This window comes from Xiphophorus maculatus, chromosome 6 (genome assembly GCF_002775205.1).
Source record: "Xiphophorus maculatus strain JP 163 A chromosome 6, X_maculatus-5.0-male, whole genome shotgun sequence".
NCBI classification, from domain to species: domain Eukaryota; kingdom Metazoa; phylum Chordata; class Actinopteri; order Cyprinodontiformes; family Poeciliidae; genus Xiphophorus; species Xiphophorus maculatus.
Window position 1 is genome coordinate 20,223,918 of NC_036448.1, and position 123,600 is coordinate 20,347,517.

The following is a 123,600-nucleotide window of genomic DNA, read 5'->3' on the forward strand; positions in this document are numbered from 1 at the left end:
AGAGCCAAATCTTTGTCTTTATCTTACTGAGAAACTCTTTCTTTTCTGTTTCAGTGAACAAAAGAAAGGGGAGGATGTTCAGTATGTGGCTATCTGACCCACAGGACAGAAGATCACAGTCCAGAAAATGGATGTGATGAAGTCCAATTTCAAACTTCCTCTCATCAGCAAATGATCTTAAATGCTTTGTTTTAATTTGATGTAAGCAGAAAATCATCATAAATAATAGAAATAACAGATTTCAACATTAGCTTGTATGTAATTAATTGAATTAACATGTTTCACTTTCTCAATTGAGTTTCTGAAATAAACAGTGTTTCCAATAATTTTCTCGTTTACTGAATATGACTGTAAATGTTGTTTCCTTGTGTGATCCTTTTTATTATAGACTCTTCTTCTTCTTCTATGTTTGTTTAGAAATTTAATACATCAAATTAGAAAGTAAACCCTACACCATAGATTTTTCATGGGTTCCAATCCGTCTCCTCTGTCTAACTTTAATTAGTTGGGGGTTTTTTTCAGTATTGCCTCTACAAGTAATGTCCAAGTTGGTTTTAGGTTCCCATCTTTGAATCATGGCAAAGATGGGAACCTTAAATCCTGTTAATGAAAGACTTTTAAGGACCTTACAGCAACTGAACTTTTAAATTTGAAAGCCGCATCAAAAAGGCAAATAATCCAAAGCTCTGTCATATGTATAAAGGGATTTATCATGCATCTGCTTCCCCTACAATGGCACTGCGGTTTTTATGCAAAACCGTTTAAAGCCTCTACAAGGTGTCTTGCATGAGTTAATTAGATGTTTATTTTCAGGTAAGGAGGAAGACAATTCTTAAGTTGCCTCCCCTGTGCCAGTTATCCACATTCAGAGATTCTTCACACATCTGTGTATCAAGAGCTTCAGTCGTGGACAAACGCTTGATCCTTGCTGTGCTTGACTTTCTGCTTATCGCAGCCTCTCAGCTGAAGTGGTCCTAGGATTATATGATTACAAATCTGCCTATTAAGATTTTTTTGTTGCAATTATATTTTTACAGTTGAATTAAGAATTTCATCTTCATGCAGACATGCAAAGAAATAAACTTTGCTAAGTAAAAGCAGGATTTAGATGGCACCATTTGGTAAGAATACGTTTTTGCTGCCCACTGAATGAAAATCTATTGTCAACTTTCTGACAGCAGCTTTGGTTTATACATCAATTAGTGGACATGTTTGCTATTTATGCTCTACCTAGGTATATTTTCATACTTTTTCTGTTAATTGCATGCAGACCATGTGCTCAACTCTGCTAACCTTTATATGTGTAAAAGTTTGTCTACAATTTGGAAAATTCAGATCAAAATGTTTTTGTTTCAGGCTTGGTGCCACTGAACTAATCAGGTCAAAAGACCAAGACTAGCTGGAAAAGTTGAATTTATTGCATAAGTATGTAAGTGTGAAATGGGTTGAAGGATCCGGATTGTGACTCAAAAGGCATCAACCTGAAGCCAACCTGCAGGCGAGGCTAGATAATCTGGGTCTCCCCATTAAAAGTACCCAAGTATGTCTGGCTTCATATGACAAAAGCAGAAATAGTAAAATATATTTTAGTTATTTTTAACAATATTGAAGATAGGCCTTATTATTTAAATTTAGAACTTAATAGGAAAAAAAACAACCAAACACAAAATTATGAATTGTAATTTGGAACTTGGGACAAAAGCCTGCATCTTGGGGCTCACAGACAAGGTGCAACATTTAGAAATAGACGGGAAAAAAGGCATACTAAAACAAAAAGATGAAATATCACCTCAAGCTAAATAAACCAGTTTATTAGGAAACATTCTTTTCAGTCCTGTAAAACACTGCCCTCTTGTGGCCAAATACTGCATCAACAAAGAATCAATTTTAAGTTTCTTTGTTTCTCTTCTCTTCACTTTACAGCAGTGGTGGAGAAAGTACTCAAAAAATGTACTTAAGTAAAAGTACAAATACACAGGCAAAAATGTACTCAAGTAAAAGTCAAAGTACCACATCAACATTTTACTTAAGTAAAAGTAAAAAAGTACTGGCTTTTAAAAATACTTAAGTATTAAAAGTAAAAGTACTTGCTGAATACATAACCTAATCGCTAATATCATCAAGTGTGCCGATAGTATTTAATTTGAATACATCATAAATGTGCCATTTTAATAAACAATGTCACAGATTAAACATGTTCTTATTGTGTTTATTCTCTGTAAGAGTTTAGACTTAGATATGTGATTCTATGCATCATAATTTCAGGGATGGAAACATCTTATTTCCTGTCCTAACGTAGCATGAACTTCATTAGTGACATTTATTTAGAAAGAAATCCAACTGAAAGGGGATGGAACGAAGGTGTGGGGGGGAAGACATGCAATCGAGGAGCCACGTAGCAGAGTTGTAGTCAAGACCACTGAACACGAGACCAAGACCAGCGCCCTGCGCTACATGACACAATAAAATGAAGTGCACCTATCAAAATTGGTTCTCAGATTGATCTGAAAGATTCACATTTCCATAAAAACACCTAGATATAAATACTTAGAGCTGAAATATATTTAACCAGTATCAATTACAACTCATTTCATTCTGTTTTGCTTTCATCGCTGTGCTACAATCCGCAGAGGTCGCCTGTCATCCCTATAAAAATAACGCCCTGGGCGGTTGCCCATATTGCCCATGCCCATATTGCCATATTGCCCATGCCATGTTACAATTACAGTTGTAATTGTAACATTACAACAACACTATGAACACTGTCCAACGGCGCAACAAGCAGAAGGAGCACCATGACTGTTCTCATCCTCCCTCCCACTGCATGTTTGCCACCATGACAGGAGACAAAATCAATCAATGAGCATGCTCTGTGTTCATACGTTCAACTTTTACTTATTCGGCAATTAAATAAATGTGTGTGTGTGTGTATATATATATATATATATAGCTATATATAGCTATTGCAGTGTATACAAGAACAAAGAACGGCTCTCAGTGAGGCTTCAGTCCCATCAACCTTAGTAAAGATCCGTCCAGAAGAATCGGATCGTTCCTGAATCCACACAATAATTCAGCGCATGAGTGACAACTTTTTTTCATCGCAGATGCAACATGTGTCTCAGTACAGCTAGCTTTGCTAGCATCACGTCCACAGATCTTACCTTTCTTTAAGCTTTCCTTCCAAGTGACGCTAAAAGTTGGACAAAGTCCCACCGTCTGTGAAAGCGAAGCGCTGCTGGTTTTACATGTCGTCATATCTTATGATTTATGCAGCTATTATCGATTAGTTAGACATCTTCTCCCGCTCAGAGGAAACCACTGCGCATGTCTGGAGCTCCGCGTGCTAGTAAAGGGGGAGGCGATGGGTGACAACAGACACTAAGTCACGTTATTGCTTGGATTTTACGGCGCCACCTTAAAGTCCCTGAACTTCATATTTTAACGGACAAAAAGAAAGCAGTGCGACTTGTAACGAGTAACGCGACACTTTTGTAGAAATGTAGTGAAGTAGAAAGTACAGATACTTACTGTAAAATGTAGTGGAGTAAAAGTAGAAAGTACCCATTATTAAATCTACTTAAGTAAAGTACAGATACATGAAAATTGTACTTAAGTACAGTAACGAAGTACTTGTACTTCGCTACTGCTTTACAGTATCCATATGGAAATAGTTAGTAAGGAGGGTTTAAAGCCTTGAATGTTATTCAGGTGATCTGTGCTGCTCTTCCTGTTCAGTTTGCAGTTTCTTCCTGTTCAACGCTCATATTTAATTACACACAACTGGTTTATGGAGGATTAATTTCTCAGCTTATGTATTCTGGTTAATATCAATAAACATTTGGTCTCTGTTACTCTGTCAGTCAATTCAACATCTAAATGAACGTTTTCTGTTTACTTTTATGAATCCACCTATGGCTATCTTAAGACTTAAGTGAATAATTTAATCCTCATCAGTTTAGCTGATTAAGGCATTATTTGAACTTGCAGTTTGACCCAATAATTATGGCTAATTGGCATTCTTTCATTTGTTTTATTTTATTTTGAAAAGCCAAATGTATATGACCTCTGACAAACTTACAGCTGTGGATGCTTCGATTGCAGCCATCTTGACCCATTTAGTAAACAAAATGTACTAAACAATTGCATGGCATCACAATGTTTATATATACTAATCTCCTGTTTAAATGATTACTAGAACCTGCATAATCAACTAATAATGAGGATCGCCTATTTTATTGTTTTTCAGGTTGGAAACCGAAAGATTACAGACCTGAGCAACACTGCCATCTTGTGTCCTAAAAGAGGAACAGATTGGAAAGCGTCAAAAACTGAAAGCAACCACAAAAAGAGAGAAAACATTCTTTGTTATATAAAATGTTTATACTCTCCAAGATCTATATTTACACCAATTATTTACAAAAGCACTTTTAATTATGAAATATTGGCTTTTCATAAATTGAGAACTTGGTTGCACCTCCCTTGCATGAATGAGTGCAAAAAATAAAGTTGACCAACATTTCACATCCGAATTATCATCAACAAAGGAAACTTAACAAAAAACATTTATCTTCGTTCTTCCTTCACATTCTGAGAAATTAATTTCCAAATTATTCCCAAAGTCTTCCATGAACTTTGCTTCACAAACATCTAACAGTTTGTCAGAAAAAAAGTTTGTCCTTTCTATGAATTTTCCATTAATTTTCTCAGATGCAGCACCTGTTGAATAGTCTGCTTCTTTTCAGTGACCTTTTATGACTTATCCGGGGTCAGCAGGAGAATGGCAAGCAAACACTTCAAACATATCTTTCTGCATCTAATGAATATACTTGATATATAACTTTCTGCTTTTTTGTTGGATTACTGATATACTGTAACTTACTGACCTGCATCTGTATAAATGAGCAGCATGTGTGCAAAAAGCAACATTCCTGTATAATTCAGCAGTTTATTTTTGTTGCTTTGGACAGGAAATAACTAAGGAGGGAAGGCAAAGGAAGGAGATGAAAATAAACATACATAAAGTAAATGTTAGGGGTACGTAGGGTACATCAAAATAAATTCTACAAATTTCTTCATGAGCACACACCCAGTTTAATAGTTTCCTGGTTTACTTAAAATGCAAATGAATTCTGTTGCTGGAGAGGATATAAAGACGTACACGTCTTGTAGCTGATTCAGACTCCTCAGATCATCCATTATGGACAAACGTTTGCTGTTGGCTCTGTTGTGCCTGCAGGTTTTCCTGCTCATCACAGCTACGGAGACGCAGATGGAGACGGAGACTCCTCAGGACCCTCCGGTAATAAGGTCCCACTTTGGAAAATACTTTTTAAAATAATGTTTTCTTTTCAATTCATTTCCTGCATTTTTGCAGGTGGTGAAAAAAGCCAAACCTCCCGGAGGAAGCCCGTGTTTGCGGAGTGGCGGTAAATGTTCACGCAGACGTGTGGTGAGGCAAAACTCAATCTTTTATGGTTTTGCGTTGTGTCTGAGAAACTGGGATACAAAAATGTATTTGTGTATTTTATCTAATAATGTTTTTTTTTTGTGTGTGTGTGTGCAATCAGTCAACTTCTACAGTTCTGTAAACTTCTTTCTTTCTTTGTGTTACAGAAGGTGCAAGCACCGACACCCAAACCTCCTTCATACAAGTAATCAATTTTTTTTACACCAACATCCAGTGTTTTTAAGTTCATTTGAACTTAAAAACATGGAAAGACTGTATATATGAAATATGTTTTAAAATGAGCCATACATTTTTTCTATTTTTTGTTGCAGCACTGGTGCCTTCAGTTCTATTATGACAACTTAAAGCCAAGTGTACACTGGACGAATCAGTGGTGTGAGTAAGCCAAATGAAAAAACATAATGATGACAAATAAACCTGGATGATGCATTTGTAGATTGATACTAGAAATTTTCTATTTCCTCTTTCTTATTCACAGTCTCTCCCACTTTCTGCTTGTCATATGGAAAGAAAAGGGAGAGCTATAAGAAGCTGGCAGATGGAGACGATTTCTCAGCTTTGCTGAAAATTGCTAATTTTATAAGAATTACTTTTGCACATGTTGCAAGTTTCTTTTCCGCATAATCTGTCAGATGGATTAACTGCATTTAAAACATGTATTTTAGACAGTGTTTTATAACAAGGAATTACAGCATTGCTCCTGTGTTTCATTATGTGCAAAGGAAGTCATGAATAAATACCTCAAAGCTTCCTGTTAAGACTTCTGCGTCTTGAATAAGCTGTTTTGTCTAAGCTTTTGTGCATGTCCAATAAAGCTTATATTTCAACTAATTTGTGTCAACATACCCCCATTTTCTTAATGTTTCTATATGTAGTAAGTTTTAAAAAAGATGTCTCACTTGAAAATATTATATTTTCCAAATCCTCTTAAAGGTTGTTACCACACAAGTTGTATTTATGAAAGATAATTATTTCTTTTCCTTTTTTGAAGGGTTAAAACACCTCAGTAATTACTGCAAAAGTTGGTTTTAAACTCAAAATGTAAACAATTACTTTATTTTTATTTGTTTTTCTGAATGCAAACAAAGAAGCTTACATGAAAATAAACTAAGATAGCTACCAATCAGCAATTAACTGGAATTAGGTATCTAAAATTGTAAAGGCTAGAAGGTAAATATACAATCTTCTAGTTACAACATTTTTTAAACATATAGTTAAAAGTCATTTTAAGTGGTCAGTTAAATAACTAAGAGTCCCAATGAAAACCTCTGTGTTCTTAGCATTATCAGTAAAATAATATTAAAAAAAACAACAAAAACAGGAAAAAACAAAAAAGACGACTCATCAATATTTGCTCACACTCTGAATGTTCAAAACTCCAAATAGTAATGTTGAGATTCAAGAGCAACATTTGGGATTTGGATTTTTTAAATCTCTGTCTTTATAATGGTTCTACATATTCTTCAATGGAATGTGAGAAGTTTAATTGCCAATGGGCAAGAATTTAAAAAGTTTGTTTATGAATTAGAAATAATCTCAGATATAGTATAGTTCAAGAAACATGCTTAAAACCTAACCTAGATTTTAAGATTCCTGAATGTAGCACAGAAAGACAGGATAGGAGTAACGGTAGTGGAGGACGATGTGCCACTTTCATTAAAGATGGAATAGCTTATAAGAAAAACCCAATGAATAAAGAATTAGAATGTGTTATTATAGAAATATTTAATTTACGAAAATATGGAAATATTAAAATTCTAAATTATTATAGTCCATATAAAAATGTATTTTTTTTTATATAATAAAGCATATGATTAATTATGGAGAGAAGGACTACTTATAAAAATTAATCAGATGGGAATAGGTGGGAAGATGTATAATTGGATAGCAATTCTTTTGCTGGATAGAAAAATAAGAGTGAAGATTGGGAATGATTATTCAAAAGAATTTAATGTGGAAAATGAAATACCTCAAGGTAGTGCAATTAGCCCAATTTTATTTAATATCATGATTAATTATATTTTTTCTGATAAATGTATAAAATCTGCACTACATGCAGATGAAGGGGCCATATGGATGAGGGGAAAAAATATAAAACATGTGGTTGGAAATATTAAGAAAGCAATTAGTAAAGTAGAAAAATGGTCTTATGGATGGGTTTTTAATTATCAGCAAGCAAGTCTTGTTTTATGGTTGTTACAAATAGGAGAAATATTGATATAGGAACAATAACATTATATGGACAACCTTTGGAAAGGGTAGCAGAATTTAAATATCTAGGACTATGGTTGGATAGTTTTTATACATGGAAAACACATATAGATAACTAAATGTAAGAAAAATATAAATCTACTAAAGGCTGTGGCTGGAAATAACTGGGGTGCAGATAGACAGTCATTATTAAACATATATAGGGCTCTCATGAGATCAACAATAGATTATGGCAGTTTTATATATGGAGCAGCATCTAAAACAACACTACAAAAGACAGATTACAGAGTAGGGCTTTACGTATATGTACAGGATCAATGAAAACGACACCCATTAATTCTCTTTTAATAGAGACTGGAGAGACTCCACTGGATATGAGAAGAATAAAATTAGCTCCAGTTTATTGGATGACAATTAAAAGTAGTAAGGAAGAAAATGTAACTTCAACAATTTTACAAAACTGTTGGGAATATTCAAAGTTCCAGAGTAATGGATTTGGATGGATTGTAGACAAATGGACTAAAATGTATGGATTAGAACAGTGGTTCTCAAATGGGGGTACGTGTACCCCTGGGGGTACGTGGAGGTATACTGCAGGGGGTACGTGAAGCTTTTCAAAATATCTTTAAAAAATCAGTAGGCTCCTCATAATAAGTCTTGAGAAAAATTATTTTGTAAAAAGTTCGATAAAATATAAATGTGTGTTCATGCACTGAATTTTATATTCAGTATTTAGTTTCAATATCCTTTAAAATAAAACGGTTTGACTGGTTTTATACCTTCCTGGTGGTCACCGTCTTCTGTTTTTCTTTTTTGTTTAACCATGCAATGTTTGCAATATGGATGTATTTGTCAGGTTCACTGATATAAGTTGTTTGGCTTTAATAAATCAGACAGTGACTTTACAGCACTGTACCTCTTTTTAATTCCAAAAACGTTTTGCCCGTGTCAGGGGGTACTTGACTAAAAATATATTTTTAAGGGGGTACATCACTGAAAAAAGTTTGAGAACCACTGGATTAGAAGATAGGAAAATAGCACAGTTTAATCCGATTAGTGTTATTCCTCCATGGCTATTTCCTGAGGTAAATGTAGACATGAGACTTCTTAAAATGAAAAATGATTGGAATTTAAATTACATAGGGGAAAAGACTGATGTATATTTAAGAAACTCATATTATAATTATCTTAAAATATATCCATATGTTTCTAAGAATTTAAAAGGATGTGTAGGAATAGGAATATATATACCAGAATTTAAAATTTACACTTCTAAAAGACTATCAGATCATCTGTTTTTACAGCAGAAATGGTGGCAGTTATACTAAGCTTACAGTGGGTAGAGGAGGTCAGACCAGGCAGGGTGGTGATATGCACAGATTCTAAAGCAGTTATGGAAAGTATTCAGGAAGAAGGAAATAATAGGAAAGATTTAGTATTAGAAATACAGCACAGTTTTTTAGATTATACATTGTTATTTGGTTCTGTTGGGTACCAGCACACGAAGGTGTAAAAGGCAATGAAAAGGCAGATAAATTAGCAAAAAGGGCTTTAGAGGGGATAATAACAATTACAATTCCCTTTGGGAAAGTGGAAGGGAAATCACTTATTAAGAGTAAAGAAATAGAAAAATGGCACAAAAAAAAAGGTGGAATGAAATGTGAAGGATGTGGAGAGAAAGAAAATGTAAAACACATATTGATGAACTGTAAAACATAAGAACCTGATGAAACTGAGAAGAATGGTTGGAAGGACAGGTCAAAAGTGGAGTCTTAAAGGGATACTGGGAAATGAAGGAAACATAGTGGATATTTACAGATTAAGGAAAGCATTATTTATTTATCTATACAATACAAAATTGGAAAAATTGAATTTAAGAGATGTAAAGTAATGCTGCTACAACTCGTGTACAGTAGGTGGCGGTATGCACCTTAAAGCTGTTTGCGATCCGCCATAATATAAAAGAAGAAGAAGAAGAAGAAGTCATCTTTTTTTTTTGGAAAAAAAGACGCCAGTTGCACTCGGTTGCAGGGAGACATCTACGCGAACGCAAAAGAAAAAAATATGCCCATGTCCCCTAGGGGGCTCCGTAGTATTCTTTCCACTGGTATCTGCAGCTTTTTATTTTTTATTGTTCTTATTTATTTATTTATTTATTTATTTATTTATTTTTGAGTTATCCGGTTTTAAGCCAGTTTTCCATCACTATTTTTAACACAATACTTTGGTAAGCTAGCTGTAGCATCGCACGTTGAGCTCATAACGGCAATTAAACTGTCGTTTACTGCAGTACCTCGCTGATCACTAGAGGACGCTCACGGACCGCAGTTTAAGAAAGTCTGATCTAGAAGTATATCAGGTGTTGGCAGATCTATGTTCAGACATATAAGAGGAAAACAGTATTCTATTCCACATCTGGTCAACATTTTTCCACTTTCTATTGAAAACAGGAAGAAATCAAATCTATGGCACATACAATGTTGTTTTGAGCTGTAACCTAAAACATGTGGGTAAAGAATAATTTGAATTCCTTTCTTTATTGCAGCTATGTTGTTTATTCAGGGAAAAACAAAGAAGTTAAAATTGTGGTCATAGGCCTTCACTGTTACCAGACTGAATGACAGATGGTCCTATATGGAGCTAAGTGGGGGTCATAAAGTTTATTAAAAAGAAAAAAAAAGTTTTGAAACAGAAAAAAGATTGAAACTAAAAGAAAACCTTCAATCTGAAAAGTAGGTTATAATCTGTTTTTCAGTTTCAGAAATTATTCTTCAGCTTCACATCTTTCTTTTTCAGTTTCAAACAAAAGGTTTTTTTACCAAACTTTTTGGCCCCAATTTATCCCCATAGTCCTAATTTTGATTCAATTTTAACTTGTAGATAGATAAGTTTGTTGTGCTGTGAAGAGTTTCCTCTTTGACAGATTTGTTGTATTTTTGTTTCACTTAAATATGTCAGGCCATAGCACCAAAACATAACCTGAGTAAATACAAAATCCAGTCTTATATTTAAACCTGTGCTATGTAAAAAAAAAAAAACAAAAAAAAAAAACATTGCCACCTAAACCCATTACCTGGTTGTTGCCCGATCTAATTGCCCTAATTGCCAGCTATCATTTTTGATAACTATCATATTGATAACTTGTCAAATGAGTCTCTCACATCTGTGGAGAAATTTTGTCCCACTCTTCTTTGTCGCACTGAGCCACTCCGGAGGTTTTTCTAGTAACATCCTGTCTAAGGTCACGCTGAAGCACCTTAGATTTTAAGTCTGGACTTTGACTAGGCCCCTTTAAAAGTATTCTTTCTTTAACATCCTATTATGTTCTTGGTTGTGTGTTTTGGATGTCTGTTCTGCTGCACATTCCATTCATTTTGTGAGCTTAAGAACCAGAGCAGCCCCAGGCCATCACTCTACCACCACTGTGTTCAACTATCTGTGAACGATGATGTGTTATTTTCAAGCTCTGTGTATCATCATCTGAAAACACCTTCCAAATGTTTCTCCACAGCACTGTAGCTCAGTCCTGCACAGTGGGAACAATGACTAGGTAATAACACTAAACGGTTTCTGTTTGTTGAAAGTTTATCAGGGTAACATGTGACACACAGATGTGTGTGTTGGAGTTTGAACTTTCATGCACCGAATCTGTCTGCTTGTAAATATTGCGTCATGTTTGTGAGCTGGAGGCTGGAGGAGCTTTCTCCAATCTCCGCCCACATGTGCTGCACCATATACTGAATCAAGGCGACCTAGTTCTGCAGAGCACAACGAGCAGACGTGTGAAAAGCAGAAAACCTACAGCTAAATCCAAACACAGTGAGTATCTTACAGATTAATATGTGTGGATTAAAATAGATAATCGTTCATCTTTTTAGTTCTTAATTCATTTCAGTTGTGAAGTCTGTGAGAAACGAGTGTTATGAAGTTTAATTTTCCATTTGTTATTAAATGAGACTGTTTTATCTTTGCTTCATATGACCTTTTGTTGCTTAAAGTAAAATTTTATCAGAGAAAATATGTTTATGAAAAATTCTGCATTAATGTATGAAGATCATTATTAACTACAGCATGACTCTGAAACACTTATAAAAATGGTTTATTGCTGAAAATGCATCAGTCCTTTTACTCTGAGAGTTTCTCAAATTGAGACACTTCTCTCAATATGTTTAGTATTTATTTAGTAAATGAAGTCCTAAATGTAGCTGCCACTACGTAAACTTGTGGTTGTATTTGGTAATTTTATTAATTCAGCATTTTCCTTTTTTTGAAAATAATCAATCATTTCATTTCCACAGTACAGTTACTCTGTACTTTGTGTTATTCATCACATAACATCTCAGTTAAAACCAATTAAGTTTGTGTTGTGATATGACAAAATATGCAAACATACAAGTATAAATAATTATGCAAGGCACTATAAAAATCACAAAGATCGTTTTTGGGAACAAGTCGTCACTATGAGTCCTTCCTTATTTTTTTAAATGACACAAGTCCTCAGAAATACTTGTGGTGAAGCAGAACATCTGACTTTGCTGAAACACTGTCATGAAAATCACTTGGTACGTTGTCAGTGTCATGTGGTGATGAGTTCAGTGATTCAGGGATTTTTCCTCCTTGTGTTTGTCCTGTTGAGTATCATGTCTCATTTAATCTCCGTGTTAAGGAACCATTTAAATAGTTTTAAAATAGACAAAGTATTTTTAAAAAAAGAGTTCTGATGATTACATCCTATACATTTCTACCAGAAGCTGCATGTTTTTTAAGGCTGTCAGGTTAGCCATTCATTTCAGCGCTGAAGTGTATGTTTGTCAGAGCGCTGTCATCTTTTTATGCCTTTCAAATGAACATTTGCTCTGCAGTAAGGTCTTCAGCAGCATGCGCTCCGGTCGATGCTCCCTGCATTGATGAACCTTGAACATTTTTGGTAGCTGAACCACTTGTGCTTTTCATGGCAGCAGTTAGCAAGTACTTGCTGTTTTGCAGATGCTCTGACTCAGGAATCTCGCTGTCACCATTTGGCTTCTATCAAAGTTGTTTTGCCAGTTTGTGGCATTTCCAGCACATAACTTCAAAAACTGACTCATATCCTCCAGGTCACCTTTGACAGATTTGCAGACTATTTATTCTTTCTGGAAGCTTCATTATATTGTAATCTGAAGTTCTGATGAATTCTTTTTGTTACATCTCAGGTAAGGTGAAATATCACAGCCATTCATCTTTTCATTTCTTGATAAACATGCCTCACTGGATTTGAAACATCTTTTCATCCATTGTTAGGTTGAATAGTCTCTTTATTTCTGATAAACCCAAACCTGCTTGGATGCTAATTTGCAACAGGATGTTGTGGTTATAATGCAGGTTAGGTCCTGCCTGGAGTTCCAAATAAAGACCATGCATTGCAACACCTCACACCATTCCAGCTCCTACTCAATGCTTTGCATGTGTAAACCACCAACTCCAGCCATTCAACTTTTCTGCACCTTAAAAAGACAAAACAGTTTTACTTGTTTATGCTCTTGCTTAACGCTTCTGGTGTTTTCTGGCCTCCCAAATCCCCTCTTCGTTTTAATCATCAACAGCTGCGGTTTCTCAGCAGCAGCTCGATCGCTAATGTTTTGTGTTTTCCTTTCCAAACTCATGTTAAGATCTACTCACCACCAGTCATATTTGTACGCACCCCTAACAAAGACGGAAGAAACACATTAAAACAAATTAATGTTCAACTGCAGTAGCATAATCTCACACTGGACAAAATATTAATTAATAGTTATTTTCAACAAATGATTGCAAACAAAGCGCTTTAGCATTTAAAAGTTGGTCAGGGTTTCCAATCAAAACCATCGGGCTTGTTTCCCTTCCAAGGCTCGGGGATCCTTACAATGGCATCATGAGGTGGCTGCAATGCCAGGATATTTTAAATGCAAGACTTCCACTTTGCCTGCAAAGAAACCTATTAGCCAGTACAGAATATGAAATGCTGCCTTATTGGCAACAGGAGATGGTACAGAATATCAACAGCTGCTCTCAAGATGTTTAAATAAAGAAATCTTCAAGCTTTTCTTCAAGCTAAACATGATCGAGTCAGAGCAGCAGGAGCTTACCGATGACCACTTCCTGAGAAAAGTTTACTGAATGAAATACAAATTTAGTGTTGTCATTTAACAGATGTAGCATAATTTAAAACACTGGGGATAAATAATTTTCATAATTCTGTGCAACAGCAGCAAAGTGAGCAGACAGACTCGCATATATATATATATATATATATATATATATATATATATATATATATATATATATATAAACAGAATAAAGAATAAAACACTGTACAGGAAGGGCAACATTTCAATAACATACTGTGTTATAAAAATATTCCATATTAGAGAATATGCAAATTATATAAATATCATCTTTCTGCAAAATAACAACCCATGTTTCAATAACTTTAACTTTCCCGGTAAACCAAGTTTTCTGCTGATAGAAAATTTTCCCAAATAAAAAGAGTGATCAAATTTGATTAAATGCACCACAGCGTGAATAAATCGAGGGGGGAGCCAGAGAATCTTAGGTATTTTGTTTTTAAGTCTCTACTTGTTATCTACTTGTTACACGTTATCTTCTTTTCTGGACTTTGCTTTTATCTTTCAGCAGAGAAGCAGATGAGCTTATGAACATATAAAAGAAACAACGGGTGGAAATATTCAGGTCTGGACAGGATAAACAGATCCTGCCAACAGCATTGGCAGATCACAGTTTAAATTCATTGACAGATTTTAACTGAACCAGAGGAAGTTCATTGTGTGCATTTGTATTACTGCAGGGCTTGCTCCACATTCAACTCAGACAAAAGAGCTGTTGTTATTTGTAAGGTCTTAAGTAATGCCATTAAATTATCTCCAATGTTTGACAGTTTCTAAATGTTGAAATATTCCACCTGTCCATGCATTCCAAGATGACTGGGCAATATGTTTCCTCTTATCATTTCTCCTGGTTTTTTTTCATGGATATTTCTGAAACTCCAGCTGCAGTTCTTAAACACAGATCTTGTCAAGGTTCCTGAATCCTTTTGGTATTTATTTTCCTTAAACCCAGCTGGTACCTCTTTCTTTGGACAGCTGTTTCCTATGGTTTTACAGTTGTGTTTGAGCCAGGCGTGCTCAACTCAGTCACGTTGCAGCACCAGAAGCGCTGTTTAATCTACAACCACTGCATGCTCTAACTACTGTATAGGTGGCGCTGTTTCTTTTGTGTCCCTCAGAAAAACAAGATAAAATAAAAATGTTTGATTAGTTTGAACAATGACAAGCACTTTAAAAAATATATTTTTTATTCTATGTGAGAGAAAAGTCGGCACAGAGTGAAGCATTTAGATTTTGTTTTTTCAAGCTGATGGTGTCAGGATAAGAACTGAGTCAGTATGTTGTTCATTTTCCAGTGGGTTAAAAGGACAAATCAATTTAAAATTATATAACTATTCAAATTGCAGATAAAAAGTTTTGTGTTTTAGAAAAAAAATGAAAATCACATCTTTGTTTTGAGTGTTTCATTCCTGATGTGAACATTGCACAGACCGTTTGTGATCTTTATTGAGTTTCCAGAATGTAGACACCATTTTCTTCCACATTTACATAAAAAAAGTTACAGATAAAATGTTTGAAGGTTGAGACAATGTAAAAAAAAAATAATCTAATAAGTTGATGATCCAAACAAGCTGCATCTGATTTTAATGGGTCTTGGAGAAGATGAGATCCTCGAATAAAACTGTAATTAAGCTGCTTTTTACAATTTCTGCCAAGACAATTTTGTCTTTCAGTTTTTTCCCTGGGAAAGTTGTGAATACATTCAAAGCACTTTGGCTCAATTGGCTTATTTTAAACTGAAACAGGCCTCCCCCCCCCAAAGTCACTTCACAACATGTAAATTATTTTGTCCAAATCCTGATGGGAATTCCAGTTCCAAATCCAAACTGGCCTGAATCAACACCAGCAGAATTTTATAAAATTAAGTCACATCTGGAACATGTGGCAAAGCTTTAACATAATCAGCCCTGATGAACTAGCGACCTGCGTCACAGCCTTTTACCCACAGGACACTTTTTGTTGTTGTTTTTCTTCTTCATCACAGAGAAATTGCCATATTTTAATTGTTTCATCACTGAGGTTCTCAAAAATTCCTAAAAAAAATATTTTAAAAAATGTCTGATCTTTAAACGCAGGTGAAAGCTCAGCCCAGCTTTTATTAGTGAGAATAATTAGTCATTTAAATCTTCCTGTAGCCAAAGTAAAGCATCTTTCTTCAAATAACACATTTATTAAAATGGAACATATTATTCATAATGTTCTGTTTGCATGAAATCAAGGGGGTTGAATGTTAAGCATCATATTTTCTTTTAATCAAAACATTACAGAAGTTCTCATAGGGTTCAATACTGAATGTTCATCATGTTAAACTTCTAAATGTGAAACAGTTATTAATCACTGGAATGAAAACAATGAAAGATGAAACTTTCATATTAAAAAATACTTATATATAAATACAGAAATATATTTTTATATCATCTGCTAAACTTTCTTGGGAATCTAAAAGTTGCAGCAGAATGGCCTTTTGGAGTGAAAAACTGCAATAAAGTCCCTTAAAAGGCATGTAAATTATTCTTCCTTTTCTCTGCAACAACTCTCTCCATTGGACATGCACGACAAGCCTTGTTAAAATAAAGGAAATCATTCTTCAGATTCAGTCATTTTAACTTGTGAATAATGGGATAGATTTGATGTTTGGGAACCAGTACGACTTATAGAGTTATGGATGTATGAATCCATAAAAAATGAGCAAATCAGCTCCTGTAGCTGATTTGCTACAGGAGCTAAAATGTTAATGCTACAGATTGCTGTTTTTGTTCATTGGCCAACATCATTTTAAACATATTAAATAAATCTTGTTGCAACAAACTGTGATTGCTTCAATATTAAGAATAATTCAAAATGTTCTGTCACCTCTTTCATAGCAACCATGGATGTCTCACATGAGGTCGACTACTACTATCACGAAAACACCAGCTTCAACTACAGCTATGAGGATTATCCTGCCTTGTGCGAGAAGGGCGATATCCGGTCCTTCGCAGCCTTCTTCCTCCCCATCGTGTACAGTGTGTGTCTAGTTGCGGGACTGACGGGAAACATTCTGGTCCTGGCCGTCTACGCCTACCACAAACGGCTGAAGACCATGACGGATTCTTTCCTGAGCCACTTGGCTGTGGCCGACTTGCTGCTCCTCTTCACGCTGCCTTTCTGGGCCGCTGACGCCGCCAGGGGCTGGGAGTTGGGGGACGCCGTCTGTAGGATTGTGTCGGCCTGCTACACGTTGAACTTCACCTGCTGCATGCTGCTGTTGGCCTGCATCAGCCTGGACCGCTACCTGGCGGTTCTCAGAGTGCAGGGTGGAGATGACAGAGGCAGGCTGCAGAAGCTTTTCAACAGGAGGCATTGCTGGAAGTGGTGCTCAGCTGTCTGGGGAACGGCCTTCCTGCTCGGTCTGCCTGATTTAATCTTCTCAGAAGTGGTGTGGACATCCAATAGGAACATTTGCATTGCCATCTACCCTTCATCTATGGCTCGGAGTGGTAAAGCTGTGCTGGAGGTGGCCGAGGTGCTGCTGGGATTCCTTCTTCCTCTCCTGGTCATGGTGATCTGCTACTGGTCTGTCGGCAGAGCGCTGAGAAACCTTCCCATCGAGAGTCGAGGCAAGAAGTGGAGAGCCCTGCGTGTTCTCCTAATAGTAGTGGGGGTATTTGTTGTCACTCAGCTGCCATACAATGTGCTAAAACTGCACCGTGCCGTAGATTCAGTGTACATTTTTGTAACCCATTGCCAGACAAGCAAGGTACTGGATCACGCGACTCAGGTGGCAGAAAGCCTGGCTCTCATTCACTGCTGCATCAACCCGATCCTTTACGCCTTCATGGGGTCCTCCTTCAGGCAGCATATGGCAAAAGTCGCTAAGAAGTTTGGACAAAAGAGAAGGAAGAGGAGCTGGAGGACACAAGAGACTCCAGCAGATGGCGAAGAGATGGATATGTCGTTTAACTCTCATACTGCAACCCAGGAGACAAACTCATTCTCAGTTTGAGTGAATCCAATGGTTCTCCAGCTGTGGTTCAAAGGCCTTTAATGGTCTTTAGGTGTCAGCCTAAAGGCTAATTATGTTTCATGTAGAGCTACTAAACCACAGCCAAGAAGGAGTACTTCTTTATGCAAAATTGGACTTTTGCTTAAAAAAGAAACTTCTTAAGAGAAGTCAAAGGAGAACATTTGAGAATTCAAATATTGAACTGAAGTGGAAAATGGTGAGCAAAGAACAAGTAGTGGCTACTTGTTTTGGAACAGTCAAAACAACAAAGACTGTTGTTGTTTTGAGGGATATGATGGCGCTTTGGTCGTTTTGTACATGGATGTCAGACTTTTTGAGGTTCAAAGTTAGAGAAGCAACAATAAAACACTTACTAACACACACAAATAAAAACACTCTCAAATGGGTTGGGACTTTATTCTCAGCTCTAAAATCTGAGCCGAGAATAAATTATGCTGTTGAAATCAAACAGCATAATTTTTGTGCTGAGTGACAAGCTAACCACTAATAGCAATAGAAGTGTAAACTTGGTGTATAACTTCACAATTTATGTATTCAATAACTACATGAACGTGTTTACTGACAGAGGTGCTTCCATAATCTCTGTATGGAAAAAGTATGAAAGGCAAATTGCCAGAAGAGCAAATAAATAATTTGATATTGCATGTATGAGCTTATTTTCAACGCACTGCAGTTATATTGAATTTTTGAATTGATTGTGGTGAGAAACCCACTTTCTCACTGGGAGCCCTTACTTAAAAGAAACTACCTGTTTATTTTTGCAACTTAGATTGGGAATGTTTTTCCCCTCTGCTTTTTGTAAAATAAATAAGCTAAAAAAATCTAAATCTTGTTTTGTTATTGTTTTGGTACCAGTGGCAGGAGAGTTTAGGAGATTTTAAGGTTGTTTTATGTCCTTCTTATTGAAACATAAAGTGTTTTATTACTAAAACTAAAAAAAAAAACTAAATCAAAGCAAATAGTTAAAATTGGGTTCTTGCTAAAATGTCTTTTTATTGTTTTCTTTCTCTGGTAGAGGTTGTGTCAATTTAGACATCTATGAGAAAGACTTGTTCTCTATTATGCTGCATCAGAACACAGTAATCCCAATAGCATGCTAACCTGCTAAGCATGAAGGGATAGTTATAATAAAATTATAACACGTTTTTATTTGAGTCTAAAGTAATGGACAAACCACAATTCTTAATCTGCATGGCCTTTGTTTGCCCGTCTTTGCTGGAACACCATTTAATGAACTGATGCACTTACATATACAAAGTGTTAGTCAGAGATTTTTCTCCAGACTTTCACTGGAAACATTTGCCTCCCATTCAACCCACACAGTTTAAAGTATGCACAAGGTAAAGTTTTTCCATTTTAGATTCTCTAACAAGAACAGGCTGTTTTTTTAGAAGAGGGTTACATTCTGGTAATTAACTGCTCATTTTAATTATAATCAGCATGAGCAAATACACCAGGTCTCCTTGATGGTGCACATATGTCCTCCTGCTAACCAGACACACATGCATGCACCTCTCAATCTGAGTACAGCCTGTTTGTCTTTCTGGGTTGCTGTTGTTGAAATATTTTCTCTGAGGTCGCTTCAGTTTTCAATTTGATATTTGATGCTGCAGCAAACAAAACAAGAAATCCTTCATAGAGGTTTGACATCCTGAGGGATTTCTATGCCAAACGGGAAAACCTCGTCATTTCCTGGACTGTTTGAACATCTGAAGAAGAGATTTCTGCACACGCCTTGAAATTCCTTCTCAGATAACAGCAGCAACAACAACACAACTGAAACCACTTCCAGTAACGTTGTAGGAGTTGATAACGAACGTTTTCGAGCAGAGCGTTGGGAGTAGAAGCGTGTAGTTTAACAGTAGAGGAATGAGGTTTAAATATTTACTACGCAGCATATCGCCCAGAATCTGCTGCAATCTGTTGTTTTACATTCGAGTTTGTTTGATTACAAAATCTCTTCATATAAACACCATTTATACAAACACAGGCCATTAAACCCTAAATGATTAGATTAGCAAGAAAGTGTTTTTTTCCGTGCTGGATTCCATCTGATTTGGGTCAAATGATGGGCTATGCTTCAGAAGGTTGTTTGTGGAAACCATCTTCCTGAAGCTAAACAGACCCAATTTTGGGTTTGAAATGTAAAAATATAACTAAACACAGTTATACATTTTATAACATTTTCTGTCAAAAACAAGTCCGTCACGACAAAAGAAGCATTTTCCTATGCCTGACAGTTTTTCTGCTTATAACATTGCAGTGCTGTTAAGATACTGTATATTTTTAGGCCCAGTTTACTTTAGTTTTACCATTTATTCAATACGAATACCCTGTGATGCTCAGAAAAAAACAGAACTATCAAAATTCTGACTGAAACAAAGGGTTATTACCTTTGTAAAGACTTAATACCTACAACCCTGTGCTCATGTTTACTTCATTATCGAGCATTTAGATGTTTTCCTCCTCACGCTAAGATGATTTTTAAAAATTAGGAAGCTGTGAAAAGCTTCTTCATCAAGTTTATGTAGCAAAAATGTTAATAAAAGAAAATATGGATTTTCTAAATTTATTTTTTGATAAGCTGAAAATTAAAAGATTCTAGCTAAGATTTTCTCAAAATGATGTCAAGTTATCTAACAAAGTGTATAGTTTGTTAGACTATACGGTGGTCAATATTATATATAAAAAAAAGTCTATTTGTGATTATTTTACTAGCACAAAAAAAATGTAGTGGTAAGAGCAAAGAAAAGTGCATATAAACAAAATAAGTTATAAAGTCACAGCAAACATGAGAAAGTTTGAAGTCTTTGTTTTTGCAACTTATGTGCCTCTCAACTCAGTTTATAAAATGTATTTTTACTTTTATTTCTCAAAAACAAAAAACTAAAGTGATTAACAAAGTCAAAACTGGAACAATGGGAATATCACACAGCAAATCTGCCTCCAACACAGCAACACAAACAGTCCCACCATTGAACTTCAGTCAGGAAAAACTATTTTAAAAAATGACTATGTGCAACGAAACATGACTTCTTTTAATTAGAAAACATAAATACACAGAAATGTCATTCAGGGCTCTGAATAGTCATCAATTTAGAAAAATGGCAAACTCAGTTATTTAAATGAAGACATTTAACCTAGTTTCAGTTACAAAACACTAGAACAAATAGCTTTTTTAACTTAAATTAAGAATAAAATGTAGTTAAATATATACAGCTGTGAAAAAGGGAGGCATAAACTGGCAGTGTCATTAATATAGAAAAAAGTTTCTGGCTTTCCCCCCCCCCCCTCAATAATAAGTAACAAAATGACACCAAAACATTTATTCCTTAAATATCAGATGTTTCTGAATCAGAACTGTAAAACAAATGATGCTTTTCAATTAAAAAAAGAGCTTGGATTTCCAACCTTGGTTGAAATAAAGAAATAAAACCAGCCGCAAAAGAATAAGAAAAATAGGCAAAAAAAAAAAAGCCTGTGGATGAGGAAAAATATAATGAGGCTGTAGGATTAATCTTACTTTACTTCTAAGACACGTTATCTGTCTGGAATTTTTTATTTACCCAGAAAACCATTAAAGTCTTAGTAAAGACATCAAATGTGGCTTCCTTAAAAATATGTATATATTTGTTGAAGAACGCATTCAGGTGCCAGGTGTCATTGACAAAAGTCACTGTATCGTGTCTGATGCACAGCTGTGCAGTCTAAAGATGTGTCTTTTTTTGTTTTAAGGCAACAATATGAAGCACTGACTGTGCAATAACAACATAACAGGAAATATTTCTTGGAGGTGTGTGAAATGAGGGCAGCAGAGTTGTGGCAGGCAGCAGAGATCAGTAATTGAGGATCTGCACATCAAACAGGTCACACACTCCTGCACCATCATCCAGATTGAAGCTGTAGTCTATACCTGTTCGTAGGAACAACAGAATCTGTGAGGTAAACTGGGAAATATGTCTGTTATTACAAACACATTCAATGCATCACACACTTTCAGACATCAGAAAAATCCCCAGGAAAGAAAATCTGGTGCCAGTTTCACACTGCGCTGCAGACCTCCAAGGTTTATATTTATCTATCTATCAGAAGAGTGCCATGGCTGAGTATGCCTTAATAGTTAGTACTCATTTTAGATTTCTAAAAGACATTTTTGGGGTAAAAATGACCAGAAGAGTATCCAGTAAAAGTCATGTTTAGATGCTACTGAGAATGTAGGAATAAGTTGCTGCTTTTCACTGCGCTGGATTTGCTGAGATACATGTGGTATTGATAACATAATCATGATCATCCATCTTATTTGACAGATTCTCTAAGCACATGTAGTCTGCTAAAGTTCGGGCTGTCAGATTTTATCTGTGGCACAAAGTTATTTTCCTTTTAAGTGAAAGAACGTACAGCTTTACTCGATTCCAGAATTTATGTTATCTTGATTAAAACCAGATAACATGGTTTTAATCAAGTTCTGAAATGATTTAAAGCTATTAGTCCATTGTGTCATATAACATAAAGCAAAATTTGAAGACTGATAGTACATACACCACTAAAAACTAAACAAAAGTATGTGTGTGTAAAACAAATGCATACAATCCTGGTAAAAGGGCGACTTCTAACAGACCAAGATAGTTACAGACCAATCAGGTTTCTTTAAACTCTGAGGTATCCAGATCTAACTAAACAAATTCAGAGGTTTGTGATGTAGGTGTTATAATCCTCACCATTAGAAGACATTAGTTCATCAATAAGGTCAACAGCTCCTATGAGAGAATAAAAAATAAAAAAATTAAATAAAGATTTTACTGATTTAGTGTAAATCAATCCACCCCCACCTTCCACAGTCAAACAGGTTTAATAACCATAAACGTCTTTGTAACTCGTATTGTGCTTCCGAGTTTCAGGTGTGACTACTCCTGTTCACTTTTTCAGTTCATTGTACCCTGAGATACAGCGATTAAAACATAACTTTAAAATAATAAATGTACACCAAATTAGCAAGTCCAAGGTTACTGAGACACTTAATGATTTACAGGATCTGATGTTATTGACTGGCATAACTTTATCAGTTGGGTTGCTGCTTGGTTCAAATATAGCTCAGTTGGCTCCAACCACACACTATATTGGTCTTCATTCATCCTCTTTTCTAATATTTGTTGCTAGGGTAACGGGTCAACAAATTCTGCTTCTGCCCAGAAGAAGCGCCTCAGCTGACTCTTCAATGCAAAGCAGACTCATTGTTCACCAACTCCTACTCTTCAGAAAGAGCCTGAACCTAAAGGAAGCAATCCAACTCCATCCACTGAGAACCATGACCTCTGACTATACCTTGTTTACTCAACAACAATTTCTGGTGAAACCTGAAGAGTTTTTGTTGCGAATGTACTGTAAATTTCTACGAAAATAGCGAATATTTTCTCTGACAACGGCACAATTTGAGAATAGTTCTAAAACGTACCGGTGTCTGCTGTCTTATAAACAGAATATAACTTTCATCCTTGCTTTGAATTGCTCCGGTGTATCTTTTCATCATCTGTGAAAAGATTCCCACACCAGACATGGTGTCTCTGCTGAGACATCACCTTGAGATCAATTTAGGGTATCATTTTTAATGTGCACAAAACAAAGATGATTTTAGCAAAAAAAACTTTTGCCCTTTTTCTAACAAATCTAGATGGATCAGGTTTGGCTCAAAACGTTGTTAGGTTTAAGGCCATTTTTGTAGCTGATTACCAATTATGTTCATGACAAAGACAGAGGAATTTGTGTCTTTTTTTTAAACTGGAAATGAGTGTAAGATACCAAGCACAACATATTTAAAACAATGTTTACATGGATATGAATATGGACTAGTTAACAATGAATACAAATGGATAATAATTACCGGTAGCTTTTAATGTAATTTTGTGCTGATAAAATTTGATCCAATAACATTAAAGATGGGAGAGGTTTTCCAACCCATTAGAAGGGTTTATATTGGAGTGTGGTCTTATCTTATGATCACTGTAAATTCTTTAAGCAAGCCAGCGAAGCAAACATTAAACCACCCATGATCGCTATCTCTGCATGTGGTGTCCAGCAAAGCGCCTCACCCTCTCTGTCGTCCCTCATGCTGTCAGCGCCTGCGCTGAGCCGCAGCAGGCTGCTAACGTCCAGAACAGACTGGAACTCTGGATCCTCCAGGTCTATTTGATGCTGCTCCAACACTGCTGCTGCTGACTCGCTGTGACACTCTGCAGAAATATGATAGCAAGCAGGAATGCTGTTAGAAAATTCACTTCCGAATGTGCTTAAAACCTTTTCCAACTCTCATATCAATCCTAAAACTAATTTAAAACCAGCAGGTAAAGTACTTAAGTTGGTATATACAACCGGAAATTTTAACAGACTAGGACCTCAGGACTTTTTACCGCAATCTATAGTTAGTCACAGTTTCCAGCACCTTGTTGTGTAACAGCAAGAAAACAAAACTAAAAATCTTCTGTTTTTGCCATTTCCTCATTTATTCCGGTAATAAAGTTCTGCATCGGTTTCACTTTGAGAATGGCATCAGCTGAACTTGCATAATTACAGAAACACAGGCAATCAAACTGTTAATGGAGAAATCCCTTTCACAATGGAAAATAATGGTTTCTCATGACTTGTGGGAAAAATCTGGCCACTGCAGAACAGTAAATACAGCAATTATTAAATATGTTAATAAATTTATGCAACTTTCTCTCCAAACAAATAAAAATGGCAAAAACAATAGCGCTCCAAACGAGAGCATTAACAACTAAAAGTTAATTTAAAAAGATGGTAGCTGTAATTAGGCAAACATTTATAATAGAAATCCCCATTGTAAGGTCTGACCCCTGGAGTTCAGTTCACATAGATGATCAAGCTACACATCATGACTCTCAGAGTACTTTCATTTTAGTTGCAAGACATTGTCACATCTCACTTTCCTGTCCTGGCATGTTAAAAAAAAAAGCGGTGACATCTGATATTCCTGGGATGAGTTTTGTGACTTGTACCATAGGAGATCAGTCCAGTCAGGTAACAAAGCTGTGTGTGCTTTCAGTATACACTACAGGGAATACAGAACCAAATAGGTGTGTGTACATCTCAGCAGCACATCCCTGAATCCTCCATGTTATCACTTTACAACCACAAACTTATGTTTTACTGAGATTTTAAGGTGTACCTAAACACAAAAATCAATTCAGGTTTTTTCTATTTTATGGTTTAATAAAAAAAAATAATTAAAAAAATAATTCTGAAGTGTGTGCAACAATTCCGTAGATTGTTACACTTCCGTAACAATCTACACTTCCGTAGATTGTTACTTCTGAAGGACTCTAATGTGGCAACTCAAACATGAATATGCTTGGACACCAACCGGCTCTTGTGTTGTAGCTGTGGAGCTCTCTGCCAGTATTTCCCTACAGCTTCCTCTAATGATCTTCCATCAACTTGTAACAACTCGGCTAAAGAAACATACATCTCCTCAGCATGATGCTGACATCACCATATTTCACCATAGGGGTAGTATGGTCAGTGTGTTGTAAGATTTGACTTTTTGCGGCTTTTTCTGCCCAGTTATGATTTTTTTCTTTTAGACTCTTTTCCGAGAAGTGACCAACAGACCCGCTATCAGCAGATTGTCTCACCTCAGCTATGAATCTCTGCAGCTCCTCAACAGTCACAATGGGGTTCTGGTTAATAGCCTCCTTTCCCAGCCTGTTAGTTTAGGTGTCTGGTCAGGTTATGGTAGGTTTGGACTTGTGCCATAAGATCTCCAAATCTTGCATATTTTTAAACCAACTTATCAGCAGCTTTATCTCCGATCCGTCCGCTGTGTTTTTTGGGTCTACATGATGCAGTCTGTTGTTAAATGTTTTCTAACTAATGTTTCACTTCTTTACAGAACAGCCAGATTTATACTGAGTTTAAATTACACACAGGTGGGATACATTTTTTAATAAGGTGATTTTAAGTCAGTTTGCTATATTCGATTTTATCTAGGCATATAAGAGTAAAGGCAGCAAATTACTTTTCCTTCTGCTTGATATTTATGCACTTCTTTGTGCTGCTTACATTTGAGGTTGTGCACCGCACACTAGCTTAGCCTATAAATGTCATAGTATTCAGTAATTGTTTATACTTAACAATTGTCCCCATGCAAACAAACAATAAAGAAAGAAAGTTCTAGTCGCTGTGGTGGATCACACGTTGAATCCACTTCAAGCACTCAGTCCTTTTTAAATAATTTCCAACGCTTACAGGAAACATGTAGAGGATTAAAATTTGAAATGAATATTTAGTCACTCACCCATTTGCACGTCACCAGGGGTGGAAGATGGAGTCAGCTCTTCATCTAGGTCTGGCAGCACCATCTGCTGGTCTGAGGAGACGGAGTCCTGGCTGCAGGAGAAGGTGGGGTTGGGTGTAGTGGCAGCACAGTTTAGGAGGGGGAACTTCTGCAGGCTGGCGGGCGTGCTGGGCGGGGTTGGCATCAGACAAATGTCGTCGGTGGGTGGTACAGGAAAGACCACAGGGACTCTGGAGCCGGACTCTCTGTTGATGAGCATCACTTGGATGGGAGCAGAGTGGCTCCGCAGGTTCACTTGGTATTTCTTCTGACCACTTTTACTCTGTAAAAATGATCATGAGCTTACTGTATCAAAGAAACTTCATCAACAGTTTTATATATATTTAGTTTTCAGGAAACACCAAACAGCCTGCAATGAAAGGTCTGCTTTAACACAACAAAAAGCTGGAAAGAACCTTTTAAATGTTAAACTTTCTAGTCAATGTTGTCATAAGGGAAGAAAATGTTAATTTCTATTCAAGCTGGTAAATCACTCTACCCTTTCAGGACGTGGCACCTCCAGCTGGGTTCCAGAGGGAGCCACAACAGCCAGAAGAGTGTCTCCACTGAAAGAATTGCAGATGTCCTCGTGCGTCACAAATTTATAGGTGGAGAGATGTTAAAGAAACAGGATTAACTTCAAGAGAAAAAAGGAGACAATTAAAGGGAAAAACAAAGGCTTTAGGCATTGTGAGAGTCAGGGTTAGCCTGGCTGCTTTTTCACCGAATTTCATTAGTGATTATATTTTTAATCCTCCTTTTATAGCCTTTTTCTGTTCAACGGGAAAACAATGCTGACAGAATCCGACAGGGGTTTCTTTCATGTGAGACGAATTAAATGAGCCTTGGAACAATTCAGAGTTAAAACGTCAAAACTATGTCAACTTTTCTTGGAAAGAAATCAAATGAAAAGCCTCTGTGACAAATGTAAACACTTGAGGTGAAAAAACAAATCTGAAATTTCTTTTAGCAGTGTTAGAAAACAGGAATGAAATGTTGGAATGTTAACAGGAAAAAATAAGGATTAACAATTAAACAAAAAAAACATTAAAAAAAAAGAAACAAAGAGCCGAAGGATATGCACAGATGTCTGGATCATGGTTGAGGTGTTTGATGTTCTCTTCCACCCAGGCCTTCTGGTCATCCAGCTCCTTCTCTTGAACCTCGAGCTCAGAGATGTGGGCTTTTAAAACTCTGATCTGCTCCAACATCTCCTGACTTTGGCTCCCGTTGTTCTGCCCCCTGATCACAGGGGGGGCGGGGGGGAAGAGGGGTTTTAGAGAATGTAGAACCACTGCTTGTCAATTCTAACTTAAATATTCAAAGATCAAAGATTCACCAGCCTGCAGTTGCCCTTTCGGGTTTGCTCATTTAAAAATAAAAAGCAAATATTTGCAAACCTCCACTGGATTATGTTCTTGTTTTTCTTCTCGATTAGCCCCACACCTTCCAGGACGTTCGTGATGTCATAAATCCTCCTCTTCTGCTTCACTGCCAAACTGTCTGCAGCCTGTTGATTCAGGCAAACAGAGACATAAGTCGCCCGCATATAAGAGGCGTTATCTAAAAGCAACACACGCACAACACTGAAATATTGCCCAAATCCTCCCAAGAAAAAAAAAACAGCTTATGCTTAAAAAATTTTTTAAAAAACACTGGCCTTTTCTTAAATAAAGTAACAAAGGAGGAGGGAGGGGAGAGAGTCTAAGAAACATCCACTGTAACCATTAACCAGGTTTGGCGCGCAAGAAAAGAGGGAAAAATAGATTCATGGATAGAATTGGAAGATAAAGTTTAATGGATGATTTGCGAAGCTTGTGCTAATACATGTTAACATTTTAAGCAGGATTCCTGAACTGAAGATGCAATGCAAAAAACCTAAAGTTATTTGTGGGGCTTTCTCATTAAAAACATTTTCATACCAGCTTCACTACAAAATTGTTGCCTTGTGCTACTGAAAGCAGAACAGTGCTACTGAAAGCAGAACAGTAAAGTAAAGCATATTATATTGAAGAATTCACCTGTCAATAAGACAAAGTTTGACCCTAATGGTGTCTTAATAAATTTTATTAAAAATGTGTAAGCCTATATTTACCAATAAGGCACCTCATATTAAAGGTTTTTTGATGTGCAGAACAGTAGGATTTCAAAATGTGTTCTTTTGGCAAAGTGTATTTTGCCAAATGTTCTCTATATTATTTTACCTTATCATTCCAAGTACAAGAACTTAAACACAACTTTATATTTTGTTGTGTATAAAGACAACATTTTCACAAATTACAGCAGCTAGTCAGGATTCACAACTCAAGTCCCCAAATACTTTGGTAATTTTTTGGAATTCACTTTACCTCTGTAAAAATATATGAAAGAAGGGCTACTTTTACATGAGTACAAATTTTGACTCCAATAATCAGTCTATACGTTTCGTTAACGTGAATTCCAGGAGGAGGGAAAATAATTTCAGCTTACTATTTCAATTTACCTGTAGAAAAACGTCAATCATTTTTGCCTTTTTCTATTACAGAAATGGGTAAACAACGAAGATCTGTGGTAAGGATTTTGCATTTGGCGATTTCTGGAACAACAAACTGACTTTTTGAAAGTTTCAGATTCTCTCAAATACAGCATGCACAGGAATTCACATTCCAGTGCTAAAGATACTCAACCTGTAAACAATAAGTTTGATTAACATTTCATCATACTGCAAGTTGTTTTGTTTACAGTTTGTTCTTTCATTTGTTTTTGACGGCTTTACAATGGGCTAATCCTAATGGCGGACTCCTAGTGCACCTGTTCCATACATAAATACACCTGACGACTTGTGTCGGACAGCCCTTTGTTAAAACTAGCAGCAGAAACTGCGGGGCAGCACAGCACCGATCAACCTTCTCCCCCCACCCCCCAATATACACTCAAATAATGTGAAAGCGTCGTCTCTCGGTGTCACTGACCACTTTTAAATCAAGAACGCCATCCTTAGCTTCTTGCAGTAGACTGACAAACTTCATCGTGAGGAGCCCCAAACTTTTTTCATGGCGACTCGAGGTCGAGCGTTCAGTCACCGTCCTTTCCAACTCCATCTTCTCTCTAAAAAGAGAAGCACCCACTTTTTTTTGTTTGTTTGTTTTAGTCAGTTACTTGCGTTTAACTACAGATAGCGACCATTATTCTCAACTAACAGATAACACGTCTGTTACCTTAACAGGACCAGCATTTACGCTGCCTCTGTGGTCTTTTTAAATGAACGGACGTTACGTTGAGTTACGGTTGCCATGGCAACCCTTGTCCACCTCGTGCCCTCCTCCCCTTAGACTCCGCCCCCAAACAATACGGAGCCAACAAATCAAATAATTTGACCCAGTTTAAGGCAAGTATTGCAGAAAATACATTATATACTCCATAAAGGTTGACATACTAAAAGTGTTACTATAAATATATAGCATGACAGAAACACTCATGTTCATAAATGTATGTAAAATGTACATTTTTAACTAGTCACAACATAGCTTTGCTAAGCAATTATATATCCTACGTTTCGACATTAAACAAATATATACTGTTTTAAAGTTAGCCTTTACAATACTTTAAATTATAAATTAGTAAAACAAGCATTTGCAATTTATTGTTTGGTAGGAAAGACGTTTCAATATCCCTTTATGATTTATTTGTAAACTGCCAGGCTTTTAACACTTTTGAACTTAAATCCCTGCTGCATTCTTATTTAAATTATACTAGAATGCATGAATTGGGACCTCTATCTGACTATATAATAAAACTATACAAGAATTAACTGGATTACTGTAAAGGGTACTTAACTGATTTCGTTTTGGACTTTGACTAGGACACGGTAAGCCATTTAGGGTCACCATCCTGAGGTAAAGTGAACGTCCGTCCAAGTTTGGTTGTCCCTGCAGAAGGAAGGCTTACCTATAGCATGATACTCCCACTGCCGTGTTTCATAGTGGGGACAGTGTGTTCAGGGTTTTAAATTCTCTGTACATTTTGACCAAGGCACATTTTTCACAGGTGTATATTAATAGCTAACTTTGTTGGACCACATTACTACATTGTATTGGACTAAAATTAATTGAGTTGGACAAAATCACATTCTTTACATTTCATCTTATAAAACTTAATTTGTTGTAAAATAGTGCAATATTAATCAAATGAACTGTGAGAATAAATAATTATCTTTTCAATATAATGTGTCCCTTATATTAATCTTCATAAATGTATCTCTTTAAAATAAAATTTATTTGATAAGACATACAAAAAACAATTTTAAAAATATATGAATATTTAAAAAATTTTAAAAAATACAGTTGCATCTGTAAAAATAAATTCAGCATAAAAACTGTCCGGTGGTCATGTTGTTGACATTTTATGTGTTAAAAGTCTTTTAGCACATTTGTAAGGCGCTTCATTTTTTCCTCCATGACTTTCTTGCTGGCCTCCGTCTCCTCCAGGAGTTGACGCATTTCTTCCTCTACTTCATATACCTAAATGGAAAAAAAAAATCACAGATAAACAATTACAAAATAAAACTATATTACAGTTCTTTGTACTATAGCTTCCCTGATTTAGTTTTTATTTTCAGCATGGCTGAAGACAATAGGATGATGGAATGACAATCTGTCTTACAACATCTGATGAAACTTAACAGCAAAACAAATGCTGACATGTGCATGAAATTATTGTACCTACAGCATCTAAATAAATTAGGATGCTGATTATGCTTTCACAGCATAATCAGAAACATTTAGAATTTGAGTGTTTTATATAGAAGAAAAAAATCTTAAATGTTAAAACTGCTGACAAACAACATATCTTTTAAAATATATCATTGTTTTTTTAGAATATAAATATGACACTGATATGAACCAAAAAAATTGTTACATTTAAAGAATTGTATCAGCTTGTGTGTCTGTCTTTCACACACAAAAATAGCATACTGTAGCTCTTGTTCTTTCCACTTTGACGACAAACAATTTATGAAGAAATAAAATCCATATTTTACCTTTAGATTAGCTTGTTCTATGTGTTTTTGCTTTTCATTTGACAGCTGCAGCAGCTCGGCTTGATGTGCGGCCTGGACAGACTCCAGCTGCCGACGAAAAGCATCATCCACACAGCGCAACTTGTCCACTGCAGCTCTGCATAAGAGGCAATAATACCAAATGAAGCAAGTTATTTATGTGGAAGACTTAATGTTTAAAGTGAAACAAGTGTTCAACTTTCTAGTGCAGTTGCAACTGCACTAGAAAGAACAGAGTCTCTTGCTGCGTCAAATACAATGTTATGTTTCATGTAATAATATTCACTATCTTGTTTCCAGCAGAAACTGATTCTGCTGGAAAAAATAAAGTTATTCGTAATAGAATAAAAGTGATTGAGAAAATAGTTTTTTATTACATTTTGTGTTAACAGCAAGTTATTGCAAAGATGTGTAATGTCTGGCAACAAATGCAGAAACATCATGTTAAAAGTGCTTCAGAACAACAGAACAGAAATCTGCTGAAGTTACTTGTGCGCCTCTGATGCTTTCTCTCTTTCTTCCAGCAGCAGGCGCTCCTTGGAATCAAAATTTTCCTTCATACGCTTCACTTGGCTTTCAAGTCGAGTTAGCAGCTCTGCCTTCTCCTGCCACTTCTTGTTTGAATCACTAATGAAGGATGAGATGCATAGAAAACAGGTCTGGTTTCAGACACAAATTACAAAACAGATATCCCTGTATCTAACACAAGAAGCAAAAATAATTTGAAACATTTATCATGAAATCTGTATCCTATTTCAGCAGAAGACAGTAGAGAAACTACTTGCATACAATGTTGTTTTCATCTAAATCTGATCAAATTCTTTGTATTTCACCTCATTTTTAAGCATGTTATCAGACACACATTCTCCTTATTTAGATTTGCCTGTAAATTCTTTTGACATCTTCCAGCTCTGCTTCCTTATCTTCCAGCTGCTGCTTCAGCTCCTCTTTACGCAGGCTAAGATGTACCAGCTGCTCTTTCAGCTCAGCCTGCTGGCTTGTTTCACCCTCCAGCTGCTGCTGAAACTTTATTTGGGTCTGCACAGCCTCCTCCTTCAACCTGCGGATCAGATCGTCACGCTCCTGCAATGACTGAACAGCAGGAAGGCAATGGATGACAACAGAGCCAGAGTCTCTTGCTTAAGGCTATTCTGCGTCAAATACGATGTTATTTTTCTCACGCTTCTCAAAGAGATGAGATAAATAACTGGAATGTGAAAAATCTGCTGGAAGAGTAGAGATTTTAGTAAATATCAAAGCACCTCTTTTAGTTTGCGAATGGTCTCAGTCTGGTCATCCACGATTTTGGCTTTGATTCTAAGGGCATCGTGGTCTCTGTCGTTCTGTTTTCTCTGAGTCTCCATCTCAGCAGTCAGCACCTCTATCCTGGCCTCCAAACGTCCACGATCCTGAGCCAACGACGCACCTGGGAGAGAGAAATAGGGACAAGCAGAAATTGAATTATATCTCTCATATTACTTTGCTTATATTGTTTTGCTTGGTGGACACTGATTTGTGATAGACTAACATAGAGTAGAACATACTTGTGAGGTGGCAGGCCAAAAAGTTTTAGTATCATTTGACCAGGCACATAGATCCAATTTATAGCACGATCAACTAACTATATGACTTGAAAGAAAATAGACTTTCTAATTCCATGCCTTGTAATTGGGCCTCTGTCTCTTTAAAAAGCTCCTGCTCTTTCCAACCGTCAGCACATCTTAACAACAGTGCTCCTCTACTATATTATACAACCGTTTGACTGAGAAATACTTCGTATGATAAGCTCAGCAGATGCACAGTTCCACCAGGTGTTTGGAAGTTGGGGCTGCTGCTAGTCTGAAGGAGCTGAGCGGGGAAGGCATGGCGAGGGGTGTTCTGTGAAGCGGAAGCTCGTCTGGTGACAGCAGCTGGTCTGGTGACAGGGAGAAGCTTTGAGGGAGAAATTGCTGAGACATCCCATAATGGCTGCTATGTGAGATTCAAGGATTCCTCAAGCATGTAGGAAAGAATCAAAGCAACATTCCAGGTATGTTTTTGATGAGGGAATGCCGGTATAACATAATGCAAAGCTCAAAAAAGTCTATTTTACATTATGTCCCTCAAACCCCCCTTTAAATTGCTTATATAAAGGCCAAATTTGTGGTATGCAGGCTAGTAGCTATATTGCCTTCTTAAATGCAAAATACTAAAAGAACATGGTGTGACTGTGGTACTGTATGTAAAAAATGCCTTAAAAGAAATTGTCTTTCTTTGCCTTGTAGTTGCCAATATCCAAAATAACCACTAGATGGCAAAGTTACTGTCAAACCTTCATATTAGCTCTACAAGCTTTTTTGTTGTGGATTTACAGGTATATAAAGCCTAAAAGTGTATTTCATTGTCTTCACTGTCAAGTGAAATGCATTCCAGGTTTTTCCCTGGATCTCCCTCACCCTGCTGAGCCAGCTCCTGGCCCCAAATCCTCCTCTCAGCCCGTAGGCCGTCAATGACCGACTCCTGAGCTGTGAGCTGAGACACAAGCCGTGCCTTTTCTTTCTTCAGCATCTCGAGCTGCAGCCCTAAACGCTGGCTTTGCTCTCCCTCTGCTTCCAGGTAATGCACACGGTTCTGGCAGAGGAACAGACAGACTGGATTAATGATCACTATCAATCTTTTTAAGACTTGCAGATGGTAAAGCAGCAGGATCATTCAGGATTTATTATATCTGAAAGTACTACATTTCCTAGATGAGACAGGTTTTGAAAAGGGGCCAGATAATGCTATCCTGCTTGTCCACGTAATATTTAAATCCTAATCAGGTAATGATGTTATCTGAAAATAAAAATCGAATTTTTGCTTCACACCTTGAGCTCAGCAACAGCATCTTTCTTGGCTTTGATGAGCTCAGAGATTCGGGTCTTCTGTTCTTTCACCATTGCGGTGAGTTCCTGCACCAGAGCGCATGATTTCTTCTCCTTTTGCTGGGTCTGAGCAAGGCTCATCTTGAGCTCCATCAGCTCTGCAGTCATATGATCACAAGCCTCCTTCACCTGCAGAAGAAAAAGTTGAGCGTTTAAATATCAGAGAAGTTTTTATTTAATCTTTGCCAGACTTGACATTTCATCATAAGTCTCAACTTGTGCCTGGCAAAAGCAGTTTCTACATTCATTGATTTGACACAAAGCAATGTTTCAGAAATGCATCCAGCAATCTGTTTCTCATTCAGACGTTTCTTGAAGGTGAATAGCTTGAGTGACGTCAAGGACAAAATTGTGCAAGTGGTGGCAATCAGGAAAAAAAGATTGCATTTTGTTCAGAGCCTGAATAAAAGTATGAACTGATTCAAATATGGTCCTTCTGTAAAGCTTCCCTCCAGTGGCAATCAAAGACTACTTGTCCTGAAACAAATGAACCCAACTGAGTCTGAGCTTTTATCTTCAATCTTTAAAAACTGAGGTCAGTACAGTTCACTCACTTTAAAAAAGCCAAGTAATACTTTACGGTTTAAGACAGAAAATGTCTCAAATTCAGGACAGTATAAAGGCTCTAGCAATATTCCAGCTTTTTTCATTATTCCATGCAAGTTCCCTTTTTTATACATGAGATTATTTCAAATATGCTGCTACAATAATTACTTTCAAATAAAACACATTTTGGGGATAAGCCTCTGCTTCAGGTGGCGTGATCACTGGTGTCTTTTTCACCAGTGATAGTAAGGCTGTTCACCAGGACTGCAGGTTTAAATTACTGAAGACTCTTCATCCACCTCTTGTGAACAACTAATTACTTAATAAAAAGAAACATGACGAAAGGTTATTCTCTTTTTGTTACAAATTTTTTAAACCATACTAGTGCAGACCCAAATCGTTTAATATAGAAGTGATAGTAAATCAGACTAAACTTTTCCGTTTTATATCCAAGGCTTAATCTCATGCCTGATGTTTTTTATTTACTGATTCAGTGTTTAGTTAAAATCTCAGCTCCACATGTACCTCCAATTAAGTCAAATGTTTGGAACTAACCAATCAGAATCTTACAAAGCCTTTTCCCAAATTCTTAAACACTTTATACAGGTAATTTTTTTTTTATTTGTAGGAAGTAAAAGAAAAACGCCTGTCATTATTGCAGAATTCAAAAAATAGAAATAATTTTGACAACCGCTTCAAACCTAGAACAGAAGCAGTTTAGTCTAATTTATCATCTAAAATTGAGAAAAAACGTTTGTACTTTAGGAATGATGTCCATAAACATCAAGCTTAAACTGTATAAACCATTTAGAACATAGTTTATTATGAATGAAGAACTCACAATTAGAAGTGCACCATTTATTGACACTGATTTCCTTAATTTAGGAAGAGCTGTAGATTTGGGTGATCTTATCCCATAACCTACCTCAGCAAATTTCTAAAACTCGACCAGAGTCCTCTCCTGTGAGAGAGGTCTGACTGACAGACCGGTCCACCAGATCATGACTGCACTTTTGCAGTTAACAATTGTTATCCCACTGTTGACAACTCAGCAACTTTCTTGCTATATTTAGCAACATTTCAGACCAGAAAAATTGGTATCGGCCAAAATCGGAATTGGCAGGTCAGGCTTTTTAGGATTTGTGATCAGCAATCGGTCAGAGAACTGCAATCAGTGCGCCCCTACTCTTTTAGAAGAAAGAAAAACTTATGTCCATCATACTTACAATGGGACTAGGATTTCTTAAGTAAAATTAAACCAGTAAGTCCACTCCATTTTCAGGAAAAATTTTAAAAAATCATATTAATGATAACAGGTACCCTTTTCAATTACATGAAGCAAATAGGTTGCAGGCTAATGACTTTATAACTGCTGAAAATCACCAGGTTAATTTGATCAAAAATGTTGTATGCATTATGGCATCTTAGTAAGACCAGACCTCGGAGAAGCGATTTGCCTCGATGGTTAGCGCCATACGGAACTCGTCCTCCAGAGCAGCGTACAGCTTCCTGCCTTCTGCCAGCTTCTCCTGCAGCTCCGCCTCCCTCTGCTGATGTCTCTGTTCCACTGATGCTACTTCCTTTGACACCGCCTGCTGGAAATCTGCCCCGCCGGGCTGCAGCCGCAGCTCCAGCTGTTTTCTGATGGAAGATGAGAATCGGAAGACAATATTGACATGTATCAACAAAATCCTTAACATAAGAATATTATTATGCGTTTTACGTTTAGCTAAAAGAACCTAAAAACATATCCAAAAACCATAAAATTTATTGATTTATCAGATATATTTTCAACTCCATCAGCTTTGTTCCTATATTTCAAAAAAGAGTAATGTGTTAAAGATTATTTTTTCAACGTTGTATAATAGGTGTATCACAATGATCCATTTTAGGACCACTACCCTTCTCCATATATATTAGTAAATCACCAGAAAGTTGCAATAATGTTGCAGATAATGCTGGTGTTATTATGCAGAAGCAAAAACTCAACTTGAGGCTGCAAATCATTTTCTGACTGTTTCCTGATCAGAAATGGACAAACGGAAAAGGTTTACAATAGCTTTTTTTTCTAGAGATATTTGTGCACAAATATGAATTGTGGTTATGTTTGGTGTGTGTGTTTTTAAATAAGCAATTTTAAAAGTGAGAAACTAGATATAGTGTTTCCATCAGGTGTACCTGTGCTCCTGCTCCCTGGATGCTAGCAGTTCATGCAGCTGCTGTAGTTTGTCTTTGTGTTGTTGGACAGAAACTCTTTGGATGTCCAGCTCCCTCTTCAGAGCTGCTGCCTTGTTCTCCAGCTCCTGGTGACGTTTCATCTGAGGAGTTTTGTAGCATCCGGTGAATTATTTTAATTTCTACATTTTCATTCACTTTGTGCTCTAATTTGATGAAATGCCTTACTTGTATAATAAGAATAAACAGTTTAGCGTACAGTATTCAGATGTACTGAAGTATTTTACATTCTCTTTCAGTACAAACACAAACTTCAGCCTATCAAGATTTTATGTGACAGGCCAATACAAAGCGGAAAATAGTTGTTAAGTTAGTATAATAAGAATACATGCTATTGAACATTTTTTACAAATAAGAAAAAATAAACATTGTTTATGCTTTTGTATTTAAATATCCCCAAATAAAACCCAGAGCAACAAACTACCTTCAGAAATCAGGTTTATAAATAAAACACTGTAAATCAGTATTAATCCAGCTGTTCTGTTTGTTAGAGAATATAAGTCAAGAAGCAGCATCATGCAACAGAGCAACAAAATGCTTGAGGGTGGACTCATTCAGAGCACACATTTTGTTGCCTTCGGACTGCATCTAACGCTTTGGGTGGGAAATAAAAAGTCAAACATGTATGCAGCATTTTCTGTCATTACAGTTCAAGATGGATTTACAAAGCATTGATACACATGGCCTGATATCAATGCAAGCTACAATTTTCTGGTTTTTATTTTTTAAGACTTTTTATCACTTTTCTTCCACTTCACACTTATAGTCACACAAAAAACATCAAAATAATGCTGTAGTCACTCAACAAGCCCTCCTATACACAGTCAGAATGTGTACCTCCTCAGCCTGCTGGCGAGCCCTGAGAGCGTCTCCATGGGAGACGCTTTCCTCCAGTCTTCGCAGCGCAGCCCTGTGTTGTTCCTCACTGCTCCGGGTCTGCTCCAGCTGCCGGCTAAGAGACTGACACCTTGTCTCCAGCTCCTCAACACGAGCCTGCAGCTCAGAGCGTCCCGATCTCTCTTTCAGCAGCAGCTCCTTCAGTCTGGTTGGTGCAGAACACCAAGAGTTACAAGCTGAATTTATAATTTATCTAGGTTGAAATTAGGTTAGAAAAACAAACAATTTGACTCAAAATTTGGAAATGAACAAATATATAATGGAGGTGAAATGTAAATTATAAATAACTGAGGGAAGGAAATGCGTAATGTAAATAAAATGCCTCCAAAATCTCGTACTCAGCAAACGGATCTCAGAACTGATGAGTCACCACTTGGTAATCTGTCTGTTGAAGAGTGTCAATGGTGACAGGAACAGCTGTGTTTGTTGTTACATAGTGACAGCTGAGACTGATTTGTGTAATACTGCTGACATATACATGCCACAAACCCATAATTACGCCATCATACAAATTTATGTAAATGGGAAAATGATGCAAACAAGAAAAATGCTCCAGACAGCGATGCCTGTTTGTGCAGAGGAGACACAACAAACAGCACCTGAAACAACACCTGAAATTAGAACTGGAGAATATACCATGCTGTTAAATAGTTTCTGCTCCCTAAAAGATTCTTTCTATTTTTCCCTCATTTTAATTTTATACATTGAATAAACTGTTTTTAATTGATTATTTCATTCATTAAGGGAAAAATGCCATCTGGTCCAACCTGCCGCCACTTGTAAAATCATAAATTAACCTTCATTCAACGTTTTTTGGAAAGCTAAACTCAATTTCACAGATTGATTAGTACCACACATGCACATAGAGTAAATGATTTAGATAGAACATCTCTGATGACTGAAACATACCAATGCAACACATCAGCAAAACACAATCTGAAAGTCAATGACATCAATCAGTCAGGAAAGGGTAATGAAGCCATTTCCACTACTTTGAGACACCAGCGAACCAAACAGAGCTATAACCTATAACTGGAGAAAACAATCTAGCAGTGATGAAGCTTCCCAGGAGAAGCCGGTCAGCCAAGAGAAGCAGGGGCACATCAGTGATTCAATCACGATGTCCCAAAACACTGCAAGCCTCATGCAGTTCAGGAGATCAAAATTTAATAAGAAAAAGGATGAGCAAAACTACTGGTGACAACAAAATATGAAAAGGCCCATCTTACATTTGTCAGAAAAATATTGATGATTCCAAAGAGTTTTAGCAAAATAACGAGACAAAATTGAAACCTTTTGGAAGAGGAGGTTCATAACAAATGCCTGCCATTCCTTCTGCTAAGAATGGCAGGAGGAGTTATTAGGATTAGAATAATAACTAATAGGGAAGTTATTATTCCCCATTTATTGGTAATAATAACTTGTCTCAATAAGGCTATTTTTTCTCCTCATGGATAAAGACATCATTTGAAAATTTAAATTTTTCTAATCACTCGGGCTATCTTTTTCCAATTAGTTTGAATATCTGAAACGCTGAAGTGAACCCCTTTATATTAAAAAAATCTATAAATCACTTTATCACAGCAGTAAAAATAACATGGATGGATGGACAATAAATCATCTTTATATTATCACAATGCAAGTTCTGCTTAGTTTTCCTCATTTCATTTTAAATTTTGTTTTTGTGCTGCTGTTTGTGTGCAGAGCCTTCATGTCCACCTGCGCCTCCCTCCTACCTGTCTGTGGTGTGCAGGGCCATACTCTGAAGGTCTTTTTCCTCGCTGACTTTTGTCTGCAGGCATTTCAGCTCCTCTGTCAGCTTCCTCACAGCTTGTTCTGCCTTCCAACGCCTCTCCATTTCCTGATCGCGCTCCTCCATGATTATCTGAGCAGCACAATTAAGGAAAAAAGAGGCTGGGTGATCTGAATAAGTGTGCACTTATATCTCATTGTTTAGTGCCTTACTATGTCTTTCTAACTCCCACATTCACACAACCACTGCCACTTTTGTATCCAACATATATATTTTTCATTTATTTATTTATTTTTAACTATCTCATGTCGTCTTGCCTAAAGACATTTGGACACATAGACACTCCCCCTCCCCACTGAGTAAAGAGGAACACCACCAATTTTAGCCCTTCAGTCTGTCACTGGGATAGGAGGGGGTTTCTATATATGTTGCTTCAGATTTCTACTGCTGTTGGTTGAGAAATGAAGACACTGAAACAAAAGGGAAAAAATTTTGGTTTGTGAAATGCTCCTTTAAGTGACACAAAAATAAGTATATATTAATAAATTAGAACATTATAAAAACCTTATTTATTTCAACATTTATTTCCGTCATTTAAAAAAAAAGTGTCCATCTGTTTCAGTCACTTTGCTGTTGTGCCCTTGGGCAAGATACTTTCCCCACTCCGCCTGCTGCTGGTGGTCAGAGGGCCGGTGGCGCCGGCTGGATGGCATCCTCACTTCTGTCAGTTTGCCCCAGGGCATCTGTGGTTACTGTATAGCTCACCACCATCAGTGTGGGGGTGTGTATGCATGTGTGAATGACTGGATGTAGTGTAAAGCGCTTTAAAGTCCCTGGTCTTGATAAAGTGCTATAAAATGCAGACCATTTACACACAAAATTATTTACACCATAAGCAGAATCCGCTCAATTTCCTTCATGAACATATGAGTCTTAGTGGCATCTCATTCTCAGGCAATTGACTTGAATGTAATAGTGGCCCACCTTTTAACACCCTTAGCTCTTCTGGGAAGTTGTTATTACTCTTTCTATTTGTGAGGTCAGGCACTGATGCTGGATGAGAAGACTTGACTTGCAGTGTCTGATTTATAAACTAAAAACAGTATTTTAAAGTCTAATCTCTGAGCTACAGAGGGCCAGTGAAAGGACTTTAGAAGTGGTGTGATGTGCTCTATCTTCCTGGTTTTAGTGAGAATGCAAGAACTAACCTTTACACTTCATATAATGCAGGTTAAGTGTAAATGTCCCCACAACTACCACTGCTCTGGAGTCCAGTGGTAGGGCAATTTTACTCTACTGCATTCAATTATTTGCACTGCACTCTATGATTATGATATAAAGCTTGACAGAAGTTTCTCAACCATGAAACCCATTCCATGAATCTCTCTGCTCTGTTCTTGAGCTAATATACAGGTCACATAAAGTTTGGAGGTCTGTAGCTATTGACTATGCACGTTGTGATTCTGAATGGCCTAAATCTTGCAAAATAAAAATTTTAAATTCATAACACAAAGTAGAGCAAACAGACATATAGTGATGATCATCATAATTTTCAGAGAAAATGAATTTAAAGGTTTTAATTATTTGCAAATATAAAATGCATCGCTCTGAGTAATGAAGTAATCAAAACTTTTATTTTTCAATTAAATTATTAAGAGAAATTACATTTTCAATGACATTCTAATTTACAGAAAAGTAGTTTGGTAGCTGCAGTTTCCCTCAATTTAAAAGTTAGAAGTTCATAAACTATTTTTGCAGTGGTTCAGTGCAACCATCTGATAAGTCACAGCTAGAGCTCTGATGAAATCTGATCAGGATGTTTGCAATATTGTGCTCAGGACAGATAACCTAAAGATACAGCTCTTTGGCAACAGAAACCATAAATATGTTTGGATCATTGGTTTGTTTTTTTTAAAAGTGTAATAACCAAGCAGATATTGGACTTTGCTGCTACAAATATAGCTGGGTTTTTATTAGGTTTCTGAGCAAAAGTAAGAACAAAATAGGACAATTTGTTTTTGTTTTCTTCAGGAGACATATTCTTTAGTCTTTATTTTCTTATTGCGTTTTTAAAATATATTCACTTACTAAAAAATGATAGCATTCATCCAAACAGATGAACCATGCAGAACATACCCTATAGGTTTCTTCTTCTTGAGAGGACTTGACTGTTACACCGCCAGAGGTCTTAACTGCTCTCAGGGGTCGCTTCCAGGTTTGAGAAATGGACTGTGCAGCTCTGGCTCCAGCAGCCTTTCTTCTGGTCCCCACAGCAGACTTTGACATGTTCAGTTTACGATTCTCCTGATCGCTACAAAATAAAAACAAAACAAAACACAGGAATTGAAGTGGCTCTAAAACTAAAGCAGAGCAGATCTCCAGAGAATGTCTGGAGTCAAAGCTTAAAATCCTAGCATGCATTACACAAATGTAAAATATGAGTAAAATTGGAGCTGTAGAGTGGACAGATTTGAGCCTGCAGAATATGGCACACAAGTCGTCAGCAACTGATGGAGAGAGATGAGGGAGGACAACAGAAAGCCTAGTTATTAATGATGGAAGTGATGTGATGAGTCATTAAAAAATAAACATAATTGGTTTTAGTTGTAAAAGTATCTCTTCTGTTATCAAGGTAACTGATTATTGAGTCAAAACATAAGAAGATAATAACCTCAGCTGCATTGTATATGACTATTAAAGATGCAAATGTTTAAAATAACTACTCCTACATTTCCATGGACTTTCCACAGGTGATTAAGATGTTTCATATGCACAAAATATTTATTTAAATCTCAGAAAAATAAAATATCTCCACTACAAAAAAAATCAAAGATCTATGAATCTGTTAAAGCACAGCCTCACCTGTCTGATCTGGTGCTCTTGGACTCCTGGGTGGTCGTGCTTGTCGTTGTCGTGTTATGGAATTTGGAAATTCTTGTGTGTTTTTTGTTTTCTTTCCCGTCACATTCGCTTTCTGATGTCTGGTCTGTGTCCCTCTTGGCTTTGCGTACCTTCGTCTGAGCATAAGTAGAGATACCTACTCTTTCACCTGCAGGGGCCTTTGCAAATATAGAGAAAATATACATGTTGGGTAGAGACACAGAGAGAGGATTCTGATTAAGTTACAGACATTAGGACAACAGATTTCAATGTATTTTATTTATATTTTATGAGGTAGACCAACACAAATTAGTGCATAACTGTTACAAGCAAGGACGACAGCATGTCGTCCTTCCTTGTTCGGATTTTTATTTTAAGTCTAAAAAGTTAGGCTTGCATTTGTATTCTGTCCTTGATTCTCCAAAATCCAGTGCAACCAACTGCCATCAAAAGACAATATGTCTGTGTTATATAATCTCAGCATAGATACAGCTACGCTGTCAAGGACTCAGGGGTTTGATAGACGCCTCAAATCGATAAACAAAAACGTCATGAATACCAAGAAACAAAGTAGACTGGTAAGGGATGAAGCGGTAGAGATGTCTGAACATCCAAAAAATTATAGAGCATGGCATAACTGAAAAACTACAATCAACCTAAGCTGGCCTTAAGGGGGCATTTTTAACTAGAGAAGCAGTCAGCAGACACTGGGCAGATAAAAACAAAACATTTTTTTGCCCTAATTTAAAAAAAAATAGTTTGTGGCCTGGACTAACATTGCACATGACCCTGAACACACCATCACCACAGTGTAACATAGTGGTGGCAGCATCATGCTTTGGCATTATTTTTGCTTTGCAAGGTCAAGGAAGTGTGCCAGAGCTGACGACAAGAGGAATGGAGCTAAAAACAGGGCAAACCTGGAAAATATTTGTTGGAGGCTAAAAAGAGACTTCACCTTCCAACAAGATAACATTAAACAAAATGCCAGACTTACAGTATAATAGAATGGTGTAAATTATCGCAATCAAATCAGGGTTCCTACACTTCTTCCATATAAAAAATCCATATTTAAGCTGACTGAGCTTCAGCTAAAAGGAGGAAGGGCAAAGATTTATGCCTCTAGACATGTGAAGCATATGTTGTTGCAATAAAAGTTGACTCTGCAATGTATTGGCTCAAGGGGACTAAATATATGGAATGCCACACTTTTAAAAAATTTTTTCATTAAAAAATGTGAAATCATTTAGAATGTCTCCTTACTACCTTCACAATTATGCACTTCTTTGTGTTGATTTCTAATGTAAAATTCCAACGTTGAATGGTATGCATACTTTCTCAAAATACTGTTTGATTTATAAGTTAATATGTGAAATCCTAAAATATTTCCTCAGAGCTGGATAACATATTGAGCTGGGACACAGCCTTGATAAATCATGCCAGTGTTTGAACCATCAGTAAAGTCTAATATGCAAAAATACTTCCTAATGAGTCTTAATGGTTTTCATATGTTACCTGCTGGATGAGCTGCGACACCTGGTGCTCCAGCTTCCTGATGCGCTCTTCATTGATGGGGTCAGGTGAAACAGTAACAGTGGGACAAACTGACTGGGAGTTCTGACGGACTGGTTGGGTGACTGGACCTGTGGCTGCGTCTGTTGTTTTTTCTGAGGCGATTTGCTGCCGAAACTGAGTTAGTGCCTTGTCGATGCGTGGCGTGGTGACAGCACCCCTAACCTGCAATTATATTTTTATTTAGGGTTTCAAGTTTGCTTTAGGCACAAATTTAATTTTTATGGCTTTTCACGACACAAGACAGAATGGGCATATTGCAGTCGGCTTTGCCTGGAACCCTAGAGTGTCATCTGTCAGCACTGTCAGGAAAATGAAGTACAAATAAGCAACAGTGGAATAAAATGATAGATTACCGCTTCACCGTGGCTTGTATCGGAGGAAAGCAAAAAGTCCACATAGTCATCCAGCCCGGGGATGTCACTGCTTATACCTGGAGATGAAGGATGTCTGAGTCGGTCCAGGCCATCCAGGACAGAAATCTGTGGCAACGACTCCATAACAATTTCCCAGTATTCTGCAATAAAGCAGAAACACAGTTGCATTAGAAAAACCTGTACACCGTTATGATAAAATAAAAATAAAAAACATTAAACAACTGTTAATATCTTAAATATATTGAAGTCTGACCTCCAAACATATTTTATCTATGTCATATCCTGATTTGCACAACTTATGTGGCTTGTGTAACAGGAGAACGTCTTGAATGAGATTATATGTATACAAAGTCAGATAAGGACGCGAGTTAACAATATCTTTTCATGAAAATGAAAACAGCTCATTTTATTGATGCCAGCTGTAAATTAATCATGAGCAGAGAAAACCTTAACCGGAAGATTTTGAATATTAAAATGTCTGTCAACCTAAATAACAAAGACAGAGCTGAAAAGAAACAGAAACAACAGACTTTAGTTAATAATCAGTTTTATAATGACTTAAACTCAGATGAGCTTATTAAATGAAAGAAAAAGATTAATACTAATCTGTTTATAGCTACCACACTATAATACTAATCAACTGATCAAATTTGTACCACTGGTATAGATAAAATCATGTTCATTTTTGGTTATATAGCACTTTTAATGCACTGGGAAAATAAAAAAATAAAAACTACTTATGATTAATATAGGAAATTAAATTCGCACAAAATGGGGTAATTTGGCAAGGTCATGCTCTTGTTTTTTAGATTTCATATTTTTTTAATAATGAGATAAAATAAACACGTTTTTAAATAGAAGAAAAGCAAAATAAAAATATGTCTTGGCAGCAGTGCGAGCGCAAGCCTTCAATAACGTTTACCACAACAGCTGGGAGGGCAGAGAAGGGAAAAAAAGGAACAATCTAGTCCTTAGGCTGAACTTTTCTTGTTCTTTTCAGAAAACAGTACACAAACCTCCAGCATGTTTACAAAAACTACTTTCTCCGAGGCTTTCAACAAAACTAACAGCAGCACAAATATTACATAAACACCGACTTTGACTGTCCAGCTCACATCACTGGATAACATTTTTCCAGTACTTCGCATTAATAATTTGTACAGTCTATATGATCCTCCTCACAGTCAATATTCTTATGCACACTGTGAGCTGTTGCAACAACTATGACGTGAATCATATTTTTTTTATACTTCCAAACAGACTAAGAAAATTTTACCAGCTATGTATCTGTACTTCTGTTCCACACAATGTAAATAAAACCTCAGTAAACCAAAAACTCCCTGCAATTATAGAACACCACTGTGGATAATAATGAAATGATGTATTTTTAAATTAAACTTCAGACCTTTCAAGGAGTAAGTAAACCTTAAATCACCTGTTCTTTGTGTCTTTTTCATTAAAATGTGTTTAATTCTGCAATATTTGGCCAAAAAATGTCTTAGTGAGCCCTGGTTGAAGGCAACTACAGTTGAGATTTTCTATTGGTTACAACCATACAGAGTGGTTGACACTACCCCGTGTATGACACTATCCCGTGTATGACACTACCCCGCGTTCAGGTAAAACCGCCTCACTTAGACATGCGCCCATATCATGGTGTGTTAGAAGCATTGATCAATAGCACTTCTCAGCTTTGTACATGTGTGATTCATTCGGAATGTGGACATGGAGTGGAATGGGTCTCTTCTCTGCTCAGAAAGCACAATAACACAGATAGAAGTCACTAAATTTGTCAAAAGTCCCAAGAGGAGTCTGAAATCACAGGAGTCACATATGGCGATAAAGTTGCTAAGTTCACAGCAGTGTTTTCCCTTATCTTGACCACAGTCTCACTTAATCCCCTCTGCTAAACACTTGACCTCACCCTCTGTGTCTCTTTGCTCTGCCCACTTTGGTAAAAAAAGAAATTAAAAATTGTCTGTAGGCGGGCAGAGTTTTTCATTCACACGAACGTTTAACACCATCTTGGTTTTTGTGTTTGTTTGTTGTGCTCTGAAATTGCAGAAACTGAGTCTATAGAGAGGTTAAGAAAATAGAAATCCTAAGCGGTCAAAGAAAAACCAAAAGGTCATGAAAACACATCCTGCATGCCAATTATATCTTAAGCCTGTTGGATCGATTCTTGCAGCAGTAAATGTCTACACAGGAGCCAAAATGTAGTGGCTAAGGTGCTAGAGCTCACAAAGTGTCAGAAACACACACAAAAAAATAATAATAATGATACAGACAAGAGAAATTTATAGCAACCAATACTGTTATTGCAAGATTTTTCTAACATTGCACAGGCACAGCCCTACAAAGGTCCAACTAAAACACTTTTCAATGTGGAAGTTGTGACAAAGATATGTTTAAAAAAATAAATCAAAACAACCACAAAAGTTGTACAAAGACATTCTTCACATTGGCTATATGTATTCATGAATAACTATTTTAAAACATTTTCTTGGATTAGATCACTGCATGAAATACAGACCCAGGCAGGATGAAAAGACGGCTCACTGAACAACCATTGATTTCTTTATCTGATTTTCTTTATTATAAATATGGTAAATACTTGTTTACTTCTTTACCTATTCAGGTTTCAGTTTTTTGTTCAGACTATTCAAGTTTTTATATTTCCTATTCTGTATTTTCATCAAGCTAATGATGTACAAAGGTAGTATTTCTATTCCAACCTGGTGCAATGCAGATGGGGTTGTCTCCACCATCCTGGTTTAAAGTGACGCTTCGTAAGCCTTGTAACCCCAGTAGGCACTGCAGAAGATGATCGATGCTGTCTATGAGGTTGGCATGAAGACTGAGGTGCTTCAGTTTGTACTCAGTACCATGAAGATACAGTAGACCTGAAACAAATGAGTTGAGGAATAGTTAACATGAAATGTATCACTCAGTGCAGATAGATCAGAACTCTTCACAAACAGTACTTAACCCACCTGTGACATTATTTATCTGATTGTAGGACAAATTTAATTTCTTCAAGTTCACAAGGCCATTCAATCCTGAAAAAGGTGGAATATTGAAAAAAGATTTGAAGAATGAATAATTACTTCAAGAACTTGTAAGGAGCTCAAACATTTTGTTTAGCAAGGGAAAATTTGAAAGAAAAACACTCACCTTCAACCTTTGTGATTAAGTTGGATGATAAATTCAGAGTCCTGAGGGAGGTGAGGGAACTCAGACCCTCAATCTTACATATGCGATTGGAAGAAAGGTCTAAGTGGTGCAAATGCCAAGCAGAGGACAGGCCCTCGATACTCGGGATGTGATTGCAGTGCAGATTAAGAGATGTAACAGCAGGACTCAGGGGAACATCTTTTAAACTACACAGAAGGAAGCAATGTCAGAGTACGATACAATGTACGATAAAACTTTAATCCAAGCATATTGTCAGCCTTGCGTTTTACACAAATACAAGATTTTTGTTTTATCAATTACATTCTTCAATGTATTCCCACTGGTTCTGGTTATAGATACTTTTATTAATTACTTTCTTCAATGCATTCCCACCTGCTCTGGTTATTAAAAACCCCAATGGTTGTGATTAATGTCATTTAAAACAAAATCTTCACCAATAAGGTATTTCCTGGCCAATCCCAATTTCCATTTTTGTTCAGGTTCAATATGTCTATTTCAATTTTGACTGACTCAGTTTTTATTTTCCAAGCACTGAAACACATAAAAGGAGAAAGTGTTTGTTATAGAGATAGTAGTTTTAAATTCAACATGAAATATGAGAGCATCCTTATCAAAGCATAAGTTCCACACTTCTGTTCTTAATGAATTCAAAAGTGTTTATTAAAGTACATGTTAATACTTGACACATTTAGAAACAGGAAAGGATGAGAATTCCCATTGATCAGGGGAAATTCACATACTTATTAATGATAAGCACAACAGGGCTACATGGATTCTGATTTAAAAATGTAAGAGACATATCAGGGCTAAACTAACGCCAGTGAGGCCGACATTGAAAATTTGTGAGTTGAGAATATATATATATATTTATTTATTTATTCATGTTTTAGCTTGGTACTATCTACCAAGTTATATTTCTTCAAATTTACACATTTTTAGTAGACCTTATTATTGAACAAATTTAAAATGGGCATTTAATACCGTACTAAAAAATGTGCTACGATTCAAATTTAACTGTACTTTTAACTACATGCTTTATTTAAAATGCAATGCTGAAATACATCGCATTAATGCAAATAAATAAATAATGTAATAATGTTTTCAATAGTTATTCAACGTTACCTTGTCAACTGCTTGTCAATAAGGCTGAGCTCTTTATCTCCCATGGTAACAGTATTTAGCCAGTTCAATCTGGTTCAAACTGCTCATTATGACGTTAGCTAAGAGGAATAACAGCCAACCACTGCCAAACTCCGCGAACGGTGCAGAAAACTGTACTGAAATCAGCGAAAACATCCCCAAAGTCTTCAGGCCAGAAATCAAGTCGCCTAGCCTAGCCGACATGTAGCTTCCATAAGTCGCCGAGGGCTAAAAGAAGTCAAATTATTACCAACTCATCCACAGAGAGCAGTCAAAACTACTGGAACAATCCAATAGCTCACATATACGTTCATTTAAATATAATGAAAGGACACGCTGCGAGTTTCTGACAATATTTAATGTCGCTGCACCGCTGAGCAAAATTAAACTCGCCGCGTCTTCCTGTTTATATGACGTTGCTAACGGCAACATCCGGGTAAGTTTTCTGCGCTCCACCCACAAACCATAGTTCTAAAACAGCATCAAGGCAGAGAGTTTATTTACTTATGTTTATTTTAGTGGTAGCAAAATCGTTAGCATCATGATGAACACAAAGCTAATTAACTGGAATTTAATTTAGTTTATTTATATAAACTATATAGGGTCAATTCACAGCAAATGTCACACTTTGCAAGACAGGGCCTTGGAGGATCAGTATTTTCATTTTGTTGGAAGTGAAAACAAACTCGACAAGTACAGCGGCTGGTCACGCTACCTTGAGCTTCAGTTTCGAAAAAAAATAATAATAATAATCCTAATTTCAGCCAACACATCCAGGTTTACAGCTGCTACAGACTACTTTTTACATCGGGGTGCCCAAGTCCAGTCCTTCAGATTTACCATCCTGCAACTTTCATGCATCCGTCCTCCAACACACCTGTATCACCTTTATAACTGATTGTCACAGAGGTAAATACCTGCTTGTGAGGCAGTTTAACCATTTGATTTGGTACGGCAAGTTTTTAGAAGACATTTCTTCAGACAGTGATACAGGAAAAAGAGGATTTTATGCAAGAAGTTGCAGCATCAAAGCGCTATAATGCATAACTCACTAGTAAAGACCTAATAGATGAAATAATAATGACAAGGCTCTTCACCAGACTAAGACTCTTATGGGACTTTGTGAGTTCTCTTAAGGTGGAGCTTTAAGGAGAAGGAAAACAATTAAACTGCATAATCTGGAATGCTGTGCTTAGTGTATAAAACTGACGACAAGTAAAAAAAACTGAGACTCACTGAAGGGAAGGTTTGTGAAAAGAAGGGTGTATTGGTCATGGGTTGTTTTTTAAATGATAAAGGGAAATTAGATCAAATAAAGTTTTCATTTATTTGCACAATTTTTCTGCACAATAATAGTTGCCCAGTAATTGTGCACATATAAAGACATATAAAGTCCTAAGAAAGTCACAACCTCGCTCACTTCAGCTCTGATGTTTGTTAATAGTTTGATCGACTGACACCACTACATTTTTTTTAAAATAATAAAATTAATCACCAAAAATACAGCTAGCAGTTGTGCACATAGTGTACTCGCTGCAGCTAAATTCATTCATCTTTACACTGATTAATCTAAGCAGTTGAGAACAGTGGTGGCTGATGTCACAGCGTATTTCTACTATGGAATAAGAGTTCATAGATTAATTTGCAGAGAATATTGACCTGAAAATTTTGATCTAGGTGTAGATTGCAGTGGGAATGCAACAAATACGCATAAAAACATAATCATTTAAAGATTTTAGAGAGTAACATTAATTAAACTCATCCATCATTGATTTGCATATGTCACTTCTTATTTCACAAATTGACTTGTTTTAATTTACAGCAGTGCATCTTTCCTCAGGAAACGTCTTTTAGATGAAAACATTTTTTATGAGAATGCCATTGATAATTGATGGTTGATTGTAATCATTATAAAGGTGCTTACTGGACTTTACAAGTTTTTCCATTGTGTTAATGCCCTTTGAAGAAAAAAACTTTCTGGTATCAAAAGTAAATCACTTATGACAAGAAATTTTCTGGTGTGTTTAAGATGGTAATAGATTTGACGGCACTATTTTAAGTTATACATTATATATTTCTTACATATTTTTGGAGTAAAGATAGAAAAGAGCAGAAAACCAAGAGCAGGGGATGAGCTGAGGATAATCCTTTGCAACAATCATTGCAGGTTTATTATTTTTACAGAATCCCAAGTGATGCATTTATTTATTAGAAATCAAGAGTGAAAAAGACAAAAAAAAAAAAGAGAAACTCACATATAATGTAATGTAATCTCTTTTCCTTGCTGTCAGGATGATGCATGACTAAATTGTTTTGCAGATGTAACAAATGTGTAACAAAAGTACTGAATTGAACATTGAACATGACAGAATAAAACAAATCTACTTTAACTAAATAAAACAAAAACAAGAGCATGAAAAAACTATACAATCCAGGGGAAATTTGAAATGATTTGCAGAGCTTTGATAGATTAAATATATGCATTGTTTCTGCTTTATTTTCCTCTGATAAAATTCATAGTACTGAAGGTTGAGAGCTATTAGACAAAACTTGGAGTATGCTCTGCTTTCTTTGTATGACCGTCAGTTAATCACAGCTGAATCATAAAGATCCTGACCCCTATTATGTTCATAATTCCTCCAGCAGCTTCGCAGCCCGGTGAGAGATTTAGTGCATCGCACCTGAACATCTTCCATATTATAGGAGCTGCATGACTGATCACTGTACTCACTGGCTCCTGGCCAGCTGTGATAGAACCAATTAAACCTGCAAACCAGCCAGTGGCCCACCTTGACCTGTGAAAATGATGATATGGTGCTAATGAAGTGACTGAATTAGAAATGCCATCTGTTGCTGCCAGGCCACCACATTTCTCAACGGCTACGATTCATAAGGGCTCTGTGTTAAAAATAAAGTGATACTCTCAATTCCAATTAGGTAACAGGTCTAATGTGAATGAGTACTCTAAGTCATCCTTAGTAGAAAATTTGTTCCTTTAGCACAGCAATGTGTCTTTTTAAACATTGCTTTTCCCTGTAGTTTGTTGGAAAATGGTTATAATAAATCCTGCAGTAAAACTGTGATTTAGGGACACCTCTGCAAATGCCTGATAAACAAGATCAAATTTATATCCAATTTATATGTATTAGGTATAAATCTATAAACCTTTAAACCTTTTGTTTGTATATTTGTAACATAACTGATATACAACATTATGTAGACAATATTTTAGTATGGTGTTAAATTTTTCTCATCAAATCTGAATTTGACATTCACATTCATTTGACTATGTATTAATTTACTTTTTTGCTCTTGGGAGAATAAGAGATTGATAAAATAACGCCCATTTTATCATAAATGGCATTAATGTCCGCTTATAAAATTATAACACTGTAAAATTATATCTAGCAAATAACTCGCCTTATTTTAAATGTGTATCATGGTCCTCTCAGCACTATGATTCTCATATTTAGCTTTTCCACCACCATCCTTTGAGTTTGTTGACTCAGCAATCCTTGATTATTGTTACCTGATGCAACCAATCAATTCAATGTATTGGACAATTGTCAGTTATGTTTTCTTTTCAGTTTTTCATGACCTATTTCTGATCTGGACAGCAGTAGTATTTGCAGACTTAATCAGGGTGGTTACAGTTTAGATTTTGTAACTCTATTGTCATTTACTGACCTAACGTTAAGATATTAGGTGGATATATCTGATACAGCAGTGGATTGGTTTTCTTATTTTCTGTCTAGAAATACTTTTGCTGCTAAATCTAAAGGTAAACCATCTTCAGATTTATTTAAGTATAGCGTGTTTCAAGATTCTGTTCTTGGATCTGTGTTTTTGTTATTTATACACCTTATATTGTCTTTTAGGAATGTTTAGTGTGAACTCCTATCATGGCTACACAGATGATATTCAGATATTTACCCTTAAAACTTCTGACATGTCAGTCTAAATTAATCCATGGAAATGGTTAAAATTTGAAGTATCTGATCATATCTTTCAGTTGGATGATGATAAAAAAAAAGAGGTTCTAATTTGTGTTCCAGGTCCTTTCTCAAAAAGTTGTTTGCTTTTGACCCAAAAAGAACAGCGGAAAAGTCTAGCAAGACATAGTATGTAATAGTATACCATATCCTGCATACTATTAAATGATGAGTATGCAAGACTAAAGACAAAGGTAAATAAGCGTACTGTCACCACTCAAAGACTATGAACAACCAACATTGGTTAATAAAGTTGTAAGTACTGTTTCCCTATATGTTCTGTTTGTAGATATTTGTAAATATTTCTATTTACATATTTATTTGCTGTTTATTTTAATTTCGGAATATATGAAAAGCCTACATTGGTTGATTAAAGACCCAATCTGTGATCCTGACCACATCTATGGGAGCCATTGCCCAGACTATTGGAGATCAAGGTTTGTCTTCTATTTCAGCTATTTTAAAAGCAGATGTGCTTTTGGGTTTCAATACACTACACCACAGTAACATTATACATTCTATGAGATCACTGGGTTGCATTTTTTATAGAATGTGTCTCTAATTTAGTGAAGAAAACAGAAAAAAGTAGTTTTTTTTCACTAAACAGGTGAATTTCTCCAACAATTTCAGTGCCACATTATTTTATAAAAGCTTATTTTATTTTAAGGCTTTTGATACTATCTGTGCTAATGGTGAAAATAAGTGTGGAAGATGCTGTAAATGCTGCAACCATTAGCAAAAATAATAGTTTCTTAAGCTTATGATCTGTGAAATATTTTAAAATAAAAAAACTCCAAAATGTATCCTAAATATAACTATCACAAAGTGCAGAGTAGCTCTGTCACAACACAAGCAGTGATTCCAGTTTGAGTCTATTTCTTCTGTAACTTGCTGTTTTCTGAAAATAATACCAACACAGTTTTTCCAAACACAAGAGAAACTATACAATCTGGATATGTTTCCCTAACACTGTGAAAATAAGCCACAACACATTTTCAAGGATGAGAGGCAGATTTATTTCAAAAATTCTTATCATCCATGACTGTACAACAGATGCAATGAGTACAAATTATCCGTAATAGTCACACCTTGAACATGCTGAAAACAATTAGTCATCTTCAGATCACTATGAAAAGAATATAAATAAATTTTAAAAAGCTCCTTATTGTGAACAACAAATGAGAAACATGGTATGCATCCAATACAGCGTGAAACACAGTATAAATCATGTGTAGATTTCACCCAAATGTACAATTAAAACAAATCACATTGTCATCAGGTGCCAAAAAATACGAGTTTAACTTACATTCATATTCATCTCTCTCCCTGCAGTGTGGCTGACTCACAGAAACATGAACATACAGCAAAATACAACAAAAAGAGACCATTTCATGTTCTTCCCTTCACATAACTGTATTTTATATGCACAATACAGAACAATAGATGATAAGCACACAATATACTGCGTTTGTCTGCATTTTTTAGAAAAGCAACCGTTCTGAGTTGAGAATATTCAATGCTCTTTGCATCTTGCAGTATTCTGGAGAATATTTATATCCTGCATTTTGATAAAGCACACACCAGGAGTGTGATGTTTGGATGAGGCAAACAAGCTGCAACACGTCTGAAAAACATCTTCCTCTGCTGTCAGTCACTTCCCGCGTTGTTTCCTTTCACTTTAAACACACCTCCCTGATCAAGAGGATTTTGCTGGTATCCAGTGTCACAACGTCTTTGTGGATGGAAAAAGAAAAAGAAAATTAAGAAGGTGCTTTGAAATTTATTATTTTAGTCACATGTAAAATGGTGGCTACCTTGTGAGACTCTTTTGTCTCAAACATTTTACTATTTAAGATTTTTACCAATAAAGAACGCCACTGATCATTCTCCCAGATAAAGACTGGTCTTAAAAGCAATGAGCTGCTGCTGCATTTAAACAGGCAGCTCAAGCTCACGGATCCTCCAATTAGGATGAATACAAGAAAATATGCAAAGTACAAAGGGCCAAAAGACTGTCAATATATCCACCTACCTATGAATATTTAAAATGCATTGATATTTAATTAATAACTTAATATAAGTTTGGAAAACATAAGAAAATACCTTTCAGACTGATTTGTAAAACATTTAAAAAAGCCGTTTCTGGGAAGAAGTTAAATTTGGACACTCCCACATTTATTCACACTTTAAAGTGACTATAATTACACGAAGATATATCCCATCAGGTGCACATAACGAGAATACTTTTACTCTGTATTTTGAGGGAGTTTTTCCCTTTTTAAACTTTTAAACATTTAGTTTGGTGTGACTGCTGAAGTGAGAATGAATTTCATGGTAACATCCAAAGAGATCAATGTGGCCATTAGAAAGAAGATTTCACAAGTTTAGAAGTTTTTAAGGGATTAAAAGTGGCCTCAATTTTTTTAAATCACCCATTACATTATATTTCCCATATATTTGTAAATCCAGAAATCAAGATCAAAACTCTCAACTAAAAACGCTAAACTGATCTGAGCGTATAAATCTATTGTGTCGAAAGAAAATCCCAAGATAAAAGATTTCTGTTCTCGGGCACTTGAGTACAACAGGAACAAAATGTCAGGCAAGAGTTAGATTGACTCTTATGGCCATTTGTACCCATAAAGTAAATCAGGGGAAATTTAAATGTCATTTGATGAAAAGTGCAGATGTTAGAGGGTCATATCCGCCCTTAATCCCAGACAGCCATCAGTGATAGCTGCAGAAAAATGGGCCTTACATTTTCTCCCAGATGAATAAAACAAAGAGTCATTTAGAAGAACACTGATTAAAGTCTCAAGCTGTTTAATTCAAATTCTCTGTCTCCTTTAAGGTAGATTTAAACATTTAAAACCTTGAACTGTTTCTGTGACTGTCATTATCTGTAGTCACCTACAGGTACTTTTCAAAAGAAATAAGTAAGAGAGTTATGTTGATAAAAACGAAGTAAACACTGACCTTATTCAGTTGTCAATGTCCGATATGTGGTTATCTATCTGCAATACAAGCAATTGAGGCATCAGTGCAATAATCTATAGAAATAGACATTCTGACATATAACATTTTGTTCAGTTGGTTTTGTAATTTAAGAAAAAAAAAGTATGAGGGATATATGCAATTTTACTGTTTTATATGATCAGGCTACAGATGTAAACTTAATTCTGAAAATACAATGAGAGACTCCCTTATGAAACAATTTTTATATTTGTGTTTAGGAGGCATCCTCACTCTACCAACATCTGTTACATCTCAATTTGACGTAATGTGTTTACAAGGTTATCAAGAATTTCAAAAACCTCCTGAAGACATGGAGTATTTAACATGACCAGGTCAAAATTCACAAATATGTGCTTTGTCAAACTATGTGAGGAATTGTCTTATTGGTAAATATTACCATAAAAAATAACTGGTAAAGAAACCACTGCTTAAAATTTATACAACTAGATGGCTTCAGGTTGTGCCTCCAATCAAACAGTTTTTTATCTTGTATAAGTTTAAGGTGGTATTAATATCAAAAATGCATTGAAATTACTTCCTTTTTGTGTTTTCAGAAATTCAATAAAGGTTTCGTAATCTCAAATTGTGTCTATAAGGATATATATTTTAAATTGTACAAAGAAATGTATCATATCTCGTATCACACAGAAGCATAAAACGGTTCTGTTTTAGTTAAAATTTTTCATGACCGGTCTTTGTACCACTTGGGATAGCTTACGGTAAATATTAGTGACTGGGCACAGATTCAACTCAGACTACAATTTCTGTTCATAGCCAAAGACGGTGCATTGCTTTCATTTGAGAAAGTGAACAACCCACTCACTCCTCGCAGAGAGAGAGACTATCTGCTTCGGCTCCTCACCATGTCGCTGGTTCCTTCATCTTCAAAGTCATCCTCGCCTCCGTCCGTCATCTCTCCTGCCTCTACCTCGGCTGTTCCCTCCACCTCCTCTCCTCCGGAGTGGTCTTCGGCATCACCATGGAGACGATCACACACCTCCTCCTGTTTCCTCTGCATCTCTGGCAAAAGACAACGCAGACAGTGAGAGGCCGATGCCAGAACGAAACAGATTTTTATTTTTTTTTTTCAGTTTTATAGAAGCGACATTTCCAAATTAGTTTGCCTCTTTTGTTTGTGTGTCTTTGTTCAATACTTTAAATTATGCAAACACTTTTTGTCTCTTCCAGTTGATATATTGACAGGCGCTCCTACAGCAGGCAGGTTCTGCCCTCCCTCTCTGCTGTTTCTCACCGGTCTCGGAGCGATGTTGCCTCTCAATCTTTTCCAGCCTTCCCAGCAGTGAGTCGATCTTTGTCTTGATCTGCGACAGCTCCTTCTTGATGGTTAGGAGCTGGTCTGTCTTCACTGTGAGCACACATACATAAAGTTAAAAAGCATAGTTAATGTGAGATATTAACTTCACCAAATGCACATCTAAGACCTTTTAAAACCCCTTAAGACCTAAGTTTCAAATCTCTGCCTTGGTATACTTGTTTATTTTAATGTATGAAGTTCTTTCAATGTCCTGTGAGAAAATATATTTGCCCATTTATCCATAACAAATAGAACTTTTAATTTCTAGCAATAATTAAAGGAGTGCCCCTCAGATTAATTTCACTCCCTGCTACATTGAGAATGAAATTACTATAATAACCTGGTATTGGTTGGAAAGCGCAACATCTCATCTTTCAGAAACCGTAGAAATTTTTCAGATAGCGCAAAGTGTAGCGAAATTACGGTACTGCTAATTTGGGTGGATCGTCGCTGATATGTTCATTCTGGAAGCTTTTAAGTAAAACTGGAAGCGAAAATCAACAAACATTATATGAAACAATTTGATTTGATGTGTGACTGTTTTTGAATATTTGATTTCTTTATTGCAGGTTAACAGCTTACCTGCAATAAAAAAGCATTTCGAACAACCTTATTGTGGAAAAATCGAAAGAAGTGGAGCAAAGAGAAGGTCAGTCTGGTCTTTTTCGAAGTGAATTTCTCCCAGTTTTGTGAAGCGAATGTTACCACCACCATACTGTATTTACTATAATATACTATAACTGTAACAGACAGCATTTCAAAGAAGATTTTAAATCCACTGCATAAAAAGAGATATGGCCATTTTTTATCACCATCTAACAGTAGAAATTAGAAAGATAGAGAACAGAACCGCTAGTTTCAGCAAGTCACCGAAGTCATGAATCCATGAACCCACATGAAATGGGAGGTGAAAGGTTGCACCGGGTCATAGAGAGAGAATATGATTCATCGCCTGTGAATTATTGCAATAAAGTTGTACAGTTTGAACTGGAGGAGAAAACAACTACTGAAAATATTGTGCACATCTTAAGACGCAAAGCAGCCCAGACTGTCACTCTACCACCATTACACTTGACTTGTGCAAATGTTGTTCTCATAGTTTTATGTCAGCCTGATTAAATTCTTGTTTATTGCATTTTTTTTTCTTGGCTTCTCTGACCTGCATTTGAGATTAACAACTGACCTGTGTTTCTATTATAGAAAATTACTGTTTTATTACAGAAATGAAGTAGTGTTTCTTCAACTGCTATTAAGGAAGTTGGACAAAACGAAATAAATGTTTCTTTTTTTAGCATTTGTCACAAAAAAAATCTGTGAAATTTTTGAAGCTGGTAAAGGAATAAAGCTATGTTGATGTGAGAGAGAAACGGCAATCAATGGAACTTTCTGACCTATATTTAGGTTTCAGACACAATTCTAGGAATATCTTAATCAGATTATGATTCAATAATTTTATTTTTATCTTTATAGCACTATGTAGAAAAAAGTTATTTCAAAGAAAATAGATCAAAATAAATGGGAAAGAATTTCTGAAAATGGTCAAATGCTTCTACAAATATAGGTAATTTTGTCACCTTAATATTTTACTCAAATTTACTTACTTTTTTTCATTTGCAAAGCCTTTGTTCCCTGGTCACAGCTTTTACTTTGGCGAGTACATTCTTTTAAGGAAAACAACACAAACAACACCAAAGTTGTAGCAATCCATAATAATTAACTCTCTCCAAGCAAAGCAGGAAAAATTCATTAGTGGAATGAAAAAGGGGGAGAAAAAGTAAACATACGTTTAGGACCAGTGATGGACGAGCCAATATTGATTGCTCGGGAGGATGAAGAGGAGGAGGAAGAGGAAGAAGAACAGGCTCTGACCGGAAAGGAGGATTTGGCTCTGCGATTGGACGGAACAACTAGCCGAGAACGTTTAATGGGGATGACGGCTCGGGTCGGGGGCGCCACGCGGCCGTGGTACTCGAAGAGTCTGAAGGCACAAGAAACCATCAAGCTGGGAAACAGAAATGTTTAAACAATTCTAAAATGTAAAAAGAAAAGATGTCTTACATGGAGAAAAGTAACTCATGGTTGACTATAAACAAAAAAATGCTGTTTATTGCCTCATTCACTTAGACTGAGAAAGACTCGCAAAGTATCAAGATAGACTTTAAAACTGCCACATTTTTAATAAAATCCACCTCAACTTGTTAAAACAAGCCAAATTCCCCTTAAATGTAAAGGAAAACTGCAGATTTCAACTCTCCTATAAATAAGAAACCAGGGAGGAAGTAAACAATCTGCTTAAAATGTCAAAACGAGGGAACGGTCTCTGCCTTGCTGGCGCAAATGACCAGCCAGGGGACTATCTGACATTCTACGGATAAAAGCATCATTAGCAAGGAGAGGGGAAAAAAATCTCCTCAATATGACATTCATTAAGGCTATGATAATGCATTTACTACTCAGATGGAAATGAGGGTTATTCTGCACAAAAAATGGAAAATTGACAGGAAGGATTTTTTCACTAAAGGGCAACAATATCACAAGAGAGGCACTTGCTGACGAAGAAGTGATAGGTTGAAGCTTTTTACATACCTGCTGTAGAAATCATCTCTGTAGTAGTCATAGTCAAACTCATAGCCACTGTGGACAAAAATAAAACAAGCATTGTTTTCATTGTGTTCTGTGCATACATTAGGAACAAGAAAAGAAACATAAAAAAGGAGGTAAAATCTGGAACATTGGCATTTAGGCTGAATAATGTATTCAGTGGTGTTTTTTAAAGTAAGAGGCTGACATTTTGGAAAAATGTCAGCCTCTTATTAAAGGTTTTATTAGAGAAGACTCTTGATTTGAGTATACATGAGGTGTACTGTCACTCAAAAGGGTTTTAAAAGCATATGTTACTTTATTCATGTAGACCAGTTCTTTTGTGATTATGATTAATGTAGCTGTCAGGAGCATTAATAATATTTGAAAAACATTTTTTTTGAGAATTCAGTGAGGGAGACTATCGGTCACTGAGCGGACAAAGAACCTAATAGTCACAAAGATACAGCTCCAGTTTTAACTGGATGATCAAGAACGTGGCCAGACAGACACGGTAGTCTGCTTGAATTTAACAGAAATACAGCCGAGAGATTGTCAGATTGTGAGAAACAAGGTTTTAGGCTGTACTCCAAACATCATTCTAGGAGAAAAACAAACAAAACTCACTACACGATTAACACCATTTCTACTATGAAGCATGGTGGTGGCAGTATCATGCTGAGATTGTGTGTGTGGGGGCGGGGGTTATACCAGAAACTGATAAACCACTCTGCATACAAGGCAAAATGACAGCAGCCATATATATATAGAGAGAGATAACCTGCTTTACAGTGCTCTGGACCTCTGGCGAAGTCCATATTTCAACACAGAAATTACCTGAGGCAAACATTCAAAATATCAGAGGAAGGCTTCAGGAGCCGCCTGTAAATGTCTTTTAGTGGCGCAGCCAGAGCTCGGAGTTAAATCAGATATCTGTGTGCTGAGGCTGTCCATCCAACCTGACTGAAGTTGAGAAAATATACAGACAAATTGTAGAAAATACCCCGAAACAGGTCTGCCACCCAAGAAACATACCATACCAAGAAACACTTGAGGCTGTGATTGCTGCCAAAAGTACCTCACATAAGAACTAAGCCATTGCTGTGAATACTTATGTGTATTTGAATTGTTTACATGAAAAAATCCAGATGGATCTGAAAATATATTTTCAGTTTGCCATTATGGGCTAGTTTGCACTGGATCCCTGAACTGACTGCTGTGTTGCTTAGTATTCATGATGCTGTTTGTTCACTAATGTTGTCTAAAATACCTCTGAGGCCTTCAAAGCCCAACTGTCATACTGTCTGATTTTTTATGTTGTTTATTCTTTTTTTTTCTTTGGCTACAAATATACGCCACAGTTTTCAACTTTTTATTTCCATAGCTGCATTTGAAAATCCTGCATCCGTTTCTTTCCATTCCACATTCCACGTTGATCACAAACAAACTGCAGTAAAGTATAAAGAAGCTATTAGCTGTTATGTGACAAATTGTGAAAAAAAAATTCTTACAGCTGACATCAGAAATTAGCAAACATTCTTGTGAGACTATTTGCTTTTTCTCATCTTCAGAAGGTGATTGGACTGTACTGGTTTTTATTAAGACTGCAATTTAAATACTAGTAAGTGCAAACATTTTGTTGCCAGCATTTGAAATAATATAATATAATATAAATGAATTATGCTACATTGCATACTAATAAAATATATAACTTTGCAGATACAATTAGCATTATGTTGCTTTGAGGGGTTAATGTGGTGGAGTACACAAACAAAAAAGTTTAATTTCTCTGAATTATTTCTTTGGTCTTTTTCTAGACTAATGTTTTATTGTTCTATCTGCTTGATTTTGCATTCCAACAGGTAGGATTTACAAAATATGAAAGCACCTTTTAATAATAACAGGAAAGCCTCACAATCCCAGCCCCACCCTCAAACGTTTCACCTCCATCCTGCAGTAAATTATCATCTGAGTTTTCATAGAAACACCAAAAAGTCCAAAAAGTTCCCTGTATCTTCTGCATTAATTAAGATAAATTAAGATAAGTCAACAAACTTGTGGCTTCATTCAACATTTCTGCAATACGAACGAAAAAGACAAAATCATTACTACAAAGCTATAACAAAAGATGACTTGTATTTTTGTGTTTGCTCTTTAGCTTTTTGCGCATAAAGAAAAGGGAAGACGTGTAACATACGCAAAGAGAACATTAAAAAGCACCAACATAGACTTCTGCATTTCCTTCTCTTTGACTGCAGACAATGAGAAGATGATCCGAGTTGACAACAAAAAAATCTGAAATGAAACACTGAAATAATATAAACCCATCACACACACCTGTAAATGGATGAGAGAGGTCTCTTGGAGAGCATCTTCGGTCTGTATGGTTTTGGTTCTCCTGCCATGTTGATATCTGGAAGTAAACACATGGTTATTCAGACAAAACATGTCATCAGTAGGGAAGCCATGTCGGGTTTAGGTTTTTAATGAACAATCTTAATCTTAGTTCTTTTTTCAGCAAAACAGAACCACTGTATAATGCTACCACCACCATGCTTAACAGTAAGTATGATGGTATTAGACTTGAAAGCCTTACATTTACGTTTACATTCTTTAATTCAAAGAATGTAAACCATTAAAAATACTCACAGCAACTTTTAGCTTTTATTAAATTCCAAAAATATAAATTTTACTGCCATAGATTCTTTCTTAGTCTGACCCTCTGAGATTATGGTTATGTAAAACTTGTTTAGTTTACTAGTCTATGACATAAATAAGTGTTGGTGGTTCTTCGTACTCATCCTTTCCTATTTTATTTCATTTGGGAGCTGTAATGCCGGTCAGATGTTTGGACCTTGGACATTTTTAGGTGATCTAACATGACAATAATCTCAAATTCACATTCAGATTTAGGAGGGATAACATGGACTAGCGTTATGTTTCTGTAAAGTCCCAACCTCGACTGAGCTTAAAAGTCTCTGTTTGTTTATAATAATGTGTCTCAACATTAATTTTGAGCTTTTCCATGTAGGCAAAAGTAAAATAAAAAAGTAAGTAATTGTCTGTGGGAGAATAAAGTTTAGATTAAAAAAAAACTGGAAAAAGACACAGGGAGACATGCAAGCAATTTAAAATGTAAATCAATAATCTTCAAATTGTGGGAATCTGGAGAAACCAGTCAGGTAGAACAGGAAAATGTTTGGGGTACAAACAAAAACCCACAAAAACCTTCAGCTGACATACAGGACTATCTGGAAAAAAACAGCGCGACTGCTTCAAGGAGACAGTTAAACGAGAGCAACACATGATCCAGAAGAATGGTATTACTAAGCTGGTGCTACAAAGCATTCTGCTTCCAATATGCTGAGTGATAGTGACAAACCTAAAAGCCAGATTAGAAGAAAAAAAAGAACTTCCTTGGCATGACAAGTTGATTACTGATGTTTTGGGAATGTGGAGCTTAAAAAAACTAGAGTGGCAAAATGAATTCAGCAAGTTGGAAAACTTGTATTCATCATCCTGAAAGCTGCGAATAAGACGTACTTGAACGCTTCAAAATGAGAATTATTCCAAACACAACCCCGAGATGACCTTTTATTGGCTATAGCAGGAAGATGAGAAGGTTCTGGAGAGGTCATCTCAGACTTATGATATAACTGAGCTACTTAGGGGAGAATAAACTCGAGGACTTACAGGAACTGGGGGCTTTTTGCCAAGAATAATGGGCAGCTTTACTGTCTGAGAAGATTAAATTCCTCACATCGAAATCCAGCTCTTGATGTTAAAAATCTCATTAGTCGTTTGCTGAAAGAGCTCCAAAAAATGATTGCAATCCTAAAGTTGTTGTGAAAGTCATGTCTGTGACGATTGTTGGTGAACCACTGATTGGAATTATATGTTACAATTACAGATTGTCAAGCACTTTTAAACCTCCATGACTTCATGTATTAAAAATAAATTATGCTTTATTTCTTTTAGATTTTCCTGTGAGTTGTATGAATCTGACAGTTAGTCAGTGTGGAGCATATTACAGCAAAGAAATACAAAATGTAATAATGAAATGGTAGCATAGAGAAATGTTTCCCAACCCTGGTCCTCAAGGCACATTGTCCTACATGTTTTAGAGGTTTCCCTGCTTTAACTTGCCTGATTCAACTGATTGCAGTTCAACAAACACCTGTTAATCAGTCATCAATTGAAATCAGCTGGACTGAAGCAAGGAACTACCTAAAACATGCAGGGCAGTGTGCCTTGAGGACCAGGGTTGGGAAACACTGGGAAATGTTTCTAGGTAAGTTGGTATTTTACACATATGCAATTATTTAAAGTGTAACTAACCCCCAAAATAACTTTTTTGCATATAAACTGTGTAAATAGGTTTTGAATTTTGACATTTTTGTGTAAATTTGTTTAATTCTACATTATTTTGCCTAAAACCGTCTCAGTGCTGCCCACCTTAGAACAAACAATGCCTAATCAATTGATTTCTCCAAATGGTACGGGTTTACTTCACCCAGCCCCAAGTTCAGGTATAAAACCATACCACTCAGACTCAGTTTTTTGACAAAAAGTCTCTAAAGATGTCTGGAAAGTATCAGTGCTTCTATCGTCCTGACCACATCAGTTTGTGACCTTATGATTTAAGTTATGCAAAACGACGATGGTTAAAGCGCACCGGCTGGTCCACATCCAAATTGTTTGGCTTCATACAGGCATAGTCAAAGTATGGATGTAAAAACTGATTGAAATGCTGCAGGCTGACCTTGAACAAGTCATTAATGCTAAAAAAAAAAAAAAACTCCAAATATGGCTCAGCCAAAGCAATTCAGCAAGGAAAGTGAGCCAGATTGTGATGTAAAAGACTACAGCCAGTTTTCTGAAATGCTTGACAGCATTTGTTGTTGTCAAGAGGGACACAACCAGAACATTAGGTTGCATTTCAAATTTCTTTAAAGTATAATTGAATTTTTTCAACATGTACACTCTGTTTTATATTAAATTCAGAAATGCTTTTTTGGATTTATATAATTTTAACTTGCTTGAATAACAACTCAGACCCTGAACATTTTCTGTTTACAAAGTTGTTAAAAAGATGTATTGCCACAACAGGAAAGAAGCCAAACTTTGAGATGACAGCAAATTTCATTAGTGGAAAGAGCCAGATTATGCAAGACAGAAAGAAAGCTCAAAGTCAGTGTTAGGACAGAGCGGGGAAAAAACAACAACAAAGAAATCTCCTTTAAGTGCATTAGGGAGAGTACTGTGACTGATCTGTACGCTGGTCACGGCTCCCATCATGACTGACATCCCCTCTCTACCTGCCAAGAACTGTGCTGCATTAAAGCCGGCACGTATCATTGCATTCAGTCTGTCAAGCTTGCTGTCAGCGCCTCTGCTCAAAATCAACTCAATATTCCTTGAGTGCTGCTCAAGGGCATATACAAAAACACAAACAACCTTTTTAAAAAAAAACTCACTGATGATAAAACATCTGCAGCTCTAGGGATTTGGCTGTAGAAACATGCTACAACAGGGTCTGAAGTTAAGCCAATGTACCTGAAGGTGAAGCAAGTGCATAAGATGATAATAAGTCCTCAGCTGCAATGTTAACATTCTGAACTTATGAATTAGAAAGCCTGTTAGATAGGTTTCCATTTTCCTCCGGTGTTTCTTTTCTTTCAGAAAACATCTAGATCTTTATAAACACTTTCCGTAAACTCGCCACAGTGCATCCTTCCTCATCTGCTCTCTTTCTTTAGATTGCCTTTATTTCCTCTTCCCGTCCCTAATGGACTAATGGAGTGGGGATGTGTCGGCGGCTCCGAGGTGCTTGGGGACAGCTGTACCATTATCATTAGGACAGAGGAAGACGTGAGCAAGCTTCACATTGTTAGAGCGTCTTCTCCTCTAGTTCCCCACTAGGATTATCAAAGAGTGAGCGGAGCACTAAAAAGCACTCTAAAACGACCACCTCCGTCCCTCCACCCCCTGGCAGACACAAACACACACAGAGCCTCTGATTAATTACAGTCATTATTCTAATCATAGTCAAAAGTGGCATGAATATGGGTGTGTGTGCTTGCAGACAGACTTGTTTGCCCGAGCATCCATAAAAGTTGAGACTGGATGAAGAACACAATGAGACTGTGTTGCTAAGCAATAGCCACTTAGGACTTGATGGATACTATAAACTATGAGCAGAATCACATTGAGGGGGGAATTAACAGGCAATTTATGATTGAACCATTATGAACTGGTTGGCTACAGCAGGACCCAGCAGCTACCAACTCAAGGTGTGACAGAGAAGTATGAGAAAGTTGACTATTCCCAAAGCGAGTGACTATTGAGGGATTCTCTTGCTCAGGACAAATTGCTGGAAAAACAGCTATAAGGAATCACTTTTAGACTCTGATATCTGATGCCTGCAAACCTGCTTTGTGGATTGCAAGACTAGTAAGGGCCGAGCAGAACAGAGCATTATGAGTCCAGTGATGTAACACTAAAGTGACCCATAGTCAGTTGTTTTACCAAAACTAAACTTTGTTTCATTTAGTCTCAGTTTTATTTGTTTGAGGAGATGTTGTTTTTAGATGTGCAGCTATTAAAGTTGGAGTTTTTGTAATTGTCTAAGGAAAAAAATAATGAAATTCACTTTTTAAATGTAAAACGATTCTGTATAATTGTGTGTGTGTGGGGGTGGGTGTGTGTGTGTGTGTGGAACACTACTACTGTATGTCTTTGAGGTAAATTTTAATGTTCTCTACATTGTTCAGTGGTGCTGTGTTTTAGAACAATACAAGATGTTTCTCTGATAGTAACGTAAAACAGCAGAATGTTAGTCCCTCTAAGATTTAAGAAGTTATTCATTCAAACTGGACAAGATTGCAACACCCATTAAACATTGAATTCTTTCTTGTAAAATGTTCACATAATGAAGTCTACGCTTACTTTTTATGTATTTTGGGAAGACAAAGTCATTAAATTGTACTTCATAAAAAATAAGAAGTACCTGGAGAGAACCCACACACAAACTTTATCCAGAAAGACTAGGGTGGGATTGGAACCCATGACCTTCCTGCTGCAAGGCAATACCACTACCAGCTGTTCCACAATGCAGCCCATTTTATTCCAGTTAGCTGAAATAATTTGATTGAGACACTTCAGCTAATCGCAAACATCAGCCTGAGAAAAATGTGCTAAAATCCTCAGTTTAATGTGTTAGATGTTTAAAGAGTTTCTTGCTTTTCACACATTTTAAGGTCACCAAACAATAACTCTGTGGAGGATAAAATATGATTAGAAAAATAAGGAAATCACTCAATCAGAATATCTTGCACAAAGGTTTGCAAAGACTGTAACTCAGAGCACCTGGAACACAGCAAGCTCTTTCAGATTTTAAGATCTAACCTACGGACTTTAGTACAAGTTTTTTATACCAAGGAACAGAAGTGCAAAAATATTTATAAGACAGACTGTGAGAGCTAGCTTCTCTACAGGCTACTGTGAGAACTAAGCTCTTTATCTTTAGTCTCTTGTAGCTGCAGACTGAGCTCAGACAGATGACCTACAGAGTGGCAAAGCAGAGAAAGCTTATTCCACAGAGTCCGTAGGCATGATAAAATATTTTACAAATACCATAAAGCTCAACAGTTATGAGACTTTAGCAAGATACAAAACATCCCATTAAAACTTCAGTAAAATTAAGAGCTGGGCTTTGCTTCAGCTCAGTTTTTCCATTTCTGAGGTTTTATTCAGTCTTTGGTGAATTTGCTGGTAATTGTTTTTTGTGGTAGTTGTTATGTTCAGTTCTGATCCATTTTTAAAAAATATATGGTCTCTCATAATCCTAAAGCACATGTTAGAACAGTTCAAATATGTAAAGATGGTCAGTCTCTTTCTTACTGTGGAGTCACATCCTTTCAGATCATATAACAAGAAAGGATGTTGCCTATTCTATTGTGACATTTTAAGGTCCATTAAGATTTCTTTTAGTGTCCTGCTGTCGGGGCTAAACTGCTTGGAAAGCCAGACCAGACTATGTTAGTAGATGCTGCCAATATCTTCCACTTGTAGACTCATAAATTATTTTTGAAACATCTTCAAATCTTTTACCAGGTTTGATTGAGTTTGGTAAAATCTGTTGATTTTACAAATTGAGGAGGCACAGCAAACTAAACATCTTACGTCTAAACAGTTAAGAAGGAATGCTCTCATCACATGTAGAAACCAAAGCTACACACCTGGTGTAGTTTAGGAGAGTGCGAGGTAGAAGTGCCTGCCGTTCACAGACACAGAGGGTTGTATTCAGGTCTTAAATCTCCTTCCTTCGGGTGGACATGGTATTGTCAATCATTTTAATGAGACCAACAAGTTAATAATGAGTTTTTCTTTCACTCATATGCTTCCTCATTTATTCCTTATTGTTTGATTCTTTAAAGAAAACGGCAGAATTTACAGAATTTTTAACAGCTTAAAATCTTCATTACATTAATTTGCTGGTCGTTAGACTCTAAACCTTGTTTATAAAAAGGAACATTAAACTTTAAATAGAGAAGCAAAAGGACAGAAGGCATGGATGAAAAACACAATGGATTCCATTTTGCACTTAATATTTAATTGAAGATGCTGTGTTCCCTTGTTGGTCTCACTATAATGAGGGATTATGTCCAAATGGAAAGCTGCTAAAATACAAAAAAATGCTGTACACAATTTCTTTGGCTATTGATTTGCAGTAATTCTTTTTCCATAAACATACAACTGTGTTTTGTTTTTCAATCCAGGCTTTCTGAAAGTATAAAACCTTTTACCATATTCTACATGCTCTGCAGGAAACGTTGACATTCTCTAACTCTACATTTCTACTAGCAGGGACAATTGAAGGTCACTTTTACTTATTTACCTCAGATTTTGTTTATCTTGGTTCTTTTTTCTGCTCATTTCTATTAACATTCATTTGAATTCTCAGTACTTTCATCATAAACCCTCAAATGTTTTTAAAAAATAGCAATAATTACTGACAAATAGAGCTGCAATAAGGTACTGGGTTCAAATGCTGGTCTACATGGAGTTTAAATGTTTTGGTATTCTAGCGTCCTCCCAGTCCAAAAACATTGACTGTAGTTTGTCCCGAGTGTGTGTGTACGTGTGTGTATGGTTGGATATAATCACCAGCCCTCCCTGGAATCAAGGACACGCGGATATAAACAATGAACTGATGAGAAGTAATTAAGGGACCATTTAGCCTAACTGTGGCATTAACATCGTTTGTATCAATGTCAGTTATTTTTTTTCTCTCCCATTATAAATTCATGTACTGGTTTAAAGAAAGTCCCATTTGGATTATCAATTTAGTTTCCTTTTAATTTTCATTTTATTCTCAAATAGTCCATTTTTAAATGAGTCATAGTGTTTTTTATAGGACTAGCTCCAGGTTTATGAGACCCCAGTGTAACTTTATCTGCCTCCAACGGAAAAGATGAGTTTTTATCCATCCAACCCGGATCCCTGAAGAAGACAGCCATCTCCACCTCAGGGCCCCCGACTCACTTAAGACTCATTTATATTAATGAAGCCGAGCCTGTGAGTATATTGCTCTCTTACTGAGGGCGTATTTGTCTGTTTCCACTTACCTCTGTGCGCCCCAGAGCGGTGATTATTAGATGGACTGGGCAAACGCAAACACATTAATCTCAATACCTCCAACTGGTAATTCAGATTGTTTTGAACCAAATATCCACAAAAGTGTCAGAGGTTCAATGGTATACAAACCCGAATAAAGACTGTTTAAAATGTTGTGACATTATCACCACAAACTTTTATGTAACTTCTTAGGATTTTATTTAAAAGACCAACACAAAGTAGTGCATGAATTTGGAAGTTGGCCTTCAAATATTTTGCAAATAAAAATCTGATAAGTTTGGTATGCATTTGTATTGATGCCCCCTGAGGAAATATTTTTGTAGAACCACATTTTGTTTCAGCTACAGCTACAAAGCATTTGCACATTTAGAGACTGAATTTTTTTAATGATTTTTCTTCTTTCTTTTAAAATAGCTACAGTCAGATTAAATGGAGACCATCCAAGAACTTCAAACTTCAAGATTTGGGTTTGAACTTTAATGGGTTAGAATGTCTAATGCATTAGACCATTCTAATAAATTAATCTGTTGCATGTTAACGGTACTGCTGGAAAGTGAAACCCCACCCTAATCTCATGACTTTTTCAAACTGGCACACGGTGTGCAGTTTCAAAAAGCACACAGTATCAGAACGTGTTGCACTGGTAGAGCTCTGCATCATTAAATCTTAATGTTAATTCACACCAAGTGATTCTGGTTACATGCCAGACTGCTGGACTTGTTGCTGCATCCCCACAGGATCCCAGTCCAACAATAAATAGACAGCGGGTTACAGCAATTGATGAGCTTTTTATTGGAGTCAAACGCTGAAAAAAGGGAGGAGGAGGACAGAAAAGAGACAGCTGGGAAAACTCATAAATGTGTAAAAACAGAAGAATTAAACATCACTCCCAGCAGGGGTCAGACTGCATGATGTTGCCAAAAAATATCAGAGGCTGCGTCATGTGTATCGCAGGTCATCTTCAGAGGTGGGTACAATGAGTTAAGGTAACTTGAGTAACTGTAAAAAATGCAGTCTTATTGCTGCACCAAATTAATTTTATTTTAACTTCTTATTTTTGGAATAAAACGTCTCTGACTAATGACCACTGATCTAAGCTCACAACCAGAGATAAACAATATTAGCCAAGATGTGAACCTGGTTTGCACCAAACATGTCTTCTGTCCAGCAGACTGCTGGACAGAAGAAACACATCCACATAGCATGATGATGCCACCACCATGTTTCAGGGTAAAGATGTTGTGTTCACAATGGAGTGTTTCCATTTTTAGGTGGATGAGAATGTAAGTTTGTAGTTGTGCCACTCTTAAATGAAATTACGCACATGTGGATGGTTTCTAATAAGGTGACTTCTGAAAGTGGGTTGGCGGCACTGGATTTTATTTAATGGTAGTAGAGTGAAGTGGCATAAATGCAAACGCATGCCACACTTTCCAGATTTTTATTTATAAACCTGTTAGAAGACCGTGAATCACTTTGCTACATAGAAGGGCCTAATACATAAAATACTGATAACCGTAGATGGAGGCTCAAGGAATACAAATAGCTTTGTTCGGAGACTTAATTTTTTTTGTATGAACTTTATGTTTATTTATTGTTGCTACTGTTGTTGCTGGTTTTGGTCTTTTGCGTATTTTGTTGCAGCACAACATAAATTTGTCCTGTGGGAGACATAAAAAAAAAACAACCTTGAAAGCACTGCAGCTGTTTCTGTTGAGCCAAGCACAACTTTCAGAGAAGTTACTTTAACATTGATCAATAGACTTTAGGCCTTCTGCTACTGTTTTGTGTCGTTCAGGAAGAGTGAAGCAGCGGAGCGCTGTCTAAACGTTTAACACATAAACGACCTTGTGGTAAATGCTGTTTGGAAAATAGAACAGGGGAGGCTGTTTTCCTTCCTCCTCTTTTGGCTGAACAGAATTTTTGGCACAAAATGGATCACTCCTCGCACAGAGGAAGCTCCATCGCCTCGATGATACGCATCCTGAGAGCAGGTGAGCTGTGTTTGATTAAGAGATCATCCAGGGTACCTGCATGAATGCAAATGTGCACCTGAGGGACGCCCGGCATGACACCGCTCCACAGATTCTATCTACAGCCTGTAAATCCGACAGCTGGGACTTGTATTAATCTCCCATCATGGTTCAAGGGCAGGGGTCTCTTTTATTGCACCTGTGAGTGTCAGCTCGCTCTGGGCTCAGAGACCGACGGCTCCGATCGAGGAGAAGGCACAGTGAGTGAAAGTGGGCTGCAGTTTTAGGTAGAATTTTATGTGTATTCAAGCATGGAGACATTTACTGTAGCTGTCAAAGCAAAGCAGGATGAAATCAGAGTTTGATGTACCCGTTACAATTATACCACAAGCTAGGCCCACTTTCTCACATAAACAACATTTACATAGTCAATATATCAATTTGTCTACACTTGTAAGGTTCTTGAGGGAACTAAAAGATCATTTGAAACAAAATTTGCATTTTTCTATAAACTAAAACTACGATAAATACACCAGGCAAGCCAATTTGCCGCTCTACAGCCCATTTGAGGTAGAATTTACCGACCTAAAATCTAAATGCAGAGCTGAGCTCTCTGAAGTTTTTTTTTTTTAAAAGCAAGTAGGGCTGTATTTCTGCTCACTCATCAGTCAGGCACAGGATGTATCCTTGGACATGCTATACAGCACACTTCCATATAAATACTGCAGATACTTTCCCTTACATTTGCTGCATCATATTTTAATAAAGCTGAATTCTTAAGCAGTTCTTTCCAAAACCATAAATTAATTGAGATTTAAGCTTGAAAGATTTCAGTTTCTATATCTCATAAGTTTTCTTCAATGCATCAGGGAATGAAGCATCCTAAGCAGTACCAGAAACTGCTTTTTGTCCATTTCCAAATGGCTTTTAGACCTCAGAACAACCTACTCTCATTTTCCCTCTATGTGCTTCAAAATGAAAAAAACAAACTAAATCCATAAAAATTACTTTGTTGGTTTAGTTACTGTATCCCTGACTATAAAACTGAAGTCATATTTAAAAAAAATTCTATCATCTTTGCAACCAACATTATGCTCCTTTACGAGACTGAGCTTTTTTTTTTTTTTTTACCATTTTTGTGCAGCGGTGACTTTCCTTTATGCCTTTTTGAGTTTTTCTAAGGTAATTTTGATGTATGGAAAGTTGAAGTTTCAACACATCAAAGAAAACTCAACACTCTGCACAGGTGGAATCTGATGACAGCACTCAAACCTTACTGATTGACTGGAATCGACTTGTTGTTTTCAGCTTTCAGTCTCTTCAGGTGGATGTTTTTGTTTTAAAAAAAACACACTTTCAGAACAAATACATCCATGCTACCTTACAATACGAGTATTGTTGATTTTTTTAAATTAACCCATAATAAGCATATTGTCTAAATCTGAAGATTCAGATGATTTAAACTTTCATCTTCCCTGTAGCTTCTAAGGGATTTCCATCTTTTTCTCCATTTTGGCATCTTTTTATTATGATGCAATAACTTGGCTTTTATGCGCAATGCTGTGAAACACATGAAGCCGGTCCGGTACTTCCACATGTCCACAGGCTCATTAATCTCTGCAAGCAGCTGGAAAACAAACTGCCAGCTGCTTGAAACCACTTGTACATCTGCTCCAAAAAGTCAGTGTCTCCCTCATGAGGTGACTGTAGAAACGTGGATCTTTAAAAAATATCTTTGAAGTGCAACATCGTCCATGTTCCATACATCCAGCGTTGCTGCACATGTTTTATTCCAAACTTCCAGACTCAGATTTACAGAGTTCTCAGTCCTCATTATCCATGAATTATAAATTTGTGGAAGATATTTCTGCAGTGACCAGGCTTTAAATCCAGAACCTCTACAAACCAGACAGAAAGAAGAACATGGAAGGAATTATCCTATTTGACCTAAATATACCTGAATGTCATTGTTTTACAAATTGCTTAGAAATTATGTGAATTATTAACTTGCACTTCAATGGCAATACTTCTTAATTAAGATAAGTCTTGTTCAACATTTGGATCTCAAACTCATCAGAGCTGAAGTTTCCAAATAACATATGTAACTCCATGAACAAATGTCCCTTCAGCAGTCAATATTCAATTTGATAGGTAGCACGAGTCTTGCTCACAAAACTTCAGTAATGTCAAATATTTTATTTCTAAAGGACTAATTAAGAAGTTTGAGGAAATTCAACATATTTTCAAACAACTTCAACAGAATCCCTAGTCGTGCATATCATTGCTTTTCGTTACTGAAAAAGAATGACAAACTTTTCTGCAGATCGAGAAGCCTTTTTGAATTGCTGGAACTCGTTTGTATACAGAGACGTTTAGTTACTTAAAAACAAAACAGAGAAGTTCAAGGATGCTGACATCTTGTGAGGTTTGTTTTGATTAAAGTTAGATGTTTCTTAGCATTACAGTTTTCAATTGCACTGACTATAAGCCCAGGTGTTTTTGTTATTAATTCTGTTATGTAAATGTCACCAACATTTTAAGGAACATTTTTGTGCTGTAAATAAATAAAAAATCTTCATCTTCTTTGATGGCTAATAACTAACCTGTGAGAACAACAACAGTTTTGGTACCGGCTTTAATGTCATTAGATCCTCCCTGTACTTGTCAAGCTCATAAGATCTTTAAAATAAACAAGATAAATGAAACAACAGTTTTATGTAGATGTAAATCTGCTGTTAATTTCAACAGGCTTCATGATCATGCAGAATCATGATCAGCTCATAGGAACTGTAGATAGACAAGCTTACTGCCTTCTGGAAAACACCATTTTGTCACAGTGCAACCTAAAAAAAAACAATGGATTTTATCTGGACTTTATAAACTAAAAGATGTAGTGCATAGCTTTTAAGTAGAAGAAAATTGAGATATTGTTTTCATTTTTCACTAATAAAAGTTTCGAAGATGCATTTTGTTCAGATCACTTTACTCTGATACCTCTAAATAAAACCAATCTTTAGTAAACATAGTCCACCTGTATTTAATTGAACATACATTCTGCAAAGGCTTCATAACCAAACAAACTGTCTGGCGTAGATAACACCTTGAACTCCTAACTGTGAAACATGGTGTGGCTGCATCATGCTGTGGGAATGCTTTTTTTCCCCCAACAGGAACAAGAAAACATGTCGAGGAAGAAACTTTACTGCGTTGGAGTTTTACCTTCCAGCGGGACAACAATCCTAAACATACAAGCAGAGAAACGGCTTAGATCAAAGTCTCCTTTTGTGGCAGAAGAAGCCAATCCACGTAAATCCAATGGAAAACATGCTGTGAAACTTTAAATTGTTGTTGGCAGACTCTCCATCTCATCTAAGTAAGTTTGAGCTTTGACAAAGAATACGATTTCAGTCTGTAGATGTGCAAAGCTGGTAGAAATGTAACTTGGATGCCAGTTCCTTTAGATGTTCATTTGCAAACCATATTAAAATGTATACATTTTCTACACTTCACAATTACCGTGTTCTTTGTGTTGGTCTATCAAATAAAACACCTCACATAATGTTGCATGACACTGCACTGCTGAGCTGAGAGTCTGCAATAAATAACCAATGTGTGATTAAAATCTGAAACAAACAGGGAGCCTTCTCCTGCAGCAATTACAGTGGAATATTCTGCATTGTAATTATAGTACATCCACCTATGTCTACTTTATGAATACGTGATTACTATGTACAAAATGTATGCAAAGTGCATGTAAAAATACAGCACCCTCTCCCTGCTTATATTAGGCCAGAGGCCAGGTACATCCTGAATAGACTGACGTAGAATGCAGGGCATATGAGGTTCATTAATACCATGCATTATTCATTTAATCACAGCTATATTACCCATGCAAAAAAAGTCTGTCCGCACTGGCAGGCACAGGAGCACACACACCTGGAGCTGCCATGTGCATCCAACCCTCTGAACAACTCCCCCTTCCTGAAAGGGTGACAACCTGAATGCTCATTTCACTCACAAAACAAGCAGATTAAGGCTGCAGTCAGCAAACACGCTACAATACAGGCAGCAATCTCACCGACTATCAACGTAACATCTGTGTTCACAGGAAACGAAAGCGTGTGGGTTTTCTGTGTTGGATAAAGCGCTGCTAGTGTTGATGCAAGATTTGCATCATTGCTTGTTCTTCTTGTGACAAAAGAAAAAAAAAAAGCTCCTGAATAACTGAAAGCAAACAAAAAATTGTTTTGGCATGTTAAAATAATAATACTAGACTTAATGGCAGAGCTCAGGCTCTTCAATCCGGAGATTATTATCAGAATTTGAAGAAAATCCAACATGAACAAACGTAAAACGTGGTCAATTAACTTTTCATCTTTTTTCTAAAACTTAAAAATTGAACAACAAAACAAAAATGTAAAAAGCGTAAACTTGAGCGACCTTAAATTCACTAATTAGAAACAACAACTCACATATCTGGTTGCGACGCCTGCCTTTGTACATGGTCATGTCGATGCGAATAAAACCCCGACGCTTCTGCGTTGCAGCCGAACCGCTTTCTCTGTCTGCGGACTGTCTGCTGGCGGCGGAACACCAGAACCTCCAGACCCCCAGCAGAGCCGCTGCGGACCGAACCATCTGACCGCCTGCTCCGGGGGGGGAGCCGGGGAGGCGGAGCGCTCAATGCAGCAGCCCAAAATTAATCTGAAACCGCCTTTTACTCTTCCTGGTTGGCTGAAGAACCGAATAAAATGTTTTTTTATTGTTCTGTTTTAGTTGTACAGGTTGTACAAGAACCTTAAATTCACTAATTAGATACAGAAAGAAAGAATTTAAGATAGATAGAAGGAAAGCGAGCAAGCAAGAAATAAGTATATTTGTATTTCAAATAAAAAAGATTAGTTAGTTAGTTAGTTAGTTAGTTTGTTTGTTTGTTTGTTTGTTTGTTTGTTTGTTTGTTTGTTTGTTTGTTTGTTTGTTTGTTTGTTTGTTTGTTAGTAGAAATAATCATAAAGATCATCTCAAATCAGATTTCTAACAGGGTGACCTCAATCTCAAAATCCAACATGGCTGCTTTACTGCAGTCATAAACTGCATCTTTCACACTTGTTAAATCCCTATTTTTTTTACTTTTTTTTCTTTTCTTTCTTTTTTTTTTTTTTTTTTGTAGTTCAAATGCATAGACATAAATTTAAAGAGCTGTTGGATCTCAGGTTATTCCCAGGTCAAAGTTCTGAAGCCCCTGAAATGTATTGTCCCCTTCTTTATGGGTGCTTGATTTTATGTGTGTAAATTCCATCTGTAGCTCTATGGCAGCATGATGACATGCTGCAGTAACTACCATGTTTACATATAAGCACCATTTTATGCTAATATTTACTTTAAAGCATTTTCTTGAAGGCAGATTTTCACAAGCTGGCATTATTTAAGTGATTACTCACCCTTTGTGTACGTGCAAAATGCTTTCAACACAGCTTTCACACTCACATCCAATGAGACTTTGTGCTCCTCATTCTTCCTCTGGCTGAAAAAGACTTCTACTTTAATGTTGATTTCTCCATTGTTTCCCTTAAATAACCTTACAGTCCTGATAAATGACTTGTTAGAGAATTTAATTTTCTTGCCTGTACAATTTGCCTTAGTGTTAGCCGTCAAGGCAAAAATGACTCAAAAATGTCTTGGGAAATGCATTAAGTTCTTCTTCTTTTCTATTATGGTGGATTTCAAACAACTTTAGGTGCATACCACCACCTACTGTACACAAGTGTGTAGCAATATTACTTTACATCCATTAAAGTCTATTATTGCATTGAGTTCCCCCACCTCTGCCATTATAATACTATTAGTTTGTCTGAGATTTGCTCTATTTCCACAAGTGGGTGGAGCCAGCGTCATGCTAACACCTTGTGTAAGTCAAGAGATACATATCTTCACAAACATGTTAAGCCTTTCCTGTTATTATATTTTCTTTTGTTAAGTACTTAAAATAAGTGTAATCTTTTTTTTTTAATTACATTTAAGTCCAAATGTATTCTACTTTTAACGGTTTATTTTTGAGTTATTTCTTTATCGTTTTATTCATTTTTTTTTTCTTTGGTTTTACCTGCACTAAATTATTTACTATGGCACAAATTACATGAAGTAGTTGATCAAAGACTTCCTTTCCCAAACAGGAGAGATAGTTAAATATGCAGATAATAAAATAATTAATTTAAATTAGTTAGATTATATATAGAGGCATAATCAATAAATTGGAATATATCAGACTGAAAGTACCTTTTGAAATTAACAGCCCTTAAACAATTACCTAGCGTACATTTCGTTATGCCTGCATTTCTGTTTTAAAAATGTTTTTTGTATCGGCCTGACAATGTTCTAACCTTAAATGTTGTGTTTTTATTAACTCTAAGCGTAAAATCATCATAACTAATAGAAACGAGGCTTGAAAACATCAGTATGTGTATAATTCATCTATACGATGTGATGGAGTTACTGAAATTAATGAACCTTTACATATTATTGTAATTTATTGAATGTGCACATCTGGCTGCCTAATTAAAAGAGCTGGTTCCTCTTCACCTGAGTTTCACCAGTAGCGGTCATATTTCAGACAGTCTTTCAGGCAATGCCTTCTGAAACCTTCTAGTTTCAAAAGAGAAGCTTTCTTCTCCTGGTTTCAGAAAAGAAGAAAGCTTTCCTTATCAGATCAAACTCTTCTCTCTGTAACCCATGTGTGTCAGACTCAAGGCCCGCGGGCTAAATCCGACCCAACAGAAGTCTTTATGTGGCCCTCAAGGCTCTAGAAATATAACCTTCAAGCTAACAGTTGTGTGTTTAAATATTATTTTATCAGTCAAACAGCCAAAAGTCCATCGGTGTGAAAAGATGTTTAACATTATTTTATCTCAGAAGTTGTCATCTGGAGACAGCTACTTATTCATATTTTAAAAGTTTATTGGCAGTTTTATCAATACAGTCTGATTCAAACATCAAGTTCTGTTTAGAGTTCCCCTCCAGTCCTCCACACAAGCCTCTCCCTGTCAGCCACTGGCTTTTTTCCAACACCCATCAACAACATAAGGACCGGGAACATTCCCACAATCTCTCAAACTCTACCAGAGTTTCACCAGTTTAACTGTAAAAGTAAAACCTGTAATCTTTCATCGCACCAAAAAAATACTAACACTTTGGAATCCACAGGAACTTGCTTGAGAGACTCTATCCATCCATCCATCCATCCATCCATCTTCTGTTCACCCTTGTCCCTAATAGGGACTGGAAGGGTGCTGGTGTCTATCTCCAGCTACGTTCCGGGCGAGAGGCGGGTTCACCCTGGACAGGTCGCCAGTCTGTTGCAGGGCAACACAGAGACATACAGGACAAACAACCATGCACACACACACACACATTCACACCTAGGAAGAATTTAGAGAGACCAATTAACCTGACAGTCATGTTTTTGGACTGTGGGAGGAAGCCGGAGAACCCGGAGAGAACCCATGCATGCACAGGGAGAACATGCAAACTCCATGCAGAAAGATTCCCCGGCCGGGAATCGAACCCAGGACCTTCTTGCTGCAAGGCAAGGCAACAGTGCTACCAACTGTGCCACTGTGCAGCCCGCTTGAGAGACTCACTTTCTCTATATATAAATATACTTTGTCACCTTATGATGACTTAGAAAGTGTTCCTGAAAAGAACGATATCTGGGTTTCCCTCCTCAATAAGTTGTGACTCAATCTTGGATAACAAGACATCGATAATGTATGAGTGAGTGAATGAATGGATGAATAATTAAGGTGTTAGGATTCTCTCTCCTCCAACATTTTAACATGCATGCAGCTAAAGATTGTCTAAACATAGCAAATCTAATAGAAACCATGGAGCTTCTGATTCTGAAACTATCCAGCGGATTTAACATATTTATGCAGAATTCTGTCTTCAAAGATCAACTCAGAGAAAAATATTTAAATACTGAACATGTCAAGCTTAAATTAATTTGGAGTTAAAGTGACTTAGATGCATTCTGACATTAATAATTTCATTTATTCAGACACTTACATAAAATGCTGATATTTTCTTTGCAGTTAGTGCTTTTTAAAAAGCAGTTTTCACTCTGCCTTTATGCACAGATGTCTTCATTATTTCAGGAGGAATGTAATTCTTTATGAAGGATGAAATGTTTTGCTCTCTGCAGTACTTCATCAGAGTGATGGTTTGATGATAGAAAGCAACAAACACGCGCACAGAAAAGGAATAAATGAATACATAAAGGGTAGAGATCTTTTCTGCAATAAACATGCGTTTGTTTTTCTTGTTGGCATTAAAAAAGTAATTAAAGAAAGGAAATAAAAGTGGTGAAAAAATCTACATTACAAGAAAAGTGAAGGAGAAGCAAATGGAGCTTTTTATGCATTTGATTGAATGCGGACACTTCAAATGCAACCCAGCTACTTTGTAGGAAATAAAACCATGAGCTTCGTACAAAGATGAGCTATTCTGTATTCAATGTTCAACTCAGAAAATCCTTTTATTCATGACCTTTAAGCTTTCAGCAATATTCTCAAATCATCAGGCAGTTCATCTCTCTATAGCCACAGTCCTTCTATAAGCATTTTTTAAAGTCTTTTAAAAATGATTGGCTTTGGACTGAAGAGACACATTAACCAAGAGGCAAAGCCATTCCAGCGGCTGCGGTGTTTGGACTCGATGGAAGATGGAGTCTTCTAATTGTGATATCTAATTACGGTAATATGGAGGTTATAGTTGCTGTATTTCTGTCTGATGCTTTCAAAAGCCCACCGGCATATTCTTTCTTCTAAACACAAAAGAAGAGAAACTGAAAGAGAATGAAAGCTGAATATGACAAACACATGGCGTCAAGGCCGGACTCCTGGATCAAATGCAAATGCCATCAACAGTAAAGGTTCTTTCACAGGTGCAGAAATTAAATGAGAAATCTGCAACTCTTCAACATATTTAGTCAAGGTTTATTTTAAAATTGTATATTTGGAAGCTTGTCTGTTATTATGCATTATTTAAACCTCTTTGGGAAGAAGTAAGGTCGCCTCTCATGCAGTTATCCATGAATTTTAAAAGTTGCACAGGTGCGCTTATAGCTCCCTCTAGTGTTCATACACGCAACACGCAAAACGATCCACCAAGTTAATAATTGAAGCTGATCTTTATTTTACCATATGATTTGTGAAAATGCTTTACAAAGTAGTAAAAGTAAAATAAAGCGAGGTTCAGTTGTTTTGTTTTTAATGAAATTTAATGAAAACAAAATTCTGTTACATTTCTTTTCTTGTTTTGATTCCGAACAGGTTACACCACTACAGTGCTGCTGCAAACATAAATAAAATCGAATGAAAGTATTTCCCGATTTTAAAAGAGAAAAAAAGTCACCATAAAAAAGTCCAGTAACAAACCATATGTACATATTTTTACTTTTAATAGCTAAAATCGTCTTCAGCTTTAAAAAAAAAAACTATTAAGGTTTTTCTTCAGTGCATTTGTTATGCTATTTTATCAACTAAACTTTACAAAATCAGCATTCATATTCATCTAGAACATTCTAAATGTAAGAGAATTCTTGAGGAGGGCTTGTGTGGTTTATCCAGATAATCTTGTGTTGTAATAATGTATTTTATTTTAATGCAAAAATGCAACAAAATACCATAAACAGCCTCAGTTTAGATCATTTCTTTAAGTAGTGATTTAATATACAATTTTGTGAAAAATATACAACTTCAATCCCCAACTTCAATCCAGCTGACAGACCCTAACCCTTACAATAACAGACTAAAATGGTAACAAGTGTCCTGTTGGCTAAATTAAAGTACATCCAAAACATATTGTTTTACTGGGGATCAGTGGAGTATTTATCTGTGAAAGTGTGGTGAAAAAATGAGTTGGCCATTTTCCACCCAGTGAAAAACATTGACTATTAAAAATTAAAAAGTGGTTGAAAGGTCTCAGTGTCTCCACAGTCAGATAATAGGCCTCGTATTTATTTAACTCTTAATGATTTGCATTAATACAGACACAATAAAAAGGGAATTTTCAGAATAAATATTATTGAAATTAATTATTTTTTCAAATTATTGAAAAAAAATCTTCAAAAGTAAATGAAAGAATAAAATATATAGTAATCATGCCATGTTTTTATGATGTAAAAAATTAAATAATGATGAATCCTTTCTTAACTTTTTACACCTTTGATTTAGCTTAAACTGGTTGCATTAGACTTAATATTTTGTTGTATTTACTCTTTGATCCATTGTTACCCTCTTGGATTTGCGTGTACCATAGATAATGGAGAATCTGATTTAGACGGTTTTAAATGTTAATTGTTTCAGCTTTAAACCCTTTACTTTACTGTCAGAAAGCTGAAGATGAAAAGAGATTTCTTTTTTCAAGAGCACTATGAATCAAAATCAACAAAAGCATGACTTCATGTGAGAAAAAGGTAAGTTTTGGAATGACTTGGACCCAAATCTGAGATGAGATGTCCTCACAATGTTAAAGATTTGGAGAACAAGTCAAGAACTGGGATGCTGATAGACTGCAGCATTGAATGCTGATAATGAACCAAATTGTGCTTTAATTACTTTAAATGCTGTATTACTTTCTGTGTTGATGTATTTACTGGGCTTATTAGGCCTTTTTAATGTATTAAATTTTAAAATATGTATTTCTTTTTGGGTGGATTGCGCATGATAAATGTAAAATTATATACAGAAAAACACTGAGATTATTTATCATGCTCTCATTTCATCACATTAAAAACTTGGCATTTTTACACTATATTCCAGGATGATTTTAATTTCAGGTTAAAATTAGCTTTGTTTATTGTCATTAATGTATATTTAACTTTTTTATAATATGTAAGCCAAAAAAAGTCCAGTTTATATTTATTTATTTTTTACTAAGCTAATTACCTTCTCCAAATTCAATAGCAACCTTCTTCTGATCTGATTATGGAGAGTTTTTTTTTTTTTAAGTTGCCCTCCTCTCTTATAAACACAAACTTTTTCCAGGATGATGTGCAGTACGTATCTTAACCACCGAGTGGCGCTCACACACTACCAAAGAGATGACACACACTATCTCTGACACCAGCTAACCCTAAAGCAGATAAAAATCAAACAGATGCTTGATTATAAAAACATAAGTGTGGTTATACTGATACATCAATGTCCAGACGGTAGCTAAAGAAGGAGAAACAAGATGGAGGAACGCCGGGTTGCTGAATCAGGGAGTTAAGTAGCTGCTGGGTGAGAACAGCCACCATCACTGTGAGTGAATGCTTCTTTTTTACCCAAAAGCCATTGCAATCCAGTCATTTTCGGAAAAGTTAAAGTGTGTAAAGACATCGTTCAAGATTCAGTGTATTTTAGCTTTTAAATCCACTCAAGCGCGGGGCACATAGGAACCTTAGAGGGCCGAGCGCGTTCAGGGTGTCACAGGTTTGACCTTCCTGTCACATGTCATGCCATCAAGCAGCCACAGCCCGCTCCCCGCCGCTTCTCGCTGGGTGTAATTCAAAAGTCCTGAAGAAAATATCAAGGGATCTCATAGGGTGCAGGTTGCGCACGCCGCTGGAGCCTAATCAGATATCAAGTTCATGTATAAAAGATAAGGCGAGGAGGGTTAAATTTCACCGAGGCAGCAGAATAAAAGCAGAAGAGATCATTTCCAGAGCATAGGGAGACATTACTGCAGGCAATATACCTCTGGCACTTACGGTGCATTGGTAATATGCTGGATTTATTGTGAGCGTTTGTGTCTGTGTGTTTACAAGGACTCTGTGGATGCACCGTGCCACGTTAAGCAAAGGAATATTTGTCTTTGGCTGCTACAAGAAAACATTTGCTCACCCAAGAAATGTTGGATCATTTACTATATTTTCATTTTTCTCTGGACAAATACAAGCAAAGCTTTGTTCTAAGGACATATGGTTCGTCAGCATGTGTAACAATGAGGTTGGGGCTCTTTAAGTGCATGCAGATTGGGCATGTGAATTTATGCTGACATTAGAGTGATTATTTATCTGCGACTAGTTTTTCTTGCAGCTCATTAAGTGAAAGCCTGAGGAGGCTACACATTTTCTTTCAGGGGTCATTTTATAGCTCCACTCTCATTATATATTACTGAAATATTTATTTCCACTGGAGCAGAACTTCAACTGGCTTCATTTATGAGAAATGGTAGAAGTAGCAGCCGGAAAACTATCACATTAAGCTGCTACATAGGTTTAGCATTATCTAATAATTACTGTATGCTGTAAGTAACAAGTATTTTCAGGTGCATCTACTAACTTTGTATCTTAAATTGAAAAAAAAAACACACAATATCCTACCAGCTGTTTAGTCTAGTTTTCTGTGCAAATATCTTAGTACAAATGCAGTAAGACAAATTGAACTTACAAGTATTTTTTTAGGAAGACATAGGTGTTTATTTTATGTCAATAATCCCTTAACATTGATGAAATAACACTAGTTCCACTGTCAGATTATGTCATAACATGGAAAAATGTCTAGTTAAAAGTGAATAAGTACATTTCATTAATATTAAGAAATTATTTACTTATAATAAGCTCCTATATCTTGCAGGAAAGTTAGTTTTTCTTATTTCAAGAGTACTAAGATATTTGCACAAGAAACTAGACAAAATATTTAGTGTTTTTTTTGCAAAAATAGCTCCAGCTCAGTCAAAGTGGATTGAGGACATTAATGTTCACATCTGGTCAGATTTTCAATTGTATTCAGGCATGACCTTTGACTAGGCCATTCTAACTGCTGTACATCATAGTTCTGGTTTTATGTTTAAGATTGCTGTCAAACTGAACCTCCAGCTTTGTGTAATTATAACTAAGCGCAGAATAATTCACACAACTTTTATGCATGTTTAAAGACCAGAAGTAACTTGGAGTATATTAATGTTCAAAAGTCCAGACTTGAATTCTGTAAGTGATGCTTTCAAGGGAGCTAAAAATTGATGTAATGTCAATGAGGATCTCCAGTCCAGAAGTTCATCACTAAAAATAAATGATCAAATACCAGAGAAAACCTGCAAAAGGCTGTTCAGCTGTTATGTAACAGATTTTGCTGCTGTAATACCAATAAAGATTTTACCATTGATCATTGAGAATCATATGAATAATGTTCAAAATGCAATCTTTAATAATATATATAAAATCAGTCTTTTCTTTTGGATGTTTTATGACTCAAGTCCTATGAGAATCACACTTTGTGGATGAATGAAGTTTCAGTAAAACTCTAAATATTAGGTACCCTGACAGTGTGTGAACTTCGTGGCCATCCATTAAGTGAGGTCGATCAGATTCCTCAGTTTGGATCAGGCTTCACTAGTTTGGAAATAGCGAGGCAGACGTGGGCCAGTTCTCAGATCCCCCGCTGCCATCGTAAACTTGATTGATTTTCGAAACGCTTGGGACTCATTTGCTGCTAGGAGGATCATTTGTCACCATCACCAGACAACTTCTCTGTCCTTATCTTTAAAGGTACCCTGGATGTCTTGCAGATTGAAATGGTTTCAGCTCTGACAGAAAATGCAAAAATGTTTCTAGAAAATGAAAAACTGAAAATTCTGCATTCAAATTAGTGGTAGGAACACAGATTGTGTGTCATAATAATGTCAGTCTAACTTTTTCCTTGCCGTCACTTGGTGCAATGGACTGTTTATTTGGGTCCACCTTTACATGCTTCAACCAGTTACAGTACCTTGCAAAAGTATTCACACCTCAACAAGTTTCACATTTTCTCACATTGCCACCATAAACCTCAAATTAATTTGAGATTTATAAGACTGCATTGCAAAATCACAAAATCTTACCAAGTATTTTTGGTCTAGATTTAAATATCTTAAGACACTTGAAATGAGACAAAACTAACATACAAGTAACTTTGCAGCAAAATATAGAGGCTCGTTTTAAGTAAATAATTCCTTAATATTGGTTTTAAATCAAATCTGACACTGAAATATGTACTGTGTCATTTAGATAGCTTGTGGCAAATGGATAACAGGAACTCTAATGACTAATAATTAATTATGAAGTGAATCTAAAAAGTGTGGCATGCATCTCTCTTTAATCTGATACTCCAAACTAAAATCCAGTGCAACCATTAACTCATCAAAAAAGACATGATTTGTAAAGTGCAGCATTAATAGTTTTCCTCTCAACAGTTTCTCCCACCTAAGCTGTGGATTTCTGCAGCTCCTCCAGAGTTTCTGTAGGCCTTTTCACTGTTTCCCTGAATAATGTTCTCATTCTGCAGCATCAATTCAGATGGATAATAATGTCTTTGTAGGTTTTTAGTTGTGCCTACTCACACTGTTTGTGGTTATAATGTGACAAAATATGAAAAACCCTGCTGGGTAGGAATATATCTGCAAGAAGCTGTTGCTTAGTGTAGCGTAAAACACAGAGGGAAACTATTAGCCAGACTCTGTTTTATTTATAAAACCATTACCTTTTAATGCTCACTAATTAATACATTATATCTTATTCAGGTATTACAAACAGAGAAGTGAAGACAGCGATCCTCTTTTTGCTTATAGCTGTAAGACAAACTGAATCCCTTGAGGCACATCTGTTTCCCTGCTAACCCCACAGCTGCCCCTTTTAAGAAACTGAAACAGTTCATAGACACAACATTTCCATTAGCGGCCTTAAAACCAGCAACAGCAGACATATTTTTAAACCACCTTCACTGAACACGCTAGCTCCTGCCATTATTTATGCTATGCTTAGTGAATCACTTGCTGGCTCCAGCCCCAAACTAAAGAGTGTTGGCAAAAAAGCCCTGCTAAATGGCATATCGTTCCTTTCAAGTCAGAGTTTGTTATGTACTGCACTTATTTGAATAAATAGTTTGAACATGGCGATGCTGCTTAATCAGGACCTGGAGACCCGGAGCCACTCATTTTAAAAGCTCCATTTGTTCGTAAAACTGACAGGAAGTCAGTCTGATGAAATGTAAGAAATCTTCCACCTGACTTAGAAAACCTCTTACTATTAGTAGTAAATACAACATAAGGATGAGGAAAGGGTTATGCAATGTTATTGTAATGCGTTTCACATATGTTGCAGCAAACTAGCCTGAAAATGGATAAAAATCGGAGCCATAATATTTAATTAAACTGAAAAGAAAAAGACCCAAAAGTTCTCAAATAAAAAAAATAAAATAATTATCATTAGATTGAAAGGTTGCAGGTCATTTTCCTCCTACATCCTTTTTTCGGTTCTTTCATACCGGACTTCTTCAGATAGTAAAAGTACCAGCTGTTGACTCTGATAATTCAGGTAATGCATCATTTTAATTATTTCATTTCTTAAAATGTCCTTCAAATTCTTAGCATACATTACAGGTTGGAAAGCCACCTTATCATTACCCTAATCTCCACACGTTGTGGTATTATTATCATTATTTTCTAGGCACACAGTGTGATCTTGTAGTATAATCAAGTAACTACTGCATGTTGCCTTCAATTGTGTTTAAAATGTTAGATATATCAAATATGAGAAATTTGACTTCAAAATTTGATGCCTTGAATTTGACCTCTGTCTCTTCAAGAAGTTTTCCGACACCTTCAACATGTCATCACAATAATGCGTCTACCACCATTATTAAGTGTTGGGCTAACAAATGGTTTGTATTGTGGAGATTAGGTATTTACTAAATGCTGTTGCTAGCCTGGAGGAGCGGGGTATCAGAGAGGGGCGAGGGAGTTATCAAAGCAGCACTCCAGGTATGTTTTAGATGAGGAAATAACATTATGACATGAGAAAAAGCTCAAAAAAGTAAAATACTCTCCCTTTAATTCTACTTATAGTCAGGAGAATCAAGTAAGTAAAATACAAAATCTATATCTTCCAGAGGCATGAATAATTTTGTACTTAACTCCATGAACACTCACTGGCCCCTTTATTAGGTAAGCTGTATAGTACTATTGATTTGATATTGTTACACAGTTGCTGCAGATTTATCAGCTGCACATCAACAATGCAAATCTCCTGTTCCAAGTCGCCCCAAAGTGCTCAGCTGGATTGAGATCTAGTAGATTACTGGAGTGCGGTGATCTCATTGTAATGCTCAGGAAACCAGCCTGAAGTGATTTAAGGTTTGTGACACAGTGCAGTATCCTGCTGGAAGCAGCCATTAGAGAACGGGTACACTGTGTTCATAAAGAGTTGGACGCGGTCAGCAACAAAAGTCAGTCAGTTTGTGGCATATAAACAACATTCAATTGGCACTAAAAGGCCCAAAGCAACATTCCCTGCAGCATTGCACCACTACCAGCAGCCTGAGGCGTTAACACCAGGCAGAATGGATCCATGTTTGAATATTTTTATGATAAATTCTCACAATACCACATGAATGTTGCACCTTAAATTCAAAACAATCAAACAAGCAGCAGGATGAATCCATCTGTTCTCATCAGATTTTAACCAGTCTGTGAATTTTATAATTAGCTCACTGCTGTGACTTTTTACTTCTTAAGCTTGTCATTTCCCGTTACATTTAACATTTTAACAGATTGTATATAGCACAGCTTGCTTGTATAAATGGTTACTTTAGCTACTGTATTTCTTTCTGTCATCTCAGACTAGTCTGTAGATTCTCAGCTGATCTCTGACACCAACTACGCATTTTTGTCCACACAGCTGCAGCTCACTTGGTAAATGCTCTTTTTATCCATTATCTGTACAACTGAGAAAATGATTTGGTTTAAAGCCTCCACAGATTATAAGAAACATCTGATATCCACAGCCATGCACCATTTAAACCCACTTAATTTCTATTAGCACCACATTCTGATGCTGGGTTTGAACCTCAGCAACTATTTTTTTTGTTTAACAAGAAATTAAATTGAATAAAGTTTGTGGTTAAATCTGCGATTCTGAAGTTTGTCATAATTAGTCATTACTGGGTTTTAAGCAGAAATTAGCACTAAAACTCATTTGGGTTATGGTTTCAATGAACTGTAGTCAACAATTATTTTTAAGAGGTTGAAATTTAATGTCGTATGATGCAAGAAGGTAACTGCCAGTTAAATACTGTTACATCCCAAGGGCTATTTTTTAACATGTATTAATGTCTGTGTGCAGTGTTAGCATGATATGCAGTTTCACAGAAAAAGCAGCATGAAACTGGACAAAGTGAGGTTAGAGATGTGACCCAGCGGCGCTTTTTTTAATTTTTAAAGAGGAAGCAGAAAAGACTTTTATTTTCCATGGATGACGCTGTGAACAAATCAATAAGTAATATGGGAAAGCTTTACGGGGATCTATCAAACTCCCATATGGATTACGCTGTGAATGCCCTCTCTCCCTCGCTTTCTTTTCATCTTCTCGCTTTTATGTGTTGCTTTTACCTTTAAGGATTTCATACCTTCACAGTAAATACGTCCAATTTTATGGAATGGTTTCTAAGATTTAACTGTCCATTTTAATATTGCCAAGCAAATATATTCCTTTCTTTATTTTTGTCATAAACAGTATGAGCCAGATCAAAATATTAAAACTCCGACTGGAGTGTTTGTTTGTCTTTCTGGGTTTGGGGGTTTCAATAATAAAGCTCGAAGATCTCATACTCGCAGAATACGAACTGAATCTTCAACTTTAAAGTTTATTTTTTTACGTATATATGAAATTTACTTTTCTTATTTGTATTGACTCCAGTTTTATGACTCTTGCCTCGGTTTTATTTAAACTCACATTTTATTGCGTTTGTATAAAATTTGATTTGTTATCTGTAATAAAGTTTTGAACAAAGCTGCTGAAAAAGATGCTCTCACAAGAACATGTACAGAATGTACTACTGTTTGAAATGTCTTTTTTAATTAGAGATATATGTTTAGTTGAAATAACGACCTATAAGTGCATATTTATTAGTGACATAGAAGCAGTAGATATTATTCGCCCTCTTATTTCAGTTGTCACTAACAACAAAAAATGTAATTACTAATGACATGTAATGTCATTGTAGCATTATATTCAAATATTTTTATATATTTATATGTGTATATTTAATTCAAAAGGTTTTATCTGAGACAAGTTAGCTAGTATAAAGTACTTATATACACTGAAGTGAACAGAAACTAAGTAAAATTAGCAGGGCCGGACTTAGAAGGATGTGGGCTATGTTTTTTTTTTTTTACAAGGGTTAATGTGTCCCCCCGGCAAGTATCTCCTTGTTGTTCCCCAAAAGATGTATTATAACTTTTTTATATCCATAAATATCACTAAATATTAATAAAACTCACCTGATATGAAAGAAAAAGGAAAGAAAAATATTTGGTGCTGCCCAAACAATTGAGCCCCTGGCCTACTGCATTTCTTTTGTTTCCGTTTCTAAAGAATATTAGTTTAAACTGCGGGTAATTTTCACATCTCATGTCGAACTATCAATCAGCAAGTTGATGTAAGCAGTACATAAAGCAGCCTTTTGTTTTCTCACACTATACGGCAGCTCTTAGATTCACCATATCGCAAACTGAAACAGATATGTTCTTACCTAGAGACTGTCCAGCGATGACTCTGCTGTTCTCCCCGGCCACAGCCGCCCGGGCGTTCCTCTCGCTGGCGTACTGAACGAAGGCGTAGCCCTTGTGAACGGAGCACCCCACTATCTTCCCGTATTTAGCGAAGATGGCCTCGATGTCGGCCTTGGTGACGACAGCCGTGTTGAGGTTGCCGATGAAGACGCGGGAGTTGAGGGAGCGTGGGTCATTCTTGTTGGTCACGTTGCTGGTCTGGGTCTTCCCAGTCATCCTAGTCCTGGAGCTCTGCCTGCTGGGAGATACATGTGAGCGAGTCGCTTAGAGACACATCAGAGATCAGACTCAGAAAGACCAACAGCAGGATGTAAACACTGGACAGACCTATAATAACTACTAGACCTGTCAACATAACTAACTTTCCTTCATGATAAAACACCCTGAAGTTAGTGCAATAAACAATAATGTTGTTTTGAGACAATTTAAAAGTAATGTAATGGTAATGGCACAATAATGCAAGTACACCCTCTCAGGGATTAATAAATGTTCATTTTTAGCAAACATTTAATACTAGAACAAGAAGACATTTTAGATATCCAAGATAAATTAACAAAATAACCAAAACAACAAATAAGATGGATACTGGAGTCTGTGTCAACAAAATTGCATTTCAAACAGTTGAGACAAATCCGCCAGCCTGAAGACGTCTGTCATTCAGTCTATGGTAGAAAGAAAAAGAGACGTGAGAAAAACAAACAATCATGCAACTGGAAATTATCAATGCTCATTATTTGTCATGTGATTAATTAATCTATTGTTTGTTGTGACAAGCTTAGTAAGTGCTGCAAGATTTTGATTCATAGGTAAAGGACAAACACCTGACACCTTCAGGTGCATCAAATAAAATAAAATATGGTCTTCTTGTGAGGGATTATACTTCATCTTTCAGATCAACAAACTGAAAAGCCAGATTTAATTGAACTGATTCTAATGATTCATTTGTCGCTAATCTTGTGCCTCCACACTAGTCTTTGGCAAAAGCACTTAATATTTACATATCCAAATAAAAAAGGAAAAGTCCAAGCTACATAATCCTGCTACACCTGAAATACATTCATAAATACAAATTCATTTGGATTTATTTTATATATTTTTGTTACAGTGGTGCTTTTGTTAAAATGTGCTTCGTAATGTTGTTTGCTTCTCTTATCAAATGAATGCATTCAAAGAAAAAAAAAAACTAACAAATATGCAAGAATGACCTTGGGAGTCGTAGAGGAAGTTGTAGAAACCTACATGTACAGCTGCTGTAATCTCTCCTGTACTCTGTGTAAACTTCCTGTTTGTCCTCAGAGAACTGTGAAACTTTTGTTTTATTGTGGCGTTTCAAACTTTTAGTTTAAATTTCTCTTTATAGTTATAGAGAAACTCAGTCAGAGCTTCTCTAGGTGGAAAGACTTCTCTTGTCTTTCCACCTAGAGACAAGAAAGACTCTAGATGTCTTTCTAGACACCTAGAGTGTCTAGACTCTAGACACTCTAGGTGTCTAGAGTGTCTCTTGGTTCCACCAAGACCTTAAAGTCCACCAAGACTTTAAGGTCTTGGTGGAAGACCTTAAAGTCTTGGTCTTCCACCAAGACTTTAAGGTGGAAAGATCTTAAAGTCTTTCCACCTCTCATCCAAAAGGTTTTTCAGCTCTTACTGTTCGCTTGGACGTATTAGGCTTATTAAGCTGTAATCAGAAACAATCAACCTGATATGGCAATGTCAAACTAATGGGCCAATATAACGTCTTTTTCAGTAGGAATGACAATGATGTAGCACACATCATTTGTGGTTTAAGTAGCAGATACTCTAAATATATGCATAATAAATTAGTCATATCTGTGTGAGGTATTACTCTGATTCCTTTTTACAGAATGTTGAGACAAACATCTCCTTCCACATGTGCAGGCCTAAACACATGACCATTCACCTAGTTACGTGACACTGATAGAGTTAAGAAGAGACAACATACTCTATTACTTTAATTACATTGGATGGCCAAAGCAACACTTTTAGAGCTGACCAGCAGCAACTGTTGCCAGGGGTGACAATGAGGTGTGGTGGACAATGTGGTAAGTAATTTGTTTTGTGAAATATCTCAGTAACAAAGCACGTTGCTCTGCATCTCAGCCGTTTTGTTGCTTGTGCCAGTTTTTTTTTTTTCTTTTTTTCATGTAACTGCGCTCATGTCTGTGCAGAAGGCGACAGTTCGCTGTCGGCGGGAGGTGAGGGGAACTCTGACTTGGAGGCAACTGTGATTCAGACGTGTGGGTCTGATGAGCCTTTCTGTGCATGTGAACTGTTTTCACGTGTTTGAAAATAGCTCAGCACACCGATATCACAACAATGTTCTCACTTATTTTCATTCTTCCTCTTTCTGAGTCCTCTTCGCTTTTCAGTGCTCATTTTTACGTCCTTTCGGATTATGTCAAGACATGAACAAGAACCTTACTGTAACCACTATTTCTTCCCAGCAACGCACCAAAGCAGAAATACAGCTGATCTAATCAAAGAAAGGAGCACAGAGAATATATTAATGTAAAACAATAAACTGCTTACTATGGTTGTCATAGTAAGCAGTTTATGCTGTGCTACCCAAACAGATTTTTTTTATCTGCCTAAAATCTTGAGAAATATAACTAAATATTTAACAAAAAGCTAATATAATTGTCTGTTCTTTAATATTTAGACATTTTGATTACTTGGATTATAAGGTATATTATTTCCAGATGCAAAACAAAGTTAGATACTATAAGGTTTTAAGCTGTTTCCAGGCAGCCAGTCAACCCGTCCGTCTGCCGCTGTTTTTGACCTGCTGGACAAATATAAACTTAACAAGGAGAGCATGATGACGATGATGATGAGGATGATGATATAAACTGAGGAAATAGCTTAAAACTCGGCTAATACATCTGTCTGAGCTACTCTGAAGACTGCAGACACAGGACACCTTATAGAAAAAAAAATGTTCCATCAAATAACAAGAAATGTCCAAAAGCGCCACTACAAAATACATGTAAAACTCAACAGATAAGAATATCATTCAAAAGTTGTTTTCAGTCATTTATTTCAAAAAGTGAAACATATTTATTCATGATACAGAGATTGCTATGAGGTTGAAAACAGAAAAGTCACATGAGCGTCATTATGGCATAAACAAAGAGAAGACTGCGGAGAGAGCAGTCAGTGACAAGGAGAGTAAACCACCGAAAGGTCACTGCTCAAGAAACTCTGACGTTCACAGTGTGCTGTATGAAAGCAGCATAAATGTAAAGTTGAGGGGAAAGAAAAACTGTGCTAGTAAACAGTCTATTTCACATCCTTCTGAAATAGAAACATCATAAATGTTTTACCTGGTCTATGGAGAAAACAGACTGTTATTGCTAAAAACAGAATTTTTGTCTTTCACTCACCTTAACCAGAACTAACAGACATTATCAAGTAAAATCATCACTCTGTAATACATTTCAAATGTGAATCTATATAATATATATAATATAAAAGTTTCACTTTTTGAATTAAATTACTGTTATAAATGAACTTGTTAATGATATTCTAATTTCCGGAAATGCACTTTGTTTTTGAGCTGAAAAACTACTTTTGAAGATTTTTTTTTCACTTATTGTTTAGACACATAATCTCTGGTGTAGCATCAGGATACAATGTTCCCGTCTTGTGTTGTTAGTTTCAGAGGAAAACCTGCTGGAGTATCCGACACACTACAACATGCTGTAGCTGGATTTGCCTTCATGTTGACACACTGTGTGACACTAAAGGTTCCTGACTGAGTGTTTGGATCCGAGGGGTTAGAGATGAAAAAGGACTGGACGTAGCATCTTATATGAGTCCTGAAGCAGTCTGTTTGTCACACCAGCAGTCCTTCGTGAGCTTTTCACACCCTCTGAGGACTGCACCCTCTCCTCTCGTCATGCCTCGGTCCCCCGGGGACGATCATCGAGTGTCACCACAGGAATGTGGCACATGAAGATGAAAGCAGAAACTCTGAGGATAGTTGCTTCTTGGAATTCCCTGTTGTTCGTAGTCTTTGTGTTTTTGTTTGGCTCTGAGTATGAGGACACTTTTATAATGAGGCTTGTGTACAACCAGACATCTGGCAACCACTGGATTTAGGAAAGAAAGCATCAAAAAGCCGCTGCCAAGTGGATGCACTTCCTCTATGAAACCAGGAGTTTTGGAAATGTGCTGGTCCAGAGAATGCAGGTGTGTCACTTTACACAATGCCAAGACATGAACAAGAACTTTACTGTAACCACTATTTCTTCCCAGCAACGCACCAAAACAGAAACACAGCTGATCTAATCAAAGAAAGGAAAACAATCTATTAACAAAATCTAAACTAACTCAAACAACCCAGGATCCTGACAGCAGTAACACCAAAAATAACCAAATTAGCAAAAAGGTCAAGTCCTAATTGAATCCCGGATTATATTTTAAGCAAAAAACTAATTATATAAACTCCTATTTGAGATGTAGTGAAAACACCTCAGTCAAAATCAAGGATTAAGTAAATTTATTGTTGGGGAAAACAACATAAAGTGAGATTTTCTATTTTATCGTTAAGCTGGATAAAGGTTCTCAGTTGCCATACATTTCTAAAAAGATTCAAAGATCTCTTGCTTGTTCATTTACTTAAAGAACATATAAGGACCAATCTAAATGCTATGAGTCCAAAGCTTATGAGGCGCCATCAAGAGAGCATGTAGAAAAGGAGTTTATAGTCAAAATTATATGAAAGTATTTTCTAAAAATACGTCTCCACATTGTTTCTTCTGAAGATGAAGGAGAAAGCGTGCAGAATCGTATTTACCTTTAGCGTCATCTCACACACACATTGACACACTCTCTCCGCAGTCTCCTCCGGGGCTCCATTCACGTCACAATTTTCCCCATCCTACCTCTTCTTTACCTCCATCCTTTGCCTCCACCCACACATAATCCGCCCTAAATCCCCGCACTGCTCTTTAAAAACAGCAAAAATCTCTTATTTCAAGGCCTTAAAAGGAAGATAATTTAACTCTACTGATAGTCTCATAATACAGCAATGCTGTTATTAAGTTTTCAGAAGTTAATTGCCTTAATTAGCAGCAGAGGAGAGCGAGGAAACCTGCATTTAAAAGGGTTACCAGTCAATCCAATCAAACCTCCACTGCATTCGCTCTGTCTCTGTCTCTGAACAGCCTCAACATCCCGTCCCACCCTCTAAGTGACTGATGGATGAGAAGTGAACTGAATGTGCATGAGGGAGGCCATTAGATGGTAGACGGCAGATTAAGCAGGCAACAAAAAGGTTTAAGTAGATCTAATGGGAGATAATATAAGTTTCCCCCCATTCAGATGTGTGCAGAGCCGCGCTACAAGGCAGAGTGAAAACACTGGGTTTTATTCATTAAATACGATTTATAATGTGCTTGAAAGTGATGTCATCCAATGGCTGCTGGCTTATATATCTTTGTGTTGCTTTGTGGTTTATAAATCCTTGAAACAATTGATGTTTCACAAAGTTAAACTTCAGTGAACCATCAGGATTTCATGTAAAAGACTATAGATCATAATGTTAAATAAAAGGAAACATATGAAAAGTGTGGTGTGCATGTGTTCAGCCTCCTCTACTTTGATTGCCCTAAATTAATTAAAGGGAAAGTTAATATTCTTGAGAAGTCATCCAATTAGTAAACATAGCATGGATGAACCAAATGTTGTTTTTAAGGGTTAATGTGCTAACACACTACACTGCAAGGACACAAAATAAATATCTTTGGTTTTGTTTCTAATGCAAATAATTTAATAGTACATTTAAATTGTCTATTTGTATAAACAGTATATTTCATAAAACACTGGAAATAAATCCCTATTCTCTTGCAGTGTTTCTCTGACATCCACCTTCACTTGGAGATGGGAACTGTGACACTGCAGCCATCTCTCCAAGATGAAAGTTTCTAAGTAGAAAGAGCGTATCAATTTTTAAACATGGCTACTCTCTTCATTGTAGGCTGCTGTGCTTTTCTTTAATTTTTTAAACAACACAACGTGCACATATATCCCCTGGTGTATCGTGTGCCGTCATGTCATATAAATAATTATGGTGGCTCGCCAAGATATAACCTGACAGGTTTGGCTCAGAGAGAATTATTTAGGGAAGCAGCCATGTCTGAATGGTACCAGCTCAGGTGGAGAATATGTCCATAAGAACAATATAAGTACTCAACTTAAGAAATTTGGCTTTTTTCAATGAGTTTCCAAAAGAAGGGCATGAGATGTTCTTGTCACAACTGTCTGGGTAACACAGCTGAGACCAAAATCAAACTGGCCTTTGTCCAAGCTTTATGGTGGAAAACCAAGACAATATGTCACCCTTACCACACAATCCTCACAAGTCAAGTCAAGTCTATTTGTATTTCAGAAACGAGGCAGTTCAGTGCTTTACATGATAATCAAACAATTAAACATGTCATTGGCGGTTATATGTTGTTTCTCCAGCAAGGGAAAAGATCAGAGTTCATGGGAAGATGGATGGTGTAAATTCAGACCAATACTGAAAGAAACCCGACTGGACGCAGTAAAAGACATGAAACTGAGGCAGAGGTTGACCTCTAAATTAAATTTATAATCTGTGGCAAGACTTTATGATGTTTGGTAATATGGCTGAATAACATAATGGTTTCAATATTGATAACTGTTGATTAATTTTTTGCTTTAAATATCTGATATGCTACCAAAGTGATGAAGTGACATTTACTGTTTTTTTACTTCACAGTTTTGATGTTTATTTTTAAGCAGCTATGAGGCATGTTTGTGAAATCTGAAACTGCTGCTGCAAAGAGTGAGTGAGTTAGTTGAGCCACCAATCTTGCTTTAGCTGGGCTGTGAGAGGTAGAGTGACTAAAGTCTTTCCTCTGGCTACATCTCCCAGAATGCAGTGTGGTTTTGGATCAGAGTTCAGTGAAATTATAGGAAATTCTGACATATTTTCTACTGATATCAATCACGTCTCTTCTGTCTCCATAAATTTTGTTATTGCTGCATTGCCTAGACCTAGTTAAAAGACAGACATCATCTAATCTGTGTCTGAACTTGGAGAAGAAAAAGGGGAAACTCTCAGTCTCAGCACATACAAAGCTTGTACCCCAAAAGACTTGCTGCTGTAATTGCACCATAGGGTGTTTGCACAAAGTGTTGACTCATGTGGGTTCTAAAGAAATAACCAACACACTTCAGCACACACACACACACACAACTTTATGTTGCTCTATCCTGTAAAATCCCAATAAAATAAATTTCGGTTTGTGGCTGCAATGTGACAAAATGGAAAAAACATTACGGGTGTGAATACTTTTGCAATGCTCTGTAGTTGGTGGGAGCACAAAGTGTGGGAAAAAAAATGCTGTTAAAGACAGAAAGAAATCGTTATGCAGCCAATTTCACACACATCTTCTGTTCCTAGCATCAGTTTGAAAGCAGACGTTACGTTTTTCCATCTGCTGGTTCTGTTCTTTAAAGTGAAACCTTTAAAATCTATAACAACCATGCATGACTACCATCCAGGGTACCTTTAAAGAAAAGGACAGAGAGGCTGTCTGGTGATGGTGACAAATGATCCTTGTTGCAGCAAATAAGTCCCAAGACTCCAGAAAATCAATCAAGTGTATGACAGGAGCGAGTGAACAGAGAACTGAGCCACATCTGCCTCACTGTTCATTCATAACATTACAAAACTACTCAGTCTGATCCAAACCTTAAGCATCTCATCAACATCACTGAATAGATGGTCGTGAAGTTTATACACACAGTCAGGGTACCTGGTCCTTGATATTTTTGGGTAATAAATGAACGTGTTTGTTCCAGACATTTAGCTGCTCAGGAAGAATCTGAGCTATCCCTTCCTCCTCCACATGCAGCCATTATGCTTCTTTATTCCCCTGCCAACACGTGTGCTCACCGTTTTCTGTTCATTTACCTCTAGGATTGTGTGCATTGCTTCAGAAAATGATCAAAATGAAGCAATTTTACCTAATCAGAAGAGTCTCAAGTTATTAAAGATAAATATAACAGGCTTTTGTGAAATTACATTAGAAAATAATACGCTAGCCATTTTTGCCATCTTCTATTAGAGTGAAAATACTTTCAATACATTTAAATAGAACCTATTATGCTTTGAACAGGTTAGGATAGCTCTACAGGCTATACAAAACATGTTCTTTTTTTTTTGCACAAAATCATTCTCAGTCTCAGATAATGAGATTTTATTTTACTCAGTTCTGCCTATTTGGAGTTCCTTTCAGAAAGAGTTGTTTTAGGGACTCTGGTCACTTTAAAGACAATAAAGCTCCAACCCCATGTCAACCCTCTCGCTTTATGCATGTGAAAATGGCTGCAAACAGATGTGCAACTGTTCAGCAATACAGCTTAAAGAAACATCCAGGTTTGTGTTGTTTTCCCAGTAACTTAAGTATTTTGGTGACTAGAAAACAAGTTGATTTAAAAACCTTCTGAAAATAGCATCAAAAATCAGCAAGTGAAGCTTGAGCAGGTTCGATCAACTGGTTTTACTGCTGTACAATGGCTGCTGGAAAGTGTTTTGTTGTTAACTTTCCATTCAGAAACCACTTGCTCCATTCTTGATGTTTGTGAAGGAGGCTCCACTTCCTCTGCTTCTGGGTCTGACTCAGGGTTAAAAGCAAGTAGTCCCCCAACATAAAAAGGTATAATTTTAGCTTTCCTGAACAAACCAGAGTCTTTTTACTGAGCAGAGAAAGCCAGTGTAGAAATCTGTATATGTATAGGAGATGAAATTACCTTCAACAGAGCAGGGGCCTCATGCATAAAAGAGTGCACAGTTTTCACACTAAAACTTGGCGTATGTAAAATTTTAGAAAAGTGCGGCGCACAAAAAAAAATCGGATGCATAAAGCCGTGCGCACGTTTTCTTTCACACACGCCAGCGAAAAAGTCTGCGCATATTTACGCAAAGTTTGACGCAAAGTTCATTTTTATACATGCCGACTTGTGAGTAAAATATGGCGCCGCACATTTTTTGTGCGCACGCACGCTTTATGCATGAGGCCCCAGATCATTATATCCTCCGAGGTTACTTTGCTGCCTCTGATAGACGATCAAGAAACCAATGAAAATCAGATATATTGCCAGTAGTGTACAAAAAAACCAATGTATTCAAAATATGAACGTATTAGGAATCAGCAAATCAAACGGCTCAAACTCAGTTCATTCAGGCGACCAGGAGTGTGAAGACAAGTTCCTGAAGGTCAAACCGAATGTCCAAATGAGGCAGAAAGGAAACTGAATATAGCTCAGACATTTTAGTATTTCAGAAACTGCAAACCTATAAGTTTTTTTTTTTTTTTTTACCAACAACTACTGCAAAACACAAAATCCCACCACGTATTTTAGACTAGTTTCTAGTACCAATATCTTGAAATAAGACAAAGTTAACTTACAAGTAACTTTTCAGCAAAATATAGGCATTTTAAGTAAATACCTTAATACTGATTTTTAAAAAGTACTAGTTCCACTGACAGATTGTTACTGATAACATGGAAAAAACTGTCTTAAGTTAAATAGTCTGCCAGTGAAACCAATACTTTTCTTTACCAATATTAAGGAATTATTGACTTAAAACAAGCTCATATATCTTGCTGAAAAGTTTTCTTACTTCAAGAGTACTAAGATATTTTCAGTAGAAACTGGACAAAAGTACGAATTTTGGTAAGAATTTGTTTTTCTGCAGTGTATCTCTTTGCACATTTCCAGTGGGCAGACCTTGTTGGCATCAGAGGTCAGAGGAGAAAGGACAAAGGTGAAGTTGTCACATAAAAGGCAATTCTGAAGGTAAAAAAGAACAAATTATAAATTATAGTAAAAATTATAACAAAAAATTCTGTAATAATAACTATAATTAACATGGTTTCCTCAAACAGAGAAGAACTGGAGCATTATACCTTCCAAGACGCTCATTTCCACCATTTTCACTGGTTTCCTGTGACACTTGAGTCACCACATCCTTGCAATCTGAAAAAAATCCTCAACACAAAAGGCTTCAGTACATCTGATGTGCGTTTGGAAGAAGTCCCTTTATGTCCCTCTCTTTCCTGCACTCATTTCTACATGCAGCTCTCAGCCTTAACATCTATTTGAAGTAGAGAATAGAAAAATTTATTACTAAATGTAATAAGGATTCTTTGAGAGGTGATGGCAAAGTCCTCACAATGTGTCTGCTGAAAATGTTCAGGTATCTGACTGAAAAGGAGAATAAAAAAATCAGGCAAAATCCAGAGAACACCATTCAGAAAACCCAGAGATCAGCTGATCAAAACCACTTTAAGAGATAACGAGGAAGCTCGGCTCCTGTGAAGTTAAGTAAAAAGAGATTAGAGGTGGTTTAACTTTTTCCACAATATGGTAATGCCAGAACTGAGATTCACTGAGCCACAGCCCAATTCCACTGCAGATCAGAGGTTTGCAGAAGAAAACAAGTAAAGACGGAGCAAATTGATGAGTCCTGAGCTAACGAGCAAAAGTATTCACACCCCATGAATTTTCTCACATTTCTTTCATGGACCAACTAGAAACTTCAATGTATTTAATGAGGATTTTACGTACAGTAAAGCAGAAGGAGCACAATGTATGGCTTTCAAAATGTTCAACCACTTTTACTTTGATACCCTAATTAAATATAGTTATTTTATGTTGTCTAAAGCTCTGGAAAAAATGAGGAGAATAGTAATCCCACCAAATATTGATTTCTGAACTCTTCTGGAGTTAAAACATTAATATTATTGTTTCTAAAAGAATATGAACTTGCTTTCTTTGCATTACTTGAAAGCACTGCATCTTTTTTGTTTTTCTGACAAAATTAACAAAACATTGGTTATTTGTAAATGTTATTGTCATTGTTATTACTCAGCAGTGACTTTGTTTTGGTTTGTTACATAAAATCCCCATCAAGTGTATTGAGGTATATTGCCAGGTGACAAAAAGTCAAAAACAAAAATTAATATTTTTGCAATGGACTAGAAATGTAGACAAGTAGTGCATTTATTTTACTGTAAGATATCATTTCCTCTGCATCTTCTAGCCCTATACACGCTGAGCAAGCAAATCCAGTGTTGCAGGTGAGATCTATGAGGACTACCAGATAAAGGACACAAAAGATGTTTGTTGGGACTTTTTGCGAACTTCAAGCTGGTTGCTACTCACATGTGGACACAGAACATCAGCTCAACAAATGGTTCATAGTCCCTAAAGTCTGAGAAAAATGTCAAACGTCTTTAAGCAGCAGACATAACCTCAGGCTGCATGTGTCAGAATAACTAAAGAATATTATGAGGAGGTGTTTATAAATCTTAACTCTCTTTTCAGAGAAATGATGTAGATTACCTTGTTAATTATCATTAATTACTCTGCCTAAATGATTAAATGAATGACTAAATGATTAAAGTAAAACAAACTGTTGCTCAAGTCAATTCTAGCAAACTTCAAAGATTATTCTTTTACAATATTCATGAGTCTTTAAGACCCTCAAAGCCTTTCATGACTGCCAGCCAAGGCTTGGCAGAAACGTCCCAGGCCAGAAAACCCAGAATTCAAAGCAGCCTGATAGGAAAGACAGCAGCGTACGTGGAGATGGTGCCGGATTCGTCTTGGCACGCTTAATTCTCGAGAAACGAATGCTAAACATCTTTATGCATCAGTGGAGCTGGGAGTGCATCCTAGCTCTTCCCTGGCATGTTGTCTGCTGCACGCGCTCTGTTTTGCCTCATAAAAGTCTTTCTTACAACCAAGTGAGAGCTCTTGACAGTAATGTTTTTTTTCTCTCTCTGTCTCTCTGGTACTTCTACAGCATCCTCCAAGCGCCGCAAAGGTTCCAAGTTTAGGTATTTCACGAATCCTCTTTGGTTCTCTCACACCGACTGTCAGAGGCTTCAGAGAGGGAATCCTTGGGAGATAAAAAAGCAAAGAACTGGTGCAAGTAATCATTTTAGTGTTTTCTCTCTCCCTGATCAATCCTGACTGACTTGTGCTGCTGTCTGAGGAAAAAAACGGGAAGATGAAAGCGGCTCATACATGCTGACAAACGCTTGAGAAGGAAGCATTCAGGCCACATTCACCCTCCGCCACTGAAATGTTGCAGTGCAGCATTTTTTTTTCTGGAGAAAACAGCAACAGACCTTTAGTGCACATTAGAGGGAAAGTCATTGTTTCATATTTGTCTTTTTGCACTTGTCCTCTTAACTTAAACTGAACCCCCTTGACTATATGTCTCAACTTTACAGGACTCCTGAAAACATTTATTTTTCTTCTATTGCCTGGCTCCTTTGATTTACAGTCTACAAGCTATACATCTTGAATTAAGCATGATTATGCTTCAAGTTATGTAAATGTGCAGTCATGGAAAAAATTTAGTTCACCCTTTGAGCCACTTCTGTGTGATTTCCCAAATTTTTCATATTGTTGATAGGCTAAAGCTGGGCAATATGGAAAAAAAAAATCCTATCACAATAAAAAGATTGATATCACAATATAAAGCAAATCACTATTTTGTTTTCTGGTATTTTTAAGAGAGACTCGAAGATATTAGAGGGATGTCTTTAATTTAAAGACTTAATTTCAACAGTTCAAGATGTCATTTAACATTATTCCAGTCTGGATAAATAAAAAATGACAAAAATGTCAAGCAACACATGAGAATGAAACAAAAATGAACATATTCTTTCATGGACCTTACCAAGCTCCGCCCACAACCGACCCACGTGACCGCAAATCTCACAAGCAAAGCCTCGCAGCGCGTTGTTTCTATGTAAACATGACTCTTTTAGTGCATCATTTCTACCGGATTTTCACAATATATCAGCTACTAAATGGACAGAGGAACTAACAAGTTCATGTCATCATCTGGGAGGAGGTTACTGGTTTCTCAGTCACAAGCTGGTTGCAAACCTGAGGCCAGCAGGTGTCAGTCAGTTATGGTAAATCTGAAATTTGGTTTGATGACGTCAATATGAGAAGCTACAGACTGATAGGAGGAACCAAAGAGCTCTGTAAAGGTAAAGGCAAATCTTCTGAAGTTGGGATATAATTAATTTAATTTCACATAATCATCGCGGTAGAAGCCATTTGTTTGTTAAAATTTTATGAAATATATTTGTCCTATTTGTTGTTTGTTGTGAATGACGTAACCTCACAAACGAACGAGGTAATCAGTCCAACGTTTAGAAACTACGGCGGCTGTAATGCGCCACAGCAGAGGTAAACAAAGGTAAAATAACCCGAACAAGTGATCAACTAAAAACCACTCCTACCTTTTTACTCTCTCTCTCTCTGTAGTTTAAGCACACATGTTACCCTGGCAACCGCTTGCTCCCCAAGAGACGAGCAAAGATTACGTTAAAAACATAACATTCAGTCCGTTACGATATCAAGTTTCCAGGCTTGATATTTATGTCTCGATTATTAATCAGCGCTTCCCTGAACACAGCCATGGTTGATTGACTAGCTGTACTTGGTGCTAGCGTGGCTAACACGAGTAACAGTTTAGTGTATGTCAGATACAGACACATTGCATATTGATCTGTTTAGCTAACGTAATACTGTGTAGCAGACAGGCTTCAAGGTGTAGCAGTTGTATCAGTTCTGCCATTATGCTGTACTTAGCTAAAGGGAAGCTAACGGTGTGTTTGTGAGAAGGCCACGCACGTGACCACGTAGAATTAGCATCAGCCAATCAAAAGCGGCTCCTCTGGTAAGGTCCATGGATGTAAAAACAGAAAAACATGCATTCAAATATAAATTTCCAAAATCTCTCCTTTTATAGTTCATTATAAGTACTGCTTTTTCAAGAATGAGCAATGAAGAGAAAACTATATAAAGACAAAAAACCAAAAGCAATAGCTTGGTGCAAATTTTAGAAGCATTCAGGGGCGAAAAGTTAAAACAAACAAATAGACGTCAATGATGTCAAGAAAAGAAATTTCAGCTTTTTATACCCTCAGTGCAAAATTCAGCAGTTTTCAAAGACAGAAAATAAATAAATAAATAAGCTAGACAAAGTCTCTGCTCTGTTGTCAATCTGTGCTGGGTCATATATTATGCTTTATAAGTATGTTTCTTTTTATTATTTTAGTTTTGGGAAGTGCGGAGGTTAGCACTTGTTCCTATCTACGATTGTGAACTTTTACATTCTGCACCCTGGCGGATGTCGCTGGTTTAGGTGGAAAAACAGATCATTTGTTTTGGGATATTTTATCGCCCAGTGTCCTTCAACCCCATTCCTTCAGTTCATCGAGACACTGCTCTATTAAAGATCTCCCCACAGCATGTTAATCAAGTTGAGGACTGGACTTTGACTATACTATTGCAACACCTTGATTTTTTTTTTCTGTTGTAGATTTATTGCTGCATCTGAGATCACTGTCGAGGCTTTTAGCTTTCCTACTTGTTGCCTCACATTTGTCTTTAGAAAAGGTTGAAAAACAGACGACTTCATGGTTTGTTCATGACTCCAAGCTCCAAATCATCACGACCCTATCACCATCCATCAGGAGAGGAAAAAATAAATAAATAAAAAATTAACAACAGACCAATATACAGATATAGAATAGAATAGAATTCAACTTTATTGTCATTGCACTGTCACAAGTACAAGCAATGAGATGTAGTTTGCATCTATCCAGAAGTGCTCTACAAGATATAAATATTTATTTACAGATGTACAAGACTATGTATGTATGGACTATAAGGGGTTATATTATATAAATCTGAAAGAAAAAAAACAGCAATAAAGCTCCAAAGAAACAAATGAAATGTTACTGATGGCAAATAAACTTTCCGCTTAAACTTTTTTACAAACTGTAAATTAAAACTTTGCTTACTGCAAAGCTGAATAAGCAAATTAAATGTTACAAGTTTAACTTATTTCTTATTTGAGGATTATTTCGCCTGAGCCTGTTATGGAAGAGAAACACAAAAACATGCAGGTGTCACGCGACGGCTTTTCAACAGCAGCTTTGTGTATTGGCACAATATCGTGCGCCTCCTGTGATTTCTTGTTCCAGATTTTCCCTGGATTTTAGTTTTCTGCATGTTTTTAGTTTTTCTCTTTCAATAAACATGGTTTATTCTCCCCTGCCTGCCTCCTCTCTGCATTTGGGCTCTCCACTTCATCATTGCATGACCTTCTGACCTTCAGATTTGCAGTTCAGTTCTACATTACACTTCACATTGCCAGCAAAATGATCCAGTCCCACCATCTTTATCTGCACTCAGCTTCTTCTTCCCATCATGCTGCTTTCACTCAAACTCGGATGATGGCGGTTAAAAATTGGATATCAGTTTTCACAGCAGTTATAGTTTACTTTCTTTTCTAACTCTAATGTTCAGATTTAGTTAAGTGCAGCACACACTACGTTCACAAGAAGCTCTGAAACATGGGTTAGCAGCACTACTTCATCAATAGGTTCTGATAACATGAGTCTTACAGAAATGCTCCTTATTTTAAGTGATTTATCTCATGCGTAATAAAAATGTTTTATATTTCTTATGTGCTCATATATATATAAATATAAGTAAAAGTGAAAAAAATGTATATTTCCTGAAACAATTTAAACAAAATTAATTTGTGTCTGTCTTTTCCTTGCCAATACCCACTTCTGATGTTCCTTTCATCAGACTTTATTCTGGCCAATGAAAAACTGAGAGGCAGACTGACTCTTAAGAGTTTGATTGGTGCATAAACTCTGCTCTTTCAATTACTGAGTTTTAAGCTTTCATGTCCCCAGCCCAGAGCGTAACAATGGCAGAAGGTTACACTGTTAATATCACAAACTGAAGGAAACAGACATTACTTCAGTAGCTTACAGACACTAATACATCTAAAGAAGAGAACAACAAAAACCTGAAATTCTTACATTTTCATGCATTTATTAATACTTTTTATGATATAGCCAGTAGTGAAAGTATATCAGCAACAGTTCAATGTGCTGAGCATCAACCTGGCTTTACCAGTAAAATCCCAACTCCAACTTTGAGAATAAGCGCTACAAATCACCTGACCTACAGGTAAAAATATAAAAAACATAATCTAGTGTCTTAAGTGCTCACTTTCAAAGGTGTTAAAAATTTCACAAGAATAAAAATCATTCTTTGTGCAGAATCATCACAAATTATGAACTTTTTGAGTTTCTGGTTGACTCAGGGAAAAAGCACAAACAACAGAGATGTGAACTTTGACCTATGGAGATGCCTTTTTACAGGCGATCCTGAACAACTGTTAATGGAGAGACTTTTTAGCCAACTTTTAACATAATTTGTACTTTTTAAAATGAAAAAACAAACAGATTTAAATACATGTTTTTGGTTGATAGACTGGAAATCACGTAGTTTTGATTCATTCAACAAATGAAATAAATAAATTAGATATTCAGTATTTGACCTATAAGATTACTGATCAGAACCGATCAAGGGATTATTGGTTAATTCCAATCCCTGGTAGAATACGCTGCTTGTGTACCTAAAGTGCTCTTGAGTTTTTTTTAACTTTCGCTTCATACCTCGCAGATGTAGAAGTATTATTTATAATAAGCACATTTAGTTGTTCCTTTTGAAGCAGGAGAGAATATACAAGCTTAACTACATTTATAAAACACAGCTGAATCCAGGTAGAGATTTTTTCTTCTTTTTTTTCCAATTTTTCTGCTCCTTCGGGAGAATACACCCAGCAGGAGGTGTGAGGACTTAAAATTATAGCTGAAAATAGAGCTTTAAAAAAATCACCTCCAGCTTTTATTACTGGCAGAATTTGGTGCAGAAATAATGATTTCAGCTGAGATGACTGCTTTGATTTTCTAGCTGTCATTCAAAAAAGAAAACAAAATATTATTATTGAAAATGAAGAACTGCCACAATCACCACATAATGTGCTTAATCAAAAAAGATTAATTTAGAAAGTGGAGTGTACAGTCTAATTGAAGCGGCGCTTAATTAAATATAATTATAAAGCATGATGAATTGAACTCAGACAGATGGAGAGAATTGGCTATAAAAAGAGCAATGTACAGATTCTGATATATGTGTAATAACAGCGCCATGCAGGAACCGGTGCCACCTTTTCTAATAGCGCTCTGTTACCCTTGCTCCTTTTTTTCAGCCTTCTCACTGCCATAAATTACTCAGCTAATACCCCAACAGCAGCAGCTAGTGCTGAATCATTCAAAGACCCCAATTAGCAATTAAGGACTTAATGAATAGTGGTCTGTGCAGGGCAATTTTGAATCCAGCCCAGGGGAGCCCGCTGGAATCTAATCTCTCTTGCAGGACATGAGCAGTAACAACTGCTTATCAGCGTGGAGAACACACAGAAAAGCCAATTGTATGGACATTACGAGAAGCCAGAGTGTAGCAGCAGTGTTGAAGCAGCTGTTTACTGGGTATCAGGAATCATTTTGCTTTGGATCTAAACAAGGAAATGCAACTGCTAAGACTGTTCCATCCCATTACCTCCAAAATAATAAGAGGGGAATGAGATGGGGAACCTGGACTCCTCAAAATCGTGATCATTTCTTTTAAATTCCTCGCTGAGTTTGGAAACATTGCATAATGAAGATACTTTCTGAATCAAATTTTTTCTATTTAGTTTTTACAGAATTTTTTTCTACATTTTCAAAATTTTTTCTTCAGCTTAAGGTGCCCAGTAGCAAAAACAAAAAGTCACATTATATACAGACAGGAAACTGCAGTGACCAATACGGTTGGCGACACTAATACCCAGTCACACTGTTGCCTCTTTTATAACGAAAAAAGGAAAAATCTGCAAAATGTGTCAACTTCTATAGTCTGATTAATTGTCATAGAAATCAATAGAATGATTGAATACTAAAATAATTATTTGCAGTCCGATAGGAGACGTATAATTGCAGTACTATTGAGGAACAATGTGATGATAATTCAGCTAAATCTTCCTGACCCTTTCCTAACCCTTTCTTCGTTATGATAGCTGCATTGTACACATCGATATTGCCATAACAATTTTAATTTGATTCATTCTGCAGACCGACAGTTAAAAGGATATCAGATGCAACTGCACTGCATTTCTGCAATTGTTTTCTACATTACATAAGTAAAGCAGAATGGAGTAAATCAACTGCAATGTTTTTGCTACAGTTTGAAGGCAATTCCAAAATGAAATACTAATATGATTAATTACACAACCTTAGGAAAATCTGCAACTACATAAAGACTGAGGGAATGAGCAACCTCTGGGGAAAAAATGAAGACATTTGTATTGCCAGTCATCTTTCAAGCAGCCTACAACTGGGCTTCAGAGCAGAATATCAAAGATTGAATATGCAGGCATACATGATGCGGTAGGTAGTGTGCTGCCTTATAAATTATTACTGTCACTCTGTCCTTTTATATTACCATTCCACGGTCCTGTAATCATTTACATATTTCTCATACATTTAATGAAGGGACTTTTCTGAACTTAGAGGCCTCGCTTGTGCAGGGACACAAAAAGCTTCTGTAAGGAAAATACACTCCAATTTCCATCAGCTTTATCTCCCCTCCCTCCTCCATGCTCTCCTTCCCTCCTCCCTGCTTGCGGGGGGAAAAATATATATATGGAGCCTCTGTGAAGCATGAAGACTGAGGGCAGACGATCAGTCGCCTAAAACTATAGCTGCACCATAATCGGATTGGGGCGACCTATAGCCCCGGCCAGCGACGACGACGGCAGGGAGATAAAACACTGCGTGACCTGCACGGGCGCAGCGGGATGAAGTCATATCTCTGCAAGATGTTTTATCTCGCATTGCACAATAATAGAAAGGCCGGTTATCTTTGAAATCGGAGTGCTTTGACTGCATACCTAAGGTCAGTTTGCAATCTTTTCGCAGCATTAGCTCACTTTTTTTTCCAAGGAGGTGACTTTGATATAGGAGGATCATTGCGTTGTTTTTTAAAGCAATATTGGGTTCCCAGAAGTTTGACTCCAAAAAACTCTTGAATGCACTACACTGTTGACCTCTGAAAGTTATATGTCTTTTTCTAATGAAGAAATTGCTGCTCTTACTCCTAGGAATTCACTTAAAATAAATGATTGCTCCCACATCTCCACATCTTTCTATAAAAGAGACTCCCCGCTTTGCTCTAGGGTGTATGAACATGTGCTTTCCCAGATCCCCTGGCATGGACACATTTCTTCATTTCCCTAATTTCCCTTTTTGTGTACCTGCCAAATATAGCCTTTGCCTTGCCATGTTAAAGTAACTGGGTCACTGGAGCTGTGATTAATTAGCTGATAATAAAACATGTTTTCTGTATTAAACCAGGCTGAGAAGTCTCGGTAATGATAAGCAGCGGGAGCTAAATGGTCAGAGGTGAAACCAGGTAAATCTATAGAGAAAATTCTGGGCAATCTGTGAAAAACATATCAAATGAATATAAAATATGCGCGAGGGCAGAATGTTTGTGTGTAAAAATGTAGCCTCCACAGTGTGAGTAAGAAAAACAACATGACAAAGAGCTGATTATAATTTAATTCGAAGAACAATTTGCAATTTAAATGAGAAAATGGGCCTCAGTCTGCTGTTAAATATTACAGGCTGCTACTGTTTTCAGTTTATTCTATGAAAAAACGGATTTTTGAGGATCAGCGACAGCAGGAAGACTAAAAGCAGCGACTAAATAATGCTGATTTTAATGCCTTCTGAGATGAAGCCAACAAAAACGAACAAAAACTTAAAGGAATGGCAGACAGTTTTTGCTCCAGATGATACATTCGCTTTCTCCTTTCATAAACAGCTCAAATAGGGCATTCAAACTTAATTATCAAGCAATAAATGATCTACTTGTGGAGCTCGTTGCGTTTGTTTTTGCTGGAGTTTTGTGAGCTAGAGTAAAGGACAAAATGCTGAATGAAAAGATAAAGAAGCGGATTTTGAGGTAACATTTGCTATATAATTCGTTTTTTAGAGTTTTAAGCACTAAGAGGACCTCAAGCTCAGTCAAATTAGATGGAAAGTGTCTGTGGACATACATTTTTAAGTTAAATTCTGGACTTTAACTGGGCCGTTTTAACAGTAAACCACTCAACTGTAGTGGTGGCTGTATGTTTAGGGTCACTGTTTAACTGGAAGCTGGTGCGCCTGGTGCTTATCTTTTCTTGCCACTGAGGTTCGGTACATCACAGTCACTAATGACATTTTAGAGACCAATTACGGTAACCTAACACCCACGTTTTTGGACCCTGGGAGGAAGTTCTGGAGAAAACCCATACATGCACAGGGAGAAACATACTTGTGCAGAAACATAACAGGGCGGGATTTGAACCTATGGCCTTCTGGGTGCAGCCATTCACACTTGACGAAAGAATTGGAAAACAAGGTAAAAATATTCTTTCACATCAATACTTTTAGTATCAAAGGGACAATTTTAAGAGTGAGAACAAATCACAGCAGTAGGGTCTTCTGTAGTTATTATAATGAACAAGTGTTTTTTTAAGATTTAATAGATTGAAGTGCAGATAATAAAAAATCTGTTTCTATAAGAAACAGAAGGTGCATGAAAATAAAAATAAACAAACATCAAATAACCAAATAGGCAAATAAATTAGTACAAATAAATTTGGTATCGATATGAAAATTACAACAAAAAGCTCATTAAAAGATTTGTTTAAAGAAAACTCTAAAACAAACGGTAAATTATCAAATCACCAGCAAAACATCTTCAGGGGAAATTCCTGAAACAAAATTCTAGTTTACATATTCAGTAGGAAGTCCTAAATTTAAATTAGTATTTTCTAGGTGTGGACCAGCTACCTGGTAAATGGAGGTTTTAAAATGATTTTCCGGCATACTGTCCTTACAGTTTCATGGGATGCCAAAGAAAGAGCCGCAGTGAACAGAGTTTTTCCTCCCCTGCCTTTTGGTGTCCACTGCTGGTCAGCTGGCTAAAAGGAGGATACAACTCTTTTCCCTTGCTTATATAAAAGTCGCCACTGACTCATTGTAAAAATTTCTCTCTGCAAAAAACACCGGCAATGCATCACCCATATCTCCTACTGAGGTAAAGATGATATTAACTAACAGATGGCCATCAATAACTTAAACACTGCTTTTCAAGTTTGCAATTTTAAGTCTAGTATGTAAACATGGTTTAGATAAAGTAAACATTTTTTTATGATTTTAGCAGCAGATTGTTTTTAACAAAAACAATTGCTTTAAGTTATCCCATTTTGTTGGATTTTCTTGTATGAGAAACATAATTTTGCCATTTTTAGTTGAAGTGGTCGTATCTTCAGAGTAATTGATGCTTTAGTGCAGTAGTTCAGCTCCTTCCTATTTGAAAGTAATGCCAGCATAAATGGCCATTACAGTTTGTTTTCATTCCCCAGTGCAGCAGAAGGTGACCTTCTCCGCCTCCTACAGGAGGCCCAGTTGCCTGAAATATGTCATTAGACAACAGCAGCAAAATCTTTTCTTCAGGGAACAACAATTTGTCTTCCTTGCATTTAATACTTTAAGATTATAACAAGAAGTGTTTTGTTTTTAAAGTTTGGCTTCACAAAGAGACATACAAAAAAACTGCAATGACTTAAAACTTCTGACCTGTGCTTATTGCTGAGGGCTTTGAGTTTATGTTGTTTTCTGTTAATTATTGATTTTTTTTTTTGGACCACTTACCCACCAAGAGGTTACAAAGGGGCACTTATGACCAAACCCACACAGGTACTAAAATTGGATCAACTCTTATTTATTAGGCTAATTACATTGACAGTAGGAGTGGGCCATTAATTATTTCTTAACAGAACATAAAAGCAGCTTTACAGTTTGATAAAAGCATGTAAACTTGCAGTTTGGATGAGGAATGAAAGCTGTCTTGTGCAGTGGTATTGTAACCTGCTGATCAAATAATTTTTTTCTGATGTCTTTTTGTTACTAAGATTAACTTCTCCACCAGCAGGACACTTTTACTGATCAGAGGCCAAAAAGCAGATATGACCCACCAAGTCAATGTGGCTCAATCAAATAATATACTGGGCACAAAGTGTTTGCATTTTACTCAAAAATCATCTGCAAATCATATTAATTATTTAAAGTGTTTTCTGCTTTAAACAGTACTGCAGCAAATGCCTAACTCAGAAAAAACCCCAAGTTGTTTCATATTTAAATTGGTGTGTTCACTGTAATAGAAACATAACAATACAATTAACTTCAGGACAATATTAATACAAGGTTTCCCCCAGAAAACTTGCTAAGCCTGGCGGTTGGGCGCTAGAGCAGTCATTCATCCAGCAGCTTGTTGTGTTTTTGAGTTAAAAATGTTTAAAGTTGACAGGAAATTTTTAAATGTCACTTGATAATTGTGTGTTATTGAAAGATTGGAAGATTAGTACCTGAATACCAACTACAAAGACTTAAAAAAATGCAAACATTTTAAAAAGACTTAAATAAATAAGCAACGCTTAGCCTGGAGGGGGCACAAGTAAAGCCTGGTGGCCCGCCAGGCTTAGAATACACTGAGGGAAACCCTGTTAATAGTGTAAGCAATTTAAAAACATTTACTTGCAGTATTTTAACACCGTGTGAGGTTAAAATACTACAAGTAAATATCTATATTTTCTCTTGTCTGCATAATCACTGAATGAAAAATAAAACTGAGATTTTTTAAACTTTTATTAAACTCTGCTTTTAGAAAACGAATTCATACACAAGAATTAGGAGAACTGTTTTCACTCTTATTTTTTATATTCTGTACATGAGGAAGTGTAAAATCATATCCTAATATCATAACATTTTAGGATATTTGGTGTCAGCTCATTAACTATCATGTGTTACAATCTGTTTGCTATATTTGTGTTCAGTCGCAGTCACTGCTTTCAGTGGTTCTCAGAAAATTCTGGTGTTAATTATTTGTAGAGTGTGAACTAAAAAAGTCTGATTATCTTTTTGGCATTAATAGCTAAAAAGATGAGTTCTTTAGGACACGCTGATCTTTCCCTAATCAAAAACTTCTTCAAAGAAAGGTGTAGAGGAGAAAATCTCAAGGACTTCCTGTGAAAAATTTAAGCGGATGACAGTGAACCAAGAGAAAGTTCTGGTGGCTTATTATCCTCTTTTTCTTTTACCTTCAGTCAGAGCCTGACTCTGTGAATGACATCGAACTCAACTTATCCATGTTCCAGATAAACTCTGTGACCAAGCCAGTGACTAAGAGCAATAAACGTTTAAGAGCAGGGCTGCACTATTGCGAATATGTCTCAATTGTAATATTAGTGTGAGTAATATTCATATTGCAAAGGATGGAGTGTAATAATTGTACATTCCAAGTGTTATAAACTGACATGCCACGTTTTAATGTAACATTTTAATGTAATATTTGGCCAGTTGGACAGAGACTCACGGCAGTAGACGTTCAAATGACAAAAGTTCATCAGAGTGATGAGAAAGAGGAAAGAAGAAAATTGATAATCCTCTCAATATTTACCATTTGCTGTAATTGTGCAACTTAGGCAAATATATTTTATATTACATGTTCAGTGTGGGAGACTTGCAGTATAGTGGGTGTAATGAGGTACAACTAAGGCTTTATAAGGAGAGGAGACATTTTGGATTGTGACGGCAAGGTAGGGGAGAAACTTACAACTTTCGCACTTTCTCATAACTTAATGGACTTGTCTGGGTTTTTTTCAACCTAAATTTTGAGGTCTTGGATAAAAATGCATCTTTCTTTGTTTTTGATGTCATAAAACAACCAACTGAAATAATCAAACTTTTTTTCACTACTCTACAGACATATTTATGTATATTATATCAATAGTAAATATTGAGGAATCCCAAATAAGATGAAAACAATGCAAAGTTATCAACATATTTTACAAATGGAGATCTAAAAAGTGTGGTGTACATTTGAACTCAATGCTATGAGTCAATATTTTACAGCACTACATTGTGATGCAAGTGTTTTTGAGGAGTGACTCTATTAGCTTTCTACATTTATGGTGTGAAATTCTCACCTGATCCTTTTTGTACAACAACTCAAGAGCAGTTATTTTGGATGGAGAGTATTTGTGATCAGAAATTTCCAACTGTCAACTAAAATGTAGACTTTGGTCCATTCAAACAAGTGGGCATGTTTCATTGTAACTCTGACTTCGTACGGCAGAAATGTTTAATTTTGTTCTCATGTGACCAGATCACTGTCTCCTGCATGTTTATTATAGATTTTGGCATTTGTACTTCTGATAGCTGGCAGGTTGAGAAACATGAATGAAAACATGAAGATTTCTGTTAAACTTTTGCATTAAAGTGACCCCAGAACAGCTCTCCATTAAGCTTTTCTTTAGAAACTTCAGGCCAATCTGAAATTATATAAAAAATTAAAAGGAAATGTGTTGTTTCTGAAAACATCTAAATCCTTTTCACTTCTGCTCCACTGTAGTAGTTTTAAAACAATTAATTATTTAATTTCATCAGCACTCTGCTTTCCCATGTTTCCCAGTATTTCACAACCTTAAAACTTTTATTAAGGTGCTCAGTCTTAAATGCTTACTTGGAAAAGCTCCACTAATTGGTCGCACGTGGGCGTTGCTTCTACACGCTTCCTGTCAGATTTAGGATTGTGAGTCTTAAAAAGAAAATAAACTCCAGCATTTGTAAACCCTGTTTGAACTCGTTCTGGAAGAGTATTGTCATTCTGCTTCTTATCTGGGGTGAGACCTCATCCCAGATTTTGTGAATGGGAGGTGGAATAGCTCGGAGAGAGACGGGAGGCGGCGAGGGCGCGGGGTTAGTAACTATAACCACTCCAGACTTTCAGGCAGGAATCAGCTAGCTCCAGCTGCCAGAGTAATGAAGTGCTGGCAGCTGTCCCTGGTGCTGAAATCAGCCTCCATCTCTTTGAGCGAGGGAATATAAAGCGACTGGCCGCCGAGCTGAGATACCGACACTGCAAGGCAAATGGCACTCAGAACAAAACCCAAGTATCAGATGCATGCATAGGCACACGCACTGGCTTAAACTGCTGTCTCCCAGTAGCAAAACGCACAGGCCATGTCCTGAAATGGGTGAAAAAAGGCATTCAGCAGCGGAGGATGTAATAAGAAGCAGAGGGTGTTGCCTCATTGTGTATTAGATCTCATACATGTGTGAAACACCTACACCAGCATCATCTCTCTTTTCTCTTGTCTGAGTCCTTCATCTGTTTTCTCTTTGCTTATCTCTCCCAGGCAGGGACATAAAAGAGACAAGAGGAAGCTGCTCCTCTAATCCATTCCTTGACCTCTCTGGGGCTGCTCAAAAATGATTTTCGTCTGTATTTGCACCTGCTAAGGGTCAGCGATCAACCTGCGGGTGCAGCAGGACGTGCCTGAACTGGACAGTGACAGATTACTGACTCGGTCTACCGGCGGCTGGATACACTTCCTCCCGCCGTTCCGAGCTCATATAGGGATTCAGTGCATGTGCATTCCAGAGCCAGCCTCCCACTTCATCCCCGGCGAGAGATAAGTATTGTTTGCGTAGCAGCATATTTCATGCTCGGCTTCCCCCACCTGTTTCCTCTGACCTGCAAAGTCTGAAGGCGGGAGAAGCTGTCGAATGTCCCCTGCTCGGGTATCTCTGGAGCGTGATTGAAAAGGTCCTCATCTCCAGCTGCTTTCAGGAACAAAACTTCTGTCAAGGATTTTAAAGAAGCGATCCCAGTGGTCACTTCAAGGACTTTCTGTCCACAAATTCTAGAACATTTTGTGTGTGTGTGTTTTATTTTGGGTCGGACGAGGGGTTGTCGCCTGTAGGTTTTATGGCTGAGTTCAGGCAGAAAGTGGAGGTCAAGCTATTAATCAAATCCGTCAGCAAAATTTGCATAATGAATTGCTGCAGAATTTGCCTTGAAGATCCCCCTCCCTGTTGCCATATCAACTGGTGGGTGCAGACACTTTAAGTACATCAGTGTTACTTAAAAGACAGGAGCCAGTCAGCGATTGCCATAGTGGGATGAACGTGGGTAAGAAATTTGTGTTGGGTTCATTAATTAACTAATCAAGTAGCAATCTCTGACAGTAACAATACATTTTTCACATCAAATCCAATTTGATTGACAGCCAAATTAGTAAACAGACATTCTTGAGCTTATATTTCGCCTTGAATCTGCATCAGTACCTTTACACTTAAGGATAAAGCAACATGTTTTGTATTGAGGTGACACCTTAAACGTGAAGTGTTCTGGTTTTCAATACATCTTCTGAATCTTCCTCATACCTGGACAATCTTTTACCATGGCTGTTTGTGTTTTTGTATTTTTGAGTGGAAATATTTGAAAGAGCAAAATCTGCCTTTCAGTTAAGTGAGGGAAAAGTAAATTTGCCTTTTTCAGTTAGCCAGACAGCACCATGTAACAACAAGTGGGGGAGGGGCACTCCAAAAATCCAGAGAAAACTTAAAGGTACCTCCTGCACTTTATTTGGCATCACATTAAAGTGTATTTAATCCATATGAACTGAGCTGTATAACAGCAGTTTAAATTTTAAATACAGACTTTAAGACCTTGATGAACAATAACATGTAGTTTCTTCACCTTGATTCTCTGTGTCACAGCTTGGTGTATTTCCAAACCACTGAAATTGTTCTATAGGTATTTCTGAAAAGATTATAATAGCCCTCCCTTAGACAGCTGCAGGCAATGTGCAGTAACAGGCAGGGGAGGGGCACTATTACCTTATTCTGTGGTTAATAGAGAATGGAACAACCTTGCAAAAGGATTTATACTAAGAATGTCTTGATCATGCGTTTTCCTTTTCTTGATATCAAGTAATTTACAAGTAACCATCTCATACTAAAGTTTATAGCATAAGAATAAGATCATTATTAAACAGATATGTTTAATAATGATCACTCTCCTGTTTCAGAAACACAGAACTTTGTTCTTAAATGTGTAGGACTTGATTAAAAGCATTCGAGCTGCTCTCTCTGCATCTCTTTCCTATAAGGGGGATTTGGTCAACAAAATAGTCCACAAGTTTTCTCACACTAACAGAAAAGACAAATTTGATTGTTTGGAAATGTCCCTGACCCAAAAAAACGCATAAAGCAAAACTCCACTCATAACCTCAATTAAGATAATATTGTTTGCTAAGCAGCAGACTGCAGGCTAGGTATCTAAGCAGGAACCCTGACTAATTAAACAACTAATATCAGCTTGTCCTGTTTTTGGGACCCGATGAAGAGAAGAACAGGCAATTACCATAAATTTAGATGATGTGGAAACTAAATGAAATCCATCGCATGTTTAACTGCATGTCATTGTGTTGTTTATCTACATGTTTACATCTATTTATTGGTGTACATTTTGTGAAGTTTGAAGTTTTACATAAAAAGAAATACCAGTACATTTTCCTTTAATTTTTCAACAAGTCCTCTAAAAAAGACACAAGGAACAAAGATCAAAATGTTTCTAACTATTGAAGGATAAATAATGTAATCCTTCAGCTGTGTTCTTCTTCAAGGAGAAGATCTGAAACCTCTCGTCAGTTGAGTGCAAATCCAGCTCAGTCAAAAAGCAAACAGAAGCACAATGGAAACACCAAAACAAACTCTGGCAAAAGTTAAAATTCTCACCTATTAGAAAAGCAAAATCCTTAAACGTGAAAATCAAAAGAGTCATTTTTGCGACCTGGCACAGGTACAGCCTCCAACAGCAGAGAAACAATTCAAAATCAGATAAAATCGCACCAAAATAAGCCATGATGAGAAAGGTGAGTGAGGGGCAAAAGGCAGAAAATAAGCAAAATGTTGGAATTACATCAACACGTTTTAGGAAGCTGCATTTTTTTTAAAAAAAAGAAGAAGAAGAAGAGGGAGAATAGAGAAGAGGGGCAAAAATATCAAGAGCGTGTGCGAGCACGTAGGGCTTATATTTCTCATCGGATGTTGCCGGAGCAGCAACACTCAGCATCCAAGATTTCAATGACTGCATGCAGGGAGCCAGAAAACATTGTTTTTTTTCTCTCTCTCTCTCTCTCTCTCTCTCTTAACCCCAGTGTTGGCGAAACACCGAGGCAAGGAAGGAGGAGGAGGACAAAAATGAGGTAAAAATGTGCTTAATAAAAAGGTCAGCGGAAAATGTACTCACCGGGAGGGAGTAAAAGGGTTGAGTTAAAAAGAAACTGGGCGGTGAAGGGCTGCTGGTGTTAGCAGGCGTGTGAGCACCGAGGATCTGCGGCGCTCCGGCTGCGCTCTCGCTCCTCGCTGCCGGTGGCTGAGTCACGTGACACGGGCTTGGCTCGGAGTTTCTCAGGCAGCCCGGGTCTGGAGAGATGGGGGCTTTTTCTCCCCTCCGTTGTCACTCATTAAGCTATTTCCTCTAAAGAACAATGTGATTTGGTGGCTGTGGAGGATCCCTCCGGAAAGACATTGTTTTGTTTTCTTGTATTTTCGATTCCCAATGTAGCCCCCAAACCCAGTGAGGTTTTCTACTTCGCAGTCATAAACTTTATTGCATCTATTCTGGAATGCATCGCCGCAGATTGCAATCATTTCCCATTAAATAAAAGTGTGGCGTGCAAAGGATTCAGTGCAAACAAAGCTTATACTATTTTTATTTGTGAATTTTTTTAAAAAATAAGGCCTAACAAATACCTTGATTGAGGTTTGATTTCTAATTATTGGCATCACTCGTCTGAACCAAAAAAGAATAAAAAATCCTGCTGAAATGTGTCTAAATATTGTTTTATTTGACTGGATATTTCAGTTTTAAGTGTTTCTTTTTACTCAAAAGTTAAAAGAAATAAATATTTGCAAGTTTTCTGGCAGAACAAACAAGCAAGAGTTCCGAAAAAATGCAAAATTATTGAAGGAATAACAAACAGCACCTAACAGGCAAAAGTGTGTATAAGTAATTCAGAGTTTCATTTATTTATTCTTTTTTCTCCTCTAAAAGGAGGATTGTGTAGCTCAATAAATTTTTTTGTTCAATTCTTGCTTCTTCTGCTCTCACTTTTTAAGATAAAACTCACAGTCAATATCTTTAGGTGTAAAACAGACAAGAAATCCATAAATTCTCCAATCAATTTTTATTAAAAGACAAAGCTCCAGGTCTTCAGTATATAAATTGTGATGGGAGGCATGTGGAGAGATGATCAGACGGCCTGATTAAAACCCCTGAGTTCGGGTATTTAGTTCGAAGTCTCATTAAAGTTCTTATTAAAGTTTGATCATCTTGGAAGTCATTATGGTATTCATTTCATTCAGTGTGAGGAGAAATCTTGTCACTGAATGTAAAGAAGCACATCTTTGATCAGCTGCATCAAGAGTAAGGACCAGACGGCCTAATTTAGTCGTACCTGATTTAATTGATCACGCTCAGGAATAGCTGCTCCTGCAGAGGTGAATGCAAGCAACATAAAATCATTAGTTTTACCTGCACATGAGAAGTTCTTCTCTAAAGAAAAAGACCAACAGGGAAGGCATTTCTTGCCTGTAAAAATGTTTAATCTCCTGATGGTTTCTGTAGTAGTAATCTGACAAAGTGTTAAATTTTAATACTATTGATAACCTGAGAAAATAAAAAAAATTAGTTTCCAAATGATGATTTTGTTTATTAAAGCAAAAAGCTATTTAAACTCTCCTGACCCTAAATAAAAACGTAATCCCTCTAAACCTAATAATAGATGGAGCAACATTAATGGCAGCAGCAACTGGTGAATAGTTTTTCACTTTTCTGTGGAGAAATTTTGTCCCACTCTTCTTTGCAGGATTGTTTTAACTTTGCCAAATTGGAGGCTTCTGAAGCTGGTGAACAGATGCTTAGAACAGATAAATGTGTGGATGTGCCAAAACTTTCTCCAGCTGAACAGAAACAAAACTGAAGTTATTATTTTTGGACCTAAAGAGGAACGATCTAGAATCAATGCACAGCTTCAGTTATTACAACTGAAAACCAGCGATCAGGCCCGAAACCTGGGAGTAGTGATGGACTCTGATCTGAACCTCCAGAGCCACATAAAGACAGTTACAAAGTCGGCCTTCTATCACCTGAAGAACATTTCCAGGATTAAAGGACTAATGTCTCAGCCAGATCTAGAGAAACTAATTCATGCTTTTATCTTCAGTCGCATTGATTACTGCAACAGCGTCTTCACAGTTAGTTTACAAATCACTGAATGGCTTAGCACCACAATACATTAAAGATCTGCTGTTGTCATAGCAACCTTCCAGACCTCTCAGGTCTTCCGGTTCTGGTCTGCTCTGCATCCCCAGAACCAGAACCAAACGAGGAGAAGCAGCTTTCAGCATCTATGCACCACAAATTTGGAACAAACTTCCAGAAAACTGTAAAACAGCTGAAACACTGACTTCTTTTAAATCTCGACTAAAAACCCACCTGTTTAGGATTGTATTTGAAACGTAATCAATTACAAATTTAATGATGGAACTTGACATAATGTCGTGTTTTGATTGTTGATTCTATGTTGCATTGTGTTTCTGTGTTTGATATGATGTAAAGCACTTTGAAATGCCTTGCTGCTAAAATGTGCTATACAAATAAAATTTGATTTATTGATTGATTGATTGATTGATTGATTGAAGCACAAGTGGCGTGCTTTAAGTTACAACATCTCAATTGGATTTAAGTCCAGACTTTAAATTTGTTGTTTTGTTTTGGTTTTTGCATCATAGTCCTGCTGCACAGACCTGAGCTTGAAGTGACGATCTAATGGCTGGAGCTTCTGCTTCCGGATTTTGTGATGTAGAGTGAAATTCAACATTCACAGCGAGTCGCCCAGATCCTGAAGAAGCAAAGCAACCCTACACCATCACACTGCTGCCATTGTAGTGTAAATGTATGTATGATATTCTTTTTCTGCTGGTTTAAGTCCTGATGGACCCTTACGCAACGTCCAAAAGGTTTTTCTTTTCTCTTCTGTTGCCATCAACCTACATATTATTTTCCTATAAAATGTTTTTAGCAAATGTTAGCCTGACATTTTTATTCATTTATTTATTTATTGTTCATATTGGTTATGAAACTCTTAAAACGAATGCCATTTTACCCAGTCTCTTCCTATTGTTGAACAGTGAACACTGAATTTGACTGAGGCAAATGAGGCCAGCGGTGCTTTAGATGTTCCTTTGTTATCTCCTGGATGAATCATCAATATCCATTTAGACTAATTGTGTTTAGCCTAATTGCTCTCATTGTGGTTAAGTGCCAAGGATCCGAACATGATGTGTTGCTTTAAGATCTTTTATTCTACTTCACGTCGCCAGGCAGGTTCTGTTTAAGTAATGTCTTGATTCTGTAATTCTGACAGTGGTAAAGTCTAGATGTGACTTGATTTGGATAGTTTCTTACCTTTTAAATAAATATTTTCATTTGAAAACTGCATTTTGCAGTTGGCCAGGGTATCTATCAGTTTATGTTCTTAACTTCTTTTTGTGATTTGAAACTTAAGTATAACAAAAAAGAAAAAACAGGGCATCTTTAGGGAGAACAGAGTTGTATGCTGCCAGTTAAAGTGAGTGTCGTTATTGTCTCAACAGTCTTTAAAGACATGTTAGTGATTGTTAAAGAATTATAAAAGTTAGATTTATGTGTCACCACTCATTTGAAATTGAAATGTGCGGTTTTATTTTATATTTTACCAAAAACAGCATTGCAATCCAACAACATCAAATGCAGATGTATCGAAGTCATATGTAGAATCAGAGAGGAACATTTATGAAAAGACTTCTATTCTTTTTTAGTGGCATCCTCGTAAAGAAGCATAAAACATTAAAATATCATTGGTTACTGAAGTATCATAACTACACATTTTACAAAAAAACCTCACCCTTTGCTTTGAGTTGTTTAGTGAAGGACAAAAATCCATCTCAAAGGTTTTGCTTATCTATATTCATGCTGCATTTTACTAAGCTGCTTCAGAAACAAGCGCATGTATTTTCATACATGCCAAGATTTTATCAACATCCAAAATCCAACACCCCAAACACATTACTACACAAAACTGTCTGATGAAGGATCCTCTTGTGTGTTGTATAAAAATCTATCACATAATTTGTCTTTGTGAAAGCCAAACACAGATCTTACTGCCCCTGCATGTGCGCGCCTCTGCCTATCAGCCCCTTGAGAAGTCATTGATCCACAAGGACCCTTCACTGTCACGACCGACAGACGATTCGGCAACAACAAGGACTTCTGCTCCTCCCTGACAGCATGACCACTTGCGTTTCCGTCAAGAAGAAGCACAAACCCGGGAGCTGTCAACCTTACAGAGCAAGATCAAATGAAACATGATGACAAAATGGGAAAAAGTTTTTCTCATTTTTTCTTTTTTTCCAGTTACGCACCTTTCCATGTCCTGGAGCTGCCTTAATGATCTGGAAAATGCTCAATCAATATTGTGTCTCACCTGAGGGTTGCAGACATTAACCAAGCTTTAAACTCTGTTAGAGAACGGCAGGTGTTGACATCCTCATTGATCATCAATATTCTCATAAGACCCTATGTGGGCTCACTTGATTAATCCTTAAAGTAGTTTTTAATGAGAAACTGCAAGGATCTTATTTAGGAATCTTCTTCTGGAGACCAAATGTTTGCCTGGGATTAAGTTACAAATAGTTAAAGCTGCAGGTTTCATCTAAAAAAACTTATGTGGAGCTACAGTGATCTACAAAGGTTCTCACACTCTTTAAACTTCAACTACAAACTTTATTGTGTTTAATTGAGATTTGAAGTGATGTCCTAATGTGGAGCATTGCGTAAGTATGAGCTAGAAGATAAATGATAAAGTGTGGCGCCCCTAAATAAAATCCAGTTCAGAATTGCATGTGTAATAGAATAGCAGCTCCACATCAACCCATGATTCTTGAAAGATCTGCTGTGCTGCAGATCTTTCATAGGATCTGAATAATTCTCACCATTCACAAAGTTACCTAGAAATGATCTCATCTCTGATTCATCCATCACCTACCTGTCTGCATGCGTTACTGTGGTAACAACTCTGTTGTCAGTGACTAAAAAGCTGCTAGTCTGTCAACACAGCACTGGAATAAATCTTCAAGTTGAAGTCACAGTGGATATGGATATGGATAAAGATTTACACAACAAAGTTAACAGAAGAATGAACAATGTCTGGGGCATCGTGTGGTGTGGCGGTAGGGTGGTCGCCTAGGATACGGAGGCTATAATCCTCGATGTGTCTGTCCTGCGTTTGATTCCTGACCTTGAGACTTTGGTGCAGGGTTTTTGCTTCTTCTCTCTTTGCCCATTTCCTGTCTGGTACCTGTCAATACAGGCCACAAGTGCTAATAACCTAAGAGAGAAAGAAAGGAAGAAAGAATCTCATAGTCTTAGTACAAAGCACCAAACTTTTAGCCAAGAAAGTCATTCAATATGGAAAAAAAACAGGAGATGACATCATAGCAAAAAATCCAATAAATCATACTTGTACTCAATGAGCATTTAATCTTTTCAATCTTGAAAGATTAGGAATAGGACATTGTATTAGGGCTGAATCAATAACAATATATATCACAACAGACACGTAATCAATATTAATAGAAAATCCGTCTGATAGAATGTTCAATAGTTTCACTGACCTCCCATCTAGAGCCGCACAGCATTCTGGGAGATGCAGGCAGAGGAAAGACTTTAGCCGCATCTCCCCTCTCATGTCCAGCTAAGCTAGGTTGGTGGAATCAACTAACTCACTCACTCTTTGGTTACCTAGCAACACACTAATTTTTTTGTTACCTAGCAACAACCTGTTGAGTAACTTA

General features: G+C 36.7%; 4 protein-coding genes across 7 annotated transcripts; 1 reads left to right on the forward strand and 3 right to left on the reverse strand.

Moving 5' to 3' along the window:
• The first annotated feature begins 8,233 nt into the window (after positions 1-8,233).
• LOC102230328 (atypical chemokine receptor 4-like) lies at positions 8,234-18,663 on the forward strand. Its single transcript, XM_023335229.1, has 3 exons — positions 8,234-8,239; positions 11,365-11,500; positions 16,689-18,663. The coding sequence occupies exons 1-3, from the start codon at positions 8,234-8,236 to the stop codon at positions 17,807-17,809; spliced, it is 1,263 nt and encodes a 420-aa protein (XP_023190997.1). The 3' UTR covers positions 17,810-18,663.
• A 1,985-nt stretch (positions 18,664-20,648) lies between these two features.
• On the reverse strand, positions 20,649-29,391 carry LOC102230065 (transcription factor E2F5-like). The gene is made up of 9 exons (XM_014474310.2): positions 29,375-29,391; positions 29,129-29,264; positions 27,578-27,687; positions 27,258-27,419; positions 26,677-26,785; positions 26,139-26,460; positions 23,917-24,057; positions 22,549-22,587; positions 20,649-21,743 (listed from the first exon to the last, which is right to left on the reverse strand). The coding sequence occupies exons 1-9, from the start codon at positions 29,389-29,391 to the stop codon at positions 21,667-21,669; spliced, it is 1,113 nt and encodes a 370-aa protein (XP_014329796.1). The 3' UTR covers positions 20,649-21,666.
• A 1,113-nt stretch (positions 29,392-30,504) lies between these two features.
• lrrcc1 (leucine rich repeat and coiled-coil centrosomal protein 1) lies at positions 30,505-49,107 on the reverse strand. Its single transcript, XM_023334829.1, has 19 exons — positions 48,693-49,107; positions 47,550-47,755; positions 47,369-47,434; positions 47,111-47,278; positions 44,355-44,515; positions 43,942-44,163; positions 42,409-42,605; positions 41,683-41,857; positions 39,530-39,678; positions 37,734-37,938; positions 36,840-36,979; positions 36,101-36,302; positions 34,059-34,244; positions 33,648-33,822; positions 32,475-32,638; positions 32,096-32,304; positions 31,702-31,839; positions 31,195-31,330; positions 30,505-30,676 (listed from the first exon to the last, which is right to left on the reverse strand). The coding sequence occupies exons 1-19, from the start codon at positions 48,734-48,736 to the stop codon at positions 30,566-30,568; spliced, it is 3,054 nt and encodes a 1,017-aa protein (XP_023190597.1). The 5' UTR covers positions 48,737-49,107; the 3' UTR covers positions 30,505-30,565.
• A 4,587-nt stretch (positions 49,108-53,694) lies between these two features.
• LOC102229287 (RNA-binding Raly-like protein) lies at positions 53,695-118,076 on the reverse strand. Of its 4 annotated transcripts, none has more exons than XM_023336108.1 (10): positions 117,953-118,076; positions 89,770-90,044; positions 61,950-62,025; positions 59,619-59,666; positions 58,817-59,010; positions 58,634-58,693; positions 56,970-57,083; positions 56,580-56,737; positions 55,679-55,716; positions 53,695-54,434 (listed from the first exon to the last, which is right to left on the reverse strand). In XM_023336108.1, exons 2-9 carry the CDS (start codon positions 90,023-90,025, stop codon positions 55,684-55,686), a joined length of 939 nt encoding a protein of 312 aa, XP_023191876.1. In that variant the 5' UTR covers positions 90,026-90,044; positions 117,953-118,076; the 3' UTR covers positions 53,695-54,434; positions 55,679-55,683. The 4 variants fall into 4 exon arrangements, with proteins under 4 accessions (XP_023191876.1, XP_023191875.1, XP_023191877.1 ...); XM_023336107.1 differs by having other exon boundaries at positions 89,770-90,047; XM_023336109.1 differs by lacking the exon at positions 117,953-118,076 and adding an exon at positions 117,439-117,892 and having other exon boundaries at positions 89,770-90,047.
• Between the last annotated feature and the right edge of the window lie 5,524 nt (positions 118,077-123,600).

Excerpts from the sequence above, each read along its gene's own strand:
- LOC102229287 (XM_023336108.1), bottom strand. The coding sequence starts at position 90,025 with ATGACTGGGAAGACCCAGACCAGCAACGTGACCAACAAGAATGACCCA. Across the intron at positions 59,667-61,949 it reads CCTCTCTCATCCATTTACAG|TGGCTATGAGTTTGACTATG; the intron begins GTGTGTGTGATG and ends TTTTGTCCACAG. Across the intron at positions 58,694-58,816 it reads GTCCATCACTGGTCCTAAAC|AATGTACTCGCCAAAGTAAA; the intron begins GTATGTTTACTT and ends TTTCCTTAAAAG.
- LOC102230328 (XM_023335229.1), top strand. Across the intron at positions 11,501-16,688 it reads TACAGCTAAATCCAAACACA|CAACCATGGATGTCTCACAT; the intron begins GTGAGTATCTTA and ends CCTCTTTCATAG.
- LOC102230065 (XM_014474310.2), bottom strand. Across the intron at positions 26,461-26,676 it reads AGGTGCCACGTCCTGAAAGG|AGTAAAAGTGGTCAGAAGAA; the intron begins GTAGAGTGATTT and ends TCATTTTTACAG. Across the intron at positions 24,058-26,138 it reads CCCTGGTGACGTGCAAATGG|AGTGTCACAGCGAGTCAGCA; the intron begins GTGAGTGACTAA and ends ATATTTCTGCAG.
- lrrcc1 (XM_023334829.1), bottom strand. The coding sequence starts at position 48,736 with ATGGGAGATAAAGAGCTCAGCCTTATTGACAAGCAGTTGACAAG. Across the intron at positions 47,756-48,692 it reads ATTGACAAGCAGTTGACAAG|TTTAAAAGATGTTCCCCTGA; the intron begins GTAACGTTGAAT and ends CCTTCTGTGTAG. Across the intron at positions 41,858-42,408 it reads AAGAGCACCAGATCAGACAG|CGATCAGGAGAATCGTAAAC; the intron begins GTGAGGCTGTGC and ends TTTATTTTGTAG.